The sequence below is a fragment of the Stegodyphus dumicola genome, chromosome 5 (genome assembly GCF_044657685.1).
Source record: "Stegodyphus dumicola isolate Sdum_Otavi_A_Nest chromosome 5, ASM4465768v1".
Taxonomy (NCBI): Eukaryota; Metazoa; Arthropoda; class Arachnida; order Araneae; family Eresidae; genus Stegodyphus; species Stegodyphus dumicola.
In genome coordinates, this window is record NC_140772.1 from 5549539 (window position 1) to 5693717 (window position 144179).

The window sequence follows — 144179 nt, forward strand, 5'->3', positions numbered from 1 at the left end:
TAAGACTTGGAATGATGCTCAAGGACTTGGAATGATGCGCTAGACGTTTTGCCGCACGGTGCCTGCTTTACAACTTCAAAATTCTGCCGCCCAGCTCTTTCCAAAGTTCTAAAAATTTTGCGTTCTCTCAATTCTGCCGGCCGGTGCGGCCGCACCGATTGCATATGCTCTGGCACCAGCCCTGATGATACTAGGAATGACTAGGAAACGATAATTCAGATAATACTTATTATCTGAATTGTCATTTCCTCATAAACATGATGCTTATTAAAAATTGCAGATGTTTTAATTAATAACAACCTTAAAAACTGGTTGTTAGTAGCTTTAATTTTGACTCCATACACTTCAACAATTAAAAAAGCCAAAAGATAGGAAGTTTCCTTGTCAGCTCTTTTTGAGTCCTTTTCTAATACTGCTAAAATTCTGCATGATATTTGTTTTAGAACTGCTAAGAAACTGCTAACAAAATTTTAAATACAAAAGTTATACTGCAATTTTAAGTCTGAAAAGTAATTAATTCAGACTTGAAAGCTCTTGAAACATAGAACTTGAGCTCAAAACAATAAGAATAGAATTTTGCATTAATTTTTTTAATTATACGATTGTTGCTTTATTGATAACAATGTTATAAATAGTTCATTTAGAATTACACTACAATTGCTGCATTAGAATCCATATTTCTTACTAATTATTTAAACATGAAAAATGAGAACTATAATATTTATATGTACTTTTTAATCTCTAAAGTCATAATAAAGTTTTCTCATAAATAGGAAATTGACTTTTTTCAACAGTTTTCACCTCTTCGTCAAGATGCATTTCTTTTACGGTCCTAATTAAAAATTACAGAACAGCAGAACATAATCTTCTATTTCACGAAATTTGCTAAAACAAATTCTTTCGCATTAATTTTGAATTTTATTTAACTCTAACTTATTCAATATTTCGAGTTCTGGATAATCAAATTAGCGGTATCATTCTAAAGCTGCAAAATGTAATTAAGAAGCTCAGCTTCGTTTTTAATGATTCATTTTACCACGCCACTGGGGAAAAAAAAAATATCTGAGTTTTCAGATTTTCAATTACGTCCAAAGGGCGTTTTTTATTAACATTTTGTGTGTTACCTTTATTTATTAAATATCATGTTCTTTGCACTTAAACCATAAAATTCAATTCAATAGCAATGCCGCAGCATATCTTTAGAATTTCCCATACACACTTCCGCGCGCTGGAGACAAAAAGGTTTTTCCCAGCCGTAGAGTGTTGCCATTGCTCCCTTTTAAATCGCTGAGTTTGTTACTCAAAAATTCGTTAAAGTTTTGCAAAATATAAAATCGATAATAAATCAAATTCCAAATTTCAAATTTGGTCTTCCACATGCCCGTATTCGTAGGAGGATTACGTCATTCAAAATTCGATGGCTCTATGTACCGTTGTTTTATCACAATGCGAGAAATATACATACATTTATGCAGATTTTTCATTATTTAAAGGAAAATCTGAAAGCTTTCATATTTCATATTGCGCCCAAAAGGATTTTTTAACGTTTTGTGTGGTACCTTTATTTATTAAATATAATGTTCTTCGCACTTTACCATAAAATTCAATTCCACAACAATATCACAAAATATTTAAAAAGCGCAAAATTTAAGAATTTCCAATACACAGTTTCGGGCGCTGGAGATACATTTCTTTTTTCGTACAGTGTTCCCGTTGTACGCTTTTAAATCGATGAGTTTGTTAATTAAAAAATTCGTTAATGTGTTGCAAAATTGGGAATAGCTAATAAAACAAATTCCAAATTCGGAATTTTAAGTGCTCATGTTTGGTTGGAGTACTGCGTTATTCAAAATTGGATGGCTCTAGGTACTGTTGTTTTTTGAATTCATGCATTCATGCAGAATCTTCATTATTTAGTTTCTTTAAATATAATGCATGGCAATAATATTTTGTAGCAACAGTTTGAAAATGTGAACAGTGAATCAACGCAGAAAGTGAAACCACGCAAAATGTCGTTTTGAGACTAATAGCCCTTTGGGTCTAACGCCCCTTTGGGCTTAAAAAAAAATAAATAAATGTTAGATTAGCAAGTTAAAAGTCAGAAATAGCAACATTTAACCGATAAGAAAGTCAGAACTCTTTACTACCTCGCTCGAAAAATGCAATTTTGAATAAAATGATAATTTTGCTTCTTTATTAAATTATTCTTATAACAGGGCTTGCATGAATGGATTATATTCTACTATAAGAAATTTTTTCATACCAATAAATTGCCACAGTTAGAGACAGAAAGTACAGTAAACCCTTTCTAAGACGACCACAGGTTCATAAGATTTTGGGCTTTTGCGAATTAGAGAAATAGCTCTCAGCACCGATGTCCAAGTTCTCAGAAATACTGATCATCATAGGAAGATAATCACCAGAAGAAAGTTCACTGTTCACATTCGGAAGTGCATTATTCTATAAATGAAAGTACATTAAGCCGATTCGATTGCGTGTATGGCCGTATCTATTTACATATAGGAAAAATTTTAATATAAAATAAATATAGTGTAAAATATATGTTACCGTTAAAGCGTATAATTAAGTTATTTCCTCGAATAAGTAAGTATTTGGCAGGGGCAGGGGAAACTAGCCAAACCGGTTTAGCTAATTATTTTAAAATAACTATATAAATTAGTATAGAATATAATATTCTATAAACTAACCAACGCTCAGACGGTGTAGTGGTTAGGGGAGCCACCTTCGATACCTAACGGCTTGGGTTCGAATCCAGGGGAATGCATAGTTCTAATGGTCCGTCTCTTCATAGGAGGCAAAGGTGGCCCACCTATTAGGTGACTGCATAATAAAGTGACTGGTCAAGTCGAAGTCGGCTGAGGGACCATCATTCATATTTAAAAAAAAAAAAAAAAAAAAAAAAAAAAACTTAATAACAAACAAAAAATCTCAAAGGTTTCAGGTTTTAAACTACGTCCAAAGAGGGCGTTTTTTTTAACGTTTTGTGTGCTACCTTTATTTATTAAATATCATACTCTTTGCACTTAAAACTATAAAATTCATTTAAATAGCAATGTCGCAAAAGAATTTTAAAAAAGCATATCTTTAGAAGAATTTCCGATACACAGTTCAGCGCGCTGGAGATAATTTTTTTTTTTTTTTTTTCGTATAGTGTTGCTATTCCTCGCTTTTAAATCGTTGAGTTTGTTAATCAAAAATTCGTTAAAGTTTTACAAAATATGAAATAGATAATAAAACAAATTTTAAATTTGGGCTTCCAGATGCCCATATTCGCAGGAGGATTACGTCATTCAAAATTCGATGGCTCTATGTACCGTTGTTTTATCACAATGCGAGAAATATGCATATATTTATGCACATTTTTCATTATTTAATTTCTTCGAATATAATGCAGGACTCTAACATTTGGTGGCAACAGTTTGAAAAGTGATTAGCCGTTTATAGAGATTCAACGCAAAATCGCAAAACGAAAAGAATGGTCCTCCAGGATCAAAGTCTCTTACACCTAATGAGAAACCGTTAAAGTGGGGGGGAAAAATGACACTATAAAATATCTGTCGTTTTATAAATTAACTGATGATAAACCGTTAGTGTTTAGAAAATTATATTTCATATTACGGATAGATTAAATAATAACGGAATGCATAATATAATATTATTGCTAGATTCATTAAACCGTAATAAAAAATAACAAACTATACTACGCCAATAGTTCTGTTTAGCAGCTTCCGTGTGCCGTCTTTACTGAAAATTCGTCATTTATCAACACTTTAATGTGAACAAGCTGTTAGCTTCCAGTTAGGGATGGATGAAATTTAGTTTAAAGACCGGCAATCATTATTTAACAGAGGAGAAACATTTGCTCCCCGTGAATTCTTTCCTTCCGGGTGAGGTGGGTCGGTTTCTTTAAGGAAATGGGTGAAGCAAACCACGGGGAAGAACATACGATTTTCCCGCAGGCAAGTTGGAAAAACCTGCTATCGAAATGACCTTGCTCAGCTGCAGCCAGCTCAACGTCTTACCCTTAAAACCTCCCTCAAGAGAGCCCGCTATAACCCTGCCCGTTTGGCAGGTTTCCCCATCTCCAATCGGCGACATTATTTGGCGAGATTTTAGAGTTCCTTTTTTTCCGTTCCTTATTTTCCGAGTGACATTTTTTCCGTTCCTTATTTTCCAGGGACATTCTTTCCGTTTCCCTTTTTTCCGGGTGACATTTTTTCCGCACACCGGCTGGGACATATGTGTCCCGTACTAAGGATACAGCAACTTGGTGCTTGGGACAGTTTGCAGTTGGCAGGGGTAGGAATTTTAGTGCTTGAGGCTTGATGACTATTTTATGACACCTGGGAGAGTGTTCTTTTGTAGGATTCCGCTAATGGATTGGGGAAAATTGTCCGTGTTTTAAACCCACATGGCTTGTTTGCAAATTCGGTATCTTCCAAGAAATATTTTGTTGAGAGGAGAAAATAAAAGGAACACTTTGTTACTTGGATTCTCACGCGTTTGCGTTTTCAGGTTTTTTCCTGTACAAATACGGCTTGGAGGTCAAATATCAAAGAAATTTTATTTTCGGAAGCTCGGCTGCTAAAATTCTTCGGAAATTATTTTAAAACCTTGAATGTATTTAAAATTGCATGATTTTTTTCAGTTATTTCTAATTAAATTTTTTTAAATTTGGTTTCAATTCGAATTTGAAACTGTCTTCGTTTCATTCTTTTTATAAGCGTTTTTATCACTTTATTCCAATTTTTAGTATAAGGCAGTGTAGTAATGTAAATGTTTCAGGTAATGAAAATTAATTTTAATGTTATTTCTAAATAACATGCATTCCACGACTACCGCTTACTTGAGTGAAATTTTGGTTTGCTATGTTCTAAATGATAACTAGCGGTCGAGCGAATAATATTTCTTTAATCTTTAACTATTCAAATTCCGATGAACGGATTGACTGCATGAACGTTTCTTATTCTCTCACGTATGTAAAGGGTATATCAGTCAAATTCCTTTGAACGCCCTCCACGAAAGCCCCTTTTGCTTAGGTAGATAACACTTTATTTAATTCGAAAAATAAAAATAAAATTATATTCGAAATAAGAAAGCTAAACTTATGAGCTTTTCATAACTATGTTTAGAAACCCTTCCTTTTATGAATCATTTTAATGACAAAATGAATTTTAATTGTGCGACAAATGAAATACGAATTTTTATTAAAGCAGTTATTATGGAACATTTTCTAATTCAAAATTTAAAAAAGTTTCAAAACTTATTAATTTATCCTTTGTTATATGATTTGCGTCTATAATGTCATGTCTGTATCAATTTGTTCAGAAATTAGATACGTTAGTTTAGGTTAATTGAATATGGGAAAGTACACGAAGGCTGCCTACCTAAAGGAAAGCATGCCTTCGTGGAGAGTTTTAGGAGAAATTGGCTCGTATTTACGTTTCACATGGGGGAAACAACGAAAACCAACCATGCGGCCAGCTCGATCGCCTGACGTCGAACCTATGTCTAACTACCAGCATTCAACAGACTCAACCTCTCAGTAACTTGTCGTGTTCAGAAAGTAATTAATTTTACGTGAGAATCGTGTTTTGGAGGCAATCAAACAAGATATTGGAATACTAAGCATTCCAGGAATTCAGATGTGTACTACTTTTTAGTTTCCTGAATTTAATCCTCAGTACGAATCTTCATTACTTCGATAGAAAGCAACAATAAATAGCTTGAGATCTGAAAATTTCGCATAACAGTTTGATACCTCAAAGGCGATTTTAGCATTCTGAAAATGTAAATCATAAAAAACTGAAGAAATATTTCGCCATTCGACAAACATGTTTACATTTTGAAATTTCAATGCGTTCCTGTATATGCAATTTTGCATTCAAAGAAAAAATGAAGTAGCAATATAAATCATCGAACAACTGTTCTCTTTCTATTCTAAGGTCAAAGTAGTATCTTACATCTCTAAGTGATAAAACTAAATTTTTGAATACATTAAAACTCAAGATTTTATTTTCTAAAGCTCCAGGGTTTGCATCTGCATTTCTTTCTTGAACCAAAAACTATGAAGCGATTAAATAAATTAAACATCTTATATCCCTGATGTAAAGGCAGATCAACTCTGGGGCCGCTATTTTCAATGCCACATGGAAAAAAAAATAATAATAATAATAAAAAAAATTCTTGGCTCATGCATTGTAAATTTTTCTTACTGCTGGCGTTGTTCAATAATAATTTAGTGCAGTACAAACGCAATGAGCAAATTCTATTTCTCCAGGAATGAATATTACCAGAGGTGTAAAAGTATTAACACTCATTTTGGAATCCGAAAATGCTTTTTAAATGGCACTTGCAATAAATAAACTCTATTTAATTTGCTCTTCAACATCAGAATAATAATAATATTAAAAATGAAAATGCACATATTGTTTGAAGGCAATGTTTGAATACATCAAATCACTGAATTTTCGATACGATGACAAGTGAATATATTTAATACTGATTACTTCGCTAGTTTTTTAGTACATAATATAGGTGCAAGTTTAAAAAACTATTTTAATCGTAAAATGGAACACTTTTTAGAACAAAATTTCTAGTTATAGCATACATTTCATTTGAAGGTAAAATAATACTTTTTTTCTTGGGAAAACTGTATTCATCTACCTGCAGTGTGAAAGCGATTAGAGTACATTCCGCATTCTAACGCCTTGAGCGTTGGAACTAGATTGAAAGGAAATCCTGAGCGTTTGCCTGACTGCCGACAAATGAACACTAATCACCCACTCGTTAAGGACTCGAAAACAGTTTTTCAAACGCAGGAAAAAGGTTAAAAATAAAAGCAGCCAGTCAAAATTAAGAGGACTGTTGATAGGAAGCCTTAATTAAAAAGTAGTTATAGGAAATGTTAATCGATGCTTAGTATCATAATCTGGATGAAACACGTATTCACTATTTGATCAGTCAACGGCCATACCATGCTGAAAGTACCAGTTCTCGTCCAATGACTATTTGATCAAGTGTATAGTAAAATGATATTCGGCACTTATAAAGGAAAAAAATGGTTAATGAAAATAACTATGCGTTATATTTTCGCCTTTCCTACTGCAAAACCGTTCTAAGAGATTATCGATTTAATAATCAAATTATTCCTGTATTATTCGGAACAAAACAGCCATTATTCTTGAATATAATTCCCTAACCCCTTAACAGGGGCGTAGCTAGAGTTTCCAGGGCCCGGGAACAACTGAAGAATTTGCGCCCCTTTCTGTGTGCCAAAAAATGGAAAATATTTCATTAAAAAATTTCGTAGCATCAATTTGGGGCCCCTTGGATGCTACGCCCGGGGACAGATGTGCCCTCTTCCCCCACCCTAGCTACGCCACTGCCCCTTAAGGACCAGTGCCGGGAGAACGAAGCGCAGTCGCCTACTGAAATGGATCGTTGCCACCGGTCACCGCAATTTCAGCAGTTACGCCTAATTTTACAAAAAAAAAAAAAAAAAAAATGTATAAAATCAGCATTTTGATAATATGACTTCAATTTTTGAAGTTGCGTATTTAATGTACTTGTTTTTAATGTGTATTAATATAAAGAATATATCATTAATTATTTCTATTAATTTCTATTATTTAAACAGGCAAAATACTAAAATCCTAACTATACTGTAAATAAATACTGTAATAAATACTGTAAACATGAAAAAAAAATTTACAAATACAAAATTAAAAAATAAACACAAGAATTACCTGTAGGTAATTAAATTCTTATTAAAAAATTCTGCTGTGTGTGAAATAATTCAAAACAAGGATCGACACACAGTCCTAAGTTGCATATTTCGCACTCAAAATACGTTATTTGCTTTTTGCTTTTCTTTGGTTTTTAGCGAACACAACGCATCTTCTCCTACCTTTATTACCTTTTCCTTCAACGTACGCCCACCAGCGGCCGAGCGGTAAAGTCGCTGAACACTGGTAGTTCGGTCCGAGGTTCGAGTCCCGCGAATGGGCTGGCTGCATGGGTGTTTTCGTGGTTTTCCCCATGTGTAACGTGTATACGAGCCAGTTTCCCTTAGAAAGTCTTCCACAAAGGCATCCCTCCCCTTAAGCAGATAGCCCTAGTGTGCTTTGCCATAATCTCAATAAACCAAACCAAACATTCAACGTACATTTTTGGAAACTGTCTTCCAGTTAGACGAGAAAATGGAGTGTCCGGGGATTTTGGACAAATTTTTTAAAGTTTTTAACTAAGGTCTCTTAGCCATGGCTAACGGAATGAAACTGAATATAACCCCAACACATGTCCCAAAGCTTCTTCAAAAGACACTCAGAAATATTTCATCCTCAAACACTGTGTGACATCAGGTTTATATTAGAAAACTTCCTGTTTTTCTAAATCTAAAACAGCGTCCACGATGACCGGAAAGTGATCAAGGAAAGACCCCCCACTGGCGGGATATCCGTTACTGATCACTCACTATATACATTATATATAATTACATTATATGTAAAGTAAATACATTATATACCAAAATATAATGCCTGTGTCATTATATATAATGACCTATTAAATCCAGTAAGAAAAACAAAAACGCTGGCTCTTTCTTGAGAAATGTGAGCAAGACGCATTACCCATCGACAAAGCTGATAGTCTTTCCCCATCTGTAATAATGTTGTAATGTTACTTTTTAATTAAAAGCTTATGTTAAGTTTCAAAATAAATAGAAAAACAAAAAAAATCCTAACGAAATAAACAAAAACGCCTGTTACCCTTAACTTCAAAGGCGCACTTATAAAGAGCCGTGATTTCCAGTTTGTTTATTTCAATAAATCTCTCAAAACCAGAAGCACAAAACAGAACCTAATGCCATTACATGAAGGTCAAATGCCATCTGAATTAAGCCATGTGAAAACAATTACCACTTAGCTGCATTTACCGTCTTTTAAAAATTCAAATAAATCCTTCCATTTTAATGTTACGTATACGTGACGCTGGGTTTGTAGGAGCAGAATCGTTGCGTTGCGTATACGGAACGCTGGGCTGGTAGGAGTGGAATAGTTGCCTCGCGTATACGTGACGCCGGTCCTGCAAATCCTATTTGGGTTTTAAATGATTTTCCTTAGTTACATTGATGGTGTAAATATTCGTAGAACTATTAGTACAGTTGTTTAAACCTTTATTATTGATGTTAAATATGTACTATATTACTAAAAAGTTTACTTTTTAAAAGTAGCTCAGTTTTTCACTGATAAGCTGTAGTCATTAGGTTATTTTGAAGCAGGAGTGAGGGCTTAATTTCTAAAATTAGAAGTGCCGGAGCCCTATGAAAAACTATCAGGAAAGAAGAACAAAAATAAACAAATACACAAAATGACTAGAAAAATAATTAATAATTAAACTTTTAAATAATTAATTATTAAAATTAAATAAATAATAATTTGAATAATTAAAAATGTAAGATTAAAATTTGATAAAATGTAAACACATATAAAAAGTATTTCTCTCGCCTTCTTAGCATGCCTTCGTGGTGTAATGGTCAGCACGCTCGGCGCGTATTCGAGAGGTCAGTGGTTCGAGTCCCGGCGAGGACATGGCTCATTTTTTACGTCTCTTGCTTAAAATAACCTAATGTAAATAAAAAATGTAATTAAAAATGTAAATAAAAAAGATGTAAATATTTGTAGAACTATTAGTACAGTTGTTTAAACCTTTATTATTGATGTTAAATATGTACTATATTACTAAAAAGTTTACTTTTTAAAAGTAGCTCAGTTTTTCACTGATAAGCTGTAGTCATTAGGTTATTTTGAAGCAGGAGTGAGGGCTTAATTTCTAAAATTAGAAGTGCCGGAGCCCTACGAAAAACTATCAGGAAAGAAGAACAAAAATAAACAAATACACAAAATGACTAGAAAAATAATTAATAATTAAACTTTTAAATAATCAATTATTAAAATTAAATAAATAATAATTTGAATAATTAAAAATATAAGATTAAAATACAAGTATAATAACTTATTAAACAAATGGGAAATAATTAAATATTAAAATAAAGTACTGGACCTAGACACCAGTTTTGGTTTCGGCTGCAATTACAATTTCACACAAAAAATAAAAAACAGCTCAACTGGTCTCTAGTTTAATTAATTACTACTTCAAGGGATAATAGAAATGCAGACCATTCTTTTTTCAGCCCACCAATAAAAAACGTTAAAATGGTTAAAGCGTCACTAATAAAAATGTAGAGAATGCTATAAATAACTTTAGCGGATAACCTGTAGGTATGAGGGAAAAAAAAAAGTCCTGCATTTTCTGACCACGATCTTCTCTCAATATAATTCTAGCTGTTAAGCAGAATATGACAGGGGACCAAATTTTCAGCGAAACCGAGGATTAGCATAAATTCATGGTACTTTCCAGAGAAAAAGAAGACGAATTTTTGATTAACAAACTCAACGATTTCGAAGCGAGCAATACCAACGCTGTATGACGGGGGGGGGGGGGATTTTTTTTTTTTTTTTTAAATCTTCAGCGCGCGAGACTGTGTATCGGAAATTCTAAAGATATCCTGTTTTTAAATATTTTCCGATTTTGCTAGTGAATTGAATTTTATAAGAAGAACATGATATTTAATAAATAAATTTAACACACAAAATGTTAATACTAAAAAGACACAAAAGAGTTTTGTAAGCTATCTTACTAAGAAAACTGAACATTGATTGATATCATCAACTGAAAAAATACGGAAAAAAAATAGAAAAATGTATGCTAACCGTTAACACTGCATCGGAAATTCTAAATATATGCTGCTTTGAAAATTTTTGATTTTGTTGTTGAATTGTATGTGGCGCAAGTGCGAAGAAAACGATGCTTAATATAAAGCTAAAAAGACTTTAGCAGGAGTGAATGCAATAACAGACTGGTAGACTACGAATTCAGCGAGAGCGTAAAAAACCCTAACAAACCTTTTTGGACGACCGTTCAAAACAGAAAACTTTCCTTTTTTTTCCCGAATTGAAAAAGTCCAGTCATTTGCAGTTTTATTTAAATGCTAGCAGCTTCGCTGCCAGCCTTCGTCTGGCTTTTAAATGTACCGAAAAAATGGCTGAAGGGTACACCAAACGTTAAATTTAAAAACTGCGCAGAATTTTACTTTGCAGAACAACTTCGAAAAAAAAATCAATAAAAATGTATTATATATATATAAAAAATGACAATGAAATATGTCAGTCTCTTAAAAAAAACAGTGACATAAGAAATACGATGGAAAATTGTTGCCAAATACATATTTCTAAAAGAATGAAACTATTCAAAATGATGCGATTTCATCAAAAATCTGTCAACAACAATAAGACAGGAAAATTGTTGCCAAAATCACATTTTTAAAGATGTCAGATGTGAAAAGTGTAATCGGAAGCTTCATTTAAAAAAAAATTTTTAAATACAAAATATTATTATTTTTCCAAAATTCTTTTTGTAAAAGCAGTCGCAAGGATAAAAGTTTAATGTGTCCAAAAATCAATGAAAAATAAAGTGTACATTTTTAAAAATAAACTTTTTTAGAAAAAAATTCCGTTGAAAAGATGTTAAGCTCCCTTTGTTAAATAAATTCGTATTGAATCGATTTATTGAAACACGAAACTTATTTTAATTTCGTAAAATAGCTAAGTGCCTGCGTTTCATGACGATGTGAAAATGGAGTGTGTAGAGTAAAATCTCGCTTTCCTATAGCCCATTATGTCTCAAAAAGACGCGATTTCCTCACAAAACATAAAATAAAAAAAATTCGAATTTCGAAAAAATTCGCTTCGAGGTGCGGCTCTTGTCTAGATGCACCTATGTACCAAATTTCGTAGTCGTGGGTCTATTAGCTTACGCGCAAGCACGAACGAAAGACACACACACACAGACTCTTTCTTTTATTTATATGTAGCGTTTGCAAAGCACACCAGGTTATCCGCGTAGCAGAAGGGATACTTACGTGGAAAACTTTCTAAAAACTACTAAAATTCCAATGCAACCAGCTATTTGAGAAGCATTCGAACTGTCAGTAATCAACGGGTTTAAAGAATGTCTATTACAAATAGTATAATTCACTATACGCAAACTTTCAACAAAGTAATTTTTTAAGTAAGCGCAAATCTTTAAGTAACTCAACAAAATTTTGAGCTTTTAATATCACGCTTCGTCGCACTAAATTGGCGTATTCTTATTTGCTTTTGTTTCGAAAATCATATAATCATATAATCGAACCTTAACATATCATAAAATCGAACCTTAACATATCATAAAATCGAACCTTAACATATTGTTGAAAAATAGTTAGGTTAGATTAATCTATTAAGGTAAATAACTATAAGGGCTGTCCGCCTATGTGGAGGACTTTCTGTGGGAAACTGACTGGTATAGTAAAACTAAATTTAAAAAAAAAAAAATGTACGCTACATAAGAAAAGCGTAACTAGTATATTCAGCTATACATCTCTTGCATTGCCTGAAATTCACTGTATTATTCTCCTCAGAATAATTTGTCTAAAGCAGTTAGGTCATAGTAAGGGTCTAGCAAAAGCTGGTGCTCGCTTTATCAAGTGATTTTTTTAACAGCGGATGAAATGGGAAACAGAAAATTGGTGGGGAAAGGCAGTGGACGAAATGGCACTATTTCGAGCCAGGGATGAAACGAGAAAGGACAAAAGGACACTAAGCGGTGCCACTTAATCCCGGAGAAGGTATGGACGTTTGTAAATGTATAGCGTCGGTGCAGCATAGGGGCACTCTAAATATGCGGCGAGCCCAAAGTCCTCTCGAGAGGCTGTGGTAGGGAAAAGATCGGTGACAGACCCTGGGGCCCGTTCCGCGAGGTGCTTTCCATCAAAATTGGGGGCCTATCTGAGCGAAGTCGCACTGCAACCTGTACGGTGGTCTTGCCAACGACAGACGCAATCTTGCCCTCCTCGCCACCAGAGCCTACTGGAAATCTAAAATCTAGCCGGAGCCAATAAATAAGAAGCCTCCGACATGTCTTTTATGTAACTGAGTACCAACTTCAGTAGAAATTTGATCTCGAAAATTTCATTTTTAGTAGTAAAAGTAGATTAAAAATCGCTTATCAAATTTTAATTTATCACTTTAAGTTTTATTAAATTTTAATTTTAATTATTAGTCCAATGGGACTTTGCCCCTGAAGGACTGTTGTTTTCGTTTTGCGATTTTGCGTTGAATCACTATAAATGTCCGTTTCACTTTTCAAACTGCTGCCACCAAATGTTAGAGTCCTGCATTATATTTGAAGAAGGTAAATAGGGAAAAATCTGCATACATGTATGTATGTTTCTCGCATTGTGAGAAAACAACGGTACACAGGGCCATCAAATGAATGACGTCATCCTCCAACGAATATGAGCATGTGGAAGACCAAATTTCAAATGTGGAATTTGTTTTATAATCGAATTCATATTTTGTAAAACTTCAACGAATTTTTGAGTAACAAACTCAACGATTTAAAAGCGAGCAATGGCAACACTCTACGAGGGGGAAAAAAAACCTTTTTATCTCCAGCGCACGGAACTGTGTATCGGAAATTCTAAAGATATGTTCATTTTAAACTTATTTTGCGACATTGCTATTGAACTGAATTTTATGGTTTAAGTGCAAAGAACATAATATTTAATAAATAAAGGTAAAACACAAAACGTTAAAAAAACGCTCCTTTGGACGTAACATAAAATCTGAAACTTTTCAGATTTTTATAATTATGCTTTATTTAATTATTTAACTGTTTTAACAATTAATTAATAGCCTAAAGGCTATTATTATCAAGACGGGATATTGCGTTCAATCAGTATAAAAGTCTGAATCATTTTTGAAATTGTTGCGAACAGATGTTATCTATTGCCTTGTAAGAAATTAATAATAAATAAGTAAAAAAAAAATCTGAAAAGTTTCAGATTTTAAATTACGTCCAAAGGGGTGTTTTTTTTTTTAACATTTTGTGTGTAACCTTCATTTATCATTTATCATGTTCTACGTACTCAAATCATAAAATTCAGTTCAACAGCACTATCAAAAAATAATTTTAAAATGAGCATAACCTTTAGAATTGCCGATGCAGAGTCTCGCGCGATGGGGATATATATATATATATATATATATATATATATATATATATATATATATATATATATATATATATATATATATATATATATATATATATATATATATATATATATATATATATATATTTATATTTTTGGGGGGAGGGGTACAGTGTTGCCATTGCTCGCTTTGAAATTGTATAATTTGTTAATCAAAAATGCCTCGAAGTGTTACAAATTATGAAATCGATAATAAAGCAAATTCCAAATTCAAATGCAAAATTTTCAACGCAAAATGCCAAAACGAAATTAATAGTCCTTCAGGGCAAATATGTTCCGATTTTTTGGGGGGAGGGGTACAGTGTTGCCATTGCTCGCTTTGAAATTGTTTAATTTGTTAATCAAAAATGCCTCGAAGTGTTACAAATTATGAAATCGATAATAAAGCAAATTCCAAATTCAAATGCAAAATTTTCAACGCAAAATGCCAAAACGAAATTAATAGTCCTTCAGGGCAAATATTCCCTTTGGACTAATGAAGAATTTTCATGAATGTATGCATGTTTTTCGTATTGCGAAAAAAGGACGGTACCTAGATCCATCAAATTTTGAATAACGCAATCCTGCACCCAAACATGGGCACCTGGAGGCCCGAATTTCTAATTTGTTTTATTTATTTATTTTTCTATTTTACAAAAATTTAACGAAGTTTTGATTACCAAACTCATAAATTTCAAAGTGAGTAATGGCAACACTGTACAGAAAAAACTTTTTTTATGTCCAGCGTGCGAGTCTCTATCGGAAATTATAAGGATATGCTGTTCTTAAATACTTTATTGTATATTTCAAATTTTGTAAAACTTTAACGAATTTTTGGTTAACAAACTCAACTATTTCAAAGCGAACAATGGCAACACTGTACCGGAGGGGGGGGGCATTTTTATCTCCAACGCGCGAGACTGTCTATAAGAATTTCTACAGATGGGCTATTTTTAAATAATTTTAGCCTAAATGGTTTCGAAATGTGCATGTGCTTGTAATGAAAAAAAAAAAAAAAAAAAAAAAAAAAAACACCCCTTTAGGCATAATATAAAATCTGAAAGCTTTAACAAATTTTTAATTACTAATTATTTTATTAGTCATTTTAATCTTATTTAATTTTTTTAATAATTTAATGATTTTTAACAGTCACTTTTATTTACCTATTCTTGTTTCTATTTTCTGACGGTCTTCCATAGGCTCCAGTGCTTTTAATTTTAGAACGATAAATGCTTGAAAACTGCTTGAAAGATAAATTTCTTGAGCTTTGGTTCTGATGTTACCGTCAGACAAGTGAGATAAGTCACAAACCATGGAAGGAGGATTAAAAAATAAAAGGGAAGGGAAAATGGTTGCTGCAAAATTGTGCACATGCAGATGTTTTTCGAACTCTCTTTCCATACTCTTGGTTTAGAATTTAGTGTTTACAGTATATTTCTGCTTATTCATCATTACGCAGTTAACTGAATTACGGTTGAAGAGGCACTCGAAAGAGTATAAAGTCGATTCCCACTACAACCATCTGCTTGATCAAGGTTCTTCAATTAAGTTGATACATTCCAGTTTTATTTTGCGGGGTCTGGTAAGTGAAGCTAGGAGTGGAAGATTTGAAACCAAAATATGCTCGACTGCTGCGTAATAAATTTGCAACGAGAGCTTAATTAAAATGGCGAATTAGAACATCTTACATAAAGCATTTAGCAATTGATGCATCCAAGTGCTGCTATTGGGTCTGGTCAATGCAATAAGCGGTATTTTTTTTTTAAATAATCATGACCTGAAATAGAAGATGTCTTACGACACCTCTAATTAGTAGTTTTCTTCGAAATAATAAATAAAAGCGAAAGATGGCATTTTTGTTTTAGATAATATAAATTAGAGATTTTCCAGTCGGCATTTTATAGCTCATTAGAACCTGTTTATATATAATATTCAAACACTCATAGAAATTATAAATAATAATAATAAAAAAAATTTGATAGGTTTCAGATTTTATATTACGTCCAAATGGTTACTTTTTTTAACAGTTTGTGTGCTACTTTTATTTATTAAATATCATGTTCATCGCACTTAAATCATAAAATTCACTTCAAAATAAATATCACAAAATAATTTTAAATTGAGCTTATCTTTAGAATTTCCGATACAAAGTTTCACGTGCTGGAGATAAAAATGTTTTTTCTGTACAACGTTGACATTGCTTGCTTTGAAATCCTCGAGTTTGTTAATCAAAAATTCGTTAAATCGATAATAAAACAAATTCGAAATTCGGACCTGTGTTCTGTTGGAGGACTACGTTATTCAAAATTTGATGGCTCTAGGTACCGTTGTTTCTTCACTAAGCGAGAAACATTCATACATTCATGCAGATTCTTCATTACATAGTTTCTTTACACATGGCGATAAGTCCACAAGATTTTGCAAGAGTAATACTTCGCACCTTTAATTATTATGTTTTTTGCACTTAAAACATAAAACTCAATTCAACAACAATATCAAATTTAAAAGCGCATATCTTTAGAATTTCCGATACACAGTCTCCCGGGGTAGAGACTACCCCACCCCCCTCCGTACAGTGTTACCACTGCTCGCTTTGGAATTGTTGAGTTTGGTAATAAAAAATTCGTTAAATCTTTACAAAATTTGTAATACACATAAAACAAATTCCAGGGTCGGGCTTTCAGATGCTCATTTTTGGGTGGAGGACTACGTTATTCAAAATTTGATGGCTTTAGGTACCTCTGTTTTTTCACAATGCGAGAAACACGTGATGGCAGCAATTCAAAAAGTGACGAAAAGCTTTTACTGATTTTTAGGAGTTTTTTTTTTTTTTTTTCATTTACACACAAATACATGTTTCGAGAAAATTTGGCTAATGTCCCTTTAGGTTAGAAACATTTAAAAACAGCATATCTTCAGAATTTACTTAGAAGTTCCCCCCCCCTCAGGTGCAGTGTAATCACTGCTCGCTTTGGAATCCTTGAGTTTGTTCGTTAACGCTTTACAAAATATGAAATAAACAATAATAAGAAATTCCAGATTCGGTCTTTCATGTGCTCATATTCGGATGGATGACAACGTTATTCAAAATTTGATGGCTTTAGGTACCGTTGATTTTTCTCAAAAGGTGAGAAACATACGGTGGCAGCAGTTTGAAAAGTGATAAGACGCTTTTAGTGATTTAACGCAAAATGCCGTTTGGAAACTAAACTTCTGGGCCAACGCTCCTTTGGGCTATAAAAAAAATAAACGGAAAAAAAAAAAAAAAAAAAATCACTGCTCATTATGCCATGCAACTTTTAAAAAGTTCAAACTTCGGCGTAATTTAGTTATTAATTTTGCAACTTTTAACCCTTTCAGGGGCGGTGGTTTCGCCTTGAAACCGCATTTTCAACATTTTTTTTAATTTAAAAAATTTGGTTTCATTTTCTCAAAACCGCTGCTAAAATTAAATTACTTCTTGTAATTAAATTATTCGCTTCTTCTACTAAAAAAAGCTGATAACAGATAGCAGCACTAAACCTTTTTGGGCATCCATTAATTGATACGAGTCGTTCAAATATAGCTTGTTTTTTCACTGTTCTTTTCGAGCTTATTTTAAGAACAAAAAAAACACAACAGTTTTTAATTTTTCCACAATATATTTTATAAGCAGGCATCAATGATTAATGAAATGTCCTTAGTTTACAAAAAAAAGTAATGGAACCCAGTGGCGTAGCTAGGGTGGGGCAAGGGGGACATCTGTCCCCGGGCGCAGCATCCAGGGGGCGCCAAATTAATGCTACGAAATCTTTTAAGGAAATGTTTTCCATTCTTGGCACACAGAAAGGGGCGCAAATTCTTCAGTTGACCCCGGACGCTGGAAACTCTAGCTACGCCCCTGATGGAACCCTTTTAATTTTGAATGTTTTCAGCGCGGTTTCAGTATGAAACCACCGTCCCTCTGAGACATCGAAGAAAGGATCAGATGACGCAGTCGCGAGATTTTTTACAGCTTTCGGATCACTACTGTAAGCAGTTGCACTATATCTTCATTTGAGTGGCTTCAAAGATGAGGATTTATGGAGCTTTTGAGAGAGGGAAAACATTTATTATTTTTTACAGAGACACAGAGCACACTGAAGAACACTCACAGTTGCGTTTTTATTCTGCTTCTCTTAGCCGTACTTTTTGTCTCTTCTTGTTTTAAATTTTTTATTTATAATTAAAAATGCGTGTTTATGCAAATATTACTTACTTCATTAGTTGTTCAGTAATTTACTAGTATAATCTGCAATGTGGGTTACTTCAAATACTTTCCAGCAAAGTAAAGATAAATAAGCAAATGCTTAGTCTTAAATGCTGTAGACGGTCCCCTTTCCATAAAGGGGGACGAAAAAAAATTTTTTATCCTCAATTATGTTGTCTATAGGCCCATTGCATGTCATTATGCTTACTTTTTCATAACTTTTAAAAAATTATAACATTGCGCCCCTGAAAGGGTTAAATGAATAGATTGACTTAAAACCGGATGTAATTTTAGTCCTTTTTACTTTTTTTATTCGGTGACCACTGTTAATTATTTTTATCTGTTAAGAATCGTTCAAAATGCAATAATTGGTCTTAATGTCTTCATCCTGATTCTTACTGTTTACATCGAAACATTGCTTTGCAGAAATTAAACCCTTCTGACGCATTAGGGAAACGTTGTAGGACCCTACCCCTTGTAGAACAAATATGTTATTTCGAATACTGTCATGTAACTAGTATATATTTAGAATTATATATATATATATAATTAAATGATTTTTTAACTTTTTTTTATTATAAAAATAGAGATAAGATAAGAGATAAATTAAAAGATAAATTTCCAAAAAGACTAAAGTGTGCGTCAAGTTTCAATAGACCTGAAGTGCAGTGCTATCTGGGAAGGCCGAGAAAGGTGGAATGAGCTGGCTATAGCCTGATGCAGAAAAAACATTCGTATAAATAATAGGCAAAGTAGTGTGAGTTTCTTGGTGCACTAGTAATAATTAAACCTTAAATCTGTAACACAATATTAAGAGGTACATATTAGATTAATAAGTTATATAATATGGGTACTAAGTATAGCCATAGACCGTTTACTATTATTTGGGTCATTAAAGTCGTAATCGTAAATCCTTATAACTGGGTTGTTGATATTAACAAGATTGGCATAAAAGTTCCGGGCGAGCCGGCAGTAAAAACACTTAAGTTGTTCTATACCCAATTCTTCATGTAACTTTTGATTTCGAACGTACCAGGGCGAATTGATAATCTGTCTTAGGACACAATTTTGAGCCTGTTGCAATTTTTTTCTATAAGATTTGCATGAATATGCCCAGACCGGGCAGGCATAGCATAGTATGAGACGCAATACGGTTTTATAAATAAACAACTTTTTGTCTACATTGAAAGTACACTGTTTCGTTAAACCCTTCTCCGCGTCTTTAATTCTCCTAGTTTTATAATATTATCCATTTAAAATTTTGACTAACCCACCGTTAGGGAGATGGCTCTCGACAATCTGCAATAATGATAATAAAAATAACAACAATAACACTCTGCAGTTTTTGCACACGCATTCCCTGCAACCGTCGCTCTGGGCAGCAACCGGAACATTTTCATAAAAATGCCAGCGACTTCAAGCAAATTGGTCATTGTTCGAAAAGGCAGAACTTTCAGAAGGATGCCGACGGGGATGCCCTCTTTATGCAAATCAATCACTGTTCGAAAAGAAAAAAATCTTCGAGCAGCTTTCGATCTTTTATTTCTGCACTATCACGCCAACTCTTCCTTGAAATTTTGTTAATGATCTGAGGGAACTTAAAGATTTTATTTCTTCTTCCACACGTTCAAGAATATTATGACAAAGAAAACATTATTTTTAATCCAAAGGGGTAATTTGCCCAGAAGGACCGTTAATTTCGTTTTGGCATTTTGCGTTGGTTCACTATAAATGTCGGTTCATTTTTGGAATTGTTGCCACCAAATATCATCTCCCTGCACTATATTTAAAGAAATTGAATAATGAAGAATCTGCCTGAATGTATGTTTCTCGGATTGTGATAAAACAGCGGTACCTACAGTCATCCAATTTTGAATAACGTAACGTTTCCACCCGAATATGGGCATCTGGAAGCCCAAATTTGGAATTTGTTTTATTATCTATTTCATATTTTGTAAAACTTTAACGAAATTCGATTAACAAATTCGATGATTTCAAATCGAGCAACGGCAACATTGTACGGGAAGAAAAAAACTTTTTTTATCTCCAGCGTGCGAGACTGTGTATCGATAATTCTAATCTTCCCCCTAATGTGCTTTCTTTTACGCATCGGATGATTATCTTTATTAATTACAGTAATAATTTTGCATCCTGAAATTGAATTTGATTTTGTATAAAATAAAAATACATTCATGTAATGCTAAACACACCTCGTTCATACTAAATAATACTCTCCTGCAGGTTTTATAATTTCTAGGTCTTTAAAACTCTCATTAGTACACAACAACTACCAATTCAAAATAATCAATTAGAAATAGATAATTTGCATTTGTACTAAACATAGTTACCAGCTTATACAAAATTTAATGGCAAATTTGAAAAATCTGATTGCATCACATTACTTTTTTTTCATGAATTTAATACGGTGATTTACTTGGAAAAAAAAATCTCAATCAGATAGAGAGATATAGGTATTTACTTTTCTGAAAACAAATCCTAGACAAATCCAGAAGCATTTACATTTTACAGCTTTGCTGTTTATAGATACAGCAGAGTCCCGCAAACTCCACATTATGTGGACTCGTTCGGTTGTCTGATTTAGACAGCATTTAGCAGCCCACTGCTTTAACTGCCTGTCATGGTATTGCCCTAAGGAAAAATTAGAATAAGGCGGCAACCGCCGCGCCTCAATAGGCGGAGCTAGAATAGTACATGAGTACACAATGAAATTTAGAATTTAGAAGTACACCGGGGAAAACTGTTTTTCCGAAATGAGTTTCCGAAATGTCGAGTTTTACAGAATAAGCAGTGGGTTTTTCAGAACTCTTAATATTTAACTCTTTCATGAGCGCGATATTATTTCTAAATGTTTTAACTAAAAAAACTCTAGAAATTGAATATTATGATTCTAGAGACAAATAATATATGAATTAACACCAGAAAGACTGAAACATAGTATATACCTATATTGCCATAAAAGCAGTCAAAATGCTGTTCTCATGTGTAAAGAAATTTGTTTAAAATTATTTTTTTATATTTTTTACTTATTTGTAAGTATTAACAATAAAAAGAATTTACTTCACTTGGAAAAAAAAAAAAAAAAAAATATGCATTATTCGTACATTTTAAGCAAATGAAAGTGGAAATCTTTATGTGTACATCTTCCGCAAACATACTTTTGACATTTTTCGCATATATTATTTGTTTTGTTGTCGTGGCAAAGTCGTCCTTGACAAATTTTTCGTTCGTTAGAATATGTTGTATTTGATGATGTTGCAGTTGATCTTTGTGGGTCTTCATGTTCTGATGAATTTTTCTGTCTTGCTGCTCTGTAATCGTTGGAAAGCTGTTCTGCTCATTCAAACAAGACCTGTTTTCGTTGTATTTGTATTCCTGTCGCTTCTTTGTAAAGGATGGGTTATGGGTTATTAATTATGGCAAAGCACACGAGGGCTATCTGCCTAAAGAGAGGGATGCCTTCGTGGAGGACTTTCTAAGGGAAACTGGCTCGTATACACGTTACACATGGGAAAAACCACGAAAACGCCCATGCAGCCAGCCCGTTCGCGAGATTCGAACCTCGGACCGAACTACCAGTGTTCAGCGTCTTTACCGCTCGCTCGGCCGCTGGTGGGCTCTTTGTAAAGGTTCCAAGCATTTATAGCAGCCACAACTGCAACTTATCATGCATATGCCTAAATGGACAATTTATCATGTATGTTATCATGTGACGGTAATAAATATATATATATAAAAACTGTTATTCCAATCCAGAGCCGAACTGGTCATATAAGAAATTTACTCAATTCAGTAATAAAAGTCCTTTGATTATTTAACATTTTCCAAGTAGTCAAAACGACTGCTTTTGGGCAATACATGTACATATATAATTTATTTACTAAAGAAACATTGATTATATTATCTCCTAAAATAAATTTAGTAGAAGCACATATATATATACATCGGAAATGAAGGAGGGGGAGGCAACAACAATGATTTAATAAACTTATTTATATGTTGTACAAGTTGTCAAGTGTTGTCAAGTCACAAAACAAGTTGTTGTACAAGTTCTCAAGTTGTACAAGTTGTCAAGTGTTGTCAAATGTTGTCAAGTCACAAAACTATAATATATACGTAATTTTTTTTTCTAATTGAAATTGAAAAGCAGTCAAAATGGCTTTAGGCAATCTAGTGTTAAAAAAAAATCTACTCTTGCCCCTTTCGTATTCACCATCTTTCATAAAAAAATCCGTACATATTCTTTTCACACACCAAGGACTTGTTCGGACCTGATCTTTTCCCACCCTATCAAAGTAGTCCGTCCAACACCTAAATCCTAGGTAATTTTGTTTACACTTTCCCCTTTGTTCAGTCTCTTTAAAGCATCTTGTTTTATTGCCATTGTCCTGTTAGCTTTCTTTTCGAAAGACATTTTCATTTAACAGAATATCAAAAATTCCCCAAAATATGTTAAGACTGTAGAGTCATTAGGTTAATTGGAAGCAGAAAAGATGAAAAATATGCAACCGCCTTCGCCGGGAATCGAACCACGGACCTCTGGAATACCGGCCCAGCGTGCTACCGTTACACCACGTTGGCACGTTAGGGAAGTGGGAGAAATACCTTATATACTCCCCTTTTTAAAGGGCGACTAGGGTTTTAGGGATCTAGTCGCCAAATCCTGGGTGCGGAGAATCATCACCCACAACCCATTTAGTTCGGGCGCCACTTGTAGAGTCATTAGGATAACTGGAAACAGAAAAGATGAAAAATATGCAACCACCTTCTCCGGGAATCGAACCACGGACCTCTGGAATACCGGCCCAGCGTGCTACCGTTACACCACGAAGGCACGCTAGGGAAGTGGGAGAAATACCTTATAAGACTTGTACGCTTAGATGTGAACTGAGAAACAATACCCCCAATGAACTGGTGTGAGTTTAGTTTGCAATAAGATGCAGTCACAAAACTTCATTCTCCTAACGCTGGAATTCTCAACCGGTGATACGCGTACCCAATGGTGGTACCCAAGAGAAAATAGGTGTTATGCAAAGAAACAAACAATTTTTAAACATTAAATTCAAAAATCTCGTGAAGAAAACTGGCTAACTTTTGGTTGAACCGGGGGGGGGGAATTAAGGCATTTCATATAAAGGTGTTAAAAATTTTATTGCATTTTTTGCAAAACCTATTTGTGTGAACAAAGATTGAAAAATAAATACAGACCAAACTTAAAAGTGGATCCTAATTTCCGGTTAAAACGAAGTGAAAAAAAAACCAGACATAAAGAAACTGATCTCTCTTAAACGGGCCCAAATTTCGCACTAAATTTTAGAATTAAAATAATATCACTTAAATATTGATAATTAAAAAGCTAACCAATTTTTAATCGAATATTTTTATGCGTGCATATTTAATACAAATAAACAAGGTTGTGCAAATGGCAAACTATCCTTTTTTTTTTAATATTTGAGAAATTGAAAAATAATCATTGTAAAAATGAAGTGGTGGAATTAAAGTTCTTTAATTTTTGTTTAGATGATACGCGTTAGACAAAAGGTTGAGAACAGCTGTCCTAATTTCTAAAATTAGAAGAGTCGGAGCCCTACCGTAGACCCTCAGGAAAGAGAAACAAGAAGAAATAAATAAAATGCTTAATAAACTCATTAATGATTAAAATAATTAATGATTAAAGTGAATTATTAGATTAAATTTATTAAAAATCAGATTATTAATCAAAAGGGGCTTTGTTCCTGAGTGACTATTGTTTTAGTTTTGCGATTTTGCGTCGAATCACTCTGAATGTCCGTTTCACTTTTCAGAATGTTGCCACCAAATATTATCGCCCTGTATTATATTTGAGGAAATTAAATAATAAAAAATCTGCATAAATGTATGTATATTTTTCGCATTGTGATAAACAACGGTACCTAGAGCCATCCAATTTTGAATGACGTAATCCTAGTGCGAATATGGGTAACTGAAATCCCAAATTTGAAATTCGTTTCATTATCGATTTCATATTTTGTAAAACTTTACCGAATTTTTGATTAACAAACTCTACGATTTCAAAGCGAGCAATGGCAACGTTGTAAAAAAAAAAAAAAAAAAAAAAAAATACTACAGGTACGTTTAATTTAAAATTATTTTGCGATATTTATCTTGAACTGAATTTTACGGTTTAAGTGCAAAGAACAGGATATTAAATAATTAAAGAAAACACACAAAATGTTAACAAACCGCCCCTTTAGACGTAATTTAAAATCCGAAACCTTTCAGATTTTCTTTTTTGACTTTTTTAAATTTATCTCTAATTTTAATAAATCTAATAAGTAATTTTTAATATAATTTTATTGCTAAAAATAAAATTTTCGAGATCCAATTTCTACTGAAATTGTTGTCCTATTCCATGAAAGTACCGGGGCCTTCTAATTTAGGGCTCCGGTGCGGTCTGACTAGAAATTTAATTTATCCTCAAAACTAAGAAGTACCGAAGCCCGGCTCCGGCGCAATCTAAGCTCTGGTTTTGCAACAATAGAAAGGAATGTGAGCCAGCGGCCAGCAGCTACCCGACTTTCTTCGTATCCTCCAAAGAAGCAAACAACGTTGCCATGTATTACAACATATCTTTAAATTTGTTCGACAGTTTCAAGAATTAACCGCAGAATGCGAAAACGGCAAAAATTACGGAAAAAGAACACTCGAATCCTTGAACAGAACAGGAAAGATAAACGCGTAAACAATAATTATACATACTGTACGTAATATTTGCTCTGTTTGGCCTAGACATATCTTAAAAAAGTTGTCGAGTTAATACGGAATGTCGAGATATCGGGAGTCGAGTTAATTAGATTTACGCATTTTCGCATTTTAGTAATTCATTTTTGTTATTACACATTTAGAACATGGGTGGGAGGTTCGAATCCCGCGAACGGGCTGGCTGCATGGGCGTTTTCGTGGTTTTCCCCATGTGTAACGTGTATACGAGCCAGTTTCCCTTAGACAGTTCTCTTTAAAAAAAGCTCATAAGGCCTATTCATTTCGTTTTGGCATTTTGTGTCGATTTACCTTCTGCGTCGATTCACGTTTCAAACTGTTGTCACCAACTATTACAGCGCTGTATTACATTTAACGAAATTAAATACCGAAGAATCTACATAAATGTATGTTTCTCGCATTGTAATAAAACAACGGTACCTAGAACCATCCAATTTTGAATAACGTAATCCTCCCGCGAATACGGGCATCTGGAAGCCCTAATTTGGAATTTGTTATATTATCTATTTCATATTTTTCAGACATTAAAGTATTTTCGATTAACAAATTCAACGATTTCAAAGCGAGGAATGGCAACACTGTACGAAAAAAAAAAAAAAAGACATTTTTATTTCCAGCGCGCGAGACTGTGTATCGGAAATTCTAAAGCTATGCTCACTTTAAAATTATTTTGCGATATAACTAAATTTTATGGTTTAAGTGCGAGGAACACGATATTTAATAAATAAAGGTAACACACAAAACGTTAAAAAAACGCCCCTTTGAACGTAATATAAAATCTTAAAGTTTTCTTATTTTTTTTATTTATTTTTTAATCCAATGAGCGGATATAATTTATCTTTGTTAAGTTACTTAAAAGATGCATCTGCATGGGTAATCCACGCATGGCAACGAAAGCATGGAGGTAGCAGAGATGAGAAGTAACAAACGTAATGGGGGATGCAGCTTCGAACGCAATTAGAGAAGAGAATAAAGGAGGGAGAAGGGGAGTCAAATCGGCAGCTGGTTCCTGCAATTTATGGTCAACAGTTACTGATAAAGAAGTGTGAAACAGAATTCCTTTCGTGGCAGCTCTTGATACTTTTCGATGTTTTCTTTTTTTTCCCTCCAAGTATTCCAGAACGGTAAAACTGCTCCCAAAACAAAAATGGGCGGGAAGAGTGAATCATGGGAAAAGGGAGTGAAAGATTTGTTTATACTTTTGTAGAGAAGTCGCAACTTTGCTGTAATGAGAGGAGTGAACCCAGAAAGGTCAGATGACACTCCAAACATTCAGAATAATCAATTCGGCTCTCGTCAAGGGCTTCCAACAACTAGTTCTCAATTTAGTAAAAAAAAATTGCAGCAGCTTTTAATCATAAATCCTGCTTCGTCGCCTGCTTCCTGGACATCGAAAAGGCGTTCGACAGAATTTGGCTTACAAGTTTGCTCCACAAAATCATCCAAGTTAAAAAAGCGACATTAATAAAGCATTTCTGCATAAATGAATGTCCCAATATTCCGCTTTTCGTTCCCATCATTGTAATAAAATTGTATTTTTATAGGTCCAAAGGTGCAATTTGCCTAGAAGGAATATTAATTTCGCTTTGCCATTTTGCGTTGCCTCGCTATAAATGTCGGTTCACTTTTCAAATTGTTGCCACCGAATATTATAATTCTTCATTAATGAAATTAAATAATGAATCTGCATGAATGTTATGTATGTTTCTCGGATTGTGATAAAACAACGGTACCTAGAGTCATCAAACTTTGAATATTGAACATTTCCACCCGAATATGGGCATTTTGGAAGCCCAAATTTGGAATTTGTTTTATTATCGATTTTATATTTTGTAAAACATTAACAAATTTTCGATTAACAAACTTCACGTGATTAACAAACTTCAAAGTGAACAATGGCAAGGCTGTACGGAAAAATCATTTTTATCTCCAGAGAGTGAGACTGTATATCGGAAATTCTAACGCTATGCTAGCTTTAAAATTATTTTGGAATATTGCTGTTGAACTTAATTTTATGGTTTAAATGCGAAGAACGTGATATTAAATAAATAAAGGTAACGTACAAAACGTTAAAAAAGCGCCCCTTTGGGCATGATGTAAAATCTGAAAGCTTTCAGATTTTTTTTATTTATATTTATTTGATTTTTTTCCCCTTACAATTATTATTTGATAATTGTGCTAATAGTTAGTAATTTTCTTTCAAATAATAAACAAAAGCAAAAGATCAGATTTTCACTTTGAAGGTAGGCAGTTAAAAATATGAGACAGAAATTTTGCAATCGGCTTTTTTTACAGCTTGCTAGAAAGAAACCTTCCTTAGGAATGATACTCGTAGGATAAAATAACACTCACTATAAAAGTTAAATGATACTACCCAGATAAAATATATTTTAAACCATCAATTTACGCTGTATTAAGCAACACACATTTTTAATAGCCCATATAAGTAAAAGATTTTTTTTTTTTGCCGTTAGAACACAGAAAAGAGACTTTTCTTCAAGATTTTTTAACTTTTTTCCAATTTGATTCTTTATAGCGGAAGCGTATAAACCGTATCCTAAATGATCTAGTTTTCGAAAGATTTCTGTTAATTCGCAACAAATAAAGTGAAGTGTTAATTAAACGTAATCGCCTTGAATGAGAAGGAATTAATACATTCCAGTCGAACATATCAAAGAATTATTTGCAACTCCTAATTAACCACGGCTCACCAGCGGCCGAGCGGTAAAGTCGCTGAACACTGATAGTTCGGTCCGCCGAGGTTCGAGTCCCGCGAACGGGCTGGCTGCATGGGTGTTTTCGTGGTTTTCCCCATGTGTAACGTGTATACGAGCCAGTTTCCCTTAGAAAGTCCTCCACGAAGGCATCCCTTCCCTTAGGCAGATAGCCCTAGTGTGCTTTGCCATAATCTCAATAAACCAAACCAAACCAAATTAACCACTTAATTAACGGTTAACTAGGCAAATGGTTAATTTCTAGTTAACGGCATCTTGTACACAATTGGCAAGGAAGTCCTTAGGTTTTTTTTTTTTTTAACACAGTATTTTTATCTGGTCTTTAAAATTTTCCTTTTAAAATGCTGCGCAGTTAGCTAATTTTCACACAGAATTTTCCATTTCCCTTTGTTCGCTCTAAGCTTGATCTTTCGACCTGCGGGCAGAGGCCCACTAGCGACCGAGAGGTAAATTCGCTGAACACTGGCAGTTCGGGCGAGATTCGAATCGCGCGAAAGGGCGAGGTTCGAATGTGCTAGCCGCATGGGCGTTCTCGTGGTTTTCCACCAGTGTAGATTGTGTATACGAGCCAGTTTCCCTTGGAAAGACCTCCACGAAGGCATCCTTTTCCTTAGGCAGAGAGCCCTAGTGTGCTTTACCGTAATTTCAATACATTAATCAAAATCAACACCCTGCGAGCTTAATATTTCAAAGACCTTAGCGGGGACAAAGAGCTCTTTACGTTCAAACGTAAACAAAATGTTTGCTGCTTATGACATGAGCCTTTAAAACGTCTAAGCATAATTTAGTTATTAATTCTACAAAATTAACGGAACTAGATTTGAAAGAAAACGCAGCCGATTTTTGTTTTATTCAGGGAGAATTGTTAATTATTTTTTATCGCTTACGAATCTTGAGATATATAATATAAAGTCAAATAATTTCTTACTTTCTCCTTCATGGATGGCTTTACCGCTTCCATCATGTTTAGCAAAATTCAGTCAGATAATCTTGAAGGCCTGCAATTCTGCCAGTTTCTTAATGCCATTCATTTCAAATTCTATTTAGCTCACCAGCGGCAAAGCAGAAAAATAGCTGAAAACTGGTAGTTCGAACGGTGTTCATATCCTAGCTGCATAGGAGTTTCGTCGTTTTCTTCACATTTTTGGCTTGGTTTATTTGATTGCACATTATTTGATTACAGTAAGGGCAGTGATACTTTTCTGAAGAAATGTCTAAGGGAAACTGGTTTCTTTTGGTGTATTAGATTACGGCAAAGCACTCGAGGGCTATCTACCTTAAGGGAGAGTTGCCTTCGTGGAGGACTTTTTAAGGGAAACTGGCTCGTATGCACGTTACACATGGGCAAAACCACGAAAACAGCCATGCAGCCAGCCCGTTCGCGGGATTCGAACCTCGGACCGAACTACCAGTGTTCAGCGACGTTACCGCTAGGCCACTGGTGGGCGTCTAAGGAAAACTGATTCATACCGACGTTACGTATGGGAAAAACGACGAAAACGCCGATGCAGGCAGCCCGTTCGCCCAAAATTGAGTCCAGGTCAAACTACCAGCGTTCAGCGACTCTACTGCTGAGCTAGTGGGTCCGTTTTTCTCACGTATAAAGTAACCGGGAGCCAAGAAAGAGGTATTGTCGTAATTGGCGATGTAGTGAATTTTGGTACTTAGTTATTACTTTTGTAACAGACAGCGCCACCTCTTTTTCCAGTCATTTCATCACACAGTTGGATGTGCCATCCGCCAATGAAACAGCCAATTAAAAATATTCAGAACTACCTTTCAAACTTGAATGATCAGATTTATTCTTATTTAATGTTTTTTCCCCCGTTTTGTAAAATACTTATTTTTTGTGCTGTGTTTTATATTACGGATAAGAGAATTTTCAGTGTACAAGAGTGATTTTTTTTTTTTTTTTAAATTAAATTAGCTGGTTTAAATATTTCACTGACTTACTTGGCCTTAATATAACTGAAAGTGAGCTCCTAAATGTTATCGATATAAATTATATCAAGAATTTCGCGCATCTAGTGAATGAAACACCCGATTTCGTACTGCTATTTTTAGTCGTCAAAATCTATTTACAAACAATTTGTTATAAGTACATAATTAAAAAGTCCGATGTGTAGACCACATGACTTCCTTGCGCGGAATATTAAATTATACGCATTTTTTATTATTTATTTTTTTTTATTATTTATTTATTTATTTATTTTACTTTATTTTATTTTCCCCTGCATTTTATTGAAACTTATTTCCTCGAATCTCATTAGAGAGAGATTTCTCATTCAATTAATTCAGTTCTCACTTCGCGACAAGACAAAAATACATAAAATATCTTTATTAAAAACTGAAAAATATAGAGAAACTTAAAACACCAAAAATAATTAAAGCAATTTTTACAATTAAAATTACTGTTTCTACGCAAAAACAAGCAGTTAAGCCAGCGAGCAAGAAGGCAGATTTTTCGGTGCACAAAACTGAGTTTACTTTCGGTCCCACTCAGCAAAAGGACACTAAAAGTGCAGAAACTGACTTAATTCACTATTTTGCTAAGTTTCAAATGTAAACAAATATGGCAGCTATAGTAAATAAATTAAGGCGTAGCCGCACTTAAAAAAACTTTTAAATTGCTAATAATTCTACAACTATTGCATGCAGATTAACTAAAGGCATAAGAACTTTAACCGGAAGATAAGAACAACATAATTCAATCAATTTTTAAAGCAAAACATGCACAATTTACCAACATATAAAAATAATTTTAAAAAAAACTGAGCTCACGCAGCCGAGTAACAAAGTGGATATATCTGCATATTTATTCACTTTTAGTGCAGCCGATTGCAAACAAAAAGGTAGGTGCACAACTACATGTTATATCATATATAAAATTTCAACGTTTTTGAGTCTACTCGTTTTTGATATATGCGAGCCTACATGCATACACACATACATACGTACGTCCAGACGTCACAAAACAAAACTGCCCTGAATCCTTTTTTAATCCTTTTTGTAACCCGTTTTGGGAAAAAGAGTCCTTTATTCTGTTCTCACCTACAGATGTCAGGCAAAAACATCTTTAATTGTATCCGATAGTAGTCAATATGAATATTTTCAATTGAAATAGGATACCCGAAAATTTTCATGATTCCAACACTTCTTACAAAAGTGCAACTTACTTACAACTTACTTCGTTCACTTGGCTGTCTCATTATGTACAACTTACTTCGTACGTAGTTTCGATTGCAACTTAATTCGTACAAGGAAGTAAAAAAAAAAGAGATAATGAATTTAAAAGAGGCAAATTAAATAGTGTTGCCGATTGAGGTTAGGTTAGGTTATTTAATTACGGAAAAGCCTCGAAGGCTATCTGCCTAAGGGGAGGTATACCTTCGTAGAGGACTTTCTAAGGGAAATTGGCTCGTATATACGTTACACGTGGGGAAAACCACGAAAACACCCATGCAGCCAGCCCGTTCGCGGGATTCGAACCTCGGACTGAACTACCAATGTTCAGCGACTTTACCACTCGGCCGCTGGTGGGCTGTTGCCAATTGAGACAATAGTTATTTCATTTGCTTCTTCTTTGTAACGTAAACGTGAAATTTATTTGAAAGTAACTGACAACAGATTTTCGAAGAGAGCATTTTAAAAACTCTTGCCAAATTCAACGGAAAATTGCATGTGAAAGAAACGGTAAGCATGAAACAAACAAAATAAAAAGGATGTATGGAAAAGAGGTAGCGCCATCTATTATAAAACTAATTAACTGACTAACGAAATTCGGTAGATCGCCAGTTGCGACAATAATAGGGAAGAAATCCCTTCCCTTAGGCAGATAGCTCTCGAGTGCTTTGCATTGATTTTAAATGATAAGAATGCAGTTCTGGAACTAGGGATTTTTTAGCCGGAGCGCACCGGAGCCCTAAATCGGATCTAGGATCTAGGATCGTATCTTTTCTTCTGGCATCAACTTCTAGGAGTTCTAACTAGTAGTTAAACATTTTACCAAAGGCTCTTAGTAATCATAGAGGTGTATTGAAAAATGCACCACATCCGAAGGCGAGATCGAAGTCATGAGATAAACTCAGTAAATAGTCATTTTTAAATGCAATTAAATGGCATGTCATTAGCAGTGGTCGGTGCAAAATAAATCCTAAGTTTCATAAAATTACTGAATAAAACGTAAAATAAGACTGTAGAAGTTCAAAAAGGCGAATTTGAAGAGATAATAATGTCCTTATTCTTCAGAAACACAATTCGGGTACAGTACAATTAATTAATCATGCAAGAAAATTTATTTCCTTAAAGTTGTAGAGTAAAAAACCACGTGATGCGAGATGGCCAGTAGCGAGTGAAGGAGTCATAAGACCGCGAACTAAAATTTTTCACTGTAAGCAAAGTCATTGCTATAAAACACTACACAGTACTAAATAAATTCTTGGTTAAATAGAAATAATAAGTACAATAAGTAAGTAATCTAAGTTGCAATCAAAGTCCATAAGCTTTGTCAGAGCATAGTCCAAAACATAAGCAAAACTTGATTCAATGAAGAGTATTAAAATACGTGAAATAAGTAGAATAAAATATATATACTGTACACTACCACCATAATGCATTATGATGGATAGTTCGCGGTCTTTTTACTACATGTTCCTCTGTAGGATCATAATTTGTGAGTTCTTTAATAGCCGGGTATTGCGAGTTTTTCATTTTTTCAAAGGAGTTGTGTGCAGTAGTTAGTATTTGATCGTGAATTGGCAGAATCTTTAAATCCTTATGAATTTGCGCGTTACGCACAAACCAAGGTGCTTTGGTAATGCTTCGAAGAATCTTATTCTGTAAGACGTTTATTTTCTGGCGTTCAGTTTTTCCAGCAGTCGCCCATGCAAGAACTGCATAAAGTAGAATTGGTCTGATGAGGGTGATGTAAAGTTTTCTCTTGATGTTGAGACTTAATTTACATTTCCTTCCAGACAGGGAGTAAAGAGACATGAATGCTGCATTAGCTTTATTGATGGTGTACTGGATATGATCTTTGAAATTTAAAGCTTTGTCGACGTACACTCCTAAGTATTTATATGAGCTTGCTACAGGAACCTAAATCAGATGAGCTCTGGTACTTCTTTTTATAAAACTGAACCACAATTTAACGGGGGAAACATTTAGAGTTTCAAACGTTTTAGTTTAACAATAAGCAGACTTTGCAATACTCTATTTCCCTAGAAATAGGAACTCATGAGAACACGAGGCGTTCACGTAAAGTCCCCTCACTCACATGCGGAAATCTTTCCTTTAAGGACAATAAATTTGGGGGGAGTTTGTTTAGGAATGCGTTAATTTCCCGCCATGCCATCGTATCTATTGCATTGTTATCCATGCTTACAGTTAGTTATCCTCCCAGGAAGGAAAATGTGTGTTCTGAAATGAGCGTTAAGTGAGAGCGAGTACAATAAGAGTGAAATACTGAGATAAACTGCTCAAGCACGTCCTATACATCGTCTTTTCCCACAGTATTCAATAATTGGAGGGGGGGAAGCGTAACCAGCAAAATTACATTCATCCTTAGGTGTTAGATTCAGAACTCATTTTACCTCTGACACACATCTGCTTGCTGGCTATAATTATATCAGCAGAGTGCCACGGTCAAAGAGGATGTTCTCTCTCACCAAGATTCCCCTCATTTTTTTGTTTCCACCCACTTATACCCTCATTCTGTTTCGCCCTGGAATTTTAATCAGGTATACTTTATGTATATTTAATTTTTGTGATGATAAAAAAATTCCACCCCCCTTCAGCTTAAATTGGGTCGGAGCCCACCAGATATTGGCTTATTTATTATATTTAAATTTATTTAATATTATTTTAATACTTTCATAATTTGCGTTTGGGCCGCACTTTAGACACCCATGTCCTAAATGTGTGATAACAAAATGAATAACTAAAATGCGAAAATGCGTAAAACTAATTAAAATTAAATACAGTAGAGTCCCGCAAACTCGAAAACTTTTACTTCCTTGTACGAAGTAAAAAGGAAGTATTGTAATCGCGAAAAGCTTCAGGCAGCATATTTCAACGAAAATATCCACTTTGACCGTTTTCGAATGCAATTTAACTATGTTTTTGCGTGATATCTGTACGAATCTGAGGACAGAATAAAAGACTCTTTTCCTCCAAAAAAACTAAAAAACTGCTTTAAAATGAATTCTGAAGAGAATTTTTCGTGGCGTCTGTACGAACGTATGTACGTACGTGCGTACGAACGCGACACACAAAATGTTAAAAAAAGTCTGGCCATAACATCAGATTTTTTTTTAACTGAAATAACTAACCCAAGATATGTTTCTTAAATTTAAAAAAATCTGACAACAGTCGAAATGCCCTGATGACGAAAGTATAATTTCTAGCTAGGAGTGGCATGTATAAAGAAAAGATACGGCGCCTGACTGGCGCCATAACGTAAAAGATCCAACACGAGTTGTTTCAGAAAGCAGCTGCAAAAAACGTTATTCATTTTTGCTTTGAGGTTTGGCGGAGGAGATATATACAAAACAAATTACTAGTGTTTGGAGACGAAATTAAATCTGGACTCATCGGAAATACCGACTTCAACTTTATTCCCTGCGTAGGAATGATGGCGCATCTAGTATCGTTCTGTTTGATGCGTGTTCAGCTAATGAAAAAAAAAAAAAAAAAATTAACTAACAAATAAAGGTTTAACCTTTGCCCATACCATTAATGTGGGAAAGTTATTCGAAAACAGAATGAAAGAGGTTCATTACAGCAGAGGATGCTTGGTTTGCGATCACGTTTGTCCACCACCGTTTTGATAACATTACAGGAATGAGAAAAAATGCTCTTCAAAACAGCCATGAAAAACTATCTTAAACATAACTAGAAACATATCGATAAGCAAATAGTCTGAAAATGTTAGGCTAAAGTTCTGTTCATATTTATGCTGTTTATAGATGTTATCGTTACTGACACTGCAACTTGAGGGTCAATTTGCCCAGAAGTATTATTAATTTCGATTTAGCATTTTGCATTGTTTCATTTTTCAAATTCTTGCCACCAAATATTATCGTCCTGTATTATATTTAAAGAAATTAAATAGTGAAGAATCTGCATAAATGTATGTATGTTTCTCGCATTGTGATAAAACAACGGTATCTCGAGCCATTCAATTTTGAATAACGTAATCCTCCTGCGAATATGGGCATCTGGAAGCCCAAATTTGGAATTTGTTTCATTATCGATTTCATATTTTGTAAAACTTTAACGAACTTTTGATTAACAAACTCTTGGATTTCAAACCGAGCCATGGTAACGTTGTACAGAAAAAAACATTTTTATCTCCAGCGCGCCACACCGTGTATCGGAAATTCTTAAGATGAGCTCATTTTATAATTATTTTGCGATATTGCTCTTGAATTGAATTTTATGTTTGAGTGCGAAGAACACGATATTTAACAAATAAAGGTAACACACAAAATGTTAAAAAAAAAAAAAAAAAAAAAAGGCCTCTTTGGACGTAATTTAAAATATGAAACCTTTCAGAATCCCCTCCCCATCAATATCCGGCCAAGCGTTAAATTCTAACAACTCATCTTTATTAAGGCCACTTTAGATCCACTATTTGGATACATGTCTTTGTAATTTAGCAATTTCTATATTTCAACTTTACTTCGTGATTTTAACTTTTATTTGGCCACTTATTTAATTCGGTTTAAAAAATCGATGTTTTGATCCTATTAACAGAATTATCGATCACAATAAGCGATGTATTTTTTTATTGTGTGTTACCTGTTTTCGTATGGGAAGGACGTCGACAGTTCGATAACAATATCCGAATAAGATTAACCGCAATCACGTAAAGCGGCGACTCCTGTATTTTTTTTCCGGAGGAAACAATATTGTTGCGTGCGTACGGGTTCGTTACGAAATGAATGCACAAGTCCGATGAAAAATGAACAAAAATTTATTATTATTACAACAAATATGATTAAATGTCCTCAAATAATCGTGCAGTATCACAATATATTACAGTAGTTATCTTCTAACTACTGAAACGTTCAAAAGAACTTAATTCAAAACAGCTAAAGAAAGCTAATCCTCGAATTCGCTACAGTCAACAAGAGTAGTTTTCTAAACAACAACAAACTAAGTAACTAGTACGAACTGAAGATTTTTTAAAATGGCGCGCTAGAATTTTTTAGTACTTTCTCGCGCGGGAAATAAAACCATTTAATTTATAATTGAACTAACATAAGCTATTTAAATGCCACATCCGTAACAATATAATAATTATTATGCAAAAATTCTTGCATATCCAGTTTTTATCTTAACACCTCAAAAGTGTCACAAGCTCCGTAAAATACGACAGCTTACAAAAACGAATGACAAATTAATTAAAAAAGAACTAAAAGTCTGAAAGCTTTGAGATTTTACATTAACGCCCAAAGGGGGGCTAACTTTTTGTGCGTTACCTTTAGTTATTAAATTTCATGTTCTTCGCACTTAAACCATCAAATTCAATTCAACAATAATATCACAAAATATTTAAAAGAGCATTAAAATTTTCGATACACAGTCTCGCGCGCTGCAGATAATCCTCCCCCCGTACAATGTTGCCATGGCTCGCTTCGAAATTGTTGAGTTTCTCAGGCTCGCTTTGAAACTGTTGAGTTTCTCAATCAAAAACTCATAAATACTTTACAAAATATGAAATAGGTAATAAAACAAATTCCAAATTCGGGCTTCCAGATACCCATATTCGGGTGGAGATGTACGTTATTCAGAATTGGATGGCTCTAGGTACCGTTGTTTCATCACAATGGGAGAAGCATACATACATTGACGCAGATTCTTCATTAATTTATTTCTTCAAATATAATACAGGGTTGTAATGTTTGGTGGCAGCAATTTAAAAAAATGTGTGTGTGTGATTATGGCAAAGCCTCGAGGGCTATCTGCCTAAGGAAAGAGATGCCTTCGTGGAGGACTTTCTAAGGGAAACTGGCTCGTATACACGTTGCACATGGGGAAATTCACGAAAACGCCCATGCAGCCAGCCCGTTCGCGGGATTCGAACCTCGGAACGAACTACCAGTGTTCAGCGACTTTACCGCTCGGCCGCTGGTGGACACTTCAATTTAAAAAAGTGATTCTCCGTTTATAGTGAATCAACGCAAAATGCCAAAACGAAATTAATAGGCCTTCTGGGCCAACGCCTCTTGGGATAAAAAGAAGAGAAGAGGAATCGGAATGTTCTAAATCTCACTAGCAATCTACGGTATAATACTATTAATTAATAATGTAATTGTTTATAAAAACTTTCGTAAAGCTATGTAATCCTGCAAACATACAACAGTACACACACACAAAAAAAAAAAAAAAAAAAAAAAAAATCAAAGCTCTGTTCTGGAAAACTCTTTCTTTCAGCCCATTTCTGTGAATTTTTCTCTCTTTGAGGCTGGTTAGCAAAATAACGGTTTAAAATTCTTAGTAGATGAAAGCACACGACGTAAGAGATATCTGCCTAAACGGAGCGAAGCCTTCGTAGCGCATTTTCTGCAGAAAACTGGCTCATGAGAAAACTATGAAAACATTATACAACCCATTCGTCAGAAATTCAACTCTGGTCGAATTATCAGATACAAAAGATCTCATCCACTCCAGAAATTTTATGAACTGACTGGCACTTTGTAAGCTAAGATCAGTAACTGAAAAATCAGCATTACATTTCTTAATATTTACCTTGGCTTTGAATGTAACAAATTCTGGCAAGTGACTTGTGAACTATGAACTACTTGGAGGAAATCATGGCTAGACTGTGCTGCAGACAGACTGCAAGCTTAGACACTAGTTTTTATTTTTATTAATTTTTTTTAATATGACACTTTATGTGAAGGCAAATCATGGCCTCGGAAGTTAATAAGGATCCTAAAAACAAGCTCAATTAGAAAGAAGTGGAACAGACTCGGAAGCACCAACAGGAACGAAATAAAATATTCATTTTGTTGTTGCTAATGCCAACTTGTCTGACCTATAGTCAGTCCAAGCCAAAGAAATTCCTCGTGGCTATGAGCGCAAGTTTTACGTTTGTCGTTGGCAAGAGCCATGAGCACCTTCCAGGTGATAGCGCTATTTAGCTCAGTTTCGCCCCCAATTTTGATGGAGAGCATTCTGAAAGGGACAGATCCGCGAGTCTCCCATCCCTCTTCCCCTACCACCAACCTTTCGAGAAGACTTTCGGCTCGCCGATATTTAGAGTACCCCCATGCCGCACAGACACTATACATGTACAAACATTCACGCGTTCTCCGGGATTCGAACCTGGGACCTTCGGCACGGCAGTCAGCGACGCTAACCACTATGCCGGTGGGGTGGCATATTGATCTTAATACTTTGTTGCGCCAATTGCGTTCATTAGTAAATTTACAAACATGACTGATCAATAGATACGATTTATCAATAGGTTTGTTGATTTAAGACTAATCAATAGGTTTTGTTGATTTATTTCTCATTTTGTTATCCAACTCAAGAAGGTTGTTTTTTCCCATGTGCAACATGCGAGCCAGTTTCCCTTAGAAAGTCCTCCATGAAGGTATCTTAGACAGATAGCCCTCGTGTGCTTTTCCATAATTAAATAAATCCCATTCGCAGTGAAAACCATCATGCAAATACGAAGAATTTTTAAAGCATGAGCAAAATTTCTAACATAACATATTTGGCTGTCATTATTTCATATATAAAACCTATTTTTTTTAAGGCATAAAAGGAATTGTTTGAAAAGAAATTTCTATGTTTTTTTTTTGGCTGTATGCTAATCTCCTTTATTCTATATTAGTTTTAAATTTTTACCTTGAAATCTTGCCTAAAATCAAACGGCGAACCCTAGGTGTGCCCAGACCGGGCTCACCGATAATCTAGGACAACTCAGAGTCTGTATTCTTTGTTTCTCCGCATCTCATCGTTGACATTGTTCATTGACAACAATGCTCGTTTCAGCAATCTTTTCGAAGCTCTATTCAATCAGTGTGCCCACTTTGGGCACACAAGCAGAATTAAAACGATAAGTGTATCTTATCATTTTAATTCTGTGGACCAAATGTTACTTGTGTACTCCTCTAGACCTAATTAGACTGTCTACCTTTTTTTTTTTTTTAAATCAAAATTCTGACTTTAAAAGATAACGTGCCAGAAAGGGTTAAGCAATGGGATTTCTTTTGAAGCACTGTGGCATGACAATGCTTAAAAATCTTAGCAGCCCTAAGAATCCTTTTCTGGATTCTCATATTGAATTTTTCCCAGAGTATTAAACGTTGAAAATGAAAACGTAAGCGTATTATAAAGGAAAATGAAGCCGAAAAATGCTGCGACTGCTATTTAACTCTAAAGAGGGGTTATCATTGAGAAAATGAGAATTAATATTGATTAAAATTGCATTTTAGGTAGTTATTACTGATTTTAATAGATTGCAATATTTGAATATGAATTCTTTGAATATTTAAGAAAACAAATTATGATTGCGAAAATAGAAAAATATTTCCTTGGATTGTTTCCTTCCTCATAGAATGCAGATGAATTCTTTTTTTACTTAATGAAAACTAAAATATATTTGCTAATTAATCTGTCCTCTACGAACACTTAAGTTCAGTGATCTCTATTAATCTGCCATTTGTTTTTCTTAATTTAAATGCTTCAAGAATAATTAGAAAAGAACCTAATTCTCTTCTTCCCCTTAAATTCTTCACTTGTAAAACTGCATTTTCAGCTATAATCATGTGAAATAATTCTTTTAATATAATTCAGTGCAGAAAAAATAAGATATATAAACAGCTTGGAAATGGAATCAGCACTGAGATCTGTTTTAGAAATATGATGAAGTTTACGAAAAATATGGGAAGCGAAGTAATTCCGTAGAATATTTTATAATTTTTTATCAATGTGTAAGATTTTCACTTGCGCAACTCTCAGTTACTGTAGAAAGTGACGAATGTTAAGAACTATTTAGCGAATCATCGCTTAAGTTCGTGTAACAGTAAACAAAAAGAGGGAAGGGTAACTAACACTTTATTATTACAGTAAGATTTAATAAAACTCCGTTTTGGAGTGTACAATCAAAGCCGACACTGGGGCTTGAACTTAAGAGACTAAAAATTAAACTAAAACTAAGATTAACTATAAAGAAATATAGCCAAAGCTATCAAGATTCTAACCGAGTTGGCCCCTTAATTTTATTTGACTACGAAGTTTATCAAGGGCTTGAGTGCGGCCGAGCGTAATAACAGCTTTGAGAGAGAGAAAGTGGCCAAAAGGCAGACGCGCGGAGAGAATCAGAGTGCAGAGAGAATCAGAGTTTCTGCTGCAGAGAGAATCAGAGTTTCTGATTCTCTCTGCAGTCAAATAATAAAGTGAAAATGAAGAATTCACACTTAAAAACACACAATGACTCTGTAAGTAACTTCGCGGTTTAAATACCGCTCCTCCTCATTAAGTATTCAGAAAAATTCCAAAACTACGTTCTGGCCGGAAGTAGTAAGTTGAAGTTAAGAATTTGACAGGAAAGGAACTTTAACTTAAAATTTAACTGTTAATAAAATTAGCATAATCCTTACAAATGATCAACATGTAAATATAATTTAATAATTTAATGTGTATGTATGTACCGTGAAACACCGAAATTGGAGAATGTCGACTTTCACCGGAAAATGTCAGCATTCACCAAATACGTCGGTGAAAGATAGAATATTGCATTACATTCTTGTATATTCGGACCCTCACCGGTGTATGTTGACAATCACAGATATGCTCTGTTGTAGGTCAAAAAGAGAGGTCATAAAGTGTCATAATAGTTTAAGTTGTTGCAATAAATAAGATTTGAATCACATAATTTAGTTAGTTTTTTATTACTGTTATTTTATTTTCTCATTTAGAACGTACTGTATAATTAAGTAAGATTTTAACTTCTATTATTTTCCTTTCACATTTTGAATGTACTGTGTGTTTTAAGTTCTTATATTCTTATTTTAAGTATCACGTGTATATTTTCGCGACATACACCAAGCGACTATGTGAATGTTGACATTCACCGGTGAAAGTCGACATTCTCCAGATTTCGGTGTTTCTCCGTAACATATATACTACATATAAATAAATATACATACACATTATAAGATATATATGCATGTATATGTGAGGAGAACGTTCATTAGTGGCTGAGCGGTAAAGCCGCTGAACATTGGTAGTTCGGTCCGGAGTTCGACTTCCGGTGAACGGGATGGCTGTATGGGCGTTTACGTGATTTTCCCCATGTGTAACGCGTATGCGAGTCAGTTTTGCTTAGGAAGTCCTCCACAGAGGCATCCTTACTCTTAGGCAGATAGCCGTCCAGTGCTTTGCTATATTTAAATAAACCACAACAAACCATATAAATAATTTTAAAATCGATATATTTTATATATACTTATAAAATGGTATATATATGTAATTAAAAACTTTCCAATTGCTTCAGAACCTAACTAACATTTATATTGATATTATATACATACATTAATGAGCATTGTATATTTAAGATTTTTTCTTTGGTATATTTATACCTTGTTCTGTATTTTGTTGCATTTATTTATGCCTATATATAATAATAGGTTAAAAATTAAAAACAAAATTTTTAAACCCGTCCTGCGCTATAGCTGCAGAATTAAAGTAAAATAAACTTAAAGCATCTAAAGTTAAAATTAAATTGGAATCAAAGCAAGGCAATTCCTCAACCATATTAATAATTGCAACCGTGTATAAGAGGTTTAACTTAATATCGAAACATATGAAAATTAAAACAAGAATTAAATAGAACAAACTCGAAAAAATAAAAATGCGAAAAGGAAAAATATAAAAATTAATAAGATGCATAAGATGCTTTAAGTTCATATATTTATATATATAATTAAGGATTCCACCTTAACTAATACGAATATAACCAAAATCTGCATCAATAACGTATTGTTCAGTAAGATTAACTTCATTCTTAAGAATTTTCTGCAGTCCAGTTTGCGTTATTTTATTCATAAGTCCCTAATCAGAATCCATTAAGCGTTTACGTGGCGTTAGAAAATTAACTAAAATAAAGCAGCGACCGCAAGGTATTTGTAATTTGGTAAACTGTCCTTTAGACGTGAAAAGGTCGAAAGACATTTGTGTTAAGACTTCTCAGATACTTCGTACACATGTAACACAGCATTCTAAATGCAAATCTCGGTATTTACACTACAGATTCATTCCATGTAACAAATATGCGCCTTTCTACTCCTATGCCTTTAAAAAAAAAAAAAAAAAAAAAAAGATGCTATTTGCCTTACAGTTTACTGTACAAAATTGCATTCATTCATAGAATTAAATTTGTTTTCTTCTTTTCCTCTTCATAAAATTGAATGCGGAGAAGTTAGATTGAAATGTAGAAAGAAATGTAGGTACACCTACATTTTCCCATGCCTCCGAAGCGGGTTGTCACGCCCTTTTTCGGCATTTCCCTTGTTTAGACTCGTTTATAATTTATGACTATGTGACTAAGACCCCCTAGGATATAAATGGCCAGTTCAACCCCCTACCAGATGTTCTCAAACTGCCCCTTCGGCAAATAAACGATAGTCCACTTTCAAGGGGTAGAACTACTTGAGGAAAGAAATATTATATCTTAGGATGAAATCCCAGGCCTTTGATGCTCTGTGCCCCCCCCCTTCGCTCATGGAGGTAGGAAAGGGAGGAGGGGCCATTCCGCGCTAGAAGTGAAGCACTGCTTTGAAGCTTGGGTCACCAGACGGGGTTGTTCTTTGTTTACATTCAGAAGCTCGCTTGACAAGATTCTGATAGTATTTCGACACACGACAGTTCCATAGAAATCGAAAAAGGGACACTTTCGCATGAAAGAAACATTCATAGTGGGATGGATAATAGCGATTTGTATAGTTTAGTGACATTTACGCAAAAATCACATCTTGGTTATTTTTCGATAACTAACAACAGCGATTTTGATTATGAATTTGTTTTATAAAATTATAAGCTGTTGCACTACAAAAATATAGATTTTAAGAAAATTGCTAAAAGAGATCTGCCAAAATTTATTTTCTAGAAGATTTGAAAAATTTGAAACTTGATGGCTAAATGTAAATATAAAATTATGTATGTTAAAATATTTGTAATTAGGCACATAGGTCAGATAAGTTTTTATTAAATAGAGTAACGCATGCAAGCGCTATCTGCCTAAAGAGAGAGATGCCATCGTGGAGGAATTTTGAAGAAAAACTGACCTTTGAGTGGGTATTAAAAATAATACTTATAATTTTCATTCAAATTATATTCATATATATTTTTATGTAAAACTTTCGGGTGTATGCTAAATTAGTGTAAATTACTTTACACGAAAAATATAGTGAATGCACAGAAATTAAAGATTTGCACATGCCGGAAATGATAAATAGGAAATATGTATGGGTATTTATGCATGTGCTTGCAAAAAGCATGTATCTGCCTTTGACAAAATACTTAAATATTCATTAAATTATTTATAAACGTATTTGAAATGAAGAATTTATTCACTTATAAACAACTGTAAAAGTACTGTGAAGAAATCTAATGATTAAATGTATCTAATTTATAATGATTATAAATGTTATCTAAATATATAATAACCTTAATATTGAATAGTAAACATAAATTGAAATCCTGTTGACAAATAGGTTATAAAACTATTTAAGCAAGAATTGTTCGTATTGGAAAGCAATCTGTTAAAAGGTATTGTAAAGCAAATGCTATGAGATGCGCACTTAAGAACGTAATAAAGAGTTTTGGAATATGTATTGTTGAAATGAAGGGTTAAAAAAAAAAATCTGATAAGTATAATTAAAAGAATTATTCCCTTTACATTTTATAATAACTCAGTTACAAGTTTTAAATAATAGTTAAAAAAAAACTTGTTTTATTCCCTTTCAGAAATGTTCAGAGAAAGTCAAATACTATTTAATACCTATTTAATTATTAGGAATTAGCGAAATACTTATTTAAAGTATTTCGCTAATTCCTAATAATTCTTTAATTTAAAATGAACCGAATAGAGCATTAATTATAAATTGACTTACATTTTTCGATTTAAAAGAAGCCAAAAAATCATGTCATATTTAAGAAAGTATTTTAGGAAGAAGCTCTATAAATAGAAAAGAAATAATGCATAATTTTAATATTAATAATACAATAAACTTTGATCTTAATTTTTGTACCTTAACCGAATAAAATCAAATTACCTTAATTTTTTTTTCTAATGTAATTAATGAAAACTTGTGAAAATATTTCATTCAAATTAAACCATTCTGAGAAAACTGTCCTGTGAAAAGTATAGCATTTAATTCCGTTCAGAATGAAATGTTGTTTAAAAATATGTTGTTTTCACATACTTAGGACTCTGAAGTGTTGTAGAAAAAGAAAATATATACATTTATATGTATATTTGCGACGTAATTACAAAATATTTACACCCGAACGCGTCAAATCCCATAGAACTCAATGATAAATGACCCAATGTTTTGGTCACCACGTAGGGATCGCCGGTGCTTCAGAGCAGGGTACGGAGAAACTTGTTTAGGGCGACTCCTTCTTACTTCCTACCTCCATGCCTTCGCTTCTCTGGAGTTCCACTCACTGTCACGTGCCCACTGCAAGAAGATTTACTAGCCGTTAGTAAAAATAGAGGGCTGAATCATGATGACACACAATGATTTTTGAAATCGAGGCCTGACCCCAAGGAAAAAGATTTCGATTCCCCGTTGTAGATGCAATTTAAAGTCCGGGTTTGCGATTATTATTCAATTACAATATTACTCAATTTTTAGCTAATGACATGTCGCATAATTTTTTTTTTTTTCATCGTTTGATTTCAATTAAAAGTATCGGTATTTGCACAGGAAACAATTGTTTAATTTTGCATTTAACTCTGAATAGGAAAACACGAAAATTACAGTTAGTAAAAATTAGGAGGTTTACTTAAAAATTATATTAAATTCGAAAAAAACTAATGGATCCCACAGCCACGTGATTTGGATTTAAACATTTAATATACAATGAAGCTTCTTCCAAAAGTCACCAGCATTTCCCAGAGTAAAAGTAAACACTTACTTCTGCTCAGCATCACCTCTCTAAGACGAGTACCTCCATCAAAGACCAAAATAATTAGAAACGGGGATGATAGTCTTAGAGAGGATTTAATATATTTTACAGTGCATCAGTGCGAGATCCAAAAAAATCCGGACCACCTGGTAGCCCCTACACGGTTGGTGGCCACCTCTCTAAGACTACCACTTCCAAAAGTGACCAGCATTTCCAAAAAATATAAACAAACACTTCACTGAAATCATCTCTCTAAGATCATTACCTCTACAGAAGACCAAAATCAAGGAAACGTGGTTGGATATCTTAGAAAGGATTTTTACTCATAGTAGTTACATTTATTACAATTACGTGTAAACCGTAAGGAAACGCATAAGCGGAAGAGCGGTTATGTCGCTGAATGCTGGTAGTTAGACCTAGGTTCGATTTTCAGAGAAGCGGCTTACTGCGTGGGCGTTTTCGTGTTTTACCCTTATGTAACGTGGATACGAGCCAGTTTTCCTTAGAAAGCCCTCCACCTTCATTTCTTTTCATTCTTCATTTCCCTCCACCTTCATAAAGGCTATCTGTCTGATAGCCTTTATGCGCTTTCCTATAATCAAATAATTAAAAAACAAATTAAGGAAACTTACTCTTTTTGCTTCCTGGGTTGCGCACCAAATAAATCATAGTGGGAGCTTGCCTGAAACATATCAGAACGGAAAATTAAATTAATTTTATAAGTCAGCGTGGTGAAAAGTGATACGCCGTTTATAGCGAACCAACGAAATACATGTTATTTTAAATTCTAAGAATCATTCACATTAATAAATTCAATTTCAAACTGAATATTAGGACTGATTTTTGGACTTGCGTTTAATGGAAAAGCTAGTAAGAGATTCAATATATGAACAAAATTAAACACTACCGGAATGACATATTATGAAAATTACGAACTGCAAATAATATACCACGATTTCTCTTAACTTGCAAAGTTCATTCCAAAGTACCAGAATCCTGCCTAGTTACTTCTTTGATTTATATTTAGAAAATATGCCTACTGATTATTCGATCATAATGCGAATTATACAGAAACACATTAATATATAAAATAAGTACTTTATAATAAATAGTTACAATTAATTTCCACTTCTTGATTTGGGATTACAAAACGAGAAACCTTTCCTTTAGGGGGTCGCCTTTAATAATTTTCAGGTTTGAGACTAAGGAATACAAAGGAATACAAAGGAACTTTTATTTTCCGCTCGCTGCTATCCCTAAACTGGGGTAGGTCATGAAGTTATTATTTCATAGTCCAATGCTGGAATTTTAACTTTTGCAAACACTTGAATTTAGCTGTTTCAGGTGCTTCCAAGGGCCTCCTATCTGCGACATACAGAGAATTGCATCACTGCAACATAGAGGTAGGGGGCCCTTAAAAACTTAAAAGAAAACGAATTCTATTATCTACATAAAGATTCTAAAGTTAAAAGTAAATTGGAGTCAAATCAAGGCTATTCCTCAACTATATTAATATTAACAATCGTGTAAAAGGGGTTTAATACAAAATCAAACCATATCAAAATTAAAATAAGAATAGTAGTACAAATTCTAAAAATAAAAATTAAAAGCAAAAGGGAAAAAAATACAGGATAAAAAATATAAAAATAATAACTAATCTTCTTTTATAAAAAAATTCTAATAAAATATTCTAATTCCTTAATAAAATATTCTAATATATCTTCTTAATAAAATATTCTAATTCTGAACTCATCAAATGAAAATGAATTAAAGCTTCTATATATATGTAATGGAATCCGTCTTAAAGTTTAAACGCGTAAATGTAGTTCAGCAGGACATTAAAAGGGCCCCCTAAGCCTTCGGGCTCCTATGTGACGGCATTCCTTGCATACCCTTATTTACGCCACTGTTGGTATTTTATAAGTTTTGACGTTCTAAATATATTTCAAAATTTAAAGAAATGAAAAAAAAAAAAAAAAAAAACTCTCTTTTCAGAATGATAAAAAAAAAACTAACAAAATTAAATTATATAATAAATATGTTACATCAATCAATGTACCTTGAAATTCAAATTCTTTTCAATTTATTTACGTATAGCATATTCTTGTAGCTTTAGGCTTAGGTTTCAAAATAATCCCGCTTCTGATTTATGTTAACTTCCTTAATCTTAATAACTTACACGTAACGTATTCGTAAAAGTACATAACATAACAAACGTACTTACTGCATCGTACCATTAAACATTTCAAGCGTACATCCTCTCAATGTATATATTTTAAAATTATAAATAGGACGACATCCAGAAATTAGCTGTTGCCATTTCTCACCAGATAGTTTGTCTAATAACAATTAAATAATTTACAATCGTGCTTACATATCTAAGAGGAAAAATCCAGCATTGTGTTTTAGTTCTTGTGATAAGAATAAATTTTGGCGCCCCACTGACCTAGGCTCCCTTTTATCCGGTGAACAATTTTGCCACCCCCACGCGGCGGCCTTGATAGCAGTTCTTTCAATCATGGCCGTACAAAGAATAGGAATGTACAACGTTCTTCAGTTCATTAAAAAAAAATCTGATGTGTACACCACATGACTTCCTTGTACGGAATATTAAATTATACGCATTTTCTCTTGCATTTCATTTAAACTTATTAGATTGAATTAAACATACTTCGCCGACAACGCATAAACCACAATAGAATAAATGCATTCTTTAAAATTCACTTTGTTTACCATAGCGACACTCTGGCGCTAGGTTCACTTAACAGTATTATATTTCATTCATATTATAACTCAGAACGCACAAAATTTATAGCATTTAAAGAATTATCCAATCGTTGCCACATGTTCCATTCAAATAATAAAGCTAGAACGATGTATAAAAGAAATGAAGCAAACAAAACAAAAAAGAAACAGTTTTTCACAGACGATTGAGTATTTCTCATTGAATTAATTCAGTTTTCACTTCGCGACAAGGCAAAAATACATAAAAACTCAAAATATCTGTATTAAAATTTACGAAGTAAATCTTAAACGCATATTTCCTCGAAAAAATTCAAGAAAGGATTAAGCATGATTTAAATAATAAATGAAGGCGTTATCTTTGTTGTTGTGAAGCTAAGCTTCTCTAGATTGGCAGCAAATCCGCTATCCTGCTGTTTCAAATGTAAACAAGAGCAATGGCCGCCATCAAATTAGGCTTAGCGGCACTTAAACAATTTTAAAATTGTTGATAATTCTAAAATATTGCATACAGATTTATTAAAGGCATAAAACTCTTAACCGGAAGATAAAAACAACATAATTTAATTCAATCATTTTTAAAGCAAAAAATGTACAATTTACAATCATATAACAGTAAAGAAACTGAGATCACTGAGCCGGGTAACAGAGTGGATATATATATAAATATATTTATATACGTTTGGTGCGGCCGATTGCAACCAAAATACGAGGTGCACATCTACATGTTATAGCAGTCCTATATACAAAATTTCAGCGTTTTGAGGCTACTCGTTTTTGAGTTATGCGAGATACGTACGTACGTACAGACGTTTGTACAGACGCCTCTTCAGAATTCATTTTAAAGCAGTTTTATAATTTTTTTTTTTTTTGAGGAAAAGAGTGTTTTATTCTGTCCTTACGTACATATATCCGGAAATACATCGTTAAATTGCATTCGATAGCACATTTTGGTGACAAGTACGGAATGAGTCGTGATTCGTACTGAGAAATGTATCAATGAAGGCCAGCAATTTGAACATGACACCATTTGGAACATTCTGTTTGACCAGTGAATTAAGCATATCCGAGTATTTTAAATAGTGTCTAACCTTTTAAAAGGGAAGCACTACAAGTATTTTTGTCAACTGTGCAGTCGGCGATATCCTGATCTGCGATATCCTGAATGGCGTCGCGAAATGTTGAGTGTTGTTGCGCTGAAGATCTATTCGATTTTGTGTGGAGGAAATTCAAGGTACCGGAAGTGCAGCTTGAGAAAATATATCATAGAGATAAAACCACAAAATCTAAATTTACCGAACCTATTGGAAGGTGGGTTGTCATCTTTCAGCTAGCTGTCAGGAAAGGTGCCAAATTGCGATTTGAAGAATCGCTTAAATCCGGGGGGGGGGAGGAAAGTCGATTTCGCTAAGGTTTACGATGAATTTTCGATAAATTTTCTTATAGACAAACGATATATTTTTCAGCAAACTGCGGCTTCGTGAGCCTTTTACGCTGAATTAACTTTTTATCAGTACAGTCACTGCGATGTGAACCAAAAGCAAGTTCTGCGTTTAGCACCAAGTTTGTGGTCTAAATTCTTCGTTGAACATTTTAGCAAATCCTTTAACGAACAGGGAGGCTGGGTGGAGTTCCAAAGAAGAACAAAAAATGAATTCGTAAATTTGTACGTGAGAATGGATCACTTTCCCTACTTAAACATCGTTATAAAGTGCATCAAGCTGAATTCATGAGAATACTTAATCCTGAAAGCGACGACAAATCTACTAATGTGAACAACTCTTTAATAAGGTCTATTCACGGTAAGCAATCTCAGAATAAAGATGTCGAGCTAAAACGATGTAGAGTATTTTCGGTGCAGAAATTTCAATTAGAAATGAATTCGGAAAGTGACCTGCTGGAAAGTTCTCAGCAAACCGACTCAGAAAGTCAATTAGAAGCTGACTCGGAAAGTGAACGGGCTCAAAAAGGGACGCCTGCATCAGAAAATCAATCAAAGGATATCTCAGAAAGTGAATCGTAACAAGAACAACTAAGGTCCGAATCAAGAAATCGTCAGAAGATGACTCAGAAAGTGAATCGCAGCAAGAAGAACCAAAGCCTGGATCGAAAAATCAGTCAGAAGAGGACTCTGAAAGTGAATCGGAACAAAATTGAAGGTCTGGGTGTGAATCTCGATTAGAAGATGACGCAGAAAGTGAATTGCAGCAAGAGGTACTAAAGTCTGAACCTCAATCTCGATCAGATGAGGACTCTGAAAGCGAAACACTGCAGAAGCTATACTGAAACTTGATTGTAAATTTCAGCAGAAAGAAAGACCGATTCGTAAAGCCAGTCAAAAGTTCGCTCAAGAAAGTAAAGTGGAACCGAAAAAAAGACCAATTCGGAAAGTCAGTCGCAGAAGTACACTCGGCAAAGTGAAGTGCAGCAGAAACAAAAATTGACTCGGGCGAAAAACAAAAGCAACTAAAATCTGACTCTGAAAGTCTACAAAAAGCTGAATGAGGGTGAAACTTAATTACAGTTTGAAGCAATGTGACCAGCTCGTGGAACTTTAATGTTTAAAGAGGTATGTTCAATAGCAGTGAAACTAACCGAAACTAATGGCCATGTCTTAATGAAAGACTGCAATCATTAAATACATATTAATTTTTACCATTTTTCTTTACGTTGTATTTTTAAGTGAAATTTTTATGTATGATTTTTGAATGTTTTTATATTTTAACCTTATAAATTCACTTTTTAGAGTTTCTTTTAAACCATTTAGACCTGGTATGTATTAACATTTTAAGTGTTTAGCGGTGTACTTGTGGACATTATTATCACTTTAAAAATGCACGCAAGATATTTTAAGTTAGCATTTAATTAATCCGAGATCTTTAAAATTACAGGTAGGTGGAAATTATAATATAGTTTTAATGAAAGTAAAGAACACTGTTAAATCTTGTAAAAATAAGCAATTATAAATTCGAAAGATCCGAGACACATTTTCCTTTGAACAGCTTGTAATTTTTTGTTTCTCGTTTATTTAATTGTTTTAAGGTTGTAAGCATTTTTATGTAACCTCGACTTGCAAATATTTTTGCTGAATAAGAAATTTCACTCTCCAATAGCTTTGAAAGATTATACATGGCAGTTTCATACAATAATAAAACCTTTAGCAAACAGATTGTACATCTTTTCAAATAACCTCAAATAATTTCGTCGAATAAGAAATTTCAGTTCCTGATAGGTTAAAAAAAAGTTATACTTTGCAGTTTCATACAGAAATAGAACTTCTCTAGCAAAAATCTATCACCTTTATCCAATTTAAGTGGATTTTGACGTGCCTGATATTCTGATGTAAAACATTTACTTGGTCGATTATATGCCAAGCTCGAAAATTAGAATTCTTGGCATTAATTAACCATAAAATAACATCCACTACCTATAAATCTTGCAATCTTAATTTTATTCTGGGTATTAAGCCGAAGTCTGAAATACTTAGTAGCAGATAAAGTATTCTTATTTCGAGAAAAATTTATTTCTTGTATCTAGAAATAATGTTTGCAATGATAATGAACCCAAATATTTGTTGCGCTTTTGAACAAATTTTAGTGATCATCAGTATCGAAATAATGTTCATTTGGAACAGATAATCGTGAAACGAACTGTGAATTTCTTCTATTCATGTCATCATAATCATTCCATCAGCCACTGTGCTCAACACCGCTAATTAAACCAATTATCCTAGTTAGCCTATGTTACTAATGTATAAACGTTGCATATTCAAGTCCTTTAAAATTATGTGTCATTCCTTTCAATTTAGGCTTAGCAGCGCGGTAAAATCACTGAAAACTGGTAGTTCGTCCGAGACTCGAATCCACCAACGGGCTGGCTGTATGGGCGTTTTCGTAGTTTCTCTATGTATAACATGTATACGACCAGTTTCCTTTAGAAAGTCTTGCACGAAAGCATCACTTTCCTTAGGTTTAACTTGGCTTAGCCCACAGGGTTAACTTAATTAACTTAGCCCTCGAGGTTTTGCTGTACTTAACCAAACGAAACCTTTCAATCTGATATGAGGAAATTCTTGGATATTTCACTTTTTTAAAACTGTTCTTGCATGTAAACCTCAAGATAATTATAGCAAGCAAGGTTTTTAAATACATTTAAAATTTTATCGAATATAGGCACATTAGTTTTCTTACGATTTGATTATCTACGGTTATTTACTTATGACAGATTCTTTTTAAGAAACGATATTAAGTTTAAATCCATATGCATTTTCATACGTACGTTTATGTGCATTTTAAAACTGGTACCATAGCAAACATGGCTTCTATGCAGAGTCGTAGCTAGGGTTTTCAGCGCCCAGGGACAACTGAAGATTTCGCGCCCCCTACTGCTTGCCAAAGGATGGAAAACATTTAATTCTAAAATGTCGTAATATTAGTTTGGCGCCTTTTGGATTCTGCGCCCGAGGACAGATGCCCCCCTCTAGCTAGCCCCTGCTTCTATGGTAATACCATGATCTGAATAATCCTAATGCATAACCCATATAGTATAGTAAGTATAGAATCCCATATAGAATAGTATATTAAGAATCCATCGTTATATAAATAAACCTGCTTGATGTTCTTTATCTGAACGTTTTTGTTTCCCCATAGTTATATTAACGTATTTTGAGTATTGGGCAATTTGCGAGAGGATTCATTCCGTATAGAACATTTTAAGGCAATCGAGCTGAAATTTTCTTTATGGAAGGGGAAAATGAGAACAATTCTGCAGTCAAAGCGTTCTCCGAGATTCGATGCAAGATTAGTCTTGAACTATTTGGTAGTTACCCACTGAACTAACTGACTGTTTAAATGTCTTAACTTAGTGCCCGATAAGTTAAGACATTTAAACAGTCAGTATTTTCAGCTTCTGCAATTAATTACAATTCAGTAGTTCAATATAATTCAACAGTTATATTTAGATTTTTGATATAAGAATTCTAAAATGTTTAAGCAAAGATTGACTGTATTTTTGACAATACATTCAGTTACGTACTGCGAATTTAACAGTATAGGACTGACTGCAGTTATAACCATGAGTGAAAAAGATAGGATTTTAAATTGCATATCTTGTTTGCATCTTTTAAATTGAATATTTTTAATTCTTAACACAGTTTCCAAGGGGAACAACAACGTTTTCGTTTTCAGAATGTACATAAAACTTTGCAAATGTATCATTTTATTTCAATTTAGTTTATTGAGAAAAGGAATTGCAAATGTATCATCTTTATCGAACACATACCAAACAATTTCCTCCAGAAAAATATTTTTCTGGAGGCCCTGAGATCAAAATTTCTGTGATTAAGCATAATTTCGTCATTAGCTTATTCGGATTGTGATATAATTTTCATAAGCATGGCATTCACACTTTTTAGGGTATTATTTGAATAAAATGGGGTGAAACAGAATGGCACAATTAAAACCATTTTATTAAAAATATTAATTAGAAAACTATAATACGCTTGTGAGAGATAAGAATAATACGCTTTGAGAACTTCGCTACTTACAGATGCAGGTGAATCAGCCCCTTCCCCCCCCCCAAAAAAAAGAGGTTACAATCATCGGCATTTTTTTTTTTTTTTTTTTTACTTATTACGTGCTCCGCCCTTAGGAATACACTACACGAAAAAGGAGGAATGCCCCGTGGAGGACTTTTTAAGGAAAACTGCCTCCTATCCACGTTACAGAAGTCACCTGACTAGCTCTCGAGCCTCCAGTCTGCTTTTAAGAGACAAAGCGCTGAAAACTTCTTCACCTCATTTAAATAATATATATATTAAACTACAGATTTCACAGATGCAGGCCCTAAACTGGAATCTGTAAGGTACTGGTAAGAGTAGGGGGAAATATCCCTTGCTGGTTAGCCAGTATACAGACGAATGTATCAAAGTATGCACATTACACATGGGGAAAACCCCGAAAACGCCCATGTAGCCAGCCCGTTCTTCGGAACTCGAACCCCGGACCAAACTACCAGTGTTCAGCGGCTTTTGCCGCTGGTGGGCAAAGTATCAGCATTTGAAAAGTAATTACTGTGAAGCTAATACTTTTTTCCAGAGTGTAGGCAGATGGAACTAGTTGTTTAGCAGCGGTTGTTAGGGTAGGTGAAGTAAGTTCGCAGAAGCTTCAGAGCAATTTAAATCGCAAGACCTTTAGAAAAGTGGTTTCGCTTGCAGGTGCGAGCCGCGATTCGTTGTTCTGATCGAGTATCTGGAGGGTGTACATACTATGACTGCCGATCGTTACTGTGCCTCTTAGACAAGATTACGTAAAGACATCCAACGCAAACGCATCCTGTAGAACAATGGGCCCATCAGCGGCCGAGCGGTAACGTCGTTGAACACTGGTAGTTCGGTTTGAGGTTCGAATCCCGCGCACGGGTTGGCTGCATGGGTGTTTATGTGGTTTTACCCATGTGTAACGTGTATACGAGCCAGTTTCTCTTAAAAAGTCCTCCACGGAGGCATCTCTCTCTTAAGGCAGATAGCCCTCGAGTGCTTTGCTATAATCTAATAAACCAAACCAAACCTGTAGAACAATACTCACCAAACTCGACACTCCATACTCAAGAATTGCTGCAAAAGTTTAAATGGGAAGTCGGGAGTCTGCCCCCATATAGCCTAGGTTTATCCCAAGTTAATTTCTTTCCTCAGAATTGAAGGATCATTTATCTGGAATGAGATTCTCTTCAAACAGTGATGTGAAAACAACCACCTAGAAGTGGCTCAATGAGCAGAGACATGATTTCTGCAAAACCGGGTTAAACAAGTGGTGCTGTGTTCAGATAAATACCTAAATACGTTTGGTGATTATGTGGAAAAATGATGGACCAAGTGTGCCTCTTAATTTCCTTTTGTATTTTCTGTATATTTTTAATAAATAATTTTTGTTACTCTTGCAACCTCTTTTTTTTTTTTTTTTTTAATCCGCCCTTGTATTTCTAAAAAAAAAATTGTTTAATGCGAATTACCTAAAATTGCCTGATATTTCAGTAATAACAGTTTTAGAGGAAATATGAACAATTAATAATAAAAACTAGAATTTCAAGTAAAAGCAGAAAAAGACTAGGCAAGTGTGCGTTCGCTAATGAATGACGCACTTTAATTACTTAAAAATTCTAATGACTTAAAAAAAATCTTACTTAAAAATTCATTATTTAAATACGACTAATTTAAAGTTATGAAAATGCTTAATTTTCAAATATTAAGCATTTCTTTTCTTCCAGTCTTCAACACAATTCAGTACGGTGAGCAGTTTAAGAATAAATTTTTAAGAAATTGTCTCGATATTGTCGGTGCAGAAAACGAAGCTTGACAAGAACTCGTAAACTCGTAAAATGAATTAATGAAAACTTAACCACGAGTTGACCGGGAAAGTGAACATCAGAAATGCTCGTTAGAAACTAATACAGAAGGCTGTTTAGAATTCGACGAGAAATGTGAATTCAAACGGTTGCGACTGAAAATCGGTTCGGAAAATTTACAAGATCCTCATAGAGAGCGCAGAAACTGGTTTTCAGTCTGAAATAAAACACCAAAGGAAGAGAGATGTTAAGAAAGCTTAAGAGGAAGGGGATTCGGTTTCTTTTGCTTATGGCAAAACACTCGAGAGCTATATGCCTAAGAGGAGGGAAGCCTTCGTGGAGAACTTTCTAAGGGAATTAGCTCGCATACATGTTAACGCCATGCAGCCAGCCCGGTTGCTGGATTCGAACCTCGGACCGAACGACCAGTGTTCGGCGACTTTACCGCTCGGCCGCTGTTGGGCCAACGAGGAAGTGGAAGTAAAATGAATCAAAATGTAGTTATGCGGATTGAGTGCCTAGTCCTTGAAATACGAATGTACAAGAGATGCAGAAGAGAATTTTAATATATTAAAGTAGTCACACTGGGGCGAATAGGTAAACCTTTAGGAGTAATTGTAACATTTAAAATTGCATAAATTTTCTCTACCTATTTTTTTCAGCATTGTATTTTCAAGCAAAAATTTTTATTGGATGATTTCTTAATAGATGAACCATTAAGCAAAATAAGTAGATGCTTAGAACATCGAGCAAAAGCGGCACCCCAAAAAAGAATCGAGAACATCAAAATGTTTCATCTTTGACGGACTTGACAAAGTTATGAGCCTGAATCTCTTGGAGCTGCTAAAATTGTGCTTCGCTTTTTTATTAGAGTAGCAAAAATGTACTGTATTCATATTTTCGCAAAATTTTTCATTGCCACTTTTATCACGAAATGAGCAGTACATTTAAATTAAGACCACAAGCGTAAATATATAAAGGGACACCAGAATGTTTTAAGCGCCTCTAAATGTCTTAATCCGGGACATATATTAGTATTTTTAAATCAATATGCAAAGCATTTATAAATTAGTATTTGCGTTATTCGGGTTTTTTTTTTTTTTTTTTTTTTTTTTTTTTTTTTTTTTCCTGTAGATTGAGTAACAATTTTAATGAAGTTAAAGAAAATCTCTTGTAAAAATGCAATATAATATCTTCAGAAGATCCTATAGGAAATTTCTCTTTTTTTCAGCAACTTCAAAACTTTTTAATTAATCATTAGTTAATAATCATTTGTCATTCTAATTTTTTTCCAATTAACCTCAACTTTTATAAACCTTATCGGTGGCCGAGCGTTAAAGCCGGCTAGATACTGGTAGTTTTTCCGAATTCAAACACAGGTGAATACGGGTCCGGACACCAGGGCGGCTTCCGTAGACTATTCGGGTATTGTCCGGAGTCCACAAGTGTCTAGGATAAGCCACTCCTGATTCTCCAAGAGCACCGGGCCCACCAGCGGCCGAGCGGTAAAATCGCTCAACACTGGTAGTTCGGTCCGAGGTTCAGATCACGCGAACTGGCTGGCTTCTTGGGCGTTTTCGTGGTTTTCCCCATGTGTAACGTGCATACGCAGAGAGGGCATACGTAGAGGGGGGCAAGGGGGGGCATCTGTTCCCGGGCGCAGAATCCAAGGGGCGCCAATCTGATGTTACGATATTTTAGAATTAAATGTTTTCCATTCTTGGCAAGCAGTAGGGGGCGCGAAATCTTCAGTTGTCCCTGGGCGCTGAAAACCCTAGGTACGACTCTGTGTATACGAGCCAGTTTCCCTTAGAAAGTCCTACACGAAGGCATCCCTTCCCTTAGGCAGATAGCCCTAGTGTGCTTTGCCGTATTCACAATCCACCATACACACACACCAAGAGCACCGGTATCAGACATTGATTCACTGAATTAAACTGATTCATTTGGTTAAAAAAAAGGGCTATATGGGCGGTTTCGTGTTTTTCCCCCATGTGTAACGTGTACACGAGCCAGTTTCCCTTAGAAAGTCCTCCCTTAGACAGCTAGCCCTCAAGACTAGCCGTAATCTCATAAAACCAAACCAAACCAAACCGTTCGTTTGGAGAGGTGTTGATGCACTCAGGTAAACAGAAATATACCTGCATTTGCAAGTAAAACATTATATACATGAGTAGTCGAAGCCCTGAGTTATATCACTCATGATGATACACTAAAATACACGTTGAGTTATAAAGACGTATTTCGTACATACAACTAAGACGTTAATGTATTTATACACTGTCCTGAGTGCATTAGCTCTGCACAGAAAGGTGCAAAGTCCTCAATATGAAGCATACCATGTGACCGTGTGGGAAATGTATAGTCGAAATAATATTAGCATTATTAATTGCCCTGCAGAATTTTGTCATAGCTACATACTTCTATCTGAATGCGGCTATCTACATGCGTCTGACGAATACACTTAGAGTAACAAGCGAATGCGATTCCAACAGAGGCGAATGGGCTGCATGGTTGGCTTACCACAAAACAGCTTCACTTTGAAAGCAGGGGACTACAAGCGGTCAGACGGAAAAACCGCTGAACACTAGTAGTTCTACTCTGCTTCGATTCCGGCGAACGGGCGAGCTGCATGGGCGTTTTCGTGGTTTTCCCCATGTGTAATGTGCTTACGAGCCAGTTTCCCTTAGAAAGTCCTCCACGGAGACATTTCTCCCCTTAAGCATACAGCACTATTATGTCGTGGCATAATTTGCTAAAGTAACTAAAATAGTATATTGAAATAATCTCGCAGCATTACGCGAAATGTAGATTCTGACGAGCTGACATTAGTTGCACTTTTGATCTGATTTCTGAAATGCCAGACTGGCATCTTAAAGAGCTCTCATTGCCGGTCGCAGTAAGCTGTGCTGTTTTATTCTTCTTAACTCGTATGTTTCCTCATCAGGCACACAGTGGTTAAGCATTCTGAATACTGGTAGTTCGACATGGTTTCGGTTTGATCCCGGATTCCTGCAAGGCAAATTTTTGTGGTTTGCATCATGTGTAGGGTGAATATGAGCCGGTTTCCCTCTGAATATCTTCCACGAAGGCATTCCACCTCTTAGGCAGATAGCTCTTGTAACTCTGACGTCCTCAAATGACTTACCTTAATTATTATTATTATTAATTATTTTTTGAATATCTTAAATGAGATACATTTTTTACTATTTTTTCCAAGTCTGAAATGGGGAGAAGAGAGGAAGTGCAGTACACATACTTGAAAAGTAAATAAACGAATCGTTAAATTCTAATGGTGAGGTTATTTAAATACAGCAAAGCACATGAGAGTCATCTGTCTAAGGGAAGGGACGCCTTTGTGGAGGACCTACTAAGAGGACACTAGCTCATATTAACATTACTCATGTGGAAAGTAAACATGCAACCAACTCTCTCGCCTGAAATCAAAGCCAGGTCGAACTCTCAGCATTCGCCGGTTTTAATCACTTTGCCATTGGGGGGCGGGGGGGGCTATAAGTTCGCAATTGAATTTTTTTAATACTGTCTGAAATGGGGAGGAGGGAGGAAGTGCAGTACACATACTTGAAAAATAAATAAACGAATCGTTAAATTCTAATGGTGAGGTTATTTAAATACAGCAAAGCACATGAGGGCCATCTGTCTAAGGGAAGGGACGCCTTTGTGTATAGAGATCTTAAATAGGTTTCCTATATATACTTTGTTCCAAACTAAGTTTTTTAAGTCACCTATCTTTAAAGGTTATTTACCATTAAAAATCTGTTTCAGTTAAACTTTTGTATCTGTACATTAAAGCACAACACTTACCAAACAATTATCTACAAGAAGACGCAGGCGGCAGCAACGCTGTTCATAAGCCAACGTTAAACGAAATACGTTGTTTTTAACCTCTTATAACAGTGTTACTTAATTTCAAATAAGTGTATAAAAAGAGTTTTTTAGATATGTCATTCAGTTTCATCTTTATTTATTGAAATAACAATCCTATATTTCATACTTCTACAAAACTTTTTACTTCAATCGAAATGAGGATGGCAGTATATTTTCTTGCTGGAAGTGTCTAGTTCGCGCTTATATCTTAATAGAGAAAATGCCCTATAAAGGAAAATTTCCCATTTTTACATAATCGTACATAATTTAAAGTTTTCTGCTTTCCTTTAAGTTCTTTTATTAAATAGAATTTTTAAAATATTTGATTCACTTAATTATCACACTAAATTCTAGAGAATGTTTAGTCTAAATGGGAGTTAGCCCAGATTAATAGTCCCGAAACGGCATTTTCAGTTGTATCACTTAAATGCTTTTAAGATTGTTGCCACAAAATATTATCGCCTTGTATTATATTTAAAGAAAATAAATAATGGAGAATTTGCGTGAATGTATGCATGTTTCTCGCATTGTGAAAAAACAACGATACCTAGAGTCATCCAATTTTGAATTACATAGTCCTCCACTCTAATGTGGGCATCTGGAAGCCCGAATTTAGAATTTGTTTTATTGTCTATTTCATATTTTGCAAACTTTTAACGAATTTTTGATTAAAAAAAACACTACAATTTCAAAGCAAACAGTGTAGGGGAACTTTCTGGTCAGGGCTTAATTTCAAAAATTAGAAGTACCGGAGCCCTATAGAAGACCTTCAGGAAAGAGGAACAAGAATAAATAAAGAATAAGATGACAAATAAAATCATTAACAATTAAAAAATTAAATAATTAAATAATGGTTAACTTAATTAAATAATTAAAATTAAAATTTAATAAAATGCAAAGAGATAAATTAGAATTTAATAAGCAATTTTATTAGTAAAATAAAGTTTTCAAGATCAAATTTCTACTGAAATTAGGTACTTACGTATTAACGCAACCAGGCCAAAATTCGCATAAATTGCCAAATTTGGCGACACTACTTACGGCAACCCTACGTGTTATATGTAGTTTTGTAAAAAGAGCATGTGGAGATTCACAAAATTTTCCTGCATTTTCGTGCAAATTTTTGTAATTTATTAGCAATTAAACCCTTCCGGTTTCGAATTTGAATAAGTTGCAGAATTATTTTTTCGGCGGAAATCTTTTCCCTATTGCTTTAGCACTGATTGAAAACCGTATTCGCCATAACCATGTAGACGTCGACTTATTTTTACTTAAAAAAACATCCCAGAATTGCAAAAAAATGGCATTGTGCACACTCTTGACTTTATCCATGTACACTGCTATTTTCTCATAAATTACAAAAATTTGCACGAAAATGCAGGAAAATTTTGTGAATCTCCACATGCAAAATAGCAGTGTACATGGATAAAGTCAAGAGTGTGCACAATGCCATTTTTGTACAATTCTGGGATGTTTTTTTAAGTAAAAATAAGTCGACGTGTACATGGTTATGGCGCATACGGTTTTCAATCAGTGCTAAAAGCAATAGCGAAAAGATTTCCGCCGAAAAAATAATTCTGCAACTTATTCAAATTCGAAACCGGAAGGGTTTAATTGTTATTTTATATTTTAAAACAAAATAATATAAAAAACTGTATTAAAAATTATCTGTAATTAATAAATGTACATTTTCTTTCTATTCATACTTTTTTATTCAAACTTACAAATCGCGCCAACCTGGTTGCGATAACACGTAAGTACCTGAAATTATTCAGTTACATAAAAGAAGTTCTTATTTAGGGCTCCGGTGTGCTCCGGCTAAAGTAATAAATTATCCCCAAAACTAAGAAGTACTGGAGCCAGGCTCCTGTGGGCTCCGGCGCAATTTAAGCCCTGTCTCTGGTGCATTCGAACTTCTACGACCCGAGAAGACTATTTTAAACTGGATCAAATAAAATTTTAAATCTTTTAAGTCATCTCTCATTTCGGCTTCACATAATATCGTTGATCACAGACCCAAGTGTCAGTGTCTGCCTGAAAAAAAAAAAAAAAAAAAAAAAAAAAGGTTATAATTCAGTGCATGCCGAATTTATGGGCCTGTAAGTTATTTGTAAATCATCCTTTAAGTCATCACTTTGTTAATGAGAACAGCGGAAAATGTTAAATGAGGCCCCTGAGCAAACATTAAGTGGCATACATTCATTAAAACACCTTTGAAGATCATAACTTGAGTGTTCGTAACTCGAGACACCGTTCATCATGGTGGCTTCTTTTGCTCAGATAACGTTTGTGACCCGAGTTTCTGTTATTTCTAATAAGGGGCGGACTTACTAGAGAAAATCGGCAAGGATTTGCCTATTACCAAGGTTCCAATGGCAATCCTTAACCTGTTATTATGGATAAATAAATGATGAAATATTAAAAACGAAATGGAGGAAAGAAAGACCATTGCATAAGGTAAGCAAAAAAGAAATTATTTACCTTTAAAGGATTCATTGCAAAATGTGCCTACTGCTAAAAAAAAAAAAAAAAAAAAATCAGCCCATCTCTCTTAATTTGGGAATCTCTTGGGCTCAAAACCCGGAGGAAACTTAAATGTTTGTAAGTGGATAGTGTCTCTCCGAAAACCTTTTATACTGAATCCACGCATCACCTCGAATTGATCACCTCGCACTGATTAGAAAATGGTTTTGTGAAATCGTAACTGACGTACGAGTACCATAGAAAGAAGAAGTTTTTAGACAGAAATTTTTACAGAGTATACTATGTTCTATTCAAAGCAGAATTTAATTAAAATAGCTATAAAATTTATGAAGTTTGCTTTCAATTTTTATGCAAAATGTTCTATCCCATTTTGTCTCTCCTTTTCTAGATGCAATATTAATATGCTTTCATACTATATGGAGCGCTGAGCAGTTATGAGACTACGGAATTTGAACCTAATTTAGTCATCTATACAGTTTAACAACTTCTCTACAATTCCAGAACCTCATCATGACCATCGTTTCTATTTCATTTTCCTTGTTGAACATAAGACCACTTCCAGACTGTTTCGTTCTGAGTTGCTGCATCATCAGTCTTCGTCTGAAATAAACCTTATTTTTCCTTTTTTCTTTATCAACCTTCACATATTTTTTCAAATCTTCAGCACCGCAAGTCATTTCAAAGAAGCCCGATTTCAGTTTCAGGATTCAGTTTTTCCAGCCAAGAATGATAATCTTTTAACTCGATTTCAGGTTACTATTCAGTGCATCAAATATGCGAGTTTCTTCTAAGAAACTGTAAACGTTTTGCCTTTGATGATAATTTTGAGGAGCAATGAAAAAAAATTTGCAAAGTGCATATTTCCCACACAGATCATCGAAAATTCGGCTTAATGATGTTCATGTTCTTAGATTAATTAAATCTAATCGTATAATATTATTAGCCCAGAAGGGCTATTAGTCTCAAAACGGCATTTTGCGTCGAATCACTTTAAAATTCCAAATCACTTTTCAAATTGTTGCCACCAATGTTATCTTCCTGTGTTATGTTTAAAGAAATTAAAAATAATGAAGAATCTGTATGAATGTATACATGTTTCTTCTATTGTCAAGAAAGAACTGTGCCTATACTCATCAAATTCTGAATAACATAGTCTTCCACCCAAATATGAGCCCTTGGAAGCCCGAATTTTTTTTTATTTTCTATTTCATATTTTGTAAAAACTTTAACGAATTTTTGATTAAAAAAATCCAACAATTTCAAAGCAGTGGCAATACTGTAGGGAACAACATGTTTTTATTTCTAAATACCCAAATTTTCGAATGTTAATAAGTGGGGGGGGGATTCGAATGTTAATATTTAAGGCAAGGGGGGATTTAATAATGTCTAAATAAATTAAAGTCAAATAAAAATTTGAAGGAAGACATTTTTTGAGCCACCTAGTATTTTTAACACAACTATCAACAAAAAGAGAATGTTTTTATTTAAGCGACACAAACCAACATGCAATAAAATTGTCTTGTTCTATATTACTTTTAATCACCGCTTACAAACTGAAGATTCATCACATTTTTAAACATCAGTATTGTTGTTTCTAAATATTTCTCACATGTATATAAATAAAAGAAGTCATAATTCGGGTGAATCGCCAGACTTTATACAGAAACATTACATAGGCTTTTTCGATTTAATGTATTTAAGGGAGGAGGGAAACCTTAGTTTTTGCAAATAATGAACTGCGCATGTAAATACTTTAAAAAATTAGTGCTACACAAATAAATGAAATTCGTGTGGTGATTGAAAATACTTAAGTTTTATCCAATTCCACTTTTCATGAATCTGTTTCTCTGATTCCCATATACTCGATCCCTCACAAACGACAGGATTTCTGTGTCCTACAGATTTCTGTATTTTTCTGTCTCGTTTACAGTGTCTGGTGTCTGTACATTCATACATATATAAACCAATAATTCATAATCTTTTATAATTTCCATATACCATCTCCAAGGAACACAAATTTAAAACCATCAATGAAAAAATATATAGAATTTAAATAATTATTTTTAATAATTTCAACATTTTGTTTAAATCTGCTAAGAAAAATCTTTAATCGTAAAAATAAATTTTAAATTTCTACCGAGTGATCAAGACCTCTGAATACTTGTTTTTGACTGTTCTAGAAATTATTCGACCGATGTTCAACCTCTAACTCAATATTCGCAGACCACCCCTCGTTGAAAGAGAGAACGCCAATGTAAAATTTAGGGGGAAAAAAAGAAAATCTTAAAGCTTTCATATTTTATATTACACCTGAGAGGGCGTTATTTGAACGTTTTGTGTGCTACCTTTATTTATTAAATATATTTATTCTTCGCACTTGAACAACAGAAAATTCAATTCAACAGTAATATCACAAAATGTTTAGAAAGAACATAGCTTTAGAATTTTCCATAGACAGTCTCGCGCACTGGAGATAAAAGTTTTTTTTTTTTTTTTTTTTTTTTTTTTTTTTTTTTTGTACAGTGTTGCCATTCCTTGCTTCGAAATCGTTGAGTTTGTTAATGTAAAATTCGTTCAAGTTTTACACAATTTGAAATAGATAATAAAAAAAATTGGAAATTCATGCTTCCAAGTGCCCATGTTCGGTTGGAGGACTAAGTTACTCAAAATTGGATGGCTCTAGGTATAAAGTATTTCTCCTGTCCTCTTAGCATACTTTCGTGGTGTGGTGGTCTGCACGATGGGCGCATATTTCTAGAGGTCCTTGGTTCGATTCCTGGAGAGAGTGGGAGGGATTATTCAGTTACAGCAAAGCACACGAGGGTTATCTGCCTAAAGGGAGGGATGCCTTCGTGGAGGACTTTCTAATGGAAACTGTTTCGTATACACGTTACACATGGGGAAAACCACGAAAATGCCCATGCAGCCAGCCCGTTCGCGGGATTCGAACCTCGGACCGAGCTACCAGAGTTCAGCGTCTTTACCGCTCGGCCGCTGGTGGGCCTCGATTCCCGGAGAGGGCGTTGGACCTTTTTCACATCTTCTGCTTTCAAAAAATACTTAGCGTCTGTACATAATGTCAATAAGGTACCGTTGTTCTTCCACAGTGTGACAAATATTCATGCATTGATGCAGATTCTTCATTATTTCGTTTCTTCAAATACAATGCAGGGCGATAATATTGGGTGGCAACAATTTGAAAAGGGAATGAGTGTAGCGAGTGAAACGATGCAAAATGCCGTTTTGAGACTTTTGGGCTTAAAAAAAAAAAAAAAGCAACCAGTAGATGTTTTCATGCTTCCCCTACACACACACACAGGGAGCAAAGAAAAGGGGAGAAAAATTTAGCAGAAATTTATTTGTTCTTGAAGAAAAGGAACTTTAGTCTGACTGCTGTCGAAATCGATATTCAAAATCTACATCATACTAAGGTTGCTTCTTTTGCGTAATTTTAAAATCCATCTGTATCCAAATAAATCACCAAACAGTTAACTGTTTGGTGATTTTTATAATTTATTTTGACAACTTTACTTGAGTTTGAAAGAAATTCGTTGTCTTATATTTACTTCCTTGTAAGATGTAAAAAGGAAGTATTGTAATCGCGAAAAATTTCGGTTATCATATTCCAACAAAAATATTCATTTTGACCGCTGTCGAATGCAATTTAACGATGTTTTCGCGTCACATCTGTAAAAACTGTTTCTTTTTTATTTGTTTAATTTTTTATACATCGTTTTAGATTTATTACTGTATTTGAATAGAACTTTTCGTAATTCTTCAGATGATATAATTTGTGTGCACTCTGAGTTATAAAATGAACGAGATGTAACGCTGTTAAGGAAACCTAGCGGCGAAGTGTCGCTATGGTAAATAATTATAGTGATCTTTAAAGTGTGCATTTATTCTATTGGGGTTTATGCCCTATCCACGAAATAGATTTAATTCAATCCAATAAACTTAAATGAAATGCAAGAAAAAGTGCGTATGATTTAATATTCCGTACAAGGAAGTCATGTGGTATACACATGAGATATTTTAATATAATACAAGGCGGTAATATTTGGTGGCAATAATTTAAAAAGTGACACAAACAAGTGTTTGAACTAGTGATGGGCAACTTCGGTACTTTCTTGTACCCGGTACGAGAGTAACGGGTACAGACAAGTACCCGGTAAAAAATACCCGTTACTCAAGTAACCGTTACTTTGAAAAGTACCGAAAATCGATTTCAAGTACCGAGTACCCAAGTAACGATTTGGAGTACCGAAGTAACGAAATACCGGAGTAACTGTTTGCTGTACCGGAATACCTTAGTAACGATTTGGAGTACCAAAGTACCCTAGTAACGATTTGGAGTACCGAAGTGCCCTAGTAACGATTTGGAGTACCGAAATACGCAGCTAACAATTTTGCGCACTGAAGGAACTCTGCCACGTCACCACGTGTTTGATTTTATCTGTACGGAGTAAGATATTCAATATCAGAAAAGATGTCAACTACGGAAGTGTCTGAGGAGCAGGCCATTCATGGACACAAGAAGCGCATATCACCATTTCGCAAATACAACCAGATACTACTGTCCTCGTACCAAAACCGAAGTGAGCTGAACCCTCATCGATCCTCCAGTAACGAATACCGAAATACCGAGAAGAGACGCATATTTTCGTTACAAGGTAGCGAATACCGAAAAGCACCCGTTTTGGTACAGAAATAACGAATACCGAAAAGTACCCGTTTCGGTACAGAAGTAACGAATACTGAAAAGTACCCGTTTCGGTACAGAAGTAACGAATACCGAAACGTGCCCATTTCGGTACAGAAGTAACGATTTCGGTACTGAAGTAACGGGTACTTGGATGTACCGATTTTCAGTACCCGTTACAACTAAGTACCCGTTACAAAATACCCGGTTCGATAGTTCCGACGCATCACTAGTTTGAACACAAAATTCCGTTTCAAGACTAATAGCTAATCAACCTGAATGGCTTAATAATCGGTATGCGGGAATCATGCATTGAATTTCAAATCTGAATATCTTTATTTCTCCTGCAGCTTTTATGTTGAATCCCTAAATACTTTATGTGTTATATCGGTGCTTTCAGTGACCATTTCTATATATTCTATTACTCATACAAATGGCTTTTGTTTTTCTCTTTAAGAATATTACATATTACAAAGAATGCATTTATCCCATTAGGGTTTACCCACGAAATAGATTTAATTCAAAATTCATTAACTATTAATTCAATATGTTTAATTGAAATGCGGAAAATTGCGTATAATTTAATTTTCCGTACAAGGAAATCACGTGGTGTACGTATCAGAATTATATATATTATGACGACATATTAAGCAGCAAATTTTTTTATGCTTGAACCTAAGACAGACAGAGTCTTTCTGCCGCAGGGCGTTGATTTTGATTGATTTTGATTATTGAGATTACGGCAAAGCACACTAGGACTATTTCCTAAGGGGATGGATGCCTTCGTGGAAGACTTGCTAAGGTAAAATGGCTCGTATACACTTTACACATGGGGAAAACCACGAAAGCGACCACGCAGCCAGCTTTTTTCGGGATCCCTTAGAAAGTCCTCTACGAAGGCATCCCTTTCCTTAGGCAGATATCCCTATTGTGCTTTGCCGTGTTCTCAATAAACCAACGAAACTCAATAGAGCGTAATTTGATTTAACCTTCATTTTATCTGGATAGTATCATTTATGTTTGCAGTGAGTGTTAATTTATACTAAGAATATCATAAATAAAAGGTTTCTAAAAAGATGTAAAAAAAGTCGATTGCAGAATTTCTGATTCATATTTTTAATCTCCTACTTTCAAAGTGAAAATCTTATCTTTCGCCTTTATTTATTATTTGAAAGAAAACTACTAAATAGTACTGCAATTTTCAAATAATAATAAAGCGAAAAAAGAAAATCTGAAAGGTTTCAGATTTTAAATTACCTCCAATGTAGCGATTTTTAACGTTTTGTGTGTTACCTTTATTTACTAAATATCATGTTCTTCGCACTTAAACCATAAAATTCAGTTCAACAGCAATATCGCAAAATGATTTTAAATTGAGCCTATCTTCAGAATTTCCGACGCGCAGTCTCACGCGCTGGAGATAAAAATGTTTTTTTCTGTACAGCGTTGCCATGGCTCGCTTTAAAATCCTTGAGTTTGTTAGTCAAAAAATTCGTTAAAGTTTTATAAAATATGAAATCGATCATAAAACAAATTCCGAACTTCAAATTTGGGCTTCCACATGTCCACATTCTATGGAAGATTACGTCATTCAAATTTTGATTCCCTAGGTACCGCCGTTTTATCACAATGCGAGAAACATGCATACACTTATGCAGATTCTTTATTATTTAATTTCTTTAAATATGACACAGGGCAATAATATTGGGTGGCAATAATTTGAAAAGTGAAACGGACATTTAAAATTTTCATCGCAAAATGCCAAAACGAAATTTTTGGGCTAAAAATTCCGTTAATTCCTGCTGTGGATGATATTAAATGAAAATGGCGAAAATTATTTTCAGTACCACACTGAAGTATTCCCATAGATTTCTTGGAGGATTAGTTAAAATAGCTCCAGTTAAGACTTCTTGACCCAAAAGGGAATTCACCCCACCTCATAAATCCTTCACTTGCTGGGTTGGATCCTATTACGATTGTTCGGTGCAAGCTTTGTGTTTCCCTAAATGGTTAGTTTTTAGAGCAGCAGCAGATTCCCTGCTTCTCGCGTAGAGGGAGGTACACATTATAGTATTCTTTGGCAAAGGGAAAAACACAAAACCAATTTCACAAAAGAAAGCCATAAAGTTTTATGATGCATTTCAGAGCCTGGATTGACTGCTAGTTCTGGCTGGCTCCACGGATGGAAAAAAGGGTAGCACCACCCACAGATCAAGGGGCAAGAGTAGATTTCTTTTTAATTCATATATTGTTTGTCTCCAGGATCATAATATTCGATTTCTAGAGTTTTTTAGTTAAAACATCATAAAAATAATATCTCTCCTGTGAAAAAGTTAAATATTAAGAGTTCTGGAAAACCCACCCCTTATTCCGTAAAACTCGATTTTTCGGAAACACCACAGTCTCTCAGTTCACATTATGTCCAGTTTGAGGGGTTCTGCTGTATGTATAAACAGCAACCTTTTATTGTAAATGCTTTTGCGAGAATTCAGTCTCGGATTTGTTTTCACAAAAGTAAATACCTATATCTATATGTCTGTTTGAGACTTTTTTTTTTTTTCAAATAAATCACCGCATTAAATTTAAAAAAAAAAAAAATGTTATGCAATCATTTTTCAAATTTGCTCTTAAATTTTGTAGAAGCTATAATTATGTTTAGTACAGATGTAAATTATCTATTTCCTATTTTTAACTCATTATTTTTGAATTGGTAGCTGCTGTGTACTAATGAGAGTTTTAAACACTGTACGGAGGGGGGGGGGATCTCTACCGGGCAAGACTGTCCAGACATGCTGTTTTTAAATATTTTTATCCCAAATACTCTCGAAATGTGTATTTGTGTTTACATGAAATAAATAAATAAAAAAAAAGCCTAAAAATCACGAAAATCGCTAAAAGCGTTTTATCACTTTTCAAATTGCTGCCACTACTTGTTTCTCGCATTGTGAAAAACACAGAGGTACCTAAAGCCAAGAAATTTTGAATAATGTAGGCCTCCACCCGAAAATGAGCACCTGGAAGCCGGAATCTGGAATTTGCTTTATTGTGCACTTCATATTTTGTAAAAACATAAAGGGATTCTTTATTAACAAAAACTCCACGATTCCAAAGCGAGCAATGGCAACACTGCACGGGAAAAAAAAAAAAAAAAATATCTATATCTACAGCGCGCGAGACTGTGTATCGGAAATTCTAAAGATACGCTCATTTTAAAATTATTTTGCGACATTGCTGTTGAACTCGATTGTATGGCTTAAGTACAAAGAACATGCTATTTAACAAATAAAGGTAACGCACAAGGTGTTAAAAATTGAAACTAAAAAATTTCAAAGGTTTCAGATTTTAAATTACGTCCAAAGAGGCGTTCTTTTAACTTTAAGACGTGGAAGAGGATTTCATTTTCGCAAAGCAATAATTCAGTGTGAACAGTAAAAATCAGAATAAAGAAATTAGGAAATTGTTCGATTAATTATTGCATTTTTAAAGATTCTTAACAGATAAAAATAATTAATAATAGTCACCGAACAAAAAAAAAAATAGACTAAAATTACTTCCGATTTTAAGTCAATCTGTTCCTTTAACAGTTGCAAACTTAATAACTAAATTACACCTAAGTTTAAACTTTGTAAAAGTTGCATGACAGTGAGCAGCGAGTTCTTTTTTTTTTTTTTTTTTTTTTTTTTTTTTTTGAATCACCAAAAGTGTTTTATCACCTTCCAAATTGCTGTTCCCTAATGTTTCTCGCATTTTGAAAAAACAACGGTATCTAAAGTCATCAAATTTTAAATAACGTATCCCTCCACCCGAATATGAGCACCCGAAAGCCCGAATCTGGAATTTGTTTTATTGTTTGTTTCATATTTTGTAAAGCTATAACGAATTTTTGATTAACAAACTAATTGATTCTAAATCCAGCAGTGGTAACACTGCACGGGAAGGAAAAAATAAAATCTAGCGGGCAAGACTGTCTATCCGAAATTCTAAAGATATGCTGTTTTTAAATGTTTAACCCAAAGGGTCATAAGCCCAAATCCTCTCGAAACGTGTACCTGTGTGTAAATGAAAAAAACGCCTAAAAATCACGAAAAAAATTACTAAAGGCGTTTTATCACTCTTCAAATTGCTTGCACCATATGTTTCTCACATTGTGAAAAAACAACAGTACCTAGGCCATCCAATTTTTGATTAACGTAGTTCTCCACCAGAATATAAGCACCTGAAATCCTGAATCTGGAATTTGTTTTATTGTCTATTTCATATTTTCATTAATAAGCTTTAACGAATTTTTTATTAACAAACAAAATTATTCCGGGCGAGCAGTGGTAAAACTGTACGGAACAAAAAAAAAAAACATCAAGCGGGCGAGACTGTCTATCTATAACTCAATAGATATGCTGTTTTTAAATATTTTTATCCCAAAGGGACATTAGCAAAAATGCTCTGGAAACGCGTATGTGCGTGTAAATGTAAAAAAAACGTCTCTATGGAAGTAATATCAAATCTGAAAGTTTTCAAATATTTTTAACCGTGAATTAGTTAAATAACGGTAAAATACAAATGGTTACCGAGTAATGGAGTTCTAAATAATTCTTTTAAATGAATCTGTTTTGAGATGGGAATTTGTTGATTCCAGCTTAACCAGGGTGATTACGTTTTGTTAACAAATCACTTGATCAGTTGAGAAGTAAAAGATATATTTGATAAAATATAGCATTTATTCGGGTATGGTTAATAATATGAAGCATCAAATTGAAAATGACAAAAAATATCCTTCACCTATCTCTGTCAGTACAGAAGTTGCTCAGTACAACGCTAAATTGATGTTTTTAAAGTGTCTTACCGGTTACGTGTATATCTTATGATTTTTATGAGAAAAGTGTGTTCTGTTTAACAGTTCCTTGCTGTAATATGACAAAATAAAGATCTATAGCTATTATAGACATATTCCCTGTAAAGTTACAAAGACTGCACGCGTTATGGTTACTCAAATAACCCAAGGCATCCTAGTTTCCACGAGTTTTTGAATATAAACAAGCTATAAAAATTCGACTGGAAAATCTTTCATTTAGTATACTGTGTATCGTCTAAAGTAAAAATCTTTTCTTTCGCTTTTGTTTATTATTTTGAAGAAAACTACTAATTTGAAGTGTCGTAGCAACAACTTCTAATTTCAAATCATAATTATATATATAAAAAATACTGCTTATTATATTGACGAGTCTCAAAAGCAGCATTTGCTGCATTAAAATTGTTGTTCGTTTTTGCAGAAATGCTTTATGTGAGTCGTTCTGATTTCCCATTTTAATTGAGTTTTCACAAATTTAATACGAAGCGCTCGAGCAGATGAACAAACTTTCACTTTCTCTCCCAGTTTCAAGTACCACATCCAGCAAAATAAAATTCCTATGTATCAACTTAATGGTTTGAAGCAGCTGGCTGTTCCGGTTATTCCTTCGCCGTGTCTTCCTTTTTCCGTGGTAGTCAAAATCGTTCCTGTTTCTGTGAAATCATAAATATTCATTACCCCCTTTCCCAGAGGGGTTACATAGTGGGCGGTCGAGTGGACTGAAGAAAAAGAAGTGCTGGGTCTTTCCTTTGAGGGGAACGATGCCGACAGGAACCCTCTTGGGGAGAGCAATGGGATGCCACTGGGTTCCTCATCTCGCCTACTGACCAGAGCTTCACAGTGCGAAAGATTAAATCTTTACTTCTTACTTTTATTTGAAAATTATAGCGAGGATATTTTTAAAATGAATTAGTATTTATAAAGTGTTTGTAACGGGAAAATGCTGAAAGAAAATGCCGCTGCTACCTGTCGTAATACGAAAGAAATCAATGTGGTATTTCATCAATTTCCATACAGAAACGTTCAACAGACAAAAGAATGGATGCGTTGAATGTTGCAGAGCAAGCTAACGTTTTTCTTTTTCTTTTTTTTTTTTTTTTTTTTCTTTTTTTTTTAATAAGTTTATCGTGTCAATATTCAGTTTTCTTACCGAGACGGCTTTACAAAACTTTTTTTTGTGTTTTTATTATTAACGTTTTGGTGTTTACCTTATTTATTAAAGATCTCATTCTTAGCGCTTACGGCACATAAAATTCGATTCAACAGTAAAATCAAAAAATATTTAAAAACATCATATCTTTAAAATTTCTGCTAGACAATCTCTCGCACTAGAGATAAAAATGCACTTTTCCGTACGGTGTTGCCACTGCTTACTTTGTAATCGTCGAGTTTGTTAACCCTTTCCGGCACGCTACCTTTTAAAGTCAAAGTTTTGATAAAAAAAAAAAAAAAAAAAAAAAAAAAATGGTAGGCAGTCTAGTTAGGCCTATAGGAGTACACAAGTAAAAATTTTTGCGAAGATAGCACTTATCGTTTTAATTCTGTGGATGTGCCCAAAGTGGCACACTGATTGAATAGAGCTTCGAAAAGAGTGCTGAAAGGAGCATTGTTGTCAATGAACTGACCGATGAGATGCGGAGGAACAAAGAATACAGACTCTCAGTTGTCCTAGATGATTCGTGAGCCCGATCTGGGCACACCTAGGGTTCCCAGTTTGATTTTACGCAAGATTTCAAGGTAAAAATTTAAAACTAATATAGAATAAGCAGATTAGCATACAGCCAATAAAATAACATAGAAATTTCTTTTCAAACAATTCTTTTTATACCCAAAAAAAGATCTGGAAGATTTCTTTGAAAAATGAGGTCTTAAAAAACTAAACATGGCTAAACTATATGGACTAATTTGTGTTGAGCTGCCATCTACTATAAATAAAGAATATTAATCTAATAATCTTTTTTCATTCAATTTTTCTGTGCGTACAGAAGGAAATTTTCAGGTGTGTCCTATTGGTGTGTTAACTTTATTTACCTGGAATTTTAAAATTTATTTTTAATATTTTATTATATTTAAAATTTATTTTTAATATTTTATTATATTTAAAATTTATTTTTAATATTTTATTAAAACTTTCAATATTTTATGAAAATATTTGATTAAAAAGCATGCAGTTCTAATCTTCAGATTGAAATCGTTTTAATATGTGTGTGGATGTTTATTATTAAATCAGTTCTAATAAAAAATGCTGGCATGAAGGAAAACTGTATTTTTAATCGATTTTACTGACTATTAATCATCCACTTCAATAGTAAATTGATTTACTTCTGTTCCAGTGTTAGCGTAGAATTGAAAAAATATTATTGCATTTATAACTAGAGTACTTTTGCCAGCATTTCCAAAAATACAGTTTGAGATATAAAAAAGTGTAAAAGTATCTTCAGACAAATTACAAAACAATTGATATTTTCTTCTTTTCTTGATAATTTGAAGAAATTCTTACACATATTTGTTACAGACGTTACAAATTCTTGTATTACATTTACTGTATTATTAGCTACATATTATAAAACTGCTTATATCTATCAGTTTGTAGAGTTCCTCACTTTGTAAATGCTAAATTATGATTGAACGTGAAGAATCTTAAGAACTGATAAGCGAATAATTGCTTGAGTTCGTGCGGCAGGAAACAACAAGATTGAAAGGTAAATAACCCTTTATTATTCAAATAAGATTTAACAGAACTCCGTCTTGGAGTGTACCATAAAAGCCGACACTTGGGCTTTAACTTAAAAGGATAAGAATTAAACTAAACTAACCTAAACTAAAGAGATATAGCCGAAGCTATCAAGATTCTAACCGACTTGGGCCCTTAACGCTAATTGACTCCGAAGCAATCAAGGGCCTAAAGTGGCGCCCGAACTGAAAGAGTTGTGAATGATGATCTCCACACCCATGATTTGGCGATTGGGTCCCCCTAAAAGCTCCAGTAGCCCTTTAAAAAGGGGAGTATATAAGGTATTTCTCCCACTTTCCTAGCGTGCCTTTGCGGTGTAGTTGTTCTGCACGCTGGGCCGGTATTCCAGAGGTCTGTGGTTCGATTACCGGCGAAGGCGATTGCTAATTTTTCATCTCTCTTGCTTTCAAAAAAATCCTAATGTCTCTACAGTGGCGCCCGAACTAAAAGGGGTTGTGGATGATGACGCTCCACACCCAGGATTTGGCGATTGGGTCCCTTACAAACCCCAGTCACCCTTTAAAAGGGGGAGTATATAAGATATTTCTCCCGCCTTCCTAGCCTGCCCTCGTGGTGTAGTGGTTAGCACACTGAGCCGGTATTTCAGAGGTCCGTGGTTCGATTCCCGGCGAAGGCGTTTGCTAATTTTTCATCTCTCCGGCTTTTCCAATCAACCTATTATACCCTAAAAACCTATTATACCCTAATGTCTCTAGAAATTAAAAGATTTTAACATTAGAATGCATTACAGAGAAATATTAATCAAATTTCTCATTGTTGAAAGAATAGTTTGCATCTTAATTATGCTTGATTTACCCACAATAAATTAATTCTAAGAATAATTGAAAACAAGGATCAATTAACCTGCTTCGTGATAAGAGTTTTCTCAAATTCTGAATAAGGTCTCATTTTTTGACAGTCTGAATTTCTGAGTTTGTTCAGCTTTTGAGGAAAATATGTTGAAACAAGTAGGATTGGATTGGATTGGATTATTTAATTATGGCAAAGCACACGAGGGCTATCTGCCTAAAGGGAGGGATGCCTTCGTGGAGGACTTTCTAAGGGAAACTGGCTCGTATACACGTTACACATGGGGAAAACCACGAAAACGCCCATGCAGCCAGCCCGTTCGCGGGATTCGAACCTCGGACCGAACTACCAGTGTTCAGCGTCTTTACCGCTCGGCCGCTGGTGGGCGTTGAAACAAGTAGAAAAGCTCGCAAAAAGTACGTGTTTCAATGGACATCGTTTTGGAGATAGCCTGGGAATTTTTCTTTTTTTTTTTTTCTTTTTTTTTTTTTTTTTTTTTTGTTACTGAGAACCCAACAGCGGCTGAGCGGTAAAATCGCTGAACACTGAATCGCTTTAGGTTAATTGGAAGCAGAAAAGATGAAAAATACGCAACCGCCTTCGCCGGGAATCGAACCACGGACCTCTGGAATACCGGACAAGCGTGCTGAACCACTACACCACGAAGGCACGCTAGGGAAGTAGGAGAAATACCTTACATACTCCCCTTCTTAAAGGGCGACTAGGTGTTTTAGGGGACCTAGTCGCCAAATCCTGGGTAGTTCGGTCCGAGGTTCGAATCCCGCGAACGGGCTGGCTGCATGGGCGTTTTCATGTTTTTCCCCATGTGTAACGTGTATACGAGCCAGGTACCCTTAGAAAGTCCTCCACGAAGGCATCCCTCCCTTTAGACAGATATCCTTCGTGTGCTTTGCCATAATTGAATAACCCATACCATGACTGGAGGAATAGCTTTTCGTTGTGGTGGTGTGGGTAAATTTTGACTTGAAGTACTTGGTTGATTTACAGTGTTAACTGCAGTCTGGGTATTATTAGTATTGTTTTCGGGGTCTAGAGAACTAAATTTATTTTTCATGGCAATGAAATTTGATGCATCTCTAAGACTTACATTTCTTTTTTAAATCTGTTTTTTAAACCTAAGTAGGCTTGCCATCCTTGAGGTTAGAATTAGCATCGGAATTATCATCCTTGTTTAGAGTTAACCGAGCTTCCATGTTGTTTTCTTCTTACATTTAATTTACAATTAGCATTAAAAATTATCAAGGCTATCTAGGGGGGGTAGCACACTGAGATATAAAAAATGCACACTTACCCCACGGCCGTTCCTAGGCCATTGGCTGCCCGCGTATTTTCCTAAGATTGCTGACGCCAAATTTAAAAAAAAAAAAAAAAAAAAAAAAAAAAATGCTCAGTGATTAATAAAATTTTTATTCAACACTAATTACTTATATAAGACAGATTGTATAAAACGTAGTTACATATGACAAGTGCTTACAATGAATTTAAAATATTTAGACGTAGTATCGCGAGAGTCCGGCCGCCCCTGATTTTGGCCGCCATATATAGATATACCTTTATTAAAGCGCTAGCCAACGGAAAAAAGAACAAAAAACAAGTTCTTTTGTAGAGTCATTAAGTTAATTGGAAGCAGAAAAGATGAAAAATATGTAACCGCCTTCGCCGGGAATCGAACCACGGACCTCTGAATACGTGCCCAGCGTGCTGAACCACTACACCACGAAGGCACGCTAGGGAAGTGAGAGAAATACCTTATATACTCCCCTTCTTAAAGGGCGACTAGGGTTTTAGGGGACCTAGTCGCCAAATCCTGGGTGCCGAGAATGATCATCCACAGCCCTTTTAGTTCGGGCGCCACTTGTAGAGTCATTAGGTTAATTGGAAGCAGAAAAGATGAAAATATGCAACCGCCTTCGCCGGGAATCGAACCACGGACCTCTGGAATACCCGCCCAGCGTGCTGCACCACTACACCACGAAGGCACGTTAGGGAAGTGGGAGAAATACCTTATACTTTCATTTCGTAACAGATTTCTCTCTCTCTCTCTCTCTCTCAGAGTTCTTTTTAAGTAAAAGACAACAGCGAGAGCAAAAATGATCCTTTAGAACAGGGTTTCTTAAACTTTTTTCATTCGCGTCCCGTTTTATCACCGAGATTTTTTTTTTTTTGACCCCCGGAACCCCATAATATTTACAAAAATTTGTAAGAACCTCCATAAGTATTGCGCAAATCCGACATACGCGTGAGTAAAACTGTCAATTCTTTCACTTGTATTGTAATATACTATTGCAGTTTTAGGTAATTAACTTTAATTTCTAATTTTAACACATAGAACAATGTGGACATTTTAAATAAGTAACAGACGAAATGGCAGCGTCACGTGCAAAGCAAGGAAAATTAACGTTTATATTATAAGGTATTTCTCCCACTTGCCTAGCGTGCCTTCGTGGTGTAACGGTAGCACGCTGGGCAGAGTAGTAGCTACGGTTTTCAGCGCCCAGGGACAACTGAAGATTTCGCTCCCCCTACTGCTTGCCAAGGATGGAAAACATTTAATTCTAAAATGTGGTAACATCAGTTTGGCGCCCCTTGGATTCTGCGCCGGGGACAGATGCCCCCTTGCCCCCCTCTAGCTACGCCCCTGACGCTGGGCCAGTATTCCAGAGGTCCGTGGTTCGATTCCCGGCGGAGACGCTTGCATATTTTTCATCTTTTCTGCTTCCAATTAACCTAATAACTCTACAAGTGGCGCCCGAACTAAAAGGGCTGTGGATGACGATTCTCCACACCCAGGATTTGGCGACTAAATCCCCCAAAACCCTAGTCGCCCTTTAAAAAGGGGAGTATATAAGGTATTTCTCCCACTTCCCTAGCGTGCCTTCGTGGTGTAGTGGTTTTGCACACTGAGCCGGTATTTCAGAGGTCCGTGGTTCGATTCCCGGCGAAGGCGGTTGCATTTTCTGCTTTCAATTAACCTAATGACTCTACAAGTGGCCCCCGAACTAAAAGGGTTGTGGATGATGATTCTCCGCACCCAGGATTTGGCGACTAGGTCCCCTAAAACCCTAGTCGCCCTTTAAAAAGGGGAATATATAAGGTATTTCTTCCACTTCCCTATAGCGTGCCTTCGTGGTGTAACGGTAGCAAGCTGGGCCGGTATTCCAAAGGTCCGTGGTTCGATTCCTGGCGAAGGCGGTTGCATATTTTTCATCTTTACTGCTTCAAATTAACCTAATGACTCTACAATACTATGAAAAGAATGCTTCTAAACGTTTTCGTTTTTTCCTTTGTCTGTATTGTCTTATCTTTACCTGTTTTCAGATACATTTGTAAGGATCTTAAGTTGTACTAACGTTTATTTTATTTTAAATCTTTACTATCACTTCTTATTTTCTACTTCCGGCCAGAATTATAAGCGTTAAGGATTTTATGCAAAGTTTGTCTGGCGAACGCCAAGTATTTAAGTGTGGCCTTTTTGCCAAGCGAAAGAGAGAGGAAGCAGTGAGTTCGAAGCAGGCCGCTTACCTTAGAAGTTACGCAGTTGCTATTTGCCTTCCAGGCCAGAGGTATTAATCCTCTTGATAAATTAAACGTATTGTAGTGTTCACAGTCTCTGTGCTACATACGCTTCCTGTTATTATAAGGCCAATCTTATTCTAAAGTTAAATTAGAGTTTAGTTTTATTTTGATATCTTTTACGTTAGACCCCGAGTGGAGGGTCATTGTATTCCGAAGTACGGAAGTCATTGTATATAAAGAAAAATAAAGGGTTTTGTATACCCTTCGTCTGTATCCTGTCTACTTACTACAATTAGTGAACATAGCTTTAGTAAGCTCTCTGTTCCTAGTCAGGTCCTTGTATGTTTCCGAAGAAGGTTAGAAGAAACATTGAACCTGATACATTTTCTAAAAATATTTGGTAATTGTAAAATTATTATAATAAGAAATATTAAAACTGGTAAAATTTTTGGCGACGCCTTGCTGCAGGTCCCGCTACTCCCTTGGGGGTCGCGACCCACAGTTTAAGAAACCCTGCTTTAAAGTATGGGTGTCTAAACTGTGACCGTTTGAAGGCCGCATTGCAAAGGAAAAAAAATTTGCGCGGCCGCATACAATATTTTTTAACAAATTTAAATAAAAATTAGCTCTATGTTGTTTTATTAAAAAAAATTAACTTCTTTTTATTATTAATTTTCTTTATTTGAATTAGATATGTATAGGTACATATTTATTATTACTTTGTAAAAGTTTCGTTTCATTTAGTTTGGATTTCATGAAAATGGAAAAAATTCAAATGAATGAGATGGACGAATTTGCTTTTGTTGAACAAGCAAATCGATATCGGGTTCAATAAACGAGGTTGCCATTCTTAATGCATTTTCAAGATGTTTGTCAGTGATCTTTGTTCTACTTTGTTTTTTGGATGCTTCATTCTTGAAAATAAGGCCCACCAGCGGCCGACCGGTAAAGTCGCTGAACACTGGTAGTTCGGTCCGAGGTTCGAATCCCGCGAACGGGCTGACTGCATGGACGTTTTCGTGGTTTTCCCTTTGTGTAACGTGCTAACTTGTATGCGAGCCAGTTTCGTTAAAAAGTCCTCCACGAAGGCATCCCTCCCTTTAGGCAGATAGCCCTCGAGGCTTTGCCATAATCACACATACACACATTCTTGAAAATAATTGTTCACAAATATAGGCACTGCCAAAAGCTGAAGACATTAATAAAGCATGACTGTGAAAATTAGGATATTTATCGCGGGTTACGTAATTTTTATAAAACTCCAGTAAAGATATATTTTCAAATTTTTCTTTCAGTTGAATGTCATTTTGCAGTTAATACATCATGACATACTAAGATGTTTTTATTTAAATTTTTATTTTAAAATAAATGCCAACGAATCGATTATACATGAATCAAATTCAAATATTTATTTTTTTAATAAAAGTGTGAAAATTTAAATACTTTCATAATTTGCGTTTGGGCCGCACTTTAGACACCCGTGCTTTAAAGTAGGGGTCTTCAAGCCGTGGCCGCTGAAGGTATTTTAGGTGGTCCCACGTTTGAAGAAAAATTGAAACATTTTAAAGAAATTTTGGTTTTAAGAAAAATTGCCTTATCAGCTTTTTGTCGTAAAAAATAACTTTTTTCCCTCTTATTCTTGACATTTAAAACATTTTATTGACATGCCCGTTATTATTTGGAATAAAATTTTCTGAAAATGACGAATTTTTCAAACATTTCACTTTATCTTATGTAATATGTGTTTCACCTGAACTTCAATTAGAATTTATAGATTTACAGTGTGATTCTGCAGTAAAATGCAAGTTTCTTGAAAATTCTACATTAATTTTTATTCGAAATACGTGACGGAAGAAAGTATCCAGGAATTCAAAAACATGCAGTCTTCATGTATTCTATCTTTGGCAGTGCCTACATATGTGAACAGCGTTTCAGTAAAATGAAAATCAAAAAATCAAAAGCAAGAACACGGCTGACAGAGAGACATTTGGAGAAAACTTTTAGGAATTGCAACAACACAGATTAAACCGGATATTGAAGCTTTAATCAAGTAAAAACAATGTCAAATTTCACACTGAAACCAAAGTAACTACCATCTCCGAGTAATGTAAGTTTTTTTTTTTTTTTTTTTAAATTTTTACTTTTTATTGTAAATGCATTTTGTAATATCGTTCTGTACAGTCATCTTTATACTTTTTTTTTCATAATTAAAAAAATTTTCAAAACATTTTAATTCGATTTCCGACCTTTGCATTGACTTTTTGGGACCAATGTATACATATACAAATCTGTAACACTATCTCTTCGCTTAGAATGAAATGTCTTGTAAAAGAAACCTTCCTTTTTTTGTATAAAATTTTCCGACTACAAGATTTTTTTGACAGACACGTGGCCAGGGGATCTTTGTGAATTAATTGATATGGCTGTTGGGTATGAAAGCTTGAAGATTCCTACTTTAGAGCGTGGGATCTTTAACGATTGCAGATATCTTAGTAATAATAACAACTACGAACAAAATTCTGTTGACACTGCATTTTTCGCTAGGCGCCAAAGTAGAAAAATAGACGTTGTTCGTGGACTTTGCAGCTGCTTTTTAAAACACTCCAACTGCAGCGAATTTTTGTGAGTCATAAATTTCATTCCATCTGCCTTTTCGTTCCGAATGTTTTCTAAGTAGCTAGGGTTGCCATATCATAACTAAGATTAATTAGGGAAAACAGAGTTACCATTTAAAACTGTGGTAGCTACTTTGAAAATGGCTAAGTTTCTTGCAGATACAAATAAGCATATTGATCGGAAATCGTATCTAATAAAGCTATGCAAAAACGTACATTGTATCGAACACTGTACGTGCATTTGCCATACCAGCCCACAATGCAAAATTCGAGAGACTATTTTCCCTAATAGTCTTCAATAATCGGATAAAAGTAACAAATTTGCATTGGAGACAGTTGAAGCAATTTTGATTTGTTATTTTAATTTTAAAATGACTTGTGCCCAGTTTTATAATAATGTGAAAGAAGAACAGGATATAATTAAGGAAGTAAAAATCAACATAAAGGCATAATAAAAGATGTAAGCATCTTTCCTATTATTTGTTGTAGCATATAAACATCCCGTGTCAATGCTTAAAAATCACGTCAATCTTATTCATAGCAGTTAAATTTTAACCAGAGTCGTAGCTAGGGTTTTCAGCGCCCAGGGACAACTGAAGATTTCGCGCCCCCTACTGCTTGCCAAGGATGGAAAACATTTAATTCTAAAATGTGGTAACATCAGTTTGGCGCCCCTTGGATTCTGCGCCCGGAGACAGATGCCCCCCTTGCCCCCCTCTAGCTACGCCCCTGATTTTAACGTAGGAAGTTTGAACAGCTGCCGAGCGGTAGAAACGCTGAACACTGGTAGTTCGGTCCGGGGTTTGAGTCCCGGCGAAAGAGCTGACTGCATGCGTGTTTTCGTAGTTTTCGACATGTCTAACGTGTATACGAGCCAATTTCACTTCGGAAGCCCTCCACAAAGGCATTCTTTCTGTCAGGCAGATAGCCCTCGCGTGCTTTGCAGTAATTTAACAAAACAAAAACATTAATTCAGCTAAGGTGCCGTCCTGACGGGGAAGTGGGTAGTGACTCTGACTGCCGTACCGAAGGGCCTGGGTTCGAATCTCGGAGAAAGCATGGATGTAAATTGTATGTCCCTTCATAAGAGGCGATGATGGCCACCCATTAGGTGCCTCCCATAGTAAAATGACCAGGCCTTAGCAGTGTCCAACAGACAGTCTCACGCGCGCGGGATAATTTTTTTTTCTGTTATTGTTTCTACTTCTCGTTTTGAAATCGTTGAGTTTATTAATCAAAAATTCGTTAAAAGTGTTCCAAAATATGAAGTAGACAATATAACAAATTCCAAAATCGAACTTCCAGGTGCCCATATTCGGGTGGAGGACCACGTTATTCAAAATTTGTTGACTTTTAAGTACCATTGTTTTTTCACAACGCGAAAAACATACATATATTCATGCAGATTCTTCATTATTTAATTTCTTTAAGTATAATAACTAAGGTATGCTCAGAGCAGGAAAAAAATATCTTACATGCTTTAAAATACTTTAATTTATAAATTAATAACAGAAGGGAAATAATTAATTACAGAATGGAGAAACGACTGTCAAATAATAACAGTCGTTTTTCCAAATGGCAACTGACTCGAATGAAAAGTGAAACAACTCAAAATCGTGTTTCGACACTGAAAGCCCTTTTGGAACCATTTAGGGTTAAAGTTTTTGCATTATTAGCATGTTTTCCTTCAGCGAGGGATGTCCTCCGAATATTAAGATTAGGCACTGCATCGGTCAAATAATTTTCAGAAACATATGAACCCTTCATAAATGTGAACAGTCTTTTCGTGTTTAGAATTTTATGCAAGATATATTACTGATCATATTTATATTAAATTAGTTAAATTCTATTTCTGTTTTGAAGGGCAAATTTTTCTCAGCGTTTAGTGTTATTATGATACCATCATGATTATTACGATACCAAAATAGTTATGGACAAACGTGATCACATTAAAGTGCGCTTGCAGTATATTTTTCACATCATTTATTATATATTTGTTGTGGCTTGAACTTATAGAGAAACTTTAAATACTGATTAATATCGTTTTATTTATTTATTTATTTATTTTTTGTAAATAGTGTGTTTTAAAGGTAACATTATGCTCTACCGTAACTTAGTTACTGGGAAGGGCTTGAACTTATACAGAATCTTTAAATACTGATTAATAACGTTTTATTTGTTTTTTGTTGTTTACAGAATGGCAACAAAGTTTATTCAACTTTTGTTGTTCTTGGAATGGCAACAAAAGATTACTAATGATATTGTTCTAAAGAGTTGTTTACATTTTGCTAAAAAACGAAATAAAGATTACTTTTGACTTAAAACATGGATTGACGTTATTTGATGAAACAGAGTTGTAAAAATAAAGATTAATTTGGAGTCAGAGCCAATATATTTGTTACAATCACACATCCCCCCCTCGAATAGCCAATTAAATCATTTCCTTGGCCTAAAACTGAAGTTCAGTTTACTTGGTTCTATCTTAAGTCGTTGACTGTAAATAAAGAATTAACACTTTTGCGTTACTAGCTGAAAATCTACGTGAAAACAAACGTGTGGGCCCCAAATATAAACCTTAATGTAAATTCGCTGGTAAATAATTTGGGGTAGTTTGTAAGGGCATTGGCGGTAATATAAAATTAAGTGCTTAACGCAACACGAAAATTAAGAACTTTTTATGCATAAAACAAGAAATGTGTGGCGAGAAGAGCAAACAGCATATACGGGAACTCCCAGCGCCATCTATTGAGTAAATAAATAAAAAAGTTATTTAGTCGATAGTTAGTAGAGCAGGTGCGAAAAGCTTTCAGCCCCAGTTTGTTCTGTTTATAAAAGTATCTGTTAGTTATTCGAAAACGCAAGTGTTTATTTTAGAAACAAAAAAACCACCTGCATTAATTCAAATTGTTCGAAAAATGCTAACAAAAAATGCTCCATCCAATAAAATTTACTGCTATTCTTAACTAAATTTTCTGATTGGCTGGAAAGGAAGAAGGGATATTTGATTGACATTTGCGAGTGACTTTGGAAACGCAGAAAGAATTTATCCTCATTCTGGTTCGAGATATTCATCACGACCAGGCGATTAAAATTTATCTGATTATCTATTTTCAAACTTTTTTATACTTAACTTTTTTTATACTTAGCTTTTTAAACTTTTTATATTATAACTTTTTATCTTATATATTTAATTTTTTGTATTATATTTAACTATATTTAAATTAAATTTTCATCTATTTGTGTTTTATATTTTCGTAAATTTGTATATATATATATATATTACGCATCATGACCCCACCTAGAAAGAGCTCCAGGTAAGGGAATTTTTATCTATTTACGTATTTATATTGTTATACTATTTATTTCGTTTAATTCTTTTTTTCATCGTTGCCGGTTTTTGCAATGACGACACTGTACGGAGGGGGAAAAAAAAATTAATCTCCAACGCTTGAGATTCTGTATCGGAAATTCTAAATATATGCTGGTTAAAGCGCAGAATTATTTTGCAATATTGCTGTTGAACTGAATATGATATTTAATAAATAAAGGTAACACACAAAATGTTAAAAACGCACCTTTGGACATGATTTAAAATCTGAAACCTTTCAGATTTTATTATTATTATTATTTTTTGGGGGTATAATTATATATTGTTGTGTCTTAAAATAACGTTGTATGGTACAATTTCGTTTCGGGGACCGTAAAAAAATTGAAGGGAAAATGCATGCGCAAATGCGCTAAATCTAGCAAATGCGCTCATTAAACCGCGCGCCAAATCTCGCGAACCCGCTGATTCAAAGCACCCTAAAGGCGGCTTTGGCTAATTTGAAATTGCGTAAGATGTAAGTCACCATAAATACTGGTTTAATTTTTTAATACCTTTTTTGATAGCGCTATGGATTTAACAGTTTGAACAAACTGCAAACGTGCCCATTTAAAACAGCGTCCCAAATCTAGCAAATTCAAATTCTGATTTCAAATTAAACTCTTAATAAAGTTCTTAAATAATAAGGTTCATATATAATACAGGCCTATTAGAGATATAGTTGAAATGTTTTAGATAACAGTTTTAGTTCAAGTTTAGTTGGATAAAAGATCGTGAGGAATTTGACGATATAATTGACATAGAACAATGTGAAAATTTTAAATAAGTAACAGACGAAATGACAGCGTCGCGTGCAAAGCAATTAAAATGAGCCTTTCTGTTATAAAAAGAATGCGTCGCAACGTTTACCTTTTTTCTTTGTCTGTATTGTCTTGTCGGGGAAAGTGCAGAATCGCCCACCGCTTGGCGCGTTTTTAAGAATTGCACATACTCGGCGTATCCATGTGCGCATAGTCCTGTTATCATTTAAAAAAACATCCCAGAATTGCACAAAAATGGCTTTGTGCATTCCCTTTACTTTATCCATGTACACATCTACCTATTTTCACTTCAAAAGTCAAAGAAAATTGACAAAAATCCCATTCTTGCTCTTGTAAAAAGCATCAAACAAATAAGTGGGCGATTCTGCACTTTAACCGTCTTATCTTTATCTATTTTCAGATAAATTTTGTAAAAATGTTTGGTTACTGTAAAATTATTATAATAAGAAATATCAAAACTGCTAAAATTTTTGGTGACTCACAGTTTAAGAAACCCTGTTGTATGATGTTGCTTCACCAATTTATTATGGAGTTCTTTAAATATTGAAGACAGTATTAGTAGGTTGCTTTCAAGATTTTCAGCTGCTGAAGAATAGAATGATGTTATAATAATTTGTTCTTGGTTTATATTTATTGAGATTCAAACAATATCTTCATTGGCAAAAATTAATATTGTAGACAAGTATTTATTTAAAATAATAATTTCTGAACTAATTCTTGAGTTGTCTGTTGAGCTATGCTGATATGCCTGTTTCAGCAGGAATTGTATTTCGCTATTACAGGCACCTCAAATAATCCCAGTTAGGGGAGACATAACATACGGTGCTTCGCAGGAATACCTTTATAAGGGACTGCAGGAATATTGTGTAGATGTGGCCCAGGCCAGTGTAAATGAAAAAATAGGAGCTCGTACTTAAAATTGTCTGAATAATTTACTTCTGCGTTGGTGATGGCTTTCTTGAAAAAATTATTATTTAATTTATTATTGAATAACGCCAGATTTTGGAGTCTAAGGTCTCTGTGTAGCTGTTCATTGCGAACGAACCAGGGGGCTCCTGTGATTTTTTGTAAGTAGTTGTTTTGGAAAACCTGCAATTTATTTTATACAGAGGGGAGAACAGAGCACCATGCAGGACAGGCATATGTAAGGATGGGTCTTAATATTGATGTGTAAATGTGCTTCTTGCAAGCAAGATCCAGTGGTGAGGAGGCATCAAAAAAGTTTTGGAGCTTCCTAGAGACTCCTATGGCTTTCCAAATAGTCATGGAAATGTGAGGACCCTTTCCTTTGATACAATGTTTTTAAAGTAAGAATTATATCCAGATGTAATTCTGTGGATTGGACTGCTAAGTCTGCAGTTGGTTGGATCCTAGCAGAGCTCACACCCTTGGCGTGAATGATTTTGTTTATGGTGCGTATCAACGTGTACATGGACAAAGTCAAGGGAGTGTGCAATGCCAAGTTTGTGCAATTCTCTGATTTTGTTTTTCAAGTGAAAATGGGTCAGTGTGCTCATGGATACCAAGTTTGTGCAATTCTTGGACTAGTTAGCAGTGCTCGATCTCAAAAAATTCTGTAATTCTACTACTTCTCCATTCATGGTGGAATAGTCCTTTATTCATAAGTTTATTGTATCATTTGGAGAGCATTCAACTATCCATTTAATAGTGTTATTTCTTAAATCATTTAGTTTGAATGAAGGCTTTATTTCGGTATTATCAATTTAAAGGTTTTTTAACATTATTTCTTTCTGTTAGATCTGGTATTGTATCTCTTTGTAGATTATTGATGGCACATTTAAGGGTTTAGTTGGAATTTTAAGGTTGATAATATGGTTCAGATTGTCATTTTTTCTAAGGGCTGTGTTAATTTTGTGAATATCTTCTTCATTTTCACAAGAAATTATAATACTGCCTTTCTTTAGGTGTGTTATTTTGTTGATATTAACTCTGATCTTGGAGATTGGGTAAAATGTTTCAAGATTTTCTTGTAGTTGGATATTATTCATGTTATTCTTCGGAAGAATTATTAAGGAAGAAGGCTATGTTTGTCTTTTCAGGACATTTATTGGAGAGGTGGCAATACAGCAATTGAATGATAATGTGATGGTGGGGTTTGGCCTTAACCAGATGCAGTTGTTGGAATGAGTTCTAGATTAAAATGTTTTGGTGATGTTGTGGTATTTTTGAGCTGTTGAGGATATGTTTGGGAAGAAAAGTCTAGTTGTTCAACATTATCTTCAGGGTTGTAGTAATGCAATGATGACATATCATATTCTTTGTTGAGGATGTTCACTGTTTATGTTATTAGATATTCCTTTTAATGCTGAGTCCTTGAGGAAGTCAACTATGCTTTTAATTTATTTTTACAAGTCTTCTGGAAGGTACTTTTTTTTTTAGTTTTTTACTTTTTTTTTAGTTACTATTACCTCTTTTGAGTACATTGAAACAGTTATTGTATTCTAAAATTTGTTGCATCTGGTCTTCTTTGGTTATCATTCTATCATCTTCAGCCATTCTTTTATTGGGAACTATGTTATGTTGAAGAGGTGGAGCAGTTTATTGAATCGCAGTGGCTCTGTCGAATCAAATGATTTCATTAGAAACAAGTACCTAGCCTTAAGGCTGTTCACTTGTATTAATTTAGGTTGAGCATTTGTAGGTAATTAAATGGTAGTTCCAGATTATGAAAAATATTGCGAATTTGCAAAAGTTAGTTGCAAATTGGTAGATAAGTATTAATGAATCAGTAAAGTTCTATCAACTTCAAGCATTTGAGGAGGTGAGGTTTTAGCATAAATGTGATAGCAGCGTTTGTTTACATTCTGCACCGAGTTTTTTACGTAAACAGGAAAGCAAATTTGTTCTTAGTTGCTTGAATTTGAGAAAAAAAAGTTTCTTATGTACGTAGATGCAATCTTGTAGCAAATAAGTAAAATTAGGCTGAAAACTTGTGTAGAGGCAAAGTTTATTGTTAGATGAACATCATCATGTAATGAAGTAACATCAGAAAAAACTAGTGATGATATACTTGAAGATCTAGATTTAGATTTTGGCATCATAACTTCAGAGATATATATAGTATACTTAATGCGTTTAGTGGTTATCAATTCTAAAATAAAATAATTTTGAATTGGTGCTGTAAGAATACCTATTAAGGGGCTACGACTATAAGGTGTTTAAGAACTGGTATTGTTACAAATTAAGATTTATCAATATTTAATAAAGGGGAATATTCAATCAATAATTGCAAGCAAGTTTGATACTTTATCAGAGTTACATTGTTGACCATAAAATGAAATCTTGTTAATTTCTTAGCTTTAATATTATGTTAAATAGCTGTATGTTACCAGTCCTATATATGTAATTCAAATATAAAGATATTGTTCTATCAAAAATAACATTAAGCTTAAATATTTTGCATGTTCAAATATTAAAATTTAAGCATCATCATCAAAAATAAAAATATCTTTCTATGGAATTTGTCTACTGTCTTGTGAGATGAGTATTACATTACCAAGTTCATCTTCTGAAGAAATGCATCGACACTGGTGGCAGTTAACATTGGAAAGTGTTGAATGCATAAACTTTCAAAGGAAAACAGAGATTATCTATAAGAAACTATGTAATAGTTATTTCTAAGAATTAAATGGTCTTAATGTTATGCCAAACACTTTTTTTCCTTTATTTCTGTTGCGGAATCCCAAGTCTGGAAGCAGTTACAACTAAGTTAGATCCCGAACGAAACAAGTAAATTTGTAACTTGGCTGTGGTATTTTGCATTAAAAATGCCGCTAACTAATAAGCTCTTTTAAAAGCTCTTAAATGAAACCAAATAGTGTAAAAATAAATTTTAACACCAACAAATCTCTCTGAAGGGTAATCGTTGTTAAAAGGCAAACATAACGATTTGGTATCCAACCGTTTAAATGTTATTTTATGAAAATTCTAGTTCAAACTTGAGTACCTGAATAGTAAGACATGAAAATAAGATGTAACAAATGAGAAAAAAACTGTACGGTATTGAAATTTAGCTGACACTGGAACATAAATATTTATTCATTATTTTCAACATACCTTTTTATTGTTATTGTTTTAAAAAGAAGATCAAATGTAAAATAACTTTAAAGTTTGTTAACAGGCGTTCTCGAACACTTTGTAGTTTGATTAACCCTTTAACAATACTAGATAAATAATGAAGAACCACAAAGTGCTCTTGACTCAGAAAGCAGGAGGAAGCTTAATCTTGGTTCGTACGGCACTTAAAGTCCTTAAAAGTCTTTAGACTTTTTGTAATTGATTTTTGGTCCTTAAAAGTCCTTAATTTTGGCCAAAATCAGCAAAAGGTCCTTAATTTTTAGTTAATTAAGGAAATTTCTGTCTGTTTTTATGACTGTCATTTTGAGTGTGAATTAGCATTTTGGAGGAATGTTTTTGGTGGTTTCACTGATGTATATATGGTAATCTTTTGAATGAGTTCATGAGTTATAATTTGTTCCTATTTCTAATATAAATGATGGGGTTCTCGAATTTCTAAGCAAGAAGTGAAACATAAGCATTTTGAAATTCATTTTTTTTTAATAAAGAGCTCTTCTTTTACTAAACGGTTCTAAATTTGGCAACTTTTCAACATTTTGCTGATTTTAGATCAGTTTCTGTAGAAACATTTTAATTCCGATATCTGAAAATTTTTCGACGATTTTTTAAAAAATATTGTAACATTGATTAATTCCATTAAAATAAAGGTAATATATTGAAATTAAGTTAAAAAAATAACATAAAAATAAAATATTTTTATTTTACGCTGTTATATTATAAAGTTTCATTTTGGCAACTTATTAATATACAGTCAAAAGTCGTTAATCCGGACTCGTCGGCGATTCCGGATTATCTATTTTTCCAGATTATACAGCTTTTATTTTAATGTTTTTAATTTTATAATTTTTTTCTAAAGCCCAAATGGGAATTAGTCCAGAAGAGCTATTAGTTTCAAAACAGCATTTTGTGTCAAATCACTTTTAATTGTCCTAATCACTTTTCAAATTGTTGCCACCAAATATTATCACCCTGTATCATATTTAAAGAAACTAACTAATGAGAATTTGCATGAACATACATATGTTTTTGCATTGTGGAAAAATAATGTTGCTTATAGTCCTTAAATTTTGGATAACATAGTCCTCCACCCGAACATGGGCACTTGAAAAGCCTGAATTTGGCATTTGGAATTTATCATATTTTTAATGCCTGTTTTATATTTTGGAAAAATTTAATGAATTTTTGATTAAAAATCATAGTTTTAAAGCTAGCAGCGTTATTATTTTATATTTTGTAAAAATTTTAACTAATTTTATATTGTAAATTGAAGTTTAATAAAAGTAGTTAAATAGAAATTAAAAGATCAAACTTAGTAAGGAAATTAAACAAATTAATTAATTGTAATAAATTGCCTCAGGCTCTTTTATAAATGTATTATTTAAGTTTTATAAAAATTTAATGAATTTTTGATTAAGAAACATAGTTTTAAAGCAAGCAGTGTAATTAATAAAAACATTTTTATTTTAAGTGTGCAAAACAGTTTTTCTGAAATTCTAATAATATGTAGCTTTTAAATACTTTTAGTCCAAAGTAGCATTAGCCCAAATGCTCTCGAAGCATGTATGTGTCTGTAAATGAAAAAATTGCCTGTTTGGACCTAATTTTTATCCTATAAAATCTGAAATTGCTTTCATTATTTATTTATTCATTTTTTGGGGGTGGGTACTGAACCCAAGGTTCTCATAACTTTTCAATTACATGGTTTGCGCTTACATTATTTTATTTTTATAAAACTCTTTTTGCAAAGTTATATTAAAATAAATTTCATAATCCTTAATTTTATTTGCGTGAATTTCACATATTCATAAAAAACAGATGCATATTTGTATCCTGTAAAATAATTTGTTAAAATTCTACAGGATATTTGAGTGGTCTCCCAGACACTGTTATTTCATAAAATAACAAATATTTATATTGTATACAACAATACCTTTAGAGATTACGTTATTTCATGTAATTGTAAGATACCTGTTCAAGTATTTATTCCATGCTAAAAGAAATTATTTATAAATTAAGTTATATTAATTTCTTTAAAAGTAATTCATGGGAAATTTTGTTTCACAAATTTTTTGCATACACAAAGTTTTCGGTCGAAGACTTTTCAGTATTTTTCGGTTTCGGCATGAAAATCGCCCTCGGGTCAGCGGATAGTGTGGCTGGATACGAGGTTTTTATTTATGAACCTCACACTGTAACATCTTTCTCTAACGATTGCTATTTCCACACTACCAATTGAGTGCATCAGGAGGTTGGGGGAATATTCTATTCCTAGTGATTTCGAGAATCAAATTGTAACGCAGAAAAAATCATTCGAAACGATTTCGTATCTATCAGAGTCTGACAAGAGTATTCTGCTTGTAATGAGTTGGAAAGCCATCTTTCATTAAGGAATAATCCATAGGTAACACCTAGAAGGTTAAAAGTACCATTTTGCTGTTGAATCATCGACGAAGTAGTTTCCTCTCATGGTTCTTGGACTATAGTTTAAACCTAATTTTCTATCATGAATGAAGCCCACCAGCAGCTGAGCAGTGGAGTCGCTGAACACTGGTAGTTGGTCCGAGGTTCAAATCCCATGAATGGGCTGGCTGCATAGGCATTTTCGTAGTTTTCCCCATGTGTAACGTGTATACAAGCCAGTTTCCCTTAGAAAGTCCTCCACGAAGGCATCCCTCTCCTTAGGCAGATAGCCCTCGAGGCTTTGTCATAATCACACACACATACTATCATGAATGATGCCTTTTCTTTGTAAAAATTTTATTGCAAAATTTTCATCTTTAGGCAATTTCTAAATAGATAAATCTCGATGCGCTATTAAAAAGTTTAAAAATTAAACCAGTAGTTTGGTAAATTTATTTGTATGTCAATTTATGATTTAAATGGATGTGTGTGCCAGATTTGGTGCTTTTATGCATGTACAGTCACTGTAGTTTGTTATGGTCTCAGTAATAAAATTGTACCTACTTTTGTTTATTATAGAAATGTGGAGCGCACAGGAAGACATGGGCAAAACCGCCTTCCAGGTGTGCAGACGGAGAGGTAAGATATGAATTTTTTCTCTTGGCTTCTTTTTTTGTTGCTTCTTTCTCTTTGAGTATGATAGTAAAGTCATGCTGCGATAATGATGTTATGTCACACTGCGACTTTTGTATAACTTCACAAAGTGACATAAATTTAATTGCTTTAAAGCAGCGGTTCTCAACTTTTTGAGTAACACATACCATCTAAACAAAAATTGAAAAACCTTAGTACAACCAGTACATTTTACAATAATTAGTTTTCGGTTTCTCAATAGAAATACAAAAATATACATTTTGCCATTTGCTTAAGCTATTGGCTATTTGTATTAAATAGGCACACATAAAAATATTAGATTAAAAATTGGTTACTATTTTAATTATCAAAATTTAAGTTACATACTTAAATTCTAAAATTTAGTGCAAAATTTGGGCCTTTTTAAGAGAGATCAATTTCTTTATGTCTGGCCTTATTTCACTTAGCTTTAAGTGCGATCCACTTTTAATTTTGTTCTGTATTTATTTTTCAAATAAAACATGGAACAAAATCCTTGTTTACGCAAATAAGTTGTGTGAAAAGGCAATAAAAATTTAATAGCTGTATTTGAAATGCTTTTAATTTTTTTTTTTTTTTTTGGTTCAGCCAAAAGTTGTGAAACCTTCAGTTGAAGTTCAATCACAGGAATTTTCGATCAATTGTTCTTTTTTTTCTTCACAGAATTTTTTAACTTTGTTTCTTAGCATACCACCTATTTTTGTCTTATGTACCACCTGTTGAGAATCACTGCTTTAAGGATGGGTGTCACACAATGTTACATTAGTTTAATCAGTATAATGTTGCAATAGCAGTATTTCAGACAGCTCCTCCAAGAAAATTGATAACAGCAGAAAAGCGTTTTATTGATTCAGTGAAAAGTTACACTCTTTCAGTTATTAAAATCTCTCTGGAATCTTTGGAATTTTGCAATATTAATGTGCAATATTAATTCAATATTATAATTCAATATATATATATGCAATTCAATATTATATACCATGTGCAATATTAATTTTTTATCGCTGCAAACCTGGCACACCACGTTTGTACTGATTATCTATATTCATCTTCATGGGTACTAAAATGCGTTCGATATTTACAAAAGTTGGTGATGAACTGAATAATATGTTAGTGAAACGATGACAAGTTTCATCAGGTTCAAAATTATATTGTTTTAGAAAATGCATCATAGTGAATTCCACACATAGTCTTAATGCGCACGAACTTGTGGACTGACGCGATATTTATAAATGTTGACTTACGTAAAATAACCTATAAATTCAGGAATTTAAATGCCTTCTTTTTTTTTTGGCACCTACCAATTGTACTCTTAAGCTAGTGTGTCCGACATCACTTCAAAATATTCGTTACGATTTGGTAGTCTCCTTTACCATTAATATATTTTAATTTGTTGATCTAAAAATAAAAATTCACATTAATATGTAAATTCATAAGCAACAGGATATCTTATTCTGTCCTTTAAGAAAATTATTTCAACTTCACAGAACACTCAAGAAATCTAATTTTCTTCAAAATAAAATGCAAACGTAATGGAAACTTATTTATAAAATCATAATGTTTTCATTGCTTTAAATTCCATATTTGTGTTTTACTACATTTTATGCAATTAGTTTTTATGTAAAGAAAATAAAATAATACAGAAATATAAAATTTCGGTTTAAGTAAAAATGTAACAGAAATTACTTTATAAAATGAAAATGTGTGCAAAAAGTAAACAAAAGAAACTGTTAAGATTAATGTAAAAAATTATTTTACAATATCACAGGAGCTATGTTGTTGAGAAACATTTCTTCTAAAATTCGAAGTTCTAATTCGTTTTTCAATGGGAATATATTTAATTCTGAATTTTTTGGTTGAGCTTCAATTGCACAGTGAGGAGTTTTCAGCAAGTCCACCTTTTCTTCCAATATTTGTAATCTGCTTGATAAAGAATTTAATTTTTTTAAGATTAGATGTTGAAATTCTGCAGAAGAGTAAAGGTCAGGGTAATACATAATTATTATAAAAGCCTGAAAACAGAACACATTTAAAAATTGACTTTTGGTGAGAAATTGCCCATTTGGCGACATCTGGCAGCAAAATTGGCAATATGCTGTAGACGGATGGAGAACCATTTAGAACGAGTTCTTACTGGTTTGACCCAGAATGTTCTCGAATGCTGGCTAAAAGCTATATAAACCCTGCCTGTATGCAGAGTAGTAGTAGTGTCTTGAGTCTATTGAGTTGATCTTCAATGTAGTATTGAATTGATTGTCGAGTGCATAGAGAGAGTCTCTTAGTAAGGTGCAAGTTAGTGCATCATCGAGTTTTATCTGCGAGAATGACTGAACCGAGTCGGGAGCTGTACTCTAGTGCTTATCATGGAGTGCATCACGGGTTGTAGTGTGGAGAGTCTCGACAGTACGTCGAGTTCCGAGAAGACGGAACCGAGTCGGGAGCTGTACTCTAGTGCCTTGCCGTGAAGCTGTCTTCACTGTTATAGCCTGATGGCTGTGTTGCTGATTGTTTCAGTCTGCTTGTTGCAGTTTTTTTATGACTGTAAACATGTTTCTGGAGCTGCTTTGAGTAATATTGGCAAATATATTCTGACTTCATTGTCGTTAACGACTCCAAATTGCATAAACTTGTACAGGAATGCAACATAAACAATAATAATCGCGCATAAACAGTAATTTAATATAAAGCAATAAGGATGAATTAAATAACTGTTTAAATGTTAAACATCTAAATATTTTAGCAATATTTATTTGCTCATGTATAATTATCGAAATATTTGATGCAAAATTAGGTTAACAGTCATGGCTACATTATTTTATAAAATTCTGTGAATTTCAGATATTTTGCAACAATTAATTCAATAAATAAATCAAATATAATTTTTATAGTTTCAAAATGTAGGATTATATTATTTTTCCACTGCAAAATTAAAGTAACCCAATAGATTTTGAGAGCATCAAATTTGTATAAAAATAATCCAGTTAAATGTTCAAGCAAATATATTATATCCTGACATAATTGTTAATTTTTAATTCTTTAATACATGAATGGCTATTTCTAAAAGCTAGTGTAAACAATATTTCAGATCTAAAGCATAAGTTTAGAGAAGAACAATTTACAAATAAATTTGAGTTTTAATACAATTTATTCCTGTGTTCATATTATATACGCATAACTGTTTTAATCGATAGAAAGTTTCGGTGGGGCGATAATTTTTTTTTTTTTTTTGACTTTGGTGTCATATGGCTATAATGGCATTTCTTAAAATATAAATTGGAAGAAATATTATTGATGAATACTTACAAAATAATCTCTTTTTTTTTTATTTTAAATGATCATAAACAGCATTTATAACAAAAATACTACCTTTGAAATTTTCTTTAGTAAATGGCAGCAAAATAGAAACTGCCCCAACATTAATTAGAATTTTATTTATTTTATTAATGTATGTATAATGATGTATCTAGGTATGAAGTCAATTAAAAATTGGCTTGCCATTTAAAAAAAAACCTTGCTTTTATCAGTTAACCCAAGTACATTTAGAAAAACAAATTTAATTGGTAATAAAAGGAGAACATGTATTTAATTGGTTTAATTATTCAGAGACTACCTTTAAGGAATAACTATATAGAAAATATTTCATGTGAAATAAAGTTGCAACACTTACTAATAGGATCACGTTCATTATTCTTTGCAGAACTTTATTGACATAACTTATTTTATCTGCATATACGTGCTTATGAATTAAATGTGCATTCAATTGAGTAAAAGGAAATAATTATTTAATTTAAATTTGTGATAATTTGCTCTTTGAGCAACCTGTTATTAGTAGTATTATTAGTAGTGATTAGTGTTATTAGTAGTGATGTTCTATTTTTATTGCATTGCATGATTATTTTCATGTTATTTAAAAAAAAAATTAGCAAGCTTTGTGAAAGCACAATCGGGTATATTTAGTTATAAATTAAATAAAATTATAATAAGCAAACATCAGAAGTATGTAACCTGTTAGTGTATGAAAGTATGTAGCATTTATGAAAAATTGTGGCTCGAATTGAGAGAACAGGAAATTTTTACAAATATTCTCATATTTAGAGTTGATTTTGGACATTTGTACAGTACTTGCATTTGTAGATCCACACCCCTAGCACTTCCTGTCCTGTATCATTTCAAGGATACATGTTTTCCTATAGTTTCAAAGTTTTGGTTAAACATTCATCTAAAGCCTACAGCTTTCAAACAGCAAGTTCTTACTATTTATATACAAATAGCTTCATTTGTGAGTTTTTTGCAGTAACAGTAGTACACCTATCTCTTGATTTACACAGAAGATAGGTTCCGCACAAAACCGTGTAAATCGAATTCTTGGATTTTGCTATGCAAAACCATGTGAAACAAAAAACACACTAAATGTGTATAATTTAGTTATTTATTTACATAAAACAAATTATTTTAATATTATAAGTCTTAAGTTATACTTCGTTCATAAAACAACAAATATACGTAGATAATAGAAGTACATATTTATTTTATTTTACATTAGGAAAATATAAGATCACTCAAAAAATTATTATAAGTTTAATTACTGACATCACTTTCGTGAACTATTATAGTCTTTTCTTCTTGATTGGTATGATGTCACTTTCATCACTTGAGTGTTCTTGATAAGATTCTGCTTCAATGGATGACAAAATGGGGGAGATCTCAGTTCAACAAGACTTCATAGTGAAATCCGTAATAAACAATTGCCTAGGTTTTTTCCCCCTAAATCTTTGTAAATCTCCTCATATTAATTTAAACACTTACTAAGCTCCCATTGGAATCGGAGAGCTTGTTCAACATTTGTGTCATATTGTAAAAAATGATTACCTCATTTTCTTCCCCATTCAAGTCCTACGCTGACAACTCTAGATGTGAATGCAGCTGGTTCGAATTTGTCTTCCTCATGCTCATTTGTTTCATGAATCATGTTAATAACTCATCCTCATTTAGTTCTTCATCAACCATTATTTCTTCAATATCTGCTTGAGCTAAATTCTCAAAACCTTCTCCTTTTATATTTTGAGCCAGTTTAGTGATCTGAGTATATTCATACTCTAATGGTAATCTATCATTCTTATCTTTAGCAGCATCTAGCCATATTGCTTTCAAGCATGCGTTGAGCATTGGTTGTTTATTCTGAGTATATGACAGTCTAACATGCTTAGCATAATCTAAGATTGTAAATTTCTTCCAAGCATCCATAAGAGTAAGAGATTTATCATTCTCCATTTTTTCTAAAATATACCTGAAGATTTGTTTGATATACAATGTCGTAAAAGTCCAAATTACTTCTTGATTCAATGGATGTAATAAGGAAGTTGTGTTTTTTGAGTAAAAAGACAATTTCTACTTTTTTGTGTTGTAAATTTTGAAGATGACCAGGTGCATTAGTCTTAAAAAGCAATACCTTTTTACTTAAATAATTGACATCTGGGACAAACATGTTAAGAAACCACTCATTGAATGCTATGGCAGTGAACCATGTTTTCCTGTTAGCCATCCAATAAATGGGAAGGTTATTTATATTTATTCCTTTAAATGAGTGGGGTGTTTTTGATTTGTTAATAACCAATGGTTTCATTATAACCTTGAAGCATAGCAACAGAAAAGAATTGTTATATGACTTTTTGCTACCTTATGACCACTAGCTGATTTGCAAGCTTTAGCTAAATACAAGGTTTGTACGGTCCTTAAGAGTCCTTAAAAGGCCTTAGATTTTTCGGAATTGATTTTTGGTCCTTAAAAGTCTTTAATTTTGGCCAAAATCAGCAGGTCCTTAATTTTAATCATTTGATATTTCTGTCTCTTTTTTACAATTGCCATTTTGAATGTGAATTAGCATTTTGGAGTAATATTTTCGGCGATTTACTGGCATATATGGTTATCTTTTGAATGGGTTTATGGGTTATAATTTGTTTCTATTTCTAATATAATTGATGGGATATTCGAGTTTCTAAGCAAGAAGTGAGATACAAGCATCTCGAAATTCATTTTCTCTAATAAAGAGTTCTTAAACAACTTTTCGCTTTTGGAGATGTGAATTCTTTTATTAAACGGTTCTAAATTTGGTGACTTATCAATATTTTGGCAATTTTAAGATCAGTTTCTATAGAAAATTTTTAATTCCAAGATCTGAGAATTTTTGGACGATTTTTTTTAAAACATCCTAACATTGATATATTTCATTAAAATAATATTAATATATTGAAATTATAATTAAAAATAACATTAAAATAAAACAGTTTTAATTTTCGTTGTCATATTATAAAATTTCATTTTGGCAACTTATACAATATTTTGACTCTGAAAAATAAAGTAGGTATAATGCTATAAAGCACAATTTATGAAACGGCTCTTAGCAAAAGCAAAATTAGCTATTTAATTAGTTAAAAATATCTTCTTTTTAATTTTTTCATAGTAAAAGTTTTTCCATGTAATTGTCTCAGAATATTCAAAATTCTCAGAATATGTATCAGTTTTCTCTATAAAATTAATTTTATATTTTTTCCCTCCTTTTTTTTCCAAAATATTTCTGGCTTTTTGCTGTTATTGAATTGGTAGGGATAATTTTTCTTTAGTATTTTAGCCATTGCAGCTTGGAAAGTTTAGAAGGATTTGAAAGCAAGATTTATAGACCCACGATTCTAGAAGATTCGAGAAATATGTAACAAAATGAAAAATGTCTCCATGGTATCAACACGTAACGGATGTATTTTACTGAAAGTTTGCGATGAATTTCTTAATTTTTGGAGAACGTTTGGAAGAACAATGAATACATAATATTTGAACGTTTTACTTCTGATACTAGAATCATTTTCTTAACATGTTTACCTTCCCTTTATTTTCTCTACTTTTCACTAGACACATAGTGAAAAGTAGGAAAATAACAAAAATGCTTCTAATCTTGTCACATGGGCAGGCAAATTATAGAAAGGGATTTTTTTTATTAATAAAGAAATTGAAAACTTACAATTTAAAAGATTCATCTAATATGTTTTAATGCATCATACACAGAGCTGGCACTAGGCATTTTCCCACCTGATGCAATCTCTGTGGAGCCTAAATTCTGCTTCCAATGCCTGTTCTATATTCTAAAAGTTGTGCCATTTATAGATTTTGTTGTTCGGTGTGTCACTAAATTCTAAAAATTCTGCCACTAAATTCTAAAAATTCTGCTACAATGGCTCTGTAACCGGCCTTTACCATATGTAGTTCTTCTGAATGTTCCTATTACTAAAGAAATGAAATTAGCCATTTTCTATACCTTCTAAATGCATTTCATGTTTTTTAGAATAACGGAAATCTTTAATTAAATCCAAAAATTCTAAAATGAAAAGGATACGTGTTGAAGAAAGAAAATAATAAAGATGAAGAAAATTATTCTTCAAAGAAAATGTGCAGTTATTATTATGTAAATTAGCCAATTATTTATGATTTCAGCCTTTACTATAATTTCCCATTTCTATTTCCTCATATGATAGAGTTAATGAGCAAGATTAAATTAAAATTAAATTATATAATCTTTGACCACTAGTCCACAGTTTTAGTTTGAATTTGACTGTTCTTCTTTAATTACGTCATAGTGAGCTGTAAATGATTTTAGCATCAGAATATGCCTTTGTATTCTATGTTCTTTTTATATAAGAGGCTTATTGAAACCTTGGTCTGATATTTTAGTTATTTTCAGACATAGCGATAGTTTGCTTCACATCAGTTGGGGGTTTTCAACTATTTAACTTTTACCAGATTAAGTAAACCCTCATAGGTACATTGTGGAGAGGTTGACAAGTTAGATAAAGCAGTTAGGTTGATGCAGAAACTAGCGAGAGCATTGGTTTGCATTTTGAGACAAATCTCTAATTGTTAGAAAAGATGCTTAAAGAGAAGGAAATCGATATAAATTAGCCTAAATGTTTGGGAAGGCTTCAAAATAAAATGACGGATAAATATTTTGTTGAGTGTTGTTACAAAACATAAATGTTTTGTAGATTTTAATGTGTAATTATCCTAATATCGTTTAAAAATCAGTGTTATAAATTACATGCATTAAACTGTGAAATTTGATTAGATTTTGATTTTAATAGGGCTTTTTTTACAAATATTGTTGAAAAATAAAATTTAATTGTGGCCATGTAAATACAAAATGACTAAGGTTATCTAATTACCTAATTGAATTATTTATAACTAACTGCTTACCCTTAAAAATTATCTCTGCGTATTAAAGCGAGTTATTGCCTTTCATTAATACTCACTGTGGTTACAAGATAAAACACAAAAACGTAAAAATTCAAGTAAAACTTATTCTTTGCATCTAGTGAGACTTGAAATAATACAAAAACTTATTACCTCTGGTGCTTTAATGGTTTATTGGAACCTTAAAGTATATTAACTGGGTTACAACCCCTGAAACTCTACACGAACGTACGACACTAACTGCGTCAAACAGAGCCCGACTAACTTTCAACACTTGCGAACCTACATCAGGCCTTTCAGGTTTGTTCTAATGAGCAGGTCTCTCTCTCTTGACAAGCAGCAGCAGTAACAACATTCAGTATTTTGTTCTGAATCATGCTGATTATGGTCTTACTTCTCATTTTAACCTGTGCCGTTTGACATAAAATCTACCTGCTATTTACTAAACCTCTAGACTGACCAAGTACGTGACGAGACATTTAAAAAAATCAACATAAAGCTAACTGTGAGTAAAACGTAAAAAGTCACTTATCTTCTTTCAAATAAGTTCATCTGTTGTAAGTGTAAAATATTTAATGCTACTTAATATACTGTATGTAGTTTATTTTATTCTCAAACTTATTAATAATTATGTTAATTAATTCATGTTTAGTAATAATGCAGACTACTTAGAGATCTATTTTATTTTTAGGATGGTATCACAAAAGGGAAATTCAGGCATTAATATTTTTAATTGAATTTATTCAGTTCCCATTTGCTCATAGGTCCTTAATTTTTTTCATTAATGGTCCTTAAAAGTCCTTAATTTTCGTGTGCAGAAATGTATATGAACCCTGTAAATAGGTTCTTTCAGGCATTTTTTTTCAGAACAATGCAGACTCGTCAGCATTCAAGATCTGATAAGAAATGTAGGAGCTCGTGGCAATTGATTTCAGCAAATTTTGCTGGATATTTTTATGCTACATCTGAAGCAGCAGATGCACTTTCTCCTTTCAGTCTTGGATTATGTAAAGAATGCCTTTGTTTAAATTTCTCAAACCAACCACGACTTGTGGGAAAAGATACATTTTTTTCATCTGACAAAGTCGATGGTGACTGATTCTTAAGTGCTTTATAAATTTTTAAAGCCTTATTTCTAATAGCATCAGTATCAATTGGAATCCATTTTTGATTTTGGTCTTCTACCCATATCTATGCCTTTTTCTAAAAGGGTCTTCATTTTTTCTAATTGTCCTATTGTGGCTTCATTCATGGAGTAAAATTAACATTTTGTTACTCTTTTTCTGTTACATAGACAATCTAATATTTTAATTTTTTTCTAATTTCATTTTTTGATTTTTTTAAAAATCTTTTTAGCATTATAAAACTTTGAAAAATTTATGTAAATTATAAAAATGCCACAAAAACTACGAGGGTTAAAATTTTAATAGTGGCAACACAGCTGAAAAAACGCTACGCAACAAAACCAAAGAATATCGCGTATACCACATGTGAATTACATACCTACCTTACCTCTCAGCAAAAAGACTCGTCCTGCCTACGTCACGCGCATGCGGAGTGACGTGAAGAACGGATCCTTGTATTAGCTTGCGGTCTAAAGTAAGTGTTGTCAGGATGTTTTCAAAACAAGAACAACGATGTTGGATAAAAATTGAATGTGCCAGAGGTCGTACAGCACGACAGTGTCATCAAGGGCTTCAAGAGGCTTGCGGGAAATCAGCATTGCCTTACAGAACAGTATAAAGATGGGTGAAAGCATTCAATGAAAGATGCCAAAACATGGCAGACATGCTGCGGCCAGGTCGTCCGAGTTTCAGCGATGCAGTTGTGCAAGCTGTTGCCGCACTAATGGACAGTGATCGCCGCCAAACGATTCATCAGCTGTCCGGACAAACAGGATTAGTGCATACGACTGTGCTGCACATTCTGAAGGAACACCTGTCCATCAGAAAAATTGCTTCACGACGTGTTCCACATTAATTGACGGAAATGCAGAAATGGCTACGATACGATGCTGCCCGAACCCACCTGGAGTGCTATGAGCGTGAAGGAGATGCTTTTTTACGCTGTATCATTTCGCTGGATGAGACTTGGGCCCGATCGTACCAGCCAGAACTGAAACGGCAATCAAACGAATGGCGTCATCACGGGTCACCACGACGTTCGAAATTTCGTCACAGCCTCAGCAATGTGAAAGTTATGGTGATTCTCGTGTACGACTGTGATGGTGTCATCCTAATGCATATCGTTTCCCCACAGCAAACCATCACTGCACAGTATTACTGCTCATTTTTGGAGCACAATCTCCGACCAGCTTTGAGAAAAAAACGACGACACTTTCTGCAGAACGTTCCTCTCATTTTGCATGATAATGCTCGGCCGCATGCAGCGCAAGCTGTGACTGATTTGTTCAAGCGATGGGGCTGGGAAGTGCTTTACCATCCACCATATTCCCCAGATCTAAGCCCTTGTGACTATGACTTAATTCCTAAGATGAAGGAACCACTTCATGGCACTCGCTTCCAAACTGTTCCTGAGATTCTTGGGGCAGTAGACCGGTCCTTTCAAACTATCAACAAAACAGGCGCTGCTACAGGTATTCTGCGACTTTCACATCGTTGGAAATGGGTTGTACACAATGCTGGCGACTATATTGAAGGACTGTAAAACATGGTGACATGAATCACTTTAGTATTCCTTGTAAATAAATAGTTGCCACTATTAAAGTTCCAACCCTCGTATAAATGTTGAAAACTTATTAGTAATCATTCAAATATGTAGATAAAAATGTTGTAATATTTGCTGCTAAAATAACTGATACTGAACTAGTTCACATGAACCAAATAGCTTTACTGTTGTGAAATACAGATATATATATATACTATGGAGATTCCCCTTTTACAATACGAGAAATCCCCATCCTTGTTGTTGCCACTAGTGTTACCAAAGGAATGAGATTCAAAAATGATTTCAAATATATTTATTTGCGTCTATGCAGCCAAATATACTATTTTACCAAATTTTTTAAATTTATTAATTTTTAAACCGTTTAAAACCAAAATCGTGTAAAACAAGTACTGTGTAAATCGAGGGATAGTCTGTACAAATGTCTGTACAAATATGTACTTGATGAAATCCTGCAAAGTTGACAAATGTTTTTAGGAAAAAGAAAATGGAAAAAACAAATTTAGATTTCAATAAATTTGGTTTTAGAGTGGAAATGATGCTGAAAAGCTTCTAATTTCAGAATTGTTGCGTAGTTTTTTAGTCAAATATATGTTCATGTTTCTAACTTTTCCACGTGTAATAAAGAATACTGCTGTAACATATAGTTAAACAAAATGAAAAGAAATGATCTTTTTTAGTATTTGTAATAATTTGTCTGTCATGTAACCTCAAGTTTTTGTTGGTGTTAATTGTTTTTTATTTTCAATTTTTATTCAGAATTGCAGAATTCTAGGTCTTTAATTTTCTAAAAGATAAGCAACGAAGCATATTATTTAAAAAAAAATTATTATTTTCACTTCAAATACCATCATATGTCAACTAAGTTTACTAAGTTGTATATTTTAATACATAATTAAAAAGAATTAAAAACTGAAGTAACACCAACGCACTGCTAATTAGTCTGCACACAGACAGCAAATAAATCATTTTTAAGGCTCATCAACCATGATTTGCCAACTACATGAGAAACAGGGCATCTTTGGAAATCAGAATTTATTTTAGCAACAAGTTTTTGATGGCCAGAAGCTTCTGACACAAAAGAAAATATTCCTTATTGGTATGATGTAATAAAATATCTGATACTAATACTATCCAATTGTCATCTAAAATCACACAGTCGTTTCCTTTGTTGGAACAATTTATTGTGAATAGGTTTTCTTTTTTTCTTTTTTCTTTTCTTTTTTATTTGCAAATCTTGTATTGGACATCTACAGCTTTGTTTAGAGTATGCCCTTCCTCGGTGAATTAATGTTCAGTTGTAGTGGGCTCCTGGGCATAGCCTTTTCCCAGTGTAGTAAGTTAATCCTTTTATGAATGTTGAAAAATAAGTGTTGTTGAAGTTCATAAAAATAAAAATTCGAAGAGCAGTTAATGGCAGCGAAATGAAAACAATCAGTAGTAATGGCAGAGTTTGTAACAGTTTTAAGATGATGAGTTTTGAAGTTAAGACCTAGAACTAGTCGGAGTGTGAGCAGCAGAGGCAATCAGGGGCGGAAAGAGAAGAAAAAGGCTTTTTCTTCTTTTTTCTTCCCCCTCTCCTCCAGTGTTCAAGGCTGAATGGTTTCCGTAGTCAGGTTGTATAGGCAGGAGCTTCCTGAACTTCTGTTGGCTGGCAGAGGAGTAATCCTATTGGGTTAAGTGTGATCTACAGTGTGCTATGGGGAGGGCCTAGGCTGTTTTCAATCCATGCTAATTTAGATTGATGGGTGAGTGAATGAGGTTGGAGAGGACATGATGAAAAATTAAATTAAGCCTGCCTTAATATTAATTAGTGAACAGATAGGAATAAAAATTTAATTTTTCCCAATTTTTGGTGCTAAGCTATATTACAATTAGATATATTACAATGCAGTAATAATTAAAGAAGAATTAATGAGATTGTTTGTCTTTTTTAAACTAATTAAACGTTAATCAAAAACCTTTATAGTATGTCTCTGAGGATGGCTTTAGGCCTTTTCCTGTGTTCTGAGTTGATATAATTTTAAACTGGTATTGTGGGGTTTTTTTGCCTTGGTTATATATCATTGTAGAATTTTCTTAGAAGTGGTATTCTACATTCACTGTGAATAGCACCAAAGACAGCTTGCCATTTGTCGTAGTGTGATGTTTTGAAGCTGTTGGAGTTTTAAAAGTGTGCTTTTGCAGACCTAACCCCAAACTAGGCATGCATATGCAAGTATGGAATGCAATATTGGCTTTATAAATGAGTAATTTTTTATCTATAGCTAAAACGCTGTTTTGAGCGATTAGGGGGCTGAGTGTAGATTTGCTAGCTGGAAACTTTGCAATTATGCATTTTGTGAGGGGAGGGCTTTCTTATTAAATGAAGATTAGTAATTTGACTTCCTTGGCTCAGAGAATAGGAGTGCTGTAAAAGGTAACATTTCCTTCAACATTAATTTTCTTTGTGAACATTACTGCAATAGTTTTTTTCTGTGTTGACTTCAATTTTCCACTTGCTAAGCCACTTGATCTTTGCCATTGCTTCCTGGCATGGTCTGGGATAATAAACCAATTATATTGAGAATTGCTTTATCTGCTGGATGTCTTGTTTGCCATTGCTTTCTGGCATGGTTTGGTCAGCGCCGGAGTTAGCATTTTTCCTAGGCGGTGCAAAAACCACCCTTACCCATCTTCCTTTAAGTTTCTGTAACAAATTTTAATTTTTTAAATAAACATAAAAATAGGTAGTTTTTGAGATAAAATGTAAAATCCATTTTATAGTAAGAAATTCTTTATGTGCCATTTTTGTTCTAAAAGAAATATACATAACAAATAGTTTAGTTTCTTTACATATGGCAAAGCATAAGAGAGCTAGCTACCTGCCTAAAAGGGGAGATGTCTTCGCTGATGTCTTTCTAAGAGTAATTGGCTCATGCAAGGTACGCATGAGCGAAATGGCGGAAACACTCATGCAGCCAGCAAATTCGCTTGATTCTGACCCCCGACCGAACTACCAGTGTTCAGACTTTACATCTCAGCCGCTGGTGGCCGAACATGCATACCAAAAGTTACATAATTAAAAAAACCGTGCGAACCCTCTTAATGCAGTTACTTCTCCGGTGCACTGAAATAATCAAATTTACATTTTCCCTGAAATGAGGATTTTTTTCAATATTTGCAAGAATACCTATTTATAGAAATAAATGATGCTAATAGAAAACGATTCAGAACTAAATGCTAAAATAGTTCATCACAGCACAAAAATGGGAATCAGATATTACTAAATAATAAAGAAATTCATTTAAACAAATATAAGCAAATACAATGGATTGTATAATTTTGTACCAATTTCTCAATATTAACAGTAACTTTAACCTAGCATGTTAAGTATTCATTCCACAATAATGCCTTCATGTAGCCTGCTCAAGAACTCGACTATCATCCTCACACAGCCTGATAACATAATAAATATTTACATATTTATGCAAAAGACTATTTTTGTACTGTAATAATCAAAATTACATCTTCTCTGAAATATGCAATTTTGCAATATTTGCAACAATAACTAGCCAGACCATGGAGGTAAGAAAGAAAGGAGGTGCCAACCCCACACTGCGAGTGAAGCACTGCTCCGAGGGCTTCGGTCTACAGATGGAGTGTTTTTTTGTTTACATTTAGAACGTCCCCTGATAGTATTTCGACTTGTGACACTTCCATACAAATCGAAAAACGGGACACTTCCGCATAAAAGAAACATTCATTGTGTGATGGTTTGGTTTGGTTTGGTTTATTTCATTATGGCAAAGCACATTAAGGCTATCTGCCTAAGGGGAAGGGATTAAATCTTTAAATAAAATTCAGATTCAGTATATATACATATATATCAAATGTCATGGATCATCAGATAGGTAAATTTCTACATAAATTAAAAAATAAAAATGTTCAAAATACAAAAACATTTATTGAATGTAAATTTACATCACGGAATATGAATACATGAATTTACATATTTCAAAGTTTTTGTTCTGTAACTTCTAAAATTGTTTGAAAATCTAATTTCCTTGCGTCTTCACTTTCAATCGACATAATCTGTAAACTATTTAATCTATTCTGATTCATTGTCGATCTCAGACAGTTTTTTATTAGTTTTAACCTGGAAAATGATCTCTCTCCAGAAGCAACGCTTACTGGAATTGTTAAGAATATTCGGAGAGCAATAAACAAGTTTGAAAATGCCATTGCTCTATCATTATCCAATAAAAATTTAAACATTTTAAACGGATTTTCAAAAATTCTGAAGGCAAAATAGATTTCAAAGCTTCCATTTCTTCAATTAACATTTTTCCGTTTATATCAGCTTCTTTCACCTCGGGTACATCATTTTCTGTTAATTTAGAATATTTTTAATTATTTGAATAATTCATAATTTATCCATTATCGTCAAAAGAAATTTGCTTTAAACTTCACATTTTTTTTTTTTTTTTGTTTATTTTGATGGTAACGCGAAGCTTGATTGGGCCCAATAGCCCTTTATCCGATCTGAATAAGGTTCATTTCAGATGAAGACTGATGATGCAGTAACTCTGAATGAAACAGTCTGGAAGTGGTCTTTATGTTCAACAAGGATTTGGATTGGATTGCATTATTCAATTATGGCAAAGCACACGAGGGCTATCTGCCTAAAGGGAGGGATGTCTTTGTGGAGGACTTTCTAAGGGAACCTGGCTCGTATACACGTTACAATGGGAAAAATTACAAAATCGCCCATGCAGACAGCCTGTTCGCGGGATTCGAACCTCGGACCGAACTACCAGTGTTCAGCGACTTTACCGCTCGGCCCCTGGCGGGCTCCACTGTGTGATGGATAATAGCAATTTGTATAGTTATGCTTATGCAAAATGTTATGTTTAAAAAAGATTTTAGCAAAAATGTTGCGCTTAAAGAATGAAAAATACCTTATGGTACCTTTAAAATTATATACGTCTTTCGCCCTTGATTATGCACTCGTAATAAAAATAATCTTTAGCTACAAACAAAAGATTACATAAGTTAGGACAGTAGATGAGCTGATTAATTACGTAACTAACTTTCATTAGCTATATGTAACAACAATACGGGCTACTGCTGAAAGGGAAAGGTTAGTATTTGTACTTCTTTTCATAATTCTTATTTCAATAATAATTTTAAGTTCTTACCTAATGCTCTTAATATATTAGGGAATTAAAATTTTACTCTGTGAGCCATTTGATCTGCAAATAAAACTATGGCATCGCCATAATTAACTTGATGTGCTGTTTGATTTTTGATTGCCAGAATTGTGAGACTTGATAAACGCTCCTGGCTCATCGATGATCTCGGATAGATTTTAATAAGTTGCTAAAACTTCGCTCACAGCTTGCAGATGTAGTTGAAAGCATAGAGTAAATCAAAGCAATACAAATATTGCGAAAGGCATCCTGAAAATCATAGGTTAGATCTGTTGCAAGAGATAAAAAAGCTCTAGCCTTTTTTATGTCGACGAATAACACTGGGGCTTGTTCTTTAAAAACGGCAAGTTCTTGACAGAACTCAAATGCGTTTTAAGATCTTGCTCATATTTTCGTGCAAGATCTGCTCCATTCTTGTGCAGTTCTTCAGTTGACATATTCAATATTTCACGACCATTGAGAAATGGAAATTTGAATTTAGTGTTATAGCACTGTTTACCCTTGTTTCATTTTCTGATATGATTCAAACTAATACAATTTTCATTGCATTAGAAAGTAGCTGAACACGAAATGTTTGTGATTCGTCCTCGCACAATTCATCAAATTCCTTTTTGCATTTTAGAATTCCTTTATTTGTCAATATAGGTTCAACCTCAATTTTTTTCAGCTGCTACTTTAAATTCTTCTATCCAATATTCTGTAGGAATTTCTCTCATTTTTTGCACAGTTTTGGCCAGACCTTCCATTAATGCGACGGGATGAACAAGAATTATATCTTCCATTTGAATTTCAGTATTTATTCAATTGATTTCTCGAAGAATATTAGCCCAAGTTGTCAGGCTGATAATAAATTCAAAATTTTTAAAACATGTAGCAGCTGTCCTGCTTCGTACTTTGATAGATAATTGATTTTGAAATAGTAATATGATTTTACTACTACTGGTAAATTCATTAGAAGAGCTTTCACCCACATATTTTGCTGACCATCTCGTCTGGGTGCTTCCTTTTGAGTTGGTTTTTGTACATCTTTTCGTAATATCCCATCGAATAGTGAATCCGACAAAAAAGCTAAATATCTTCTGGATAATTCCAAAGAAGTTAACTTCTTCGTGGCAAGATGAGGCAGAATGCACACAGACAAGATTCAAAGAGTGAGCCAAACATCGCACATATTTGGCCAGCTTATTCATTTCTGTTATCCTGACTTGTACTTCAGGATCTAATATGGCAGGAAAGTACCGGCCATATTAGATCAGTTATTTATTCTCTTCTCAGATTGACCACAACATTGTCAATATCCAAACCATCAAGCGTCAGTTTTTCCGCAATCCATTGAAAAATACATTCTCCTGTCTTTCCACCAATTTCTATGAAACCAATTTCTATGAAATCAAACCAATTTCTATGAAGCTCTGCTTTATTTCACACACATCACCACATATTTTTTACGTATTGAATCACCTGGCTCATTTGTTCTGTGTGCGACACATCTGGAATGCAATCGAACATTATTGTATAATATTTTGCCTTTGTAATATTATTTAAAATGCTATTGTGAACTGTTTTTGCCATTTTATCAGTAATTTCATTTTGAATTATCTTTGTTAAATATGATACTTGTCCCTTCTTTAGGTAATGTAACTGGTATTTTTAAGAGTTATGTTCGGCTAGTAGAGTAATTAAGGTATCCGACTACGTTCGATACCCTAATTTTGAAAAAGTGTACAAATAAATTCATTTTTGGCGTTAATTAGCGGAATGCTACCTAAAATGATAGTAACAGTTTATAAACATATTATTAAAATGTAATTTTTACTTTTTTCTCACATTTTGGATAAAAAATGTATTCAAATTTCAGTATCACGAGATTAGTTCCCTAAAAATTATTTATCAATATTTTACTTTTATTTTTTTCACTTATATTTATTAAAGCATAAGGAATAAAATGAACTAAAATCTAAGTCATAAAGCAAAATGCCTATTAAATATACCTGTTTGAGTAGCTATTTTTCGAAAATTTTTCTCTCTTCATTTACAAAATTGTCTGCAAAAATCTTAAATATGTATATAAACCTAAACTTTTAGTCCATTTAATTCCCAATATTCTATAGAATATGTGTGGGAAGTATCATAAAATTGCTATGGTAATATTTTAAGTTACGGTGTTTTTTGTATTAGAAATGTTGACAAAAACAAGTTTTTCAAAAAACAAATTTAAAGTTTTGTCTTTAAAAAATATATTAGAAATTGATATATTACATTGCTAAAAGTGCCCTGTTTTGTATATTGCACCTTCTATTAACTCTATTTTAGATTTTTTTCTTTAAAGAAGCTCTTAAATTTATTCTTGTGATTTTTGCGGAATGTAAAGAATGCCGTTTTGAATCGACAATCCGAGTTTTATCAATACAGTTATATCCTTGATATTGTCCATGTTTCATATTAAATTTCCCAATATTTTTAACATACCAAAAATACATTATTTAACTGTATTACTCCTATATAGGAACCAAGACACAATGTTGTCAACTAAACAAACACTTGTTTTGGTATGATACGTTATTAAAACTCTCATTATTGTTTTGAGTTCCGAAACACACTGGACAGGATAATGCAGAAAATAAAGATTTTAGAATTTTAACATCGAATATTCTATTACCAGCTTCATTACCAGCAGCATTATTAGCTTCATTATAATTTTCAGAAAATGTTTTATTGTTTCCTAGTTTTGATTCACTGATAGAAGCTTTCACAGTAAATCTGTTTCTAGCAAATCACCGTTTTTTAGAACGTAAAGTTTCACGCCGACTACATTACGACGTTTACAATAATAAAGTGAAAATATTTTTATCACAATGTTAAAATAACAAAGCATAATGAGATAAAAAATAATACTGAATAACAGCAAGCTCCCTAATTCAGAGTGTAATCAAATATGATACTGAAATTTCGAAAGTAATCTTGCTTCCAAGCACATAATAATAATACATATATTTCAAAATCATCTTTTGAATATCGCCAACAGTATTCAAATGAAATATTCTTGTTTACAGCAGTCTGTGTCCCTTAAACATCAACGTCCGGCCATTTAAACAGCAACTTCCGGCCTTTTAAACCGCAATTTCCGGTTCATGATGTAGAACAAAAACAGCCATAACTCTATTTCTAATCACCGGAGAGACAAAACAAAAATAGTTTTTTGAAGCTAACAATATAAGCTTTAAATTAAAGTAATAAAATGTTTCTGAAAAATTTCTTCAAAATTGACGATCAGAACGTAGTCGGATACCTTAAGTTAAAAAAATTGCCTTGACTAGGCCGAGGACACTTTGTGAGCAGACTGCCAGGGGTTTCATCAGACCAACGGAAAGAAAGACAGTTTGTTGTAAGATACAATACAACATCCATACTCACCTGTAGGATCTTTCTCCATTTTTCTTTCTCTGTCTGAATTAGTCTCTTAATGTCATGATCGATGCCTTGACACGATTTTATTTGTTGTACTGGAATTTTCCACTTAATCACGCACACCCTGTGGATTTCAGATATTTCGTGCTCAATTAACCTTTCTGAAGCTTTATTTCAATTAATGAATCCTGTAGTACATAATTCTGATTTAGCGGCAGTGGCATGTTTCTGGGAAATCTCGCAGGGTGTACAAAAAATTGCATTTTTAGTTTTAGAATACATAAGCCAAGATCTTTTAAGCTTTTCATTATTTGCTAATGTTCTGTGCGACAATGAAAATGTCAAATGTCTTCCATCACATTCAGTGTACCTAAGGTCTACGTTGTCTGGATATTTTTTTGGCTAATAATACAGCTTGACTGTTAAGAAAGATCGTTGCTGATCGTTCATTTTTTCTGTGATTGGCGAACTACCTGGGTCCGAGAAATCAAAAGATTTTAAGTCTTTTTTCTGCTGCCTACACTCACCTAAATGAGAAAATACATTATATCCTAATTTCATGTCCTCTAGATGTTAGTTTGGGGTCTATGAAGAAAGTTGTTCTCTCAGTTGCTGAAATGAAGTCTGATTGAGGATGATAGATGAAGATTCTTCATCTTGGTTATGCAAATTAGAAGAAATATCAATATCGTTTAGAATCTCGGCACCATCGGAAGTTGCGGAAGGGTCCGACGGTTCGTCTTTTCTGTGAAGCCATTTTTCATTTTATCTGCAATTTGTTTTCTCTGTTCTGTCCTATCTTTTGCTCTGGTTCTATGTTCTTCCCCTGAGAGTTTTTTCCTAGACCCTCTCATGATTTCTTGCGCCCTAAATAATGTACAGTATTACTTGCCTTAATAAGGAAAGCTAAAAATGGACGTACATTCAACAGTATTATAATACTATTATATACAACAGTATTAATATTATAATACTAGAAGCGGCATATTTAAAAAAAAATCCCTCCGAATTAAAAAAAAAAAAAAAAAAATTAAAAACTATAAAAAAGTAAATCCATTTTTAAAACCTAGGTTGCTGACTGGCTGCAAAAAAATCAAAATGCCTTACTCCAGCCTCACCATTGCCCAGTGATCGAGTTCCAAACGCCTCTGTGTTCTAGATTACCGGCATTGATTTTGGCAGGACCTTTGGTACTTACGGGTAAAAGAAACGCATGGATTTGCTTGTTTGCATGTGCAGTGTATCACTGTGTTCAGTTAGAACTAGTAACATCTCTACAGTGTCTACAGCAGCTTTTCTTCAAGCTCTTCATTGCTTTGATTCTGGGCGAGGTAGACCCACTATAATTTATTCGGATAACGATACCAATTCTGTAGGTGCATCTAATGATTTTTCATCAGTAGACTTCAAAAAAGTCTCTGAAAGAGGAACTGAAGATTACATCAATTGGAAGTTTATACCTCTCGGTGCTCTTTGGTGGGGAGATTAGTGGGAGCGTCTGATTGGATTTATGAAGAAAAGTTTGAGAAAAATCCCCAGAAAAGCTTGCTTATGTTACGAAGAAATGTGCACTGTTTTGTGTAAAGTGAAGCCATAATCAATGATAGATTGTTAACAATTGCATCAGCTGATTCAGATCTCACTGCAGTAACACCATCCACATTCTTAAGAGGTAGATAGAACGATTTAGTGCCTTTTATAAAGCAATACATCAATTCAAACTTCTTTAGACGTAAATTGTGGTACATTCAGAATGTCTAGGAGATTTTTGGGAAGACACTCCGCCTAAAGTATTTAATGACTCTGCATACGCGGGGTCTTGTAATTCGGGTGCATACGCAGGAGCGTTACCCTGTGAATAGCACAATGTCCGATTTTCTAACATGTGGAAAGGAATGTAAAGAAAGTTCCATAACAGTCCTTGAAAGTATGTGAGATAATTAGTAGACCGACATTATGGCATTAGGAGCATCCGAACTACGCAGTGACACATGGCCTAGAGTAGGTGCGGAAACACCGCTCGAGGTATCTTTTTGTTGACATTGCTTGCTGGGTCATAATATAAGATGGGAATTGTGGGGTTATTGACTTTATTGATGTTATCAAAAAATCTTTTCGGCAAAATAAGTTTGGATTTCTAAGATGTCAGTTTCTTTATGAATAGCTTTATTACGTACGAACCAGCGGCTCTTTGTCAATTCTCTTAGTACAACATTTTGCATAGTTTGTATCTGTTTGATGGCAGTAGGGCTGGCATATAGGGCACGCATAGGTGAGCACAGGACGCAAAATAGCCTTATAGATCAGTAACTGACATTCGAGCGACAACGCTGAGCTCCGAGCAGTTAAGGGGGTAAGTGTAAATCCGTCTTAAAACAACTATTTCTGGCTCAGAATTTAATGACCTCAGATTTCCAGTTTTTACTTATAAATTAAGCCTTTAGTAACACTGTGTACGCATTCATCATAGGATGTAGTTCCACAATTTTCAAATATTACATCCACTGACACACACACAAAAAAGCAAACTGCAAGTGTAAAAAATAAAGATAATTTTCCTGTCTGTGATTTTTACAATTTTTTAAATATTTCAAATCATATAATCTGCTGGTGATGTAAATTCATGTCATACCACATGGTTTTGTCTGCGGAGGAACAGGTATGACATTAGTTTAAATTCATGATGCCAGAGTAGCCATGTACAGATCATAGCTCCTTACTACTGTGTCAGAGGGTTCCCTGTAGTTCTTCATCTGGCTGCATTCTATAATATATATTTTCAGCATGAAATTAAAGGGGTACAAGACCTAGACTCTGACTACTACCCAGGTTTGATAACCTTAGATGCTCAAAATTGATATTCAGAATTACTGGAGCAAGTCTTTTCTCACACAAAAAAATTAAAAAAAATTTTTTTTCTAAGTTTATTGCAAAAAGCTTATTAGGGAACCTAATAAATAAGCCATAAAAAGTTTAGATACCTGTGAGCAGTAGTTCCTGAGAAAAGGTACATCGAGTATAAAAAAATCACGTTTGGAGAAAAACGTGTTTTTGTGTAAAAATCCTCATTGATCAAAGCAGTAGATGACAAAATAAAACTAGATTCTTTTACAGTTCTAATTTTCATAGAGATTAAAGAATGGTATTTTTAGAAAGATAAAAGTGTAGAGAATTTGAAAATGCAAAAATCCGAAATCACAATTTTTTGAAGATTTTGGGGTTCCAACATCCCTTAAAATTTACGGATTGTTCCAAAATAGAACATAATGCAGCCTGTGTATACAAGAGGTATATCAAGAGGTACAAAAAAGTTCGGCGGGACTCGAACCCCGAACTTCTCAAAATACGCGCCGAGTGTGCTGACCATTACACCTTGAAGGCATGCTAAGAAGATGGGAGAAATACCTTATAAATATAGAAAACCAAGCAGAATTTTTAATTAATATAAAAAATACTAGATTATGCAAGTGAAAACGGTATATTAGTAACATTAACATAACATCTGCCATCACTGCACAATTTTATGCTATTAAAATGCTAATGAAAACTATGCTATTAAAATGCTAAATGAGTCATAACCCCTGGAACTACGACACTAACAGCTGCAGACAGTGGTCAGCTAACTTTCAAAACTTTCTAACTGTGCCTACATCAGGCCTTTCAGGTTTGTTCTGATTAGCAGGTCTCTCTATAGGCGAGCAGGAGCGGTGACAACAGCCAGTCTTTTATTATGAATCATGCTGATTATGATTTTAATGCTTATTTTAACCTATGCTGCTTGACATAAAATGTACTTAGTATTTACTAAACCTCTAGACTGAGCAAGCATGTGACAAAAAGAGACATAAAAAAAAAAAGCTGTTAGTAAAATGTAACTAAAATGTCACTTAACGTCTTTCAGATATGTCCAGTTATTATGAGTGTAAAGTATTTAATGCTACTTGATAAATTTCATAAAATTAATTTTATTCTCAAAATATTAATAATTATGTTAATGAAGTTATGTTTAATAATAATGCAAGCTACTCACGTTCAGGCATAGATATAATATTTTTAATTGAATTTATTCAGTTCCCATTTGCTCATAGGTCCTTAATTTCTTTTCATTAATGGTCCTTAAAAGTCCTTAAAAGTACTTAATTTCTTTGTGCAGAAATGTGTACGAACCCTGTGAATCAGATTCGAAAGTAAAAAAAATATATATATATATATGTGTGTGTGTAAGATAAAAAATATGAAAGCAAATTTTATTCACTACAACCTCTTTTATTTAATTTGGGGACTTCATCTCTCTGTCTTAATACTAGTGCTACAAGTCTAAACTGTGTCATGCAAATTAATCATGCAATCATACATAATGCTTAATGCAGATAACTCTTGCCCAGTTAAATAATTGTAAACCAGAAAATTTTAAACTTGGAACAGAAACTTTTGACGCCCTCCCTTCTTCCTCTGAAACCTTGCATCATGTTTTTGCCTATGCTGTCATTCTGGTAAGACGCTATTGCAGTCTTCTATGCTTGCTTCTATCACCATAGTATAAAAAAAAATATAAGTGTTCTGGAAATAGGTTGGGTTGTAGTGCCAAGTGAATTTTAGCCACAAATGTGAATTTAAATAAAAAAGGAAATTAATCCATTTCAACTTGTTCTTTAATATGAATCAAGTATCTACGCTAAACAACACTGCTGTGCTTCTACATCTGAGTGTTCTTACATCAGTGCTTCCAAAATTTTGCTATCATCACACACACACACACACACATATATATACAATATGTTAAGTGCATAGGTGAAGGAATGAAGAAGACGTTAACAAAACCGAATTGAAGAGTCACCATCTTTACTTACACATTTCAAATCATGTCTCTTTGCAGATAAATTACTTTTCAATCATCATTGAATATTATAAATTTTTATGTAAACTGATTTTAAAAATAAGATGTAGGCATTTTAGGCGGAGAAGCAAAGCAGCATTGATGTTGGCATGGCTGAAGCTAAGGAAAGGAATGACATAGTTTTTTGTGCCAAGGTTATTTATATCAAAGTAGATGCAGTTGTAGAGACAAGCTATGATTGGCTAATCTTAGGTTGCTGCATAACATAGAAGGATCCCAAATTTGGGAGAACATATGAATTTAGGGGGAATGCAACAAATCTATTAATTTTGAGGTTGCCAATTATTTTTAAAGCAGCTATTGTATTTTCTTATATTTTGCATTAGAACTCAAAAGTCAATACTTCCTAAGAAGATTCCCAAAATCTTAGTTTAAAAACTAATAGTCGATCTGCACAAATTGCAGCAGTCTCGAACAAAGTGCAATTTTTTTAAAAAGAAGAGTTTTACATGGTTTCGAGCTTCTCTTTTTTTATGTACTGACCTTTAGATCATAATTGTTCTTTATTTCATAAATTATGGTTTCATATTTTTAATTTTATAATTTCTGCATGCCATCTTACCAGATTTAAACTGATGATCTATAATCCAGAAAAATCGATAATCCGGAATCGCCGAAGTTCCGACGAGTCCGGATTAACGACTTTTGACTGTACTGACCATTTCAATGATTTTTGTGTTTCAAGGTTACCTCTTGTAAATGACTGTAATTAGTCATATGGCCTTTTCAGGCTGTCTGCATTGTAATTATGTTTGCTGCCTCATACCTTTTTTTAGCGGTAGTTATTTTTCCCCTCATTTTTTTAAGTATATAGCTTCATTTTCTTAATTTTTGATTCCACTTTATAAAGTTATTTTGATTCTGTAGTATTGTAATTTTGCTGGTGTTTTGTAATTTTTTATGTCTTTAGAGTTACGGATGCAAGCCAGGAAAAGGTCTAGGCATTTGAGAATTATAAAATATATAAAATTGAAATTTATGGCCTTGCTTCTCAAATGTCTCAGAGGAATGAAACTTGTATTTGGAACTCGTGGATCAACTTGGTTCTGGGGTTCAAAACACTTCCTTCTTGGTTCCTTGGTTTGAAACCTCGAACTGAGGAGATCAATATTTGTTTTTATTTGCTCTTTTGAATTACATTATATATATATATATATATTTAAGAACTGTGTTTATTGCTTTTAAGTATTTTAGTTTATTCATCAGTGGCAGACCGGTTAACTTTAAAAAAGTAAATATCTTATAAATGGCCGTAGACTTATGAACATGTTAAATACAAAATTGCATTTCAAGACAATTAGCCCATTTGAGCAAATAAATTCATGTCTAATTTCTAAAGTTTTCAAATTATTGCCTTTAATCTTCCTATGACCTTTAATTATTTCCTTGATCCATTGAATATTTATGTAATAAAATAGTATGCAGTAATGTTGTTATAATTCGTATTGTAGTTTTTACGATTGCTGAGCAGTATTCTTTACAAATTCTTCCGTTTAAACAAATAATAATATAATATTCTGTTATTTAGGCCCTCCGTACCACTTTGCGGACTCTACCTCCATTCATTGGGAAAATGGGGAGACACATCAGCGCAGGTCCGCTTCAGGCCCATTCCCAATGCGAGGCCATACAAGCCTCCACACGCGCCATTGTGCGCATTAGCGAGGATGTTCAAAGGTAAAATTAATACTTTAATTTTTTTTTGAACTTTTTTATTGAACATTTTTCTTTTCCTTTTTGTACTTTTCATGAACAGCTTTCTTTTATATGATAACCGTTTGGGATAAAAATTGTCCTTACTTATCTCAACATTAAGTTTTTTAGATGAGGCCTGGTTAATTTGGAATCAGATTAATTAGGGAATCTGCCATAAACTAGCAACTAGCATTCCAAAGAATTCCTTTGTTATACTCATAGACAAGGTCTTTCTTTTTGCACTTGTATCAGAAAACTATTCTCTTTAAATCTATTGGGTAAAACAAGAGTTAATTAAAAATTTGCAAGATGAGAAGGAAATTAAATCTTAAAAATAATGGGCCTCACAAAAGTGATAAAAAAACTGTAGGCAGAAATTTTGGAAAATATTTCTTTATTTGACACAGATAGGTATCTTAAGAGACGTGGCATACTAAATTATGAAGGCTTCCATTTGTTGTTGAGTGTATACACAAAAACTCAATTCTCTCTGCTTTCTAACTGGTCATTCAATAATAATTCTGCGTTCTTTCTGGGTGTTCTGGTCAGCGCTGTAATGTGGAGTATAATTTCGACTCGGAGCTTTTGCGATGGAGCTTTTGCACTGGCAGTTCCATTAACTCTATAGCAGCAGACCTCATAGTCATTGAAAGCCTTTCACGGGCATGAGGGTTTGGCTGCTACTCCAAAGCAGCTGTGATGGATTAGTTTGTGTGCTTCCCCGAGTTCTTCAAGGGAGAGGTGTTTATTTCCTCTCATGTCCTGGCTTTTACAAATGGCATGAAACAAACCGTTCCTTTGCACTGTTAGGTCTATGGACAGGGTCTACAGGCTGTTCCTCAGCATATTTGTAAGCAGCTCTGCCCGCATGCCATTGTCTGTACCTTGCAGAAATGTAATAAAGATTGAAACATTGATTTTTTTCATCTGCGTCTTACGCAGTAAATTCTCGATGCCTAGGAAGGCTCGCCTCTTGCAACTGATATCTTGGACAACGTAGTGAGTTTTGAACTGCTACTACTTCATAATTAAGATTCTGTGCATTTGAAATAAATGAGGGGGCCATCGTAAGACAGCAGCATCTAGCCTATTATTTCAAGGCATATCTTATCCCTTGCAGATTTAAGTTGCATGCAGCTGGTGCATTTTATGGACTTAAAAAAAGCATTAATCCTGCCAGTAATCATATGGTTGTCTCAGAAATTAAGACATGCAAAACCACAAGTGGCTCATTAAATCAGTTATGGTTCCTTAGAATGTACCGTAATACTTGGGTATCTGTGGCAGTTACCTCCGAGATTGCAACCGTTATTGGAAATTCGGGAAATTTCCCGAAGTGCTTGTGGTCATAGGCCTGCCTTCTTACCCGATATTGATAATTTAAAGTGTAGTTGAAACAAGAATCATAATTGCAAGATTCATGCAACAAAAAACAAATCTCTGGAATAAAGACATTTAATCACGCTTCAAAAAATAAAGTAATGGTAAAGTAGTAATACTTATCATCCTCATTAACTCAGTACAGTTTCATGTTTGCGGCATCTGATTTTTTACTCCATAGTATAGAAGAGGTGAATTTTCATGTTTCGGTATCCTCATGATTTCATGAGGAAGAAATGATTTCACCTCTATGCAAGTTTGACAACTATTAAGATAAGGGTCTACACCTGGGCATCTCAAAATTTTGGTGAAGATAGCATTCTTCATGGTATAAATTGACCTACATGAAGGCACCGGACCCTAGTGTGACCAACTTCTGAAAAGGTGGCCATAATTGTTTTGCAGTTTGGGCATGGGTACCTTTGCTCCTGGGCTTAAGGATTCTCCCAGTCCTTTTTATAAGAAAGATTTTCTTCATTGAATTCCTTACACTTTACATAATATACAGCATACGACATAATCATAATAAAACAATTGCATGTAAATAATGAAGATAATTATGTTTAATAGGAACAGAAGTTTAAAAAATTGTTATTAGATTTATGCTTTTATTATTTTTGTGTTGCTGTTATTTTTTATTTTGTAAACATGATTCTTACGACACATAAAGTTCGATATTACTTAATGTGATGGTTGTGGTTTAATCTACTGATGCAATTTTTAAAAATGTTTTATCTAAAATTCTTCATTCTCCTAAATTTCATCGCTCTAAAATATTCAGCCTGTTTGTTGTTTTCTAATGTAAATTATTGTCTTCCATTGTATATTGCAGTTAATGTATAAAGATTTATATATTTAAAAAATATAATTGATTTGTAAAATATATTAAATAATTTTTGTATATTTTCCCTCTTATTTTATGATTTATTTATTACCATGCGATATAGCTTTATATCAAAAAACGGTTATGAATTTTATCAATAATTTTTGGTAATCAATAGGACTTTAATTACGCTGGTACATTGCCGATGCATATTTGCCTATCAGCTTCCTTTGACCTTTAACTTTCATTTCATGAACTAGCTTTAAAATTTCATCGAGCCCTGGGTTTTGAGAATCGCGGAAAATTATACTGGGGCTTATTTTCCAATTACCGTAATTTCCGAAAGAAAGGCTGCATCAGCGTAATTGCCATAATCGAGAAAAATGAATGGCGGGAAAAAAAGTTAGCAGAAAAGTCGCATCAGCGTAAACAGTGCAATAGATTAAATTGTGCACGACGTCGTCGTGGACCACTTAGACATATGTCCTGATATATGACATATCATTTAAGAAAAATGCATGACATGAAACTATAACTCAAAAATAAATTAAAGGTAAGAAATAATGAAAATATATTTACGTTCACGAATGTAATTATTAAAGAAGTCCATATTTGTCATACTCATACTATATTATAAAAAATGTTGCAACAACAAGGTATTAAATTTGGATGATAAAAGGAAATTTTAAATTTTACTTACAAAGGCATTACAGTAAACTGAACATCAAATGAAGTCATCAAAATGTGATTCTTCACTATCTGAATTAAAAAGATTTAGTAAATCCTGATCTAAGTCTTCCAGATTGTCACATTCATCCTCTTGGTTTACAGTCTCTTTATCTAAGGATATAATTTCTGCTTCTTTGAATGTTGCTAATATTAACCGATGTTTTTATTGATTTCCATGCACTTCCTCCCTACTTTGCAACTTCTTCGTAAGATTCTCTGCGTATTTTGCCGCTTTTGGTATACGTATGCAATCCTTCACTGATCCAACACTCCCACTGTTTTTGGACTTCAGCTTTGAAGGACCTGACAAATCTAATGATTGTCAAACCACCAGAGATTATTGCTATGGTCATAGACAGTTTTTGACATCTGGTTTTCACCCACTCAAGTAAATGAGCACGCATGGAATCCATTATCAATAACCCTTTTGGTTGGAAAAAAGATCCCTTACGACACTGCCAAACTTTTTGTAGCCACTCGTGCATGATTGTGTTGCACATCCATCCATTCTTGTTTGTACAAATAATTATGTCATTAGGAAAATCTCCCTTCAGAATAGTTTTTCTTTTAAAAAGGCTCATCGGCTTTAGCTTGCCACCGTTTGTGGCACAAGCTAACACACACGTTCACACACAATGACGTTCTTTCATGCCCCGTCATAAGCAGATACAGTTTTTGCACCAGTTTCATCAACTGTTCTGTTTGCAGGAAACTCGAAAGCTAATGCCATTTAATCCATATTTATTATCTGTGATGGAAGAATTTTTTTTTTGGCAATAATATTTGTCACATGTTTTAGAAAAGGTGCCTTTTTATCCTGCCAGTCCATTGGTAATCGTTGCCTGACTGTTCTTCTAGTACGCACAGAAATATTTTTTCTTTTCATAAATCTGCTACACCTCCTTTGAAATCATTTATGTTCATTTGTTTTGCAATAAATTTTGCTTGTAAGCGAATTTTTACAGTCGAAATTGCCATTCCCATTTCTTGTTGGTCCTTTAACCAATTTGCAAGGTCATCCTCTAGATTCGGCCACCTTATAGTACCACTTCTTTTGGCTTGTTTCTGTTGTGGCATATTTTTAACTTCTTCTTTTTCAGTTCTCCAACATCGAATACATCTCTCATCCACTTCAAACTCTCGAGCTGCTGCTCTATTTCCAATTTGTTCAGCACGTTAAATTACATTAAGCTTAAAACAAACAGTGTAGCTTCTGTACCGTTTAGGTGTCATTTTCAGAAATTTTCCACTCTCTTCTTACTTAAAAACTATCCAACAAGTACTTGTACTCAAACTGATGGGATCTGTATCTGGCAGAATGCCAAGAAAAATTGATTCATGCTGAAGGGAAAATATGTTATTGCAATGCAGGTGGTGTCCGCCTTTGAAAAAAATTGCAATGGAAAAGTTAGGGATGGGGAGATTTACAATGCAAAAGTTAGGGATGGGGAGATTTACAATGCAAAAGTTAGGGATGGGGAGAGGATGGGTCCTGGAAGAGTCATCGAAGGCAGAGAAGAGAGACTATTCAAACTCATGAGAATGCTGACTTGAAGGTGAGAATAATGTTATTGTTCTGAGATCCCATTTAGGGTGAATAAGGAATGTAAGTCCTTTCAAGGGAAAGAAATAAACAAAGTAAAGTTCAGAGAAAGCAACTGAGTGGTCTTTTGTGTGAGAATAGCACCAATCTATGTACAATAATGATAAGGTCATTCAAACTATGCACGACATACGAAATATTTTTTTAAAGTGCACCTAAGTGCTGCATGGGTAGAAATGCCGCAGCTGCTGAAAATTTAAGTTTTAAGCATGTAAATGCCGCGGCGTTTCTTTCGGAAATAACGGTGGATCTTTATAGTTGGAGAAATATTTTGGGGGAATAAAGCATTATTATTATATTATAGTACACATTAAAAAAACTTATTTTTTATATCAAGAAATTTTAATTATCTTTTTTTAATTACAAGTATATATCCATGCCACATTTAGTTTCAAATTTTTGCTATTATAATTAATGACGATATATAATTTTTTATTTATAGAGTCCCGCAAGCCACCTCCGGCCAGAGAGGTGGAAAGGGTCCAGGAGAAAAATGCGTGGGAAGAAGATGTGTCGGAAGACACATCTTCCGTAGATGAGGCACCAGCAGCAGGTTAGCATATCTCTGTTTTGAGAATCTGATAAAAGAGTACTCAGTCTTGTTTGGTGTGGAACACTCATGCTACATATTGTTATCATGAAAGTTTGACTTATCTGAATCTATTAATTTTCTTTAAAACATCAAATGGATTATATAATTTGCAAATGGTATTCATTAACTCTCATTGATCCTGCAGCTACAGCTAAATTTTAAATGCATGTGAAAATATATTTCTTAAAAATTGTTTTCATAATAAAGTACTAAGCTCTCATTTTATTGCAGGTACATATGATCATACTTGTCCGTGGTTATTTCAATAGCATTAACGAAATGATTACATTAAATGATGAAAACATATATTTCAAAGTAGCAGTGGAATTTAATTTAATATCACACTGTCAAGAAACATTTAAATAAGTACTTTCGTAACATTTCTAAATAACTCTCTCCCAAGAACTGCACATCCTGGGCAGTACAACCCTTGGTCAGTAGCCAAATTCGTTACAAACAAGACGTAATGAAACAAATAAATAACATAATTAAAGAAACAAATATTTACACTATGTGCAATTAAACACATAACAATTTTAAATAATACAAATTAAAGTTTAGAATGAATTTCAGTCTATTTTCGTTAAGTTATACCCGGGTCAAATACTTTTTCACTGCAGTTTTCAGATGTATTCCTGTTTTGTATATCACAGTCTGAACATTCAGTCTTTTCAGACTTTTCATCCACAGAAAGATCTGAAACAGTTAGTTCATCACTCTGTACTTTATCCTTATGACAGTTCACCTCAATACTTTTAGCGGATGCTACATGCTTATTTACCTCTATTTCCTGAATGCCAGTTCCGATGTTTGCTCTAGGGTCATGAATAGAATTCGATCCTTTACAAGCAAGAGTATCCTGGTTTAGAATCAAGTCCATGTCTGCACAACCTGCATTATAAGGCACATACATAGATTGCGAAGTGGGTGAATTTTCTTGCAATACTGGAGCAGTCTGTGTAAGTTGTACATCAGCTTCTTCCATCTCAGCATTGCATGAACTTTCAGATAGTTCAATACCTGCTAACTGTGACTTTGTAACTTCATTATCAGTTTCTATGATCTTGACAGTCATAGTTTCACTTTCGTCTATCACTATTTCAGGCACTTTAGAATCCGAAACTTTATTTCCATGAATTATTTCTTCACCTCTCTTAGAAGCTTTACAAGCCACTTCTTTTATTTCTTCATCTTTACAAACAGTATTATCACTTTCTTCCACTTCAACTTCAGACTCCTGAGGTTGAGAATCGTCTTTGCCATCTTTTACTTCATCGTCTTTTATTTCATCATGTTTTCATTCTGTTTCTTCAATCTCACAAGATGTTTCACCTTTTATTTCTTTTATCTTTCTCAGACACTTCACCAGCTGCTTCCTTCATTTCCTCATCCTTTGATTCTTCAGATGCCACTTCTGTCATTTCCACATCTTCTGGCTACAATTTTCTTTCCAAACTCCATGTTGTCGCTTCTAATATCCTTTTGCTTCACTACTACTTGTTGCAGTTGCTCTTGCAGATTGTTCTCTCTGGTTTTTATCTTCACTTTCAGCTCTTATCTTGGCTAAGTAGTCCATCAAAATCTTCATTTCCTTCGCCATGGCTTTTCTCTGCAGGTGGGTCACTGGCATTCACTCGCAAATCCCACTTCTGACACCAGTTGTTACATTTTTCTCTTCACGTACAGGCTCAAAAATTTGGAGTGAATAACGATGGCACTTAATGAAGTATCGAAACACAGTTTGTTAGCCTGTATTATTATTCAAGACGGCTCCAATAACATGTTTATTGTCGTCAAAGAATACAATAAGCACGCTGGCATAATCAACAACACAGCCTTCAAGCTATAATGGTGGAGACAGCTTCACGGCAAAGCTCCAGAGAACAGCTTCCGACTCGGTTCAGTTGTTCCCGGAGCTTAACACGCTCTGAGATGAAACACAATGATGCATTAGTCGACGACCAGATAATTGATGCAGTCGACAACCAACTCGGCACTAAGACTCTCGCGAGCTCACTGACTGTCAGCTCGCTAAACGAGACGCGAACTCTGCATGGACCAACTGACTCTCCGCATACCAGCAGGGTTTATACAGCTTTTGGCTTGTGTTCGAGAACATTTTGGGCTAAACCAGTAAGAATTCATTCTAGAAGTTTCTCTATCCATCTATGGCTGATTGTCAATTTGTTCGACACAAGTGGCAACCCTAAACATGCCTTGCAAGGAAGCTATCTTACCGCGCCTGGACATTTCATAACAATACGGATACATTATCTTTCACTAAACTTTAAGTAAAGTATGAGGTAAACTGTTGTCTACAATCAGGACAATTTTTGTGTCATCAGGTAAACCAACTGAATTCAGATATTGGCGAGCATTGGGTGTGAAATGATTTTCAAACCAGTCATTTATTAATGCTTGTGTCACCCATGCTCATTTATTTGCACAATATATAACAGGGAAAATCTTTACTCCTCTAAATTCTCGACGTCCTGTATTTTCCCGATTATGAAACGTTTACATTTGTGCATTGCTGCAGCATTTGTACATGCTAAAATTGTTAGTCTTGAAGAGTCACTAGAAAGTACATGTGGAACATAGATTGGGAACTGCTGATTTAGAAGTTAGAATTTGATATCTAAATTGTTTCGGTTTATTGGAATTTTACATACTGTATGGTGTATATTCTAACATAGAGAATGACTAATGTCTGCCTTTTCACAATATGAGGCCTTCTTTCTTTCTCTAACTCTGCCCCCCCCTCAAAAAAATGTAACATGTTTGTAATTGGTTTTTAAGTCACAGTAGTATTAATAATATATTCTTCAGTTAGTCTCCAAAAATATAACTTTCATTTTCTCATTTATCTGCCCATTGTGAAATTAACAAATCATATCGATAACTAATTCTTTAAAGCAGCAGTTGTCATTCCTTTACAGAAAAACCCTTACCATAAGTGTTTACTTTTTTTTAAACTTTGTATTTTGTATGTCATGAATTGCTCTTCCCACTGATATTTAAAACCATGGCCTTGCAGTACATATCTCAATACATATATCTTTTTTTTTTTTTTTAAATTTCAGATAATATATTAATTCTTTTCTTTTGTAGGGATCCAGAGGGGGAGGAAGACAGATGAGGTTTGTATAATTATAAAGAAACTTATTTAAGACATTATCAGTTTGTTTTTTTGTGTATGTTATCATCTAAGAGCAGTTGTCTCAAACATAAATTGAATATGGGCCTAATGCAAAATCTGAAAGCAGCTTATTTCAAATAATTCTAAATATGGCCAGCGCACTTGCGGCCAAGTTGCTGAACACTGGTAGTTCAGTTTGAGGTTTAAAAGCCACGTACAGGTTGGCTGCATGGGTGTTTTCGTGGTTTTACCCAGGTGTAACGTGTATACAAACCGGTTTCCTTTAGAAGTCCTCCACGAATTGCCATTATCACGTAAACCAACCAAACTATCTAATTATGTTGAATTAATGACTAACTTACTTCAGCTAAAAATAAGCATTTTACAAAATATTTCCAGGTGGACAAAATGTGAGTACAAAAAATGACAATTTATTCTCTTTCTTTTACTTATTTTTCTTTTGATGTATATAGAAAAAAACTATATATAATTGTTCATCTGTGAGTGAATTTCTTTATTTCTGACTACAGATTTGAGCTGCGCTACCTGATATATTGTATAATTATAATTAAATTTATCTAAGGCATTATCAGTTTGTTTTCTGTGTATGTTGTCATCTAAGAGCAGTGGTCTCAAACATAAATTGAATGTGGACCTGATGCACGATCTGAAAAAAGCTTATTCCAAATAATTCTAAATATGTTCAGCACACCTGGGGCCAAGTCGCTGAACACTGGTAGTTCAGTTGGAGGTTCGAAAGCCACATACAGGTTGGCTGCATGGGCATTTTCGTGGTTTTCCTCAGGTGTAATGTGTATACAAACTGATTTTCCTTAGAAAGTCCTCCACAAATTGCCATTGTCACGTAAACCAACCAAATCATCTAATTAAGTTGAATTAATGAGATAACTTACTTCAGCTAAAAATAAGCATTTTACAAAATATTTCCAGCTGGGCAAATAAAGACAACTTATTCTCTTTCTTATACTTATTAAGTTTTCCTTTGATGTCTATATATAAAAAAATCCATATATTTGTTCATCAGTGTGTGAATTTCTTTATTTCCGACTACAGATTTCAGCTGCACCACTTGATAAACATCAGTCAATCTCATTCTTTTCATATTAATTATAAACTGCACAGAAAAAATATTCACAGCTAAATGTATGCTGAAACAAAGTGATTGTTCTTATTGTGAAAATTCACATATTTGGATTTTTTTTGATAAGTATGAATAAAACATAGTCATATCTATAGCTTGAAATGTTTGAAAAATTTTATATGGATTAAAAATATATATTTATATGAATTATATTAAAGAAATTAGTTCTGTTTGTGAATTTCTTGGACAATTCTCATACTCGTTTTGAATCATAAGCAAAATGATGTAAAACTGGACTTCGAATCATTAAAGTCTTAAGCTTTTACTTCAAAGTCTTGTCATAATAATGCTAATTCAGTTGATGGGCATATGTTCATAAGCTGTGCAAAATTGTTTCAGGGGGTTACTTCAGGGGGGTTCAGCCTGCAGGGTATCAGTTTGAGATGACTGCCTTAGAAAAGGTTTTCTTTCTTGTTAATATACTTTTTTTTCAAAGATAATCAAAGATTTATTGTATTTAAGATTCAACATTTTGACTATTTCTGTCACACTTAAAATTCTGGACACGGCACATTTTTATGAATTAACTATGTAAAAGCAATAGATGCAGGTCGTGAGAATATTATTTCTTAATTTTTGTAGTATAATTGATTAAAATAATTATTCATTTAATTTAAATAATTTGATTTAAATAATTATTCATTTAAATCAATCAGATTAAAGTATTAAATACTTTTATAGAATTATATAACACATTTTTCTCACATTTTAAATCTACTGAAAATACAAAATATTTCTCATACCTTTGCGAATATTCATCTGATTTCCTATAAAATGTTTTGCTATTCTACCTGGGCTATGTCTGTCCACAGTCTCAACTGGGAAACCGTATTAAATTTAAGAAGATCCCTTTTGAGAAATTGTTAAATTTAAACCTTTTCAATGTTATTTTTCTTTTCTGTCTTGTTCAGTGTTTCATTATTTAATAAAACTGATGTACTATAAAGAAAATGCACTTTGTATGGAGTTTATACTCCTCCAAAAGGACAGACAATTTAAATAAACAGACAGTTGCTGTTAAATACACTGCACACTATTAAATACTCTGCTGGCCATTAAAATTGCAACACCAGAAAGGTATGAATGATATGACGAACATCAAAATCACATGAAAGGAAGAAGAGTATTAGTATTTCAGCGTATCTTAGACAATGCAGAGGGAGAAATGACATCTGAAGCACTGCATAAAAGAAAAGTTGTGTATTGTATTTCTCATTCAGAAAGCGCTTTTTAAGATCAGAGTTAGCTCAGAATATTATTTTATGCCTCGAATAATAATAAGAAAGGCTTACTAGCAATACGTTTGTTACTTTTATAGGGCAGCAAGAGGAAGAGAACAGAAGCTGCTCCATTACCTCAAGTAAGTTATTTTTTCCAACAGAACTAGAAGTAAATGATGGTTCTAATCTGGTAGCATTTTAGACACCTTGTATTTAATGATATTTTTTTACATATTTCACAACACACTCTTAATGCCAAAAATTGTTTGACAAAATATATTAAACACACCAATGTGAATTGGAATTTTTAACACTAAAACTGCACTAATCTTCAATACTATTCAATTTTTTGTATAAATATCTCTCTGGGTGACCACAAAAGTAGAGTTGTAACTGTAAATGTTATTTATAAACCTGACGCATCATTAATGGGAATTTCTACATATATGTGTGTTTTAAGTCTAAAATGCTAAATGATAAATTTGTTTGTATAGAATCCCTACAGCATCTCATTTTATCCAAAATAAGTGCATTTCTGCTGTATGTTAATATGTAGTAAGGTTCTGCAAATATATGCAGATCCTTAAGAAAAAAATTATTTTTCCAAAATATTTATTCTGCTTATATTTCTTACATGGTAAAAGTTTCTATATATTAGACTCAACATATTTTGAAAAATAATGTTGACTATACGAAACTAAATCTTTAGAATTTCCATCATATCTTGAACATACGTATCTCAAATATTATGCAATCCTGTTTTTAACTGCAGTTAGGTTTTCTTTAACTGCAATTAAAAACTGCAGAATTCTGTGTGGTGGGAATTTTCAATGCAATTTTTAAATCCCTTTATAAAATATTCCTTTCTTTATTCCTAAGCTCTGTTTTGTACCGTAACATATGGCGTCACTGTTAACTGCTGTGTTTACGGCAACAAAGAAGTTGATTAACTAAAGGCTGTATCCTAGTCAACCAACTCCTGTAGGAGAAAAGTGATAGTACTTTGAAACAGTTGGTATGAGACGTGATCTAGTGGGTAAAACCTGTAAAGAATCACTCAGAGGATTTAACCTCTCTTAACAAGTCATCTTTCTTCAAGAGCACCAGAATCCAAAACTTTTGTAACTTCAAATTGCATTAAAAAAAAAAAAAAACTTTGTTGATATTAGTAATAATTGGTTAAAAATTTGACTACACATCAGCTCTTTAGATGCCATTTTAGAAATTAATATCCTTTAATTTCCCATTTCTGCAAATGATGTATCAAACTAAAACTAGTGTTTATATATGTTAAGTTTTAAATTTCTAGCAAACAAGTGTTATGCTTATGGAAGTGAAATAAATTAATTTGAAGAAAAGTTATTATTTGGTATAAAAATTTCTTGCCGTGGTTTAAATGTATCTTAATAAAAAAATAAATCTTAAATACATTTCAATTTACAGTAGTAGTCTTCATTACGGTTATAAATTTTTTTGCGATGAGTTGAATTCTGTAAAAATATAGTTTAAACTTCAAATTTTTTATAAAGATAAGTAACTCATATTTTTGGACAGGAATTAATTTTATTGTGGGTAAGATTTTAACTTCATTCATATATAATACTGATGAAATGCAATTTGCTTATTTTTATTATCATGATCTTGCTCCTTAAATAATTAAATATGTCCATTTAAAAATTTAATACCATAACTATATTTATTCTTTAATGTCAAACAAGAAATACTTTTGCATGGTTAGGTTTCATGGTTTTTCTTATGTGTAAGGTGAATACGAAAAATGTTTCCTTAAATAGTTCTCCATAAAGGTATCTCTCTCCTTATGACAGATAGCCTTTGTGTGCTTTGCCATACTTAAATAGCTTAGCCAAACTAAAAAAACATTTTTCTATATGTAAATCTTTAAATAATTTTATTTAGCTTATTTAGAAAGCTCAACCAAAATATGATATTTGTAAAAACTCATTAGTGATTCCAAAATTGGGATTTTTCCATATCAGCAGTTTATAAATCTAGTAAGATGGCATGTAGAAATTAAAAAATGAAATCATGATTTATGAAATAATGATGTATTTATGATCTAAAAGGTATCAAAATTTACAAGAAAATGCTTATTTGTTTAAATTGCTTCATTTTTCTTGTGCTAATACTTTACTTTTAATTCTGTAGACAGACATAATCTCTTGTTCAGTTACATTGTTGAAGTTCCTGTAACTGCTGTCAATCGAAATTTTCTCATTTTCAGTAAATTCTCTGTCCCTTTCTTCACGATCGGTAGCGGTAATTTCTGGATCTAGAATCATACTACAGATTTCGCCATTCCTTAATTGATTGATGATGTAGAAGCATTGTCATCACAATGAAAAACTCCTTTTATATCATCTTGATTTATTACTGCTTCTCCACATTTCTTTACAAAATCTGTTAAGTGGAAAATTTCACCTTTGCTTTGCGATATCCGAAAGCTTTAAAAATTCTCAGCTATCATCATCAAATTTAGCTATCCTTAACTATACCGAGTGGCCATAATTAAATTACAGTGCTCACAGTGTTCTGTAGCGCGATCTATTTGCGAGAATGACGCAACATTTTGTAGGAAGATTAAACAAGACGGAAGACGAAGAATTCCGCAAAAAAAAAAAAAAAAAAAAAAGAAGTTCCGAAAGTCACCGCTAGGGGAGTATTTGGCGCTGTATAATAGAAAATAGAGTGTTAACAAATGCTAATTAATACGGAATAAAATTGCCTTTTATTATGCTCATTTTCTGGTTTAGTTCAAATGCAATATGGCAACACTTTTAAAAATGCGTAAAATCTACATAAACACTGATAAAGTCTCGTGATCTGATATCACATACGCTGAGCAGAACAAGAAGTTCTTTATTCAAATTTCACGTTACATTCATTCGCACAGTGCCAGCTGCTTGGGTTTTAAAAGGCAATGTGTTACGTTTCGAATCAATCAGATTGAAAGTTTATGTGCAATGTCTCCTTCTTTAGTCGAGCATGCGTTACTGGTCAAATTCTTTTACCTCAACCAGTGCAACGCAACAGCCGCTCTTCGTGCTTTTAGAACGCTAAAAAAAATGCGTAAAGGTAATAGTCCTGTGTCAGATAATGGGCTAAAAGCAATGGTTGCGACGTTTGAGAAAACAGGTTCTCTGAAGGTTCAGTCAGGCAGAGGACAAAAACCTGTACCACAGGATACAATCGAAGCAGTTGCTGTTGGGTGATTGTCGACAGAGGATCAGACAATATTGCTGCCACCTCTAGCACTCCTGGAGTAGCTCGGAATATGGATATGCCTTACAGTATGGTATGGAAAATCTTACGAAAGATTATCAACTTCTATCCGTACAAGATCAGCCGTGTACAGGATTTACTGTACCCCGACCATGATAAGCGACTGACTTTTGTTGTCACCTTTCTTGCCAGAATGGAGGTGGATGATGCTTGGCTGTGGAAAATCTTATGGGGAGACGAGGCCCACTTTTACCTGAATGGAACTGTGAATATCCAGAACTGCCGAATTTGGGATGACAAACCACCACATGCAGTCACAGCAATTCCCTTACATTCACCAAAGGTAACTGTTTGGTGTGGGTTCACAGCGGAATTTATCGTAGGTCCATTCTTCTATGAGAACATTACCCCGACAGGACCGGAAACCTGTTCTGTTACCGGAGAGAAATATCGTCACACGTTGAACAGCTTTGTCTTTCCGGCACTTCAGCAAAGACAATGCCTGGGTGAAATCATTTTCATGTAAGATGGAGCCCCTCCACACGTTGCTCTATGGGTGCAACAGATGCTACAACAGAAAGAGTCATTAGCCTCTACTTTCCAACTCTATGGCCACCTCGGTCACCTGATCTTACCCCATGCGACTTCTGGCTATGGGGTTACCTTAAGTTCAAGATCTATCAAGGAGTGGTCCTGGACCTGGCTACGTTGAAGGATAACATATCACGGACTGTACGGGAGATCCCTGCAGACATGTTTCTTTCTGCTGTTGTGCATACTGTGCACAGAATGCAATATGTGGTCCACAACAACGGCAGCCACATTGAACCTCATTTAAATGCAAAATAAAAGGTAATTTCCGTGTTGATTTGCATTTGTTAACACTCTATTTTCTATTACACAGCGCCAAATATTCTCCTAGCGGTTACTTTTGGAACTAATTTGTTTTTTCGCGGAATCCTTCGTCCCCCATCTTGTTTAATCTTCCTACAAAATGTGGCATCATTCTCGCAAATAGATCGCGTTACAGAACACTGTGAGCACTGTCAGTTTCATTATGGCCACCCGGTACGTATTTGGCTATGCATCATGAGCTTGGCGACTAATGAGAAGTTGTTCTATTAAATTTTATTTTTCTTCTATCGTGCACTGAGACAATTAAGCCTGAATTGTATTAGTTATTTATTATACTTATGTCTATTTCTTGCACATGTGCATAAGGCTTATCAGAGTTCTGAATAAATAAATTTCCACATATACTTGAGCCTTATTGAGGGCCAGCGTTTGATATCTTACCACCTAATGCAGTCTCTGTGGGTTGTAAATTCTACGACCCGGTGTGGCCATAAGAGTCCTGCCCATGGTTCTGGGTTTATGTGAATAACAAATCAATTATTCTTAATTCAAATAGCCCTAAATGTAATCTTTGGGTCAACAAAATCTATTTTTAGCATATGGAAAGAGATCTGTGGTAAATTTTTCCTCATCAACATTTTTTACGGCGTTTAACTTAAATTTGTAATCATCACCGAGTGTAATGTCAACATAAAAGGTTACCATACTCCTTTATTATTCAATTACTAAAATAAAAAAATTGTATAGGCATCGCTACACAAGTCATTACTCAAGTTTTCATGTGCTGATAAACATGCGGAGATGAATGAAAATTATAATAAATAAATAATGATTCACCAGATTGGCATCAGATTAATGATGTATCTATGTGCAATGTTTTGGTTAGAGATGTTTGCCAAGCAGATACGCAGAAACAGAGCCAAATTACTGATAAAAAATTTACGCTAAAATTATTTTTTCTTTAATAACAAGGTATTTTATTTAGTTTCGAAGTGAAATTGAAAATCGGGACTATCCAGATGTTTTATTATCAATTATTATGCTTGGAGGAGAGAATCATGCACATGCATAAAGCCTATGACTAAAACGTTGTTGGTGGTTTTGAGGCCCTGATTTTAGATTATTCTGGATAATGGCATCAGATCAATGATGTATCTATGTGCATTGTTTCAGTTTGAGATGTTTGCCAAGCAGATAGCAGCAACGGAGCCAAATCACTAATAAAAAATTTATGCTAAAATTATTTTCTTCTTTAATAACAAGGTATTTTATTTACACTCATGTCCATAAATTAAGGATAATGCAAGATCAGGCAAAGGAAGAGTTTTCACCTCTCTTAGAAGCTTTACAAGCCACTTCTTTTATTTCTTCATCTTTACAAACAGTATTATCACTTTCTTCCACTTCAACTTCAGACTCCTGAGGTTCAGAATCGTCTTTGCCGTCTTTTATTTCTTCATGTTTTCATTCTGTTTCTTCAATCTCACAACATGTTTCATCCTTTATTTCTTTTATCTTTCTCGGACACTTCACCAGCTGCTTCCTTCATTTCCTCATCCTTTGATTCTTCAGATGCCACTTCTGTCATTTCCACATCTTCTGGCTACAATTTTCTTTCCAAACTCCATGTTGTCGCTTCTAATATCCTTTTGCTTCACTACTACTTGTTGCAGTTGCTCTTGCAGATTGTTCTCTATGGTTTTTATCTTCACTTTCAGCTCTTATCTTGGCTAAGAAGTCCATCAAAATCTTCATTTCCTTCGCCATGGCTTTTCTCTGCTAGTGGGTCACTGGCATTCACTCGCAAATCCCACTTCTGACACCAGTTGTTACATTTTTCTCTTCACGTACAGGCTAAAAAATTTGGAGTGAATAACGATGGCACTTGATGAAGTATCGAAACACAGTTTGTTAGCTCCAATAACATGTTTATTGTCGTCAAAGAATACAATAAGCACCCTGGCATAATCAACAACACAGCCTTCAAGCTATAATGATGGAGACAGCTTCACGGCAAAGCTCCAGAGAACCGCTTCCGACTCGGTTCAGTTGTTCCCGGAGCTTAACACGCTCTGAGATGAAACACAATGATGCATTAGTGGACGACCAGATAATTGATGCAGTCGACAACCAACTCGGCACTAGACTTTAAGACTCTCGCGAGCTTACTGACTGTCAGCTCGCTAAACGAGACGCGAACTCTGCATGGACCAACTGACTCTCCGCATACCAGCAGGGTTTATACAGCTTTTGGCTTGTGTTCGAGAACATTTTGGGCTAAACCAGTAAGAATTCATTCCAGAAGGTTCTATCCGTCTATGGCTGATTGTCAATTTGTTCGACACAAGTGGCAACCCTAAACATGCCTTGCAAGGAAGCTATCTTACCGCGCCTGGACATTTCATAACAATACGGATACATTATCTTTCACTAAACTTTAAGTAAAGTATGAGGTAAACTGTTGTCTACAATCAGGACAATTTTTGTGTCATCAGGTAAACCAACTGAATTCAGATATTGGCGAGCATTGGGTGTGAAATGATTTTCAAACCAGTCATTTATTAATGCTTGTGTCACCCATGCTCATTTATTTGCACAATATATAACGGGGAAAATCTTTACTCCTCTAAATTTCCATCATATCTTGAACATACGTATCTCAAATATTATGCAATCCTGTTTTTAACTGCAGTTAGGTTTTCTTTAACTGCAATTAAAAACTGCAGAATTCTGTGTGGTGGGAATTTTCAAAATGTTGCTTTATTAGATTCTAATAGTTTATCGATATTTATTTAAAATTATGAATTCATTTCTTTTATTTAGTTTTGTGTTTCAGAGATGTGTTTTGCATGCCATTCTTTTAGTAAAGGAAACTCCGTTTTTGAAATGGGAATACAAATGTGTGATTTTATGATTTGTGGGCAGTTACCATTATAACATCAAAATGCTTTTCTAAAATGTGAGAGAAAGTAAATTAAATAAAATTTTGAAATTTCATTTACTTTCGAATAGAATTTCAATATAGCAGCATAAATATAAATGACATGTTATAATCTCAAGGTTTTGATATGTGATTTTAAATGTAAGAAATATTTGTAATATGTGAACTAACTGTTCTAATAGTTATTTCTTAATACATTTGTTACTTTTATAGGGCAGCGAAAAAAAGAGGATGAGGATTGACTCCACACCAAGCTCCTCCTCATCCTCACATCCAGCATTCGAGGGAGCAGCAAGCATAACAGGCTTCCCAGGCGAAGTGCCTCTTCATCACCCTCCCCAACAAAGCGAGGTGATGAGGTTCTTGTTTGGGGAACATTTGGCGTCCCTCGTTGAGCAGCGCCCCGGAACTCCTTCTCCCCCCCTCTCTGCGCCACAGGCATCGTTCCCGCCACAAGTAAGTTTTCTGCATCTTCATATATATTTTTAAATAGAAGTAACTGTTGGTTCTAATCTGGTAGCGTGATAGTTCCATTTCAGACACCTTATATAAAAGATTTTATTTCTAATTTAAAAACTTTATTACAGCGATTCATCAGGGCAGTGGCGAGGTCCCAGTGATCAGGGCACGAGGTCAGGTCCCTGGGATGAGGACATCATTAATTTAAGACAAATATATATTTTTATGTAATTTAATTTGTTTCATATTTTTCGATTTTTAATGAAGATATTTCGAGTTTTTATGTACTTTTGCATTGCCGCAAAGTGAGAACTGAATTAATTGAATGAGAAATATATCTCAAATTCAAGGAAATAAGTTTAAATGAAATGTAGCAAAAAATGTGTATAATTTAATATGCCGTGCAAGAAAGTCATGAGGTGTCTACATCAGAAGTTTTTTTATGAGGAATGCGTATTTTTCCTAAAATGTAGAAAAGGCAAAGAAACCTGTAAAATGTTATATTTTGTAGTTTATAATGTTTTACATATAAAAATGCCTAAACATAAATATTTGGGTGAATTAAAATATTTTTGTAACTGGAAGTATGTATATCTGTGGTAAACAGACAAACAGTTGTGCAGGTAAAGGCCACGGAAGGAATTTTTCTGGATTTGTCATGTCACTAGATTTATGATGCAATTTGCACATACGCGTGTTCAGTTTTGATTGTGTTTTTACAAAAAATGTTGGCCTATGTGCAGGTTGGCTTATATTTGGAAATGTTAATTGCTGCTGTTGCTTCAAGTATTGTTTTCTTGCTCTCATTTCAGTGTTGCAATAGCAATTCTACTTTGTTGTCATTTATTTTTGTCTAGTAAATATTTCGTATATCATAATCTGTATTTCGTACAGTATTTCATAATTTCATTTCTTCTAGCATTGTCATGGAATTACTGAATTGTGTCTGGTTGTAATGAAAGTTTTCCGTTAAAAAATGTTTTTAACAAAGGGGGGACATATTATTTTGCATATGTGCACATGAATGTTTCTCCAAGGTTTGTACGGTCCTTAAGAGTCCTTAAAAGTTCTTAATTTCGACCAAATTTGGCAAGAGGTCTTTAATTTTAATCATCTGAAATTTGTCGGTTTTTACAACTGCCATTTTGAGTGTGAATTAGTACTTTGAACAAATATTTTTGGCCATTCACTGAGATAGTTAATTATCTTTTGAATGGGTGAATAGGTTCATGGATTATAATTTGTTCCTATTTCTAATATAAATGGTGGGATACTCAAGTATGCATGTGCGCATGCGCGTTTAACGTGTAAAGGACGGTATAAGCTAAGCTAAAATTATCTAATTCAGTTAATGTTGCAGATTGCGTTGTTCCTTAATCTTCGAATTGGATCCGGCTTATTATTTTTTGCAGACTGTTCCAGCGATTTTATAAAAGTAAGCTTAAACTTTCGATTATGTCAAATAGAATTTCGATATATATTTGTTAATATGTAAAGTATCTAAAGCGAAAGTAGTATGTTTTGAAATCCGAAATCTGTTCATCAATTCGTAATGAATTGGAAGTTGATCTGTCAGCACTATCCTTATCTTCAGCGCAGATGTTTTTATTTTATTTGGTTTATAATTCCTTACTAAATGTAGTATTTCATCTGGATGTACTCCGTCTTTGATATGATTTAAATCAAGTTATCTGTCTTTGATATGATTTAAATCAAGTTCCTCCTGGATAGTGAAGAAAGTGACCCAGAGGTTATTGAAACGAAAAAATTTGGATTGACAAATTAGTTGGTATTCTCGACACAGCAAGAACAGCGGAACTTTGTAACTGAACAAGAAATTATATCTGTTTATAGAATTAAAGAGAATGTATTATCACATAAAAAACGAAGCAACTTAAACAAGCCTTTTTTTTTTTTTTTTTTTAAATTTTGATACCCTTTAGATCATAATTGTTCTTTATTTCATAAATTACAGTTTCATACTTTTAATTTTAGAATTTCTGCATGCCATCTTACCAGATTTAAATTGCTGATCGATAATCCGGAATCGCCGAAGTCTCGATTAACAACTTTTGACTGTACTGCACAAGAAAACAAACTTTGTTTTGAATGGGTGAATAGGTTCATGAATTATAATTTGTTCCCATTTCTAATATACTCAAGTTTCTAAGCAAGAAGTGAAACACATGCTTTTCGAAATTATTTCATTTTTTTCTAAGGAAGAGCTCTTAAACAACTTTTTCTGTTTGGGGATGTGAATTCTTTATTGAGCAGTTCCAAATTTGGCAACTTATCAACATTTTGTCGATTTTAAGATCAGTTTCTATAGAAAATTTTTGATTCGGAAATTTGGGAATTTTTCGAGGATATTTTTTAAAAAATATTATAATTATATCAATTTCATTGAAATAATGCTAATATATTGAAATTGTGTTCAGGAAATAACATTAAAATGAAACATTTTTATATTTTTGCTATCATATAAAGTGACAATACTTTTGATTTTAGCAACTTATTATACAATATTTTGAATCTGAAAAGTAAACAAGACAATAAATGCTTTCCGCTTTAGAACAATTTATGAAACAATTCTTACCAAAAGCAAAATAGCTATTTAATTAATTAAGAATGCCTTCATTTTAATTTTTTCATGGTGAGAGTTTCGTGGTGAGTCAATATACATCAGTTTTCTCTATTAAATTAATTTTATACTTTTTTCCCTCTGATTTTTTTTGAAAATATTTCTGCCTTTTTGCAGTTAATAAATTGGCAAGGGGAATATTTCTTTAGGATTTTAGACATTGCAACTCGGAAAGTTTAAAAGGATTTGGATACATGCACATGGATGCATATACACTCATGTCCATAAATTAAGGATAATTCGGAGTCACGCGTAAATCGAACTCTAAAATAAATATATCACCTGTAAAATCACTAGATACATCTTCAAGAATCATGTGCAAATTTCAGGAAGTAACCAGATGACGCCGATGGTACGTCACAATGACGAGAGTGTAAAAGAGTGATATATAAGAAATACAGGCAAAGAAGTAAAGTTATTCACAGGCGCTTTATAAGCATTTCAGTGCAATAACCGAATAGTTATGACACAAAGGACGCATTTGGATGATTATCGGCCGTCTGGAATGTGGGCGTACGCAACTGGAAGTATCAGACGAACTTGGAATTGCCCAGAGTGTCATCTCTGGGCTTTGGCAACAATTCTGAGATGATGGTAATGGGAGTAGATGTTACAGCACAGGTCGCCCCAGAGTTACAAAGCTGAATGAGGACTGGTATTTGGCAGTTACTGCCAAAAGAAACAGGCCTAGCACAGCCTCAGACCTGTCTCGTCAGCTCTCTTCAGCCACTAGTACGACAATTTCAAGGCAGACCGTGTACAGACGCTTAGGGCAGTTTGCTCTATATGTTCTTAGACCTGTCAGATGCGTTCCACGTATTGCAACTCACTGTCACCTGCGGTTAGTCTGGAGTAGAGAGCATGCATTGTGGACACCGCAACAGTGGGCTTGTGTGATGTTTTCGGAGGAGTCCAGGTTTAGCTTGCAGTCTAATTCTCGCAGGACTTTCAAATGGAGAGCTCCAGGTACCCGTTACCGCCAAGAAAACATCATTGAACGACACCGTTACGGTGGTGCAGGAGTGCTCATTTGGGGTGAAATTATTCGGGGTTCCAGAATTGACCTGCATGTTCAAATTAGAACCATGACAAGCCAAAATCTATTGGGACATCATTCTGGAATAACATGTATGTTTGTTTCGGGGTGCATGGGCACACAATTTGTTTTTATGGATGACAAACACCCATCCGCAACGTGCAAACATTGTAAGCGAATGCATTCAGTCGGAGGATATCACCCATATGGACTGGCCAGCATTCTCACCGGACTTGAATCCAGTAGAGCACATGTGGGACATACTTGGCCGAAGAGTTGCAGCCCGTCAACCTCCTCCTACATGTCTACCGGAACTTCGGAGAGCATTGCTTTTTGAGTGGTGTAATATTCCCCAAGATCAGATTGATAATTTGATACTCAGCGTGCCTAGGCATTGTACGGACTGTATTGCATCGTCTGGGAGACATACTATGTATTAAATATCATACCAACCATGTAATATTGGTTTTTTGTAAATAGGTTTTTTTTTTTGTAATTTGCTCCAGGGAGAAAAAATCGCTAATTTTTTTAATAATATCAAACATATAGCATCTTTTTTTGCTCTTTATCTTTTGTTTAATAAATGAGCTTTAGAAATAAGTCAAATTTGTTTTGCTTCTAACTCTTCCTTTGCCTGATTTTGCATTATCTTTAATTTATGGACATGAGTGTAGATGCACATGAATATTTCACATCCAGCAAGTCATAATTTTTTCGTAATTTTTGTTACTTGATGCTAATACTGAAACTGGTATGCAGGAGTCTCAAGTTGTTTTTTATGTGATTGTAAATGGAAATATTTGTAATACATGCAGTAACTTTTCTGTTAGTTGTTTCTAAATATATTTATTACTTTTATAGGGAAAGGGAAAGAGGGAAAGATCGCCGTCTCCGCCCCCGCCCCAAGTAAGTTTTATGTTTCTTTGTATATATTTTTTGCAACAGAATAAAAAGTAAATGATTGTTCTAATCTGGTAGTGTGATAGTTCCATTTCAGATAACTTAATGATAACAATATTTTTTTTTATAAATTTCATTACACAGTGTTCTAAAAGAATTCTAATAGTTGTTTCTAAATATTTATGTTACTTTTATAGGGAAGAAGAAACAAGAGGAGGAGGATTTCCACGGCCTCCTCCTCATCTTCCAGACATCCTCACCTGCCCCAAGTAAGTTTGATTATTATTATTATTATTATTTTTTTTTTTACAACAGAGCTACAAGTAAATGATGGTTATAATCTGGCAGAATAATAGTTCCACTTCAGCCACCTTAATGATATTTTTTTACAAATTTTACTAAACAGTGTTCTGAATCAAGTCTCTTTCTTCCAATGCCAAAAATTGTATTACAAAATATGATTAAATATGCCAACGCAAACTAATCGACAGATCCAGCAACTCGTAATTTTTTCGTAATTTGTATTACTTGATGCTAGTATTGAAACTGGCATGCTGCAGTCTCAAGTTTTTTATGTGTGATTGTAAATGTCTTAATATGTTTATTACTTTTATAGGAAAATGGAGAGAGGGAGAGATCACCATCACCGCTCCCGCTCCAAGTAAGATTTATGTTTCTTTGTATATATTTTTTGCAACAGAATAAGAAGTAAATGATTTTTCTAATCTGGTAGCATGATAGTTCCATTTCAGATAACTTATACTTAATATAATTTTTTTATATATCGGGTGGCCATAATTAAACTGACAGTGCTCACAGTGTTCTGTAGCGCGTTCTATTTGCGAGAATGACGCCACATTTTGTAGGAAGATTAAACAAGATGGGGGACGAAGGATTCCGCGAAAAAACAAATTAGTTCCAAAAGTAACCGCTAGGAGAATATTTGGCACTGTGTAATAGAAAATAGAGTGTTAACAAATGCAAATCAACACGGAAATTACCTTTTATTTTGCATTCAAATGAAGTTCAATGTGGCTCCGTTGTTGTGGACCACATATTGCATTCCGTGCACAGTATGCACAACAGCAGAAAGAAACATGTCTGCAGGGATCTCCCGTACAGTCCGCGATATGTTATCCTTCAACATAGCCAGGTCTGGGACCACTCCTTGATAGATCTTGAACTTAAGGTAACCCCATAGCCAGAAGACGCATGGGGTAAGATCAGGCGACCGAGGTGGCCATATAGTTGGAAAGTAGAGGCTAATGACTCTTTCTGTTGTGAATTTCTGTTGTAGCATCTGTTGCACCCATAGAGCAACGTGTGGAGGGGCTCCATCTTACATGAAAATGATTTCACCCAGGCATTGTCTTTGCTGAAGTGCCGGAATGACAAAGCTGTTCAACGTGTGACGATATTTCTCTCCGGTAACAGAACAGGTTTCCGGTCCTGTCGGGGTAATGTTCTCATAGAAGAATGGACCTACGATAAATTCCGCTGTGAACCCACACCAAACAGTTACCTTTGGTGAATGTAAGGGAATTGCTGTGACTGCATGTGGTGATTTGTCATCCCAAATTAATTACACTTGTAATTAGAATAAGATAATTTTATTTTTATACAAGAATGTTGCAAAATATGCTCCTTTTCGGTACTTATGGCTACATTATCCCCTGTGTATTTACATATAATTAATTAATTTAGATTAATTTTATATAATTAATTTAAAAAAATTATTTAAAATTTTTAATTATAAATTTAAATAAATAAATTATACTCCTAATCAGAATAAAATGATTTTATGTTTATAGAATAAAATGTGCTCTTTTTCTAACTTTTTTTCGTATTTCCAATTAATTTCTAATTAGAATGAAATTTTTTAAAATTATCTACTTAATATTAAAATATATGGAAGGTCTGGCCATAAGAAACATGAATTAATATTTAAATAAATTCATTGTACTTCTAATACGAATATATATTTTTTTCGTTTATGGAAGTCAATTGTTTAATCTAACCAAATGCTTTTTTTCTAATTATCTCTATGTATAAATACAATAGGATTATTTAGAATATCAAAAGCACTCCCAGGCTATATGCTTAAGGAGAGGAAAGTCTGTTAGCCGAGTCTTGACTTCGAGACGAACTACCAGTGTGCAACAGTTTTCCCCTTCAGCTACTGAAAGACACCCTGTATCATAGAAGCAGTTTTTAACCCCTCATAATCAAATTTATATTCAAATGTAATTATTCAAAATGATAATCAGACTTAAGAATTTCTGTGCCGCACATTTGGACCATCAGGGAGGAGATTCATTCTGAATGAAGTAGAAATCAGTACATCCGTATATCCTGAAACAAACACGCTACTTTCAGCTAAACAACTTGTTTTTTAGATTGTGTTTGAGTGTTGCCTTCTCTCCATGTCAGAAGTCACGGATTAGCTGTCTCTGGGCCAAATCTGGATTTCTTGGGGAAGAAAGCTTGGCTGTGCATTTGTCCAGTCTCGGAGTTCTTAAGTCCAGTATCTTCAATCCTACTCCACACATGGAAAAGACCTATGTAAATTCTTTGCATAAGCTTCTTGTTATTGTCATTGGAAGCTTTCTTTGCAGTGTGGCATTTTATCACCTGTTCAGAGGTACCATTATTAGCAAATAAGGGTCATTCTTTTGAAGTTTGAACTTATTAATGACATTGATCAATATGTCTATAAATGCTTCCTATCTCTTAAAACCAATTCAGCAAAATTCAGAGGTTACCTCTTTAGTTTACTTGAATGTTGGATGGTATTATCAGTTGATGACTGGCTTTCCATCTTGGTATGGCTCATCATACAAGGTTTTAATGCAAAATCCTTGTGACCCTGGATTCTGGTCTGAAAGACTCAAAAATCTGCTGTTACTACAGTAACAGCAACAGTTTTGAAAGAATCATTCATTTTATAAGGTAATTTGTATTTTAATCAGCTTCCTATGCCTGTCTTTCCATTATCAGGAGTAATGAATTTTATTTTAGAGCTGCTCAGGAAACAACACTTTAGTGAATTGGTTTGAAATACAGTTTGTTTTGAAAGATTATCTTCTGTTGATCAGCATCTGTACTATATAAGTTTCCAGTTTCTATGGCTCACAAGCTATTACTGTCATTGTCTAATGCTGTACAGAAGCCCCGGTATGAGCAAAACTCTTTTTAGAATTGCTTTGGTAAGCAAACACTAATACATATACAGGTTTTTCATAAAAGTGCAGTGGAGTTAAACTATTACAAAGCAAATAATATGTGT